Source organism: Bufo gargarizans, chromosome 2 (assembly GCF_014858855.1).
Source record: "Bufo gargarizans isolate SCDJY-AF-19 chromosome 2, ASM1485885v1, whole genome shotgun sequence".
Classification (NCBI taxonomy): Eukaryota; Metazoa; Chordata; class Amphibia; order Anura; family Bufonidae; genus Bufo; species Bufo gargarizans.
Genome location: NC_058081.1, coordinates 59,529,876 through 59,637,977, shown reverse-complemented (window position 1 = coordinate 59,637,977; position 108,102 = coordinate 59,529,876). Strand labels below are relative to the sequence as shown.

The following is a 108,102-nucleotide window of genomic DNA, read 5'->3' as shown; positions in this document are numbered from 1 at the left end:
AGGGGGCGAGACCTTCCATGCACTCCGGGGGCCCCCCTCCCACAGGGCCCCATAGCAGCTGCGTGGTCTGCCTGTATTGGCGGTACGCCACTGCTTACTACCTTATTTTTGTTCAAAGGCGCCCAGGAGCGCCCCTATCGAGTGCCCAGGGCCGCCCTCCAGCAAAGCCCAAGCACGCCTCTCCTCGGCTCATACTCTACGCCCCCAGAAGCGCCATTGAAGCCCCCCCCGCTACGTCACTAACAGCGGATAACCTCGCCCACCCTTGCCTACAGCATCGTCGACAAATCTCGCAGCGCTTCTTCTCCTTCTCTTCCAGCAGAGGGTGAAAACGTCACTGGGCTCGGGGCTTGCGCAGTGAATCTGATGCCCTCAGTCCTGAACACTGCCTCAACCGAGGGCATCAGCTTCAAATGTTTCTCTGGGCATGCGCCAGGCCCCGTGACGTTTTCATCCTCTGCTCATTTGCATAAGGAGTAAAGTGGATTTTGCCAAGATAGAAACTGAGCATCAAGGAAAGAAAATCACATCTGGAAAGAAGGTACAAAGAGCTACAAGGCAATCGTTTTCGTTTTATAGCGATGATCCAGATGATAGATTTCCTGTAATGAAAGTGACATTTTTTTGGCTTTTTGGAATTGGACAAAAAAAATTAAATAAAAAGGAAAACGTCAAAATTCTAATGTTCTGTAAGGCTACTTTCACACTAGCGTTTCTGGGTCCGCCTGTAAGATACGTTCAAGGCTCTCACAAGCGGCCCAAAACGGATCAGTTCGGCCCCAATGCATTCTGAATGGATAAGGATCAGCTCAGAATGCATCAGTTTGCCTCCGTTCCGCCTCCATTCCGCTCTGGAGGCTGACACGAAAACGACGCTTGCAGTGTTTTGGTGTCCGCCTGGCGATGCAGAGCCAAACGGATCCGTCCTGACTTACAATGTAAGTCAATGGGGACGGATCAGTTTTCACTGACACAATATGGTGCAATTGAAAACGGATCCGTCCCCCATTGACTTTCAATGTAAGTCAGGACGGATCCGTTTTGACTTTTTTTTTTTATGAATAATGCAAACGGATCCGTTCTGAACTGATACAAGCGTTTGCATTATCGGTGCGGATCCGTCTGTGCAGATACAAGATGGATCCGCACCGAACGCGAGTGTGAAAGTAGCCTAAGCTGGCTCTTCCCAGACACAGACCTGTACCATGTATTAGTAATATCAGCTTATAAACATGTTGCAGGGCAGCCCCCCCCTCATAGCCCCTGACAGCACCTCAATGTACACATGGGTGCAGAGATAAGCGCTGCTCCCACGCCCTCCCACTTCATCGCACTTTGTTCTCTGCTATGGATAGATTAGTAAAGAGGAGAAGGAACGACTAATGTAGGCGCTGGAAACTTTTACTGCAAAGTTTTTTTTTACCAGTTCAAGACTGGATCATTCACCCCCCACCCCCATCCTGACCAAATGCATTTTCAGGTTTTTTAGTACATGCGGCTTCAAGAGATATCATTTTTTTTTTCCATTACAAAAGTTGTGCGGGATTTTTTCAGTGATTACCGTACATGGGACTTTTTTATGTCATTTTTATTTTACTTTTCTATTTTACTTAAAAAATTTTTATACCAAGTACAATGTAAAACATCTCTTTTTATATTTTTTTTTAGACTTGTGCCCTCCATAAAATCATACATGACCTTTCAGGAACATTATAATATATATATTTTTTTATTGCTGAGTTCTCCTGTAGAGGGGGCTGACATATTAGCCATAATTACAATGGGGATACATCCTTCCAGAGAGGTTGTACAAGGATGTTCAGCCTAAGGCCCCATGCACACGGCCGTGTTTCACAGCCGTGTGCGGGCCGTGGAACCGCGGCCTGGATCCCTCCTGAGAGCAGGAGCGCACGGCATCACTGGTTGCTATGACGCCGTGCGCTCCCTGCTGCCGCCGCAATACAGTAACACACTGGTATAGTGTGTCACTGCCCCCAACCATCACAAGATCACTAGCACTGGAGCAGGTATCGGTATTGCCACTTCCTAAGGCTACTTTCACACTAGCGTTTGATCGGATCCGTTCTGAACGGATCCGATCATATTAATGCAGACGGAGGCTCCGTTCAGTACGGATCCGTCTGCATTAATAACTTAGAAAAAAATCTAAGTGTGAAAGCAGCCTGAGCGGATCCGTTCAGACTTTCAATGTAAAGTCAATGGGGGACGGATCCGCTTGAAGATTGAGCCACAGGGTGACATCTTCAAGCGGATCCGTTCCCATTGACTTACATTGTAAGTCTGAACGGATCCGCTCGCCTCCGCGCGGCCAGGCGGACACCCGAACGCTGCAAGCAGCGTTCAGCTGTCCGCCTGTCCGTGCGGAGGCGAGCGGAGCGGAGGCTGAACGCCGCCAGACTGATGCAGTCTGAGCGGATCCGCTCCATTCAGACTGCATCAGGGCTGGACGGAGGCGTTCGGGTCCGCTCGTGAGCTCCTTCAAACGGAGCTCACGAGCGGACCAGCGAATGCTAGTGTGAAAGGAGCCTAATCTGTATACACAGTGATCATTGCCTACTGTGACAGTGATGGAGAACATAGGGGCAGTAAAATACTCTCCCTGACTTCTCTATGGAGAGCCCAGCTATCATTGACATTGTACAGCCGCTAAATCTGCATGGACGTTAAGAAACATCCTTTCAGAGTTAAAAGTAGGCTGTCTGCAGGGGCGTAGCTATAGGGGGTGCAGAGGTAGCAGTCGCTACCGGGCCCAGGAGTCTGAGGGGCCCAAAGACCCTTGTGCCACATAAGAAGACACTGGTATTATAGAAAGTGTATACTGGTAAATTAACACCTCTGGCTGGGAGGAAGGGGTTAGGTTAAGAATTGGCTGTCTGGATGTCCTGTATATAGTCAACGGTGACTCTGCAACTGGTAACAGGTAGCTGGTCATATATTATTATAGGCACTTGTATAGTATAAGTTTTTTTTTTATCACTCAGTTAATCATCTTGTCAGGAAAAAGACATTCCTGAGTGAGATCACTGAAGTTCAAGGTAGGTCACAGCTGATAAGAGCATGGCTGTCTAATGCCTCTCTCAGGGGTGTACCTTCAATTAAAGGGACTGTCACCCTGTTCAAGTGTATCTAACAAATGGCAATGCATATTAGTTCATTGTACCATCATCACAGCCGTACCTTTGGTAGATAAAGAGCTCCATTTTCTGATACAGTGCTTTGAATTTTCTGTGTAGGCAAAGAGTTAAATAATAACATTCTGCCACCACTAGAGGGAGTTTACAGCATGCTGGGATACTATGGAGTTCAATGTATAAACAGTATGCAGCTCCCCCTAGTGGTGGCAAAATATTACAATTTAATATGGTCTCCCTGGAAATCGTACTATGCCGTTCCAGATTTATACTATTATGTTAGCCGCTGGAATATATCTTCTTTGTCTGACTATCACGGTCTGTATATCTGACTAGATATTACATTTATTGTTTGTTATATCCTGTTTCTATCTTTTGTGTAATCACCCCCTGTGTGGGGTGCGTTGGCGGTATGTTGCCGACATTCATTGCTTTAAAACCCAATAAATACCTTTTGAAACTAAAATATTACAATTTAGCTTTTTGGCTATGCAGAGTATTTGGAGCTCTGAAACTGGAAAACAGAACTGCATTCCTTTAAAGACAGATCAAGATTTAAAAAATCAAAGGCGGACATTCACTTGAAAGAGACTCTGGCTTGGGGCAATCTGTACAATAAACTGAGAAAGGCCTCATGCACACGGCCGTTTTTTTTTAAGGTCCGCAAAAATAGGGTCCGTGATCCGTGACCGTTTTTTTCGTCCGTGGGTCTTCCTTGTTTTTTGGAGGATCCACGGACATGAAAAATTAAAAAAAAATCTAAGTCAAGTTTGCCATTGAAATGATAGGAAAAAAAGGACACGGATCATGGACACGGATCACAGACGCGGATTACAATCTTGTGTGCATCCGTAATTTTTATGGACCCATTGACTTGAATGAGTCCGTGAACCGTTGGCCGTGAAAAAAAATAGGACAGGTCCTATTTTTTTCACGGCCAGGAAACACAGATCACCGATGCGGCTGCCAAACGGTGCATTTTCAGATTTTTCCACGGACCCATTGAAAGTCAATGGGTCCGCGAAAAAAAAACGAAAACGGCACAACGGCCACGGATGCACACAACGGTAGTGTGCATGAGGCCAAAGGAGAAGATTAGTGACTCATTTCTCCTGGAGTAGTCAAAGTTCACAAAGTGTCAAGGCATATCAGATGGGTTGTAGAAACATGGCCTAAATGGCCTTTTCTCAATTCCGCTATTGAGATCCGTCATAGGATCTCAATAACGGAAGAAAACACTTCAGTTTGATCCCATTCATTGTCAATGGGGACAAAACGAAATGAAATGCAACAAAATGCATTCCGTTTGGTTGCACTCCCATCGTGGACAGAATAACGCTGCAACAAAATGCATTCCGTTCCGTTTGGTTGCATTCTCATACCGGAGACCAAACTGCAGCATGATGACACAATAGACAATCCATCTTGGCAATGTTAAAGATAATATAACCGGATCCATTCATAACGGATGCAGACGGTTGTATTATCAGTAACGGAAGCGTTTTTGCTGAACCCTGCCGGATCCATCAAAATGCTAGTGAGAAAGTAGCCTTAGTCTGCCCTTCTACCTACTGTTCTATTTTTGTGTATACCTAGTCCAAGTCATCTTTCTGGAAGTCCCTTTTCTTCTCAGTTCTCATTATTGTCTTCCTCATCTGTGTTGACACTGTCTACCACAATATGTGCTGTGGTCATGTAGTACATCAGCAAAACATATCTTATATAAACCACACTGACCTTGTACCGGGTTCTGCATATTTTTGGATCGCAGTATAGTCGTAAATAGCAGGAGGCACTCGCCACAGAAGATCTCCACTTTGGCTGATTGAGAAGGTCTCAAGTGTAAGACCCATATCTAAGATGTTCATACATCATATTATTGCATATAGTAAAAGTAACAAAACTATTATATATACCGTAAATTATTTTAAATATTACATCGTTATTTGTTCTGAGTGGCCAATGATGGACACCAACCACAGAGGAATCTGGTAGAGGAACAGTATATGGGCTCCATGATTTACAATGGCTAATTTGAGGATGCACATGGTATTATATGTTCTGTGGTACTGACCCTGTTCGAAAAATGTCTGAGGGCCCTTTCTACACGGGCCGAGCGATTGTTCCCAATTACAGTGTTTATAATTACTCCAGTATGTATAATTTTCCCCTATATTGCTCCTAATATTTATAATGCCCCCAGTGATTACAATGCACCCTGGTAATGCCCCCAGTATGCATAATGTCCCCTGTAGTACCGCCAGTATTAATAATGGCCCCATGTAACGTCCCCAGTATGTATAATATCTTCTGTAGTGCCCTCAGTATATATAAAGCCCCTGGTATTTATAACCCAGTATGTATAATTTCCCCACAGTAGTGTCTCCAGAATATATATTTCCCCCTCTGTTGTGCCACCAATAGTAGAAAAAAAAAGTACTCACCTGCCTTCCGCTCCATGCTGCCGTCTGCGATGCAGGCTGCAGGTCTCTTCCGGCCTGCAGCTTGAGTTGTCTGTACCAGGCCAGGCATCTTGAAGACATAATCCTGACCTCCTATGCACAATGATGTTGTTGCCTGACACCTGGCACAGGGGGTTGTTATGATGTAATTTTAACAGCCTGCGCCATTCTTCTGCCTAGGCTTCATGGTGGAGCCCTGTACTCACCCATACCACTGTTCCTACTCTAGAAAGGCGCAAGGGTCCGTCGTTGATGGAAGGTATGTGTCACTTAGGTTCCTGGCCTCGGTGAAGTAAGAGCTGGTATTTGTAAGTGTCAGCGGCAGCTAGTGCTGGTTGACATGTTGCTATTTTTAGTATGGCTGTATGCTGAACTGGGCCGGCTCTTACTGGGAGTAGCCAAAGTGCTGAGTGGGTGGTTTATCCCCACACTCCAGGCTGGGTCTTTACTGGCCTATATCAAACCCAGCCAGCAGTCTCAGCTGGGTGTGGATTACTCCTCTCCGACAGTGGAGCGCTGTCAGTCCCTGGGTGTTTTGGGATCTGCAAACTTGTGCCGTGCAAAAGGGCTGGGATCCACATGCTGAGAAACAGGCACCTAAAGCCTACTGTGGACCACAGGTGGAGAAACTGCAAACCAGGTGAAGGTTTTTGTTGTGTGGACTTTTCATGGAGTGAACAAACACCTAGACTGCAAAATGTCACCTTTTGTTTTTCCTTATGTGTGAAAGGGAACCTGTCATGTGGATATTTGATTATAATCAAACTAATTATATACAATCATTAACTACTAAAAAGTACCTTAGATGTATTCACTTACTGGTGTGACAGATGGTTACCTCATAATATACACCCAAAGATGCCACATGCCGCATGCTAATGAGCTGATTTGAGTCCAGCGTGATGTCAGTGAGTCCAGCGTATATTTAATTCTGAGCTATAGCCACTCCCCTGCCCACCTGCTGCTAATTCCTATGGAAACAAACTGTCATTCAGCAGCAGGTGGGCGGGGAGAGTCAGGAGCTCATGAATATTCATGACCATCATTATCAGCTGGAGCTTTTCTATACAAGATGTTGGCAGATTGACTGGGTCAATTAAAGAAAGTGACCCAGCATTTTGCTAAGCGAATCACTTATTTATGTTGCCCATAGTTAGGACACCATAAAACTGGTGACAGGTTCCCTTTAAGTTAAAGACTTTGTGGTTGCCTCTATACTGCATCCGCTAGCCCAGTGGTCAGCAAAGTGTGGCTCGCGAGCCACAAGCGGCTCTTTAGACCCTTGAATGCGGCTCTTTGGTGCGGGCTCCCACAGCGAAACCAACCCATCCTGCACTACAGAGGAATCTTGCCTGTGGGACGCATTTGCGTTCCACAAAGCAAGAGAGGGCGTGTTGCTCCTGCACCGGGTCCAGAGTCCTGCCCTTGCACCTCTGTCACTGACCTGACATCAGTGACATTGCTCCGCCTCTCCCCTCCTTAGTTGGACAGTGACCAGCAACCGGACGGCCCGACGTGGGCAGAGCTATAATAGCTCTGCCCCCTTTTCTACCCACGATTCCTGCAGCCTGAACCTTCCAATCTTCCATGCCCAATATTGATGTGAGTAGCAGGGGAATTACTGCGGTTATATTCAGCTTTCCCAGACTGTGCACATGTGACCTGCAGTACAGTAGGAAAGCTGGGTGAATTATATCATGAAATGTCATCCAGCTTCCCTGCTATCCTGCATGGCACAAGTGCAGAGGCATTAGAGTATGGGGGAGAGGCACAGAAGGAAAGCTGGGTGTCTATATATGTGTATTGTATATGTGTGCATCCATGTATGTGGTGACTGTGTGTATGAGTGTGCCCCTGTACGTGGAGAGTGTGTGTATGAGTGCATCTATGTATATGGTGAGCGCATGTATGACTGCGTCCATGTATATGGTGAGCACATGTATGAATGCATCTATGTATATGTTGAGTGCGTGTATGACTGCGTCCATGTATGTGGAGAGTGTGTGTATGACTGCATCCATGTATGTGGAGAATGCGTGTATGAATGCGTCCATGTATGTGGAGAATGCGTGTATGAATGCGTCCATGTATGTGGAGAGTGCGTGTATGACTGCGTCCATGTATGTGGAGAGTGCGTGTATGACTGCATCTATGTATATGTTGAGTGCGTGTATGACTGCGTCCATGTATGTGGAGAGTGCGTGTATGACTGCGTCCATGTATGTGGAGAGTGCGTGTATGACTGCGTCCATGTATGTGGAGAGTGCGTGTATGACTGCGTCCATGTATGTGGAGAGTGCGTGTATGACTGCTTCCATGGCTGCAGTATGTCTATTACAATTGCAGCGCATGCACTACTTTTTTGCGGTGCGGAGGCACAGCCAGAAGCACCACGGAAGCACTCTGTAGCACTCATATCCCGAAACCTGGACTCATTGAAGTGAATGGGTCCATGATGCGGGCTGCACATGGCCGTGTGCAGCCCGCATCATGGACCCATTCACTTCAGCATGCGCTTCCTTCCTATATATTTTAGGTTTTAAAAATGTGGCTCTCAAAAAAAAAATTCAATCGTGGTTTTGCCGATTTTTGGCTCAGTTGACAAAAAAGTTTGCCCACCACTGCGCTAGCCTGTCTACCAGAGCAAATCCCCACACTACCTACTTGCACAATCTGTCCTAAAGTGGCGGCCCACAACTGGATAACAGTCCCTTCCTGACTAGGTGCTGGGGCCTATGAGAGTAAATGATGAATGTAATAACAGACAGGCAAAACAGAACTGGATAAGAATCCAAAGCAAAGTCAAAATCCGGCCAGTGTCCAAATCAGAGGAATACATCAGAAGATACAAGCACAGTGCCAAAAACAATACGTGCTAGTGAGGCTTAGAAAACCCATCACAGATTCCTGCACTGCCTGTTTCACTGCCGAGAAACGTAAACCTTTGCCCCCTTAGCTTAGCTTACCGCAGCTAAAATAAAAACCACAGAACACCTTCCTTTGTTGGGAGGAAGTTGGTCACAGCTTTATTTAACTATTTATTTTTAAACACCAACTTTTAGTTCTCCAAAAAATATATCAAAACACGGAGTAACAAGAAGCAGTATGCCCCACGGAATCCCTCCGTGGGCAAGTCCGCCTTCTTCTCCATCTCCTTTTTTTTTTTTTTTTTGCACCGACCTCTGCTGTGACTTCTGTTGATGGTGATCATAACCTGAAACCAGGGAGGGCGGGTGGGAAGCTGTTAAGGTGCTGGAGAGAAAAGAGGAAGGGCGAAAGGCCACTGCCCCTTTTAATAACACTGGCCAGACCATTCTCTACGGCCAATAGGAACAAGGGGGTGACACAGGTGGTTATACTGCACACCCATTCTGATTAGATACCAGCACTCATGAAAACGACCCCCTGCGGGATATACCATTATTTCTTTATTAACCTCCTACTCCCCGTATTTCTCAGCAGTCTGAGACGCCTCAGTTTATCCTTGGCGTCAAATAAAATCTCCCTCTGACAGAAAGCATGTGACAGTGACACCGAAGCCTCACCTGATTGGTCTGACTTCTCTGCTCCCTGATAGGCCCGAGAAACTCCCATGTCAGTGGGGCTTGCTGCAATGGCAACAGAATGATAGGGACATGGCCTGAATGGGCTTTGCACCTCATGGTGCCATTGAAACATATGTTTTTTGTCTGTGGTGTTTTCTGCCCCCCCCCCCCCCCCCCTTTCTTTGTCTCCTGTTATTTCTCCTCAGGTTAAGTGAGCCGGTGTAATAACTGGACAGCTTCAGGATTGGTCAGTAGGCTTAATGGTCAGCGTTACTATTGGATAAATCTGTTGCTGTCCGGTTGCTGGGCCTTGTTGCTATTTTTATCTAGTGGCTGGATTGGTTAGCGGTGAGGTGTGGCGGGAAACTCACCTATTTATTGAGGCATCTTACCTGCAGAGTACAGTCATCGTGTCAAGAGCAGAGAAGAAGCTTGTCCAGCGGTGTTGCTGAAGCGGCAACTGAAAAGAAGACCGGCGGCTGAAGATGGACTCTAGCAGCATTGAGGCTCTCCTCGGCCACATACGCAAAAGAGCTCTTACCTGTGGCGGCGATGAGTGGCTGCGCAGGTTGTTGACCGGGGAGGTGCTGATGGCTCAGAGTTCCGGTGCGCCGCAAGAAGAGGAAAGTGGGTCTGTGCATGCATCGGAAGAGGCGGAGCTTCTGCTTCATCATATTTCGGCGACCGGAAGTACGTCAGCGTCAGGTGCAATCCAGGAAGCGGAGGCTATGGCTGGATCACTTCTGTCTAATGCACCAACCAGAACATCAAGCCGGAAGAAAAGACCCAGGAGGGCTTATTCACCGCAGAGGAGCTTCAATCTGGGCAGGCACCAGCAGTCTCCTCCCAGGCCGGCGGTCTCGCAGCCTGGTTTTGAAGAGATAGCTGTGTCGCCGCCTGAAGACCCTATCCAGCCTCCCAGGGGGGAGACTACAGACAGGCATTCTTTGCTGTCTGATAACCCTAACCTTTGTTTTCTACAGGATTTAGCTTTTATGTTTTCAGAGTTAGCTAAGGGCAATAGAGTTAGGGCTGAACAGGCAGTAGGGTCGCCATCAGTGGCGTGGACGGATCCCTATCCGTTAGTGACTAGCTTGGCTACTGGTGGAGGGGGACCGGTTTTTGAGAATGCGGTAGGGGTTAATAAAGTATGCTTAAAGGAAGCACTTTCGTGTGAGGCCTCTCCTCTGGGTTTTCACCTGTCTAATGTAGTTAAAGAAAAAATTTGTCGACGGGAATATGTAGACATTCTATCGTTGCTCTCGTCGGCCAAAGAAGTTTTTAAAGTGGATAAAAAGACGGATGAAAAGTCAGAGGAGGAGAGGAAAAGAGGTATTGTTAAATCTTTTAACAATTGGTTACAAGCTTTCTCTATCTATGCTTCTATTTTAGTTGCTAAATATCCTCAGCTGGGAGTAGGCCTTTTTCAGCATATTGATACTATTTTGGAAGCCTATCGTAATTTTGGAGGGCTTTCATGGTTTCAATATGATGAAACTTTTAAGCAGAAGCTAGCAGTTCATCCTGATTTAAAATGGGGTAACAAGGATGCAGGGTTATGGCTGAGTTTAACGCTACCTCAAAGAGCGGTTTCATCTAATAGGCAGCATGCTATGGGAGCACAAAATTTGATCAAGAAGAGCTTGTGTTTTGCTTTCAACAAGTCAGCGTGCAAGTGGTTAAGTTTGTGCAGGTATAGGCACGAATGCTCTGTTTGTTCGGGTCCACATCCAATGTTTAGGTGTTTTAAAAGGCCCTTTGGATCCCAACAGGCAGGCATTAGCCGGGAGTATTCAAAAAGCACAGACTCCAGTGAACTTGCAAAACATGCGGCCATGGCTAGAAATTTACCCAAACAGGGAGAAAGCCGATCTGCTACTTAGGGGTTTCACTGTTGGGTTTTTCGTTCTGAAATTTAAAGGGCCGGGTTGTCACTTGAGTGAGAATTTAAACTCGGTACTAGTGGGAATAGTTAGGGATAAAATTAATAAAGAGGTGCTAGCAGGTAGAGTGGCAGGCCCTTTTACTTCCTCTCCTTTTGAAGATTTTCGTGTATCTCCTCTAGGTTTAGTACCGAAAAAAGCTAGTAATGGATTTAGGATTATTCACCATTTATCCTTTCCAGAGAAATGCTCATTGAATGATGAAATTGATAGTCAGCTATGTTCTGTTTCTTACAGTTCATTTGACGATGCCATACAATTATTGAATTTGTTTGGCAAGAATTGTTTAGTGGCAAAAGCGGATATTAAATCCGCTTTTCGTTTATTACCAGTATGCCCTGAAGGTTTTAATTCGTTAGGTTTTAAGTTTGAGGAGAAATTTTACTACGATACCATGGGTTTCTCGTTATCATGTTCATATTTTGAATCATTTTCTTTGTCTATTCATTGGGTTTGCATGTATGATGTTAAGGTTGGGGGTTTGTTGCATTACCGTGACGATTTTTTGTTTATTGGTCCGGCTGGTTCTGAGGTTTGTTCCAGTTTGTTAGGTCATTTTTTATGAGGTTTGTAAGTGTTTTGGTGTTCTGTTAGCTGAAGAGAAGACGGTTTTACCCTGTTGTTCTATAGAATTTTTAGGTATAACCATTGACACTGTAGCTATGGAATTTAGGCTTCCAGGGGAGAAAATTGCTAGGTTATTGTCGTTAATAAAAAGAATGCTGGTAGCTAAGAAAACAACGCTGCGGGATTTACAAAGCTTGCTGGGGCTTTTTGCTTTTGCATCTAGAGTAATACCAGTGGGCAGGGTATTTTCTAAAAGGTTATATGGCTACAAGTGGTCTTAACTTTCCGGGAGCACATGTGCGATTGAATAAAGAGTTGAAAGATGATCTTAGGGTTTGGGAAGAATTTTTGATTAATTTTAATGGAGCTAGCATTTGGCAGGGTGATTTTGTGGAGGCATCAGCATTAGGTTTGTTTACAGACGCATCAGGGTCATGGGGCCTTTTTGAACAGTCAGTGGTCAGTGGAGCCTTGGCCGGAGTCTTGGAGATCTGTGGGGCTTACAAAAACTTTGTTTTATTAGAATTATTTCCAGTAGTAGTTTCATTGGTGATTTGGGGTTATGAGCTGGCCAATAAGAGGGTTTTATGTTGCACACAGACAACAAAGGCGTAATGTTTGTGGTGAATTGCTTGTCATCAAATAATAAGTTAGTAGTTAAGTTGTTACAGGTTGTCTTGCTAGGAATATATGGTTGAAGGCTAAGTATATATAAAGAAAATATTTTAGCTGATTCTCTTTCTCGTGAGCAGGGGGGGGGGGGGGAATCAGGTCGGCACTGACTGATTCATGCGCATAACAAAACACAAGGTGCATATTAAAATATATAACACTATGTATGAGGTGGCTGGGGCCAAGGTGACATTATACTGTCTGGGGCCACAAGGTGACATTATATTTCATGGGGCCATAAAGACACTATACTGTATGAGGTGGCTGGGCACAAGGTGACATTATACTGTACAAGGCGGCTGGGGACAAGGTGACATTATACTGCATGGGGTGGACCAAATGGTGACATTATACTGCATAGGGCAACAATCCCCCCCCCCCCCCCATACAATATCTATTCAGTGTCTGCATGGCATAAATAGCTGAGGGCTTGCTGAGCTTTGTAGTGCACTTAAGGCCATAGGTTGCTTCATTAACTAACTTATTGTATGATGCAAACACAAAGCATCACCTACCTCGGGCAGTAACAGTGACAACCCCATGACAGCAGCCAGGGCCCACACAGCACACAGGGCCGTGCACTGCAGGTCGTCACCAGCCAGAGTAATATACAGCAAGCCACACTAACCTGAAAACACTACACTTCTGACTGTGATAAGCCCCACCCCCAATCTATTTATAGCCAATCCACATTTGTCTTACCACTAACCAATCAGTGGGCCTGTTATAGCTGCTCTCACATCAGGTGTACATGAAAGAAGGGTATTCTGCCATTCAAGAAATGTTAGCAGGTGTATCTTTCTTTAAGTTGGCAGGTCTTCCTCCTATTAATAATTCTTTTGTTGTGAAGCACTTTTTGAAGGGAGTTAGAAAAGATAGTTTTGTAGCTGATATGCGCAGGCCGGTTACTTTTGAACTGCTGGGAAAGTTGGTTTCAGTTTTAGGTCAGGTGGCGTCTTCGGTTTTTGAGTTTCGGTTGTTTAAATTAGCGTTTGTGTTGGCATTTTTTGGTGCGTTTAGGTTAAGTGAATTAGTAGCGGCTAATACGCGGTCAGTTTCTCAGTTGTGTTTGTCTGATAAGTTAGGAGTAGATTCTGTTGTAATTTCAATTATAAAGTCACAGATCAGATTGGGAGGGGGCAGTGATTTCTTTAAATAAGTTAGTGAATTAGGAAGTTTTTCCTGACCAGGCGGTCAAAGAATTTTTAATGGTTCGTCCAGTGTGCAGTAATTCATTCTTGGTTCATGAGGATGGTTCTTCATTGTCCAAATTTCAGTTTAATGCAGTTTTTAAGAAATGTTTATGCTTACTAGGTTTAGGTTCAGAGCGTTATTCATCCCATTCGTTTCGTATTGGAGCAGCTAAGGAGGCTTCTCGGATGGGTTTGGATAAAGCTTTGATAAAAAGAATTGGTAGATGGGAATCTTATTGTTATAGATTGTATGTTAGACCTAATTTGGTGTTATGATTATAATTCTTTTTCAGATTCTGAGGAGATTATAGTCTGGATTGTGGGACATTCGTTCGTTTTCTGGGCTGAGAAGAGATCCTCGGTTCGGTTTGGTCTCACCGGCATTTGGAGTTGGATGGGTCAATTTTGGGTTTGTATAGGGAGGATTTGGTTCATCTATCAGATATTGGGCTTGACATTTTTATTAATAGTTTGCAATCTATTATTGAAAGGGCTGCGGTTTTGTTGGTGGGGGGGGGGGGGGGGCAAGTTCGGGTAATTCCTCACTTGCCTGTTGGGGTTAGTCGCTCAGAATTCTGGGTGGACTTAAATTATTTCATTAATGGACTTTAATATTTATTCAAAATGGTATTTATATTGGATTTAAAGTTGGTTGATTTATGTAACCCCCAAGATTCTAATAAAGAACGCAACCTTTTCATCCATATGAGGTTTGTGTTTATTTTTTAGTATGTAAGTATTTATTGTTGAATATGGCACCATGATAGGGGCATGGCCTGAATGGGCTTTGCACCTCATGGTGCCATTAAACATATGGTTTTTGTCTGTGGTGTTTTCTCCTCAGGTTAAGTGAGCCGTGTGATAACTGGACAGCTTCAGGATTGGTCAGTTGGCTTAATGGTTACTATTGGATAAATCTGTTGCTGTCCGGTTGCTGGGCCTTGTTGCTATTTTTATCTAGTGGCTGGATTGGTTAGCGGTGAGGTGTGGCGGGAAACTCACCTATTTATTGAGGCATCTTACCTGCGGCGTACAGTCATCGTGTCAAGAACAGAGAAGAAGTTTGTCCAGCCCGCCCTCCCTGCAATTTTGTCGCGGTCTTTGTTTCATTTTGGGGGGGGGATAGTTGCTCAGAATTCTGGGTGGACTTAAATTATTTCAGTAATGGACTTTAATATTTATTCAAAATGGTATTAATATTGGATTTAAAGTTGGTTGAATTATGTAACCCCCAAGATTTTAATAAAGACCGCTGCCTTTTCATCCATATGAGGTTTGTGTTTATTTTTTGAATATGGCATCATGATGCCGTCAGCGCCACCATGGAAGTGGGGGGCACCACAGGAGCAACACCAGGTAAGTTCTTGACATGAGGCCTATGTGAGTGAAAGGCGGGTGATGGTGCCCCGTCATCGACTGCTGCATTTCTCAGGATTAGAGGATCAGATCTTCACACAAAAGATATGGTTATGTTTCAGGGAAACCTACCCTCGATGGCGGTATGCTTACTTTGAAACTGATTTTAACTGCCTTTAAGATGCGTGCACTATGTATGTGTGCAAGTGGCCCTGGATAAAAAATAAACAAAAAGTGGCCCTATGTTGTAGGTGTGTCCAAATTGACAGAAGGTAGGGCCAACCCAAGTAGGCAAGGCCAGCAATACTAAGTGCAGCACAAAATGCCGTCCTCGCAGACCCAAATAAGACAGTTCAGCACAATATACTGCCCCAGCAGAACCAAAGACCACAGTGCAGCACAATATACTGCCCCAGCAGAACCAAAGACCACAGTGCAGCACAATATACTGCCCCAGCAGAGCCAAATACCACAGTGCAGCACAATATACTGCCCCAGCAGAACCAAATACCACAGTGCAGCACAATATACTGCCCCAGCAGAACCAAAGACCACAGTGCAGCACAATATACTGCCCCAGCAGAGCCAAATACCACAGTGCAGCACAATATACTGCCCCATCAGAACCAAATACCACAGTGCAGCACAATATACTGCCCCAGCAGAACCAAATACCACAGTGCAGCACAATATACTGCCTCAGCAGAACAAAATACCACAGTGCAGCACAATATACTGCCCCATCAGAACCAAATACCACAGTGCAACACAATATACTGCCCCAGCAGAACCAAATACCACAGTGCAGCACAATATACTGCCCCAGCAGAACCAAATACCACAGTGCAGCACAATATACTGCCTCAGCAGAACAAAATACCACAGTGCAGCACAATATACCGCCCCAGCTGAACCAAATACCACAGTGCAGCACAAAATGCCGCCGCTGCAGCAAAAAAACTACTGCTTCAGCAGAACCAAATATGACAGTGCAGCACAATATACTGTTGTCCTGGTCACGGTATTCAACTCTATCACCATCCTCAGGATGGAGATACAGTTGAATTCAGAAGGTCGCCTGACCCTGTTGGTCAGATGCATAAGTACCTGATGCTTCTACATTAATTTAATTAAGAGCTCATGTACACGACAGTATGGCTTTTTCAATGTTTTGCGGTCCGTTTTTTTAAGGGTCTGTTCCGTTTTTTGTTTCCTTTCCATTTTTCCGTATGCCATATACAGTATACAGTAATTACATAGAAAAAATTGGGCTGGGCATAACATTTTCAATAGATGGTTCAGCAAAAACGGAACGGATATGGAAGACATACGGATGCATTTCTGTATGTGTTCCGTTTTTTTGGCGGACCCATTGACTTAAACACTGTAATTTGCGGACAAGAATAGGAGATGTTCTATCTTTTCACGGTACGGAAATACTGAAATGGAATGCGCACGGAGACACTTCAGTTTTTTTTTGCTGAACCATTGAAATGAATGGTTCAGTATATGTACCGCGTACTGAACAAAAAAAACGGCCAGTATACTGAACACAAAATACTGTCGTGTGCATGAGCCCTAATGCTGAGAGCATCAGATTGTTATGCGCCTGGACAGAAGTCATGAGGAGGACTTGGGCAACCCTCTGGGTGTTGGCCCGCCAGGAAATTTCCCTGTAGAGTCTATGGCTAGTCCACCCGTGTGTGCGCTTTTTTTTTTTTTTTTTTGTCTTGCATATCATGTCATTGTGTTTGCTCAGTGGAAGACTTGGGTGTGGGGACTTTTGCACTGGAGGGCGTGCATGCTCTTCATTTACTACATGCCAGCACTTACCGGCCATAAACACTGCAAAGCTCATGTTTGCTTCCCTAATATAACCGCTGTCACTTGCATCAGGTGATTTGTTAGGCAATGTCTGATACTTTGCCAGACGTCTGTTTCCCATAAACCAGCCTTCCCCTAGCAACGGCAAGGATGAGGAATGACAGCACGGCATGAATATACATAGAGACAAAGACTGCAAGGCCATCTCAAGTATCAATGTCACGTCCAAGATTAGAATTTTTTTTTAAGAAGCAGCACCCCTCTTGTTCATAGGCTGTATCTGGTATTGCAGCTCATTTCTACTCAAGTTAACACAATGTGTGCAATACCAGATACAGCTAGTGGGTAAGAGGGGCGCTGTTTATTAAAAGCATTATTTAAAAAAAAAATACTGGACAACCAATTTAAACTGGACAGGGGTGCAGGGGTGCACCTGGCTTTTCTGCTGCCTGAGGCGAAAACTGAAATGGCGCCTCCCCACAGCAATTTCTTAACCTAACCCCTTCCCTCCAGCCATATTGTTAAAGACATACTTGGAAAACATTACTTACAGAGCGACAAAACATACAGGGTAACACATCGCCACATACCTCTTACATCCAGTGACGTCTCCTCCGATCTAAAACCTGCCTCTGATATCCTCCAGGAACTAGGACTAGAGTCTATTGGAGCCAATGGTGGTCCATGGAGACATTGCTCCAGTGCCCCATTGCAGCATTCTTGCTGTCCTGAGTACAGTGATGCAGTTGAATATGTAGAGATGAGCGTTTCCACAATGAAATGCCCCTACCTGGTGCTGTCTGAGGCACTCGCCTCACCTCGCCTCATTGGTGGTGCACCCCTGAGTTGGTGTCCTCATCTCTGTAGAAGTCCAGGGTAAAGACTTATGTCCATAACTAACAGAAGGCAGGGGTGCACCTAGGCTTTCTGCTGCCTGAGGTGAAAACTGAAACGGCGCGCGTGCCCCCCCATGCCAATTTCTTAACCTAACCCCTTTTCCACAATAAAAGCGCTCATTGCTCATAGCTTTTCCACTGCCCCCCTCTTGCTTGAGGCGATCGCCTCACCTGGCCTCATTGGTGGTGCACAAGTGTCCCATTAGGACATATAAGGCTAATGCAGCCAACCCCATTACGGTAACTGCCTCCAGACGTCTAAAAATTAATCGTGTCTGGGGACAAGGACCATTTGCGGACAGGAGAATACACAAACACTGTAGAGCCCCATAGCAAGACTCATAACGGTTGTATTACCTTGTTAATGTCCACCATAGCTTCATAATATATCTTTGTGGACATCCCAATGGGTCTGATAGAGCTACAAACCCTCTACTTCCAGGGGCAGTCTCGCTATATACCCTACAGTGCGCCAATATCCAGGGGGCTGTCTGAGCCCTCCTCACTGCCGCTGCCGGGTAGATAATAATCTGATGCTCGCGGTGGGGGAATCAGGTACTTGTATTAGGGCCGTAGGTGCCGTCCTGAATTCAGTTGTATGGCTGACCTCAGGATGGTGATACAGTTGAATAATGGGATTGAGCATGGGAGCCCGTGGCTCCCTGCTGTTCACCCTCATAGGCCACATGCCACTAAATGAGATTATATATATAGTAAGGCTGTTAACAGCCTGCATTTGTGGGAGGGGCGTCTAGCTATTTATCCCCCTACCTGCCGCTCAGCCAGGCGCCCGAGCCTCACGCATTCCTGAGGCATCACGCTCCGTTCCTCTCTGACCCGAGACCTCCCTTCCGGTTCTGCACCCACGCACCGCCGGCGTCTGAATCTTCGCGCTCTCCTCCGGTCTTCAGGTAATCGAGGCGCAGCTGGCGCCGTCCCAGCTGTGCCTCACGTCTGGGCTCATGCCCCCTGGTGGTTCCAATTAAGTGCCGCTCTCCCCAGTGCCGCTCAGTGCCGATCGCTGGATTCCGGCTGCAGGGCCGGCAAGCTGCGTCCCGGTCCACTATTTTTCCGGTCACGTGCTGAGCAACTGGGGTGCTGATGAGTTTCACTTGGGAAGTCAGTGTCGTTCTCTCATTTTTCGCCACCCACACACCCTCTCATCTTTTTGTTTGATGTCAGCTCAAGTGATTCAGGCGTTGTTCTGGCCCTGTGATGCGGGCAGCACGCCCACTGGGGGGGGGGCGCAGTTTTATAAAAAAAAAAAAAAAAAAGAAGAGGGGATAATAGTAAAAATTCCTTCTTAGGAGGGGAAGGGGGGAAAAAGATTCTTCACAGTCACTCCGCCTTCATCTGCATCAGCATCACATTGCCAGAATTTGCGCCGTGAAGTTGGTGATACATTACTGTTCAATTCAGCAGTTTTATCTCACGCTGCTTCCGTCTCCATCGCTTGTCTCTGGATCGCCCAGGTTGTCAGTGTCCCTGGATCGCCCAGGTTGTCAGTGTCCCTGGATCGCCCAGGTTGTCAGTGTCCCTGGATCGCCCAGGTTGTCAGTGTCCCTGGATCGCCCAGGTTGTCAGTGTCCCTGGATCGCCCAGGTTGTCAGTGTCCCTGGATCGCCCATGTTGTCAGTGTCCCTGGATCGCCCAGGTTGTCAGTGTCCCTGGATCGCCCAGGTTGTCAGTGTCCCTGGATCGCCCAGGTTGTCAGTGTCCCTGGTTCGCCTAGGTTGTCAGTGTCCCTGGATCGCCCAGGTTGTCAGTGTCCCTGGATCACCCAGGTTGTCAGTGTCCCTGGATCGCCCATGTTGTCAGTGTCCCTGGATCGCCCAGGTTGTCAGTGTCCCTGGATCGCCCAGGTTGTCACTGTCCCTGGATCGCCCAGGTTGTCAGTGTCCCTGGATCGCCCAGGTTGTCAGCGTCCCTGGATCGCCCAGGTTGTCAGCGTCCCTGGATCGCCCAGGTTGTCAGTGTCCCTGGTTCGCCCAGGTTGTCAGCGTCCCTGGATCGCCCAGGTTGTCACTGTCCCTGGATCGCCCAGGTTGTCAGCGTCCCTGGATCGCCCAGGTTGTCAGTGTCCCTGGTTCGCCCAGGTTGTCAGCGTCCCTGGATCGCCCAGGTTGTCACTGTCCCTGGATCGCCCAGGTTGTCAGCGTCCCTGGATCGCCCAGGTTGTCAGCGTCCCTGGATCGCCCAGGTTGTCAGCGTCCCTGGATCGCCCAGGTTGTCAGCGTCCCTGGATCGCCCAGGTTGTCAGCGTCCCTGGATCGCCCAGGTTGCCATTTTCTAAAGCCACCCTTCGGGGTATTCAAAAGGAGGGGAAGGGGTCCGTGAGCCATAGGCAACCAGTGTCCGGTAAATTGTTCAGGGATCTTTCTTCGTCATTGGATGGTAATCCTTTTGGGCCCTTCACTAGCCTGATTTTGAAAGCGGCCATGTTTCTCACCTTTTATGGATTCCTCCGGCCCGGTGAGGTTCTGGCGGGTCCAAATCGCCACAACCATCCTCTGAAGCAGCATCTGTTATGGGGCCAGGGCCATTACACTCTCCTGCTACCTTCCGCCAAAACCAATCAGACGGGACCCCCTTCCGAGGTTAAATTCTATCCCACGTTGAACGATTGGTGCCCAGTTCAGGTGCTGCATCAACTGCTAGCCCTCATCCAAGGTTCATCACCAGATAGCCCGCTCCTGCCACACGCAGGCAAGCCTCAGCACCTCTCTGTTTATATCTTTCATCCGTGCCCTCGCCCAGGGTCTAGGCTATGACCCCAAGGTAATTTCGGGCCACTCATGTCGCATAGGGGCAGCCTCCGCTGCTTCTCGGCATCAGGTGTCAGCTCATGTCATCTGGTCCATGGGGCGGTGGCGGTCCTCCTGCTTTACTAGGTATATACCCAATCCTCAAGTAGAGATATCTCGTGCCTTTCGTTCACTGGCTTGTAGTTTGCAATAAAGTGTTGTACCTAACTGATGTTTTTGCCCCTTTTTTCACTGGTGTACCCGCGCCGTGGCTCCCGGCACAATTCAGCCACTATGTTCAGGGCAGGTTTCTCTGCGTACGCCGACGTTGTCCTAGCCCTGACCATAAATATATATATAAAGAGGGGCACTATAGGGGTCATTACTAAGGGAAGTCCAGCAAGCATGCTGAAAGTAAGGATGGCCCAGACCTGTGGCCCACATTTCACCTCCCAAGAAGGACAGAACATGGCAGCTGTTGATGGCCGCCACAGAAGGACAGCTTCTGGGGAGGTATTTGAATTTGTAGTACTTTGTGTTGCACTGTGGTATTTGGTTCTGCTGGGGCAGTATATTGTACTGCACTGTGGTATTTGGTTCTGCTGGGGCAGTATATTGTGCTGCACTGTGGTATTTGGTTCTGCTGGGGCAGTATATTGTGCCGCACTGTGGTATTTGGTTCTGCTGGGGCAGTATATTGTGCTGTACTGTGGTATTTGGTTCTGCTGGGGCAGTATACTGTACTGCACTGTGGTATTTGGTTCTGCTGGGGCGGTATATTGTGCTGCACTGTGGCATTTGGTTCTGATGAGGCAGTATATTGTGCTGCACTGTGGTATCTGGTTCTGCTGGGGCAGTATATTGTGCCGCACTGTGGTATTTGGTTCTGCTGGGGCAGTATATTGTGCTGCACTGTGGTATTTGGTTCTGCTGGGGCAGTATACTGTACTGCACTGTGGTATTTGGTTCTGCTGGGGCGGTATATTGTGCTGCACTGTGACATTTGGTTCTGATGAGGCAGTATATTGTGCTGCACTGTGGTATCTGGTTCTGCTGGGGCAGTATATTGTGCTGCACTGTGGTATCTGGTTCTGCTGGGGCAGTATATTGTGCTGCACTGTGGTATCTGGTTCTGCTGGGGCGGTATATTGTGCTGCACTGTGGTATTTGGTTCTGCTGGGGCAGTATATTGTGCTGCACTGTGGTATTTGGTTCTGCTGGGGCAGTATATTGTGCTGCACTGTGGTATTTGGTTCTGCTGGGGCAGTATATTGTGCTGCACTGTGGTATTTGGTTCTGATGAGGCAGTATATTGTGCTGCACTGTGGTATTTGGTTCTGCTGGGGCAGTATATTCTGCTGCACTGTGGTATTTGGTTCTGCTGGGGCAGTATATTGTGCTGCACTGTGGTATTTGGTTCTGCTGGGGCAGTGTACTGTGCTGCACTGTGGTATTTGGTTCTGCTGGGGCAGTATATTGTGCCGCACTGTGATATTTGGTTCTGCTGGGGCAGTATACTGTGCTGCACTGTGGTATTTGGTTCTGCTAGGGCAATATATTGTGCTGCACATTGGTATTTGGTTCTGCTGGGGCAGTATACTGTGCTGCACTGTGGTATTTGGCTCTGCTGGGGCAGTATATTGTGCTGCACTGTGGTATTTGGTTCTGTTGAGGCAGTATATTGTGCTGCACTGTGGTATTTGGCTCTGCTGGGGCAGTATATTGTGCTGTACTGTGGTATTTGGTTCTGCTGGGGCAGTATATTGTGCTGCACTGTGGTATTTGGTTCTGCTGGGGCAGTATATTGTGCTGCACTGTGGTATCTGGTTCTGCTGTGATGGATGGGCGATTCATAATTCCTTATTAATCGCCAGTTCCATAATGTCTGATAATGTTCATTGAACTGGGGAGTGGCCTAGACCCCTGCAGAGAGTTTCTCCTGTTCCATTAGCTGGGTTCCTGGCTGGCTGAATGAAGGTGAGAAATTGTAAACAAAAGTGGCCTGCAAGAAGTTCTCTGCCATTTGGCTGGGCTTTGAAGCAGGGCCCCCTGTGGAGTTCACTACCTCTGCTATCTGACAGCTGATGGCTGATATGGGAACATGGCTGACATTACATAATAATCCATATTCCTCACAGGCTGTGTCTGTCTCGTTTGTGTCGGAGAACTGTAATCGAGACAATTATGACATAATCATGAGGCCCAGATGATTCAAATTTCGTGTTCATCTGACGTTATCAGTGGCTGGACAGAGGAAAAATAAAGAGTGGACTGCGTCTCCTCCTCATTGCTCCGATGCTATTAATTAGCATACCAAGCGGGAGAATACAACGGGGGCCACAGGGTGCGAAAGGAGCCGCGCCCATAAAAATTAGTAAATGCAGTTAGATCCCTGCACTATCCCCTACGTAGCCTGATACTTAGTTTATAATGTCTGGACCCATGAAAGGTCCTCTTTAAAGGTTTAAGAATTATTCTCTTTTGAAGGGTTTGTGGTGATAGATCTTGGTTAATATGTAGTTGGGCATCTTCATATTCTATGTGGGAAGAAGGTCTGGTGAGACGGAGTATTTCCTCCTTCACTTTGTAGTTGAGGAGGCGGCATATTACATCTCGTGGTGGTTCGGTGTCTTTAGGTTTCCTTCCCAAGGCCCTGTGGACACGTTCCATGGTTATATCATCTGGGTGGGATTCTTCCAGGATGGAGTGGAAAATGTGCTGTAAGGTGGAGTGTAAGGATGTAGGTGAGACGGATTCAGGTAAGCCTTTTATCCTCAGGTTGTTCCTGCGGACCCTGTTTCAAAGGTGGCGTTAAGGTATTTTTGACACACAGACATGTTCTCTGTGACTGCTGTGCTGTATTCACATATGGCTGCTTGGGTATTCGAGAGAGAGAAAGAAAGTGTGAGGGTCAGACCGATCTGTTGGAAAGGGTTCCACTAGATCTGAAAGACTTGAGGCGCCTCGGGTTTATAGGAGTGGAGTGGAGAGAGGTTGGGTGTTAAATACTAGTGGCTGCTCCGGGTATAGTCAGGTGTCGACAAGGTGTCTGCCTGTAGAGGATATAGTAGTGAGCCAAATTAGGGGGACTGGTAGATAGAAATACCCTCCAGGTCTCGCCTATTTGAAATATACCCTTTTGGGCGCCAATAGTGGTTGATCGTTACTGGTTGGTATTTGGGCTTTGTATTGGTAAAAGTTACTGGTAAAATAATATATTTAAAATAATGTGGTATCGTGGGTTCAGTTACTCACTTCACGAGGGGGGCGGTTTACCAGGATAAGCATAATACACCTGTAAACCGAGTACCCCCCAGCCTGGAGCTGGATTTATATGTACATGCAATAAAGACCTTTGAAGAGAAGCACCCGTGTGATTTGCTGCCTTCATCCGTTAAAACTCTAGAAGCGATCCAGGCTGGGGGGGGGGGTACTCGGTTTACAGGTGTATTATGCTTATCCTGGTAAACCGCCCCCCTCGTGAAGCGAGTAACTGAACCCACGATACCACATTATTTTAAATATATTATTTTAATATATATATATATAATGGTATCCTTTTATACAGATTTTTAACCCATTGATTTACATACTGTACCATACTATACAGTGCACGATGCTGCAGAACACGGTCTCTTAGGCACTTGAGACAGTTTGCAGTAATCCTATCCATGTAGAAAATGTTTTAGACTTTTTATATGTGTACAATTGTTTGATCTCTTGTGCAGGTTTTTATGTACGTTTTTATGTGCGTATATATATATGTACTTTTATCTCACACATTGAGACCTCTATACACACCCCTACATCCTAAAACGTACAAATACAAAGCCCAAATACCAACCAGTAACGATCAACCACTATTGGCGCCCAAAAGGGTATATTTCAAATAGGCGAGACCTGGAGGGTATTTCTACCTACCAGTCCCCCTTATTTGGCTCACTACCACATGCTTGGGTATTCTCCAGTTGTTCTACTCGTGAGCCAATTTGTTTCACCTCTTGTTTTATGTCCTGTAAGTCCCTTGAGAGAGGGCTTAGGGCTTTGGCCAAGGCTTTGTCCAGAGATTTTTGTAGGAAGGAGAGAGAAATCGGAAGGGATTCTGAGTGATGAAGGACGTCAGCTTCGCTATCTGTCTCTTCACCTATGTCCACCAGTGCCACCGGGAGAGGATCTTTAGTTGGCATTTTTATGTTTGAGATAATAGACGTTAAGTTCTTCTTTTTGGTCATGTACTTATCCATTTCTCCACGTGTAGAGCTGGATTTTTGAATAGTATTAGGGTTTTTGGGGGTAGGATTGCTTATTTTGACCATGGTGTCGATACAAAGCAATAAAGTAGCTGGGTCTTTTGAGTACAGTAAGTCCCAGTTACATCAGAGACCGCAAATATAGAGAACTGAGAAGAGGTTGTTGAATATAGGGGTTATAACCACTTACAAATTAGGACTGTGTCCTGAGATGTTTTGTAGCTCAGGTTGGAATGTAGCCTGGCATACCAAGCACAATCCTGAAAAATTGGAGCAACGCTCCCGTGGGTTTAGCAGTGAGGGTGCGGGTACGTTCCAAATGGGGATATTGAAACGTTTGATAATGATGGGGAGGGTGGGTCAGGCCGTAAGAATCGCACGTGGACCGCGTGGTGTGATGCGCCTCCCAGGGCCTCAAGGTGTCTCAATGGGCCAGAGCCCGGTCCACAGTCAGCGCTCAGGAGTATCTGCGGTGTAGCTGGCGTTATATTGGGTAGTATTATAGGAGTGCAGCGAGGTGTAGGCCTCTTTCTGCCAGCCAATGTGCCTGACACGGCTCCAGTGCCCCAACTCCGATCAGGCCTCCTGCGGTATCCTGCTAGTGTGCACAGTTCAGTATGTGGCTCGGGTCCTTACCAGGACAGCTTGTACGGGTCCACGTTCGGGGCTGTGCTCTGTGAAGCTTCTTTTCAGCGAGGCAGCCGATAAGGGTACATCAGTCGCCGCGCCGCTACGGTCCGGTGGTAGGTGCTTTGTGTCCACGTAGGCCTCAATTAAGATATCCCCAGTTCCCAGTCACACAGAGTTCCAGATCGGTCGGGTCTAAATGGACCAGGTCTGTCAAATTTTGGTCCAAATCCGAGGTGAGTAGCCGCTGATAGCCAAGGATTATACAATTCACTGCAAAGAGCGCTCTGAAGCACTTCTTGGCGGCTCAGCGGTAGGCCATATACAAATAATTCCTAATTCATTGTTATACCTGAATATTTTCTTCATTTGCAGGTTTAAATAAAAAATATCAGGTCTTGTTGGGCTACATGGGAAGATATTTTTCTTATGTTCTGATTCACTAACTAGGTATAGTACAGTATAAAGTAGGGGACACCTATCGGACATCATTTTAAAGGGGACATCACTTTTTTACGGCGGTCCAGTCTAAGCGATCTAACAGCCTAGACCGGCAGGAGTGCCGATCCGGACTGTTTAACACTTTACATGCCGCAAGCAATGGCGCCTGCCGCATGTAAAGTGCTAACAGAGGGAGCGGCCTCCCTCTGTCTCCCATCGGCACCCCGCAAATGCGATCGCGGGGTGCCGATGTGATTGAAGGCTACCGGACATTTGTTGTAGGCCCTGGTCCCGGCTGTAGTAATTCCAGCAGGCTGCTCCTCTCTGGCGCAGCCTGCTGGTCAATGTTAGAATAGCATTACCATTAAAATGTAATGCACTATAGCAGGGATGGCCAACCTGCGGCTCTCCAGATGTTGCAAAACTACAACTCCCAGCATGCAAAGACTGCCTACAGCTATCAGCCTACAGCAGGGCATGGTGGGGATTGTAGTTTTACAACAGCTGGAGAGCCGCAGGTTGGCCCGGCCTGCACTATAGGGATAATGCACTGCATTTAAAAAAAAAAAATCTAAATGCTGTCTGCTATAGTCCCCTTGTGGGACTATTAAGTGGTAAAAAAAAAACATTTATTACATTTCAAAAAATTCCATTAAAAAATTAGCTTTTTTTTCTATTGAAAATACACTATTCAATGAAAAAAATAGCAAAAAAAAAAATCTCACCCATATGTTTGGTATTGCCGCGTCCGTAACGACCCGGACTACATAAATATCGCATAAATTATCCCCTATGGTGATAGGGTTGCCACCGAAAAAACGTAATAACAAGCGATCAAAAAGCACCATTTACTCGAAAATTATACCAATGAAAAATACAAATCGTCCCGCAAAGATCAATCAATCGATTGTGGGAAGAGGCGATAAGAGGAGAGGAGAGAAGGAGGTCTTGTGAGGATCGGAGAGTGCGTGTGGGGATGTATCGGGAAAGTAGCTCAGAGTAGCACGGTCTTGTATGTATTTGTTAGTATTTTGAACTGAATTCGCTGGGGAATGGGGAGCCAGTGAAGGGATTGGCAGAGGAGTAACAGGGTGAGAGGTGGATTAGTCGGGCAGCAGAGTTGAGGATAGCTTGGAGGGGTGCAATGGAAGGCCACAGAGGAGGAGTCTTCCTTCAGTAAATCCTGGCCTGACTTAGTCTTCCCTGTGAACAAGTCCCAGAAAAATACTGATTGATCCTTCCCGGTTTTCTCCACCAGCTATAGCCAGGAATACTCACGCATCTGTCAAATAATTAGAAAGCATTTACTCAGCTGTGATGAACAGTGGGCTGGTATTGTTAGTGGCGGCACAGTGGGCTGGTATTGTTTGCACTTGCTGCAAAACAATCAGCACAGGGTGTCACATTGCTTCTGTAACTAACCAAAAGGTGTTTCAGTTAAAACAATACATTAACTGCAACACTAGTTTTGTAGTTTATTGTATTTCATGCTCTTTGTGTCGCCTCCAATACGTAAGTTGTACCACAGACAGCCTAAAAACCAGGATCTTCAGGCACATTTCTGACATTCCACATTCCAAGGTGAGGAACGTGAGTGCGGTCAGTTTACATTATGCGGCTGTTCGTGGAGGCGATATCACAGGCATGCATGTTCAGGGTTTGGAGAGCGTTAATCCTCCAGCAAGGGGAGGTGATCACAGAAGGAAATTGCTAAACAGGGAATCCTTCTGGATTTTTTGTATGGATTCACTTATCCCTAAGGCCTCTTTCACATGGGCGAGATTTCCGCGCGGGTGCAATGCGTGAGGTGAATGCATTGGTTTATGCGGATCAAGTGGGATTTGTACCTGGTAGGGAATCGAGAGATAACACTATTAGATCCCTAGCTCATATTGCGAGAGCTGCGGCCACTAAACTGCCTCTATGCCTACTCTCAGTTGATGCCGAAAAGGCAGAAAACACCTAACCCAAACCCGTTTTGGGTACCAAACATGCCGATTTTTCTCACGCACGTGCAAAACGCATTAAAATGTTTTGCACTCGCGCGGAAAAATCGCGCATTTTCCTGCGACGCACCCGCATTTTATACGGCCCAAATCCATGACGCCCGTGTGAAAGAGGCCTAGAGGTCTCAATCGTAGGCATGATCTGATTTTACACTACTGACTCAATACACCACACTACAATGGTTTTGTGCATTTTATTTGCATGAAAGTATAAAGGTATAGCTTGGTTTAATTGTGATCACGTTTTATCCTTTGGTGAGACACTATATAAATCCATGCCAGTGTACTTCTTCTCTGTCATGAGTAAGGAGCAGCACTACATGATCCGAAACGCGTAGACATGAATACCCTGTTTGGTTTATAATGCACTATTTCCAATAAAAGCTGCCACTTTTTTACTCTGTTTCTTTGGATGTTACTTCCACGCTTTATTCCCAGCGTGCTCCGTGCTTCCTTCATTATTCAGGTGAGCGCACCCTCCTCCTTTTTTGTTTATTGCCACAGAGGAGAATGTTGCAGTAGTCTAGGCGGGAGATGATGAGGGCATGTGCAAGCATTTTCGCAGTTTCAAAGTTGAGGAAAGCGCGGATGTGGGAGATGTTTTTGAGTTGGAGGCGGCAGGTGGTGGAAAGGGCTTGGATGTGCGGTCGGAAGGAGAGGGCAGAATCCAAGGTCACTCCACGGCAGCGGACTGGGGGTTGAGCAAGATGGGGGATGAATTCTATTTTATCCATGTTAAGTTTTAGAAAGCGAGAGGAGAAGAAGGATATAGAAGATAGACATTGTGGGATTCTGGATATTAAGGTGGTGATGTCTGGACCAGAGAGGTAGATTTGTGTGTCGTCAGCATAAGGCCTCTTTCACACGACCGTTTTTTTTTTTTCCATTTACGGGCCGCTTTTTGCATCCCGTATACAGTCCATATACGGAACCATGCATTTCAATGGTTTCGTAAAAAAACCTGAATGTACTCCGTATGCATTCCGTTTCCGTTCCGTTGAAAGATAGATCATGTCCTATTATTGCCTGCAAATCACGTTCCGTGGCTACATTCAAGTCAACGGGTCCGCAAAAAAAATATGAAACACATACAGAAGTGCATCCGTATGTCTTTCGTATCCGTTCCGTTTTTGCGGAACCATCTATTGAAAATGTTATGCCCAGCCCAATTTTTTCTATTTAATTACTGTATATGCCATACGGAAAAACTGAACAGAAACGGAAACACAACAGAAACTAAAAAAATGGAACAACGGATCCGTGAAAAACGGGCCACAAAACACTGAAAAAGCCATACGGTCGTGTGAAAGAGGCCTTAGAGTGATACATGGGACTCTATGAGATGTCCCAGGCCAAAAGTGTAGATAGAGAAGAGCAGGGGTCCTGGGACAGAACCAACAAAGAGGGAATGAGACGAGGAGGTGGTGTGAGAGTGGGAGACGCTAAATGTCCGGTCTGTGAGGTATGATGTGATCCAGGAGAGGGCCAGGTCAGTGATGCCAAGAGATGAGAGAGTTTGCAACAGAAGGGAGTGGTCGACAGTGTCAAAGGCAGAGGACAGGTCAAGGAGAAGGAGGACAGAGTATTGTTTTTTGGTTTTGGCTGTTAGTAGGTCATTGGTGACTTTGGTGAGGGCAGTCTCAGTCGAGTGGTGGGGTCGGAAGCCCGATTTGTAGCCGGTCAAAGAGGGAGCAGGAGGAGAGGTGAGAGGACAGTTCATAATGGACATGTTGTTCAAGTAGCTTTGAGGCATAAGTTAATCAGAAAGTTATGGAACCATTAAAAACGACAACTTGTCCCGCAAAAAACAAGCCCTCATAAAGCTATAAAGATGTAAAAATAAAAAAGTAATAGCTCTTGAAATGTGACGATGAAATGAGGAAGAAAAACACTTGGTCATAAAGGCCCAAACAGGCTTGGTCACTAAGGGGTTAATACTAAGAACAAAAACTCACACAAAAAAAAAGTGGCCTAAACAGGTGATAATGCTGTTCAGACCCTGTTCACACACCACGGGCAGTTCAGTGGTAGGACCCCATGCGTGCTGAGACACCGTGACGCGGTGCATGAGGGGCTCTGATATGTTCCTGACTGGAAGATATTGGCAAAGTTTTCAGCTTTTAACATCGGCCTGAGGAATTAGCTAGTATTGTCAGTTGCGTATCATTTTGGTGCATCTTTTGCAGTGAATTGTGTTAATACTAAGAGCAGAGGAGAAGGCGAACTTGCCCACTAGTCACATTTTAACGTGGCTAAGTGATAAGTATCTGAATGGTGGAGATCCAACTGCTGACATCACAAGAATGAGGGCCTTGAGTTCCTCGAGACACATGAGTGCCACCCAGGGCCGGTGCAAGGATTTTTGCCGCCCCCTCATGTCACTCACTCACTGACAGACAGACACACTCACTGACAGACACGCGCTCAGACACTAACTGAATGACGTACACAGAAACTCACTGACAGACATACACCTACCCACTGAAACACACACACAGAAACTCACTCACTGGCAGACAAACACACACATATACTCACTGACAAACACACACACTTACTGACCGACAGACACCCACACTCACTGACACACACACACACACACTCAATGACAGACACATATTTACTGACAGACAGACAGACATACATACACTCACTCACTGACATAAATACACAGGCAGACACTCACTCAGTCAAACACTTAAACACTCACCTCCCTGGGGTCCAGTGTGGTGCAGCTCCTCAGTCCTCCAGCCCGCCGTTTAGTATGCCGGGGCCGGAATGACGTCATATTCCGGCATCACAAAGGGCGCACGAGGGAGGAGTGGGGAGCTGCTAGAACAGCCTTCCTTGCCGCCCGCCTCCTCTCCTCCGGTAATTTACTGGCAGAGCAGGCACCTGCCATCAGGGTAAGCAGATGCCTGCTTTGCCATATTTAAGATGGACCTCCACCTCCTGGCCCCCATGTAACGGCGCTGGGGGAGGCTCAAGAGCCGCTCGTCCAGAGCTGCAGCCCCAGTCAGGGGGAGCCCACCAGGGCTGGCGGGGGGAAGCAATGAACCAGATATGATTTCCAACGCAGATCTGGCCACACTGGAGGTCTGGAGGCATTTTCCTGAAAACTGCTGACAGCACTCTATAGATGAGGAAGGAGCAGTGTAAGCATTCCTGGGGTTGTGGTCATGCATTGAAAGAAAAAACAACCGCACTCAATACAAGAACTTTTGTTCCAGTTCGTTTATTTTTGTGGCAACTTCACCAATTTGTGATCATGCAGGTAACATGATCCATAGACCCAACTTTTAATAAGCATGACACCACAATGGCAAGTGCCCTGGATGCGGTCCCATTGTGTCGAGTGCCCTGAGCTCTCTGAAGAACAGCTCTAGTGGTCTCCCGCTATAGTCATCACTCCCAATAGACTGGCGGGGCTGGGGCAGCGTTTAGGGCAGAGGGCACAGGAGACTGCCTCCTGGGCACTTGTGAATGCATTTCTTGTTAAGCATCATGGTAGGTATGTCTGCTCTGCCCCCCACCCCTACATAGTGTCGTCAGCAGTTGTGGGGAGTCAAAACTGCTGACAGTCTTCCATTAAACAAAAACTATACCAATAATGAAGGCACAATACCGCAACCAAATAACCTATTGCTTTTATCTAGTTAAACCCATGCCTATGGTAAAAATACAGTACATATAACCTACAAAAAAGTTACCAGACAGCATGAAATCCAAACGATTTTTATTATATACAATAAATTACATCACAAAACAAAAAACAAGTGCAGAGACAAGGCGACATCACAGAGGGAGAACACGCTGGTAATATCCTCGCCGCTCCACGAGTAATACAAATCTTTAGTATTTCATGCGGACTGGTAACTTTATTGTAGGTGATATTTCCATTAAACAAAGCTACGGTACGTTGCTATAGCAGACACAGCTGAGACATAAGTGATACTACTTCTGGAAAAACAAGTCAACTCTTTATTGTATATGAGCCCTTTTAGCAGACATTTTCAGTTTTTATACAGCAGTCTGAGCTACACATCCCTCGAGAAAACCGTGCAATCTTTGGGCGCCTCACGACAGCAGAAAACCTGTCCTAGGGAAGGAGAACAACTCTGGTGGCCCTGCACCTGAACCAACTCTTTTAGGAAGTGACGTCAGAGAGGGGGGCCGTCATTTTGGTAGCTTTTCCTGTACGGCCCTGGTTATCGCCTATATATGAAACTTGCCTTTGTGAGAACAGAGTCAAAGAACGAACGGCCCTGGTACATAATGACCCTAGATAATCCATTTTAGTGATTATGATTTTTCAGGTTTAACCCTTTAATTCGAAGCAGCTCATCAATGAAACATAAATTAAACAGGAGTCCCATATGAGGCGACTTTTTCTACAAATCACCCCACGATCATTGGAAAAGTGCACGATGGGTTTGAAGAGCAGCGCCTGGGGAGCAAAACAGGAGGTTAATTAGGAGGAAACCGATATTGGCATTGACTGATTTCACGATTGAAATGGCACCAACATTTTCCACAGCGCAGTGTACGCAGGATGTATTACTGCGGTACTCACGCATATACTGCTGTACACCCTCATATCCACCAACAGTGATGGCCAGTTCGTAGTGTTCGACTGTGAACACATGCGGGCTGCAATCTTGACTCACAAGTCCGGCGATGCACAGGTAAGCCCTTACCTGTGCTGGGAGCCGTTCTGAAACAAATGCGGTCACCAGGAGCAGGCAGTTCCGATGAAGGCCCCCGGCGGCTGTTCTCAGAACTGCCTGCTCCCGGTGATCGCATTTGTTTCAGACCGGCTCCCGGCACAGGCACAGGTAAGGGCTTACCTGCGCATTGCCGGACTTGTGAGTCAAGATGGCAGCCCAGTTCGCGGGTAAACACTGCGAACTGGCCATCACTGTCCACCAATAATCCAATATCCATGGAGACTGGCAGACAAAGCAGATCCTGCTTGAACAATCCAAATTTTTGGGAGCCACTTACCTCTCCCACATCAGATTGTGGCGGTGGTCGAGCACTGCCACTCCTTTCATAGTCTAAGGGCCTGACTACGGGTGGGTGTCTGATGTGATACTGGTACCACATGTACAGAGGGGGCACAGTGAAGCACAGCAGGACACTAACTATGGATGTGGGTAATTTTTTGGGCCTTCACAAAGCGTATTTTCCCATTTCTGCACTGCACCTACAACTTTATTCTTCCATTGGTGTTGCGATGCATTCACTAGTCTGTTCACATAACATGTTCATTACAATTACTTTGATACCACATATGTATATTTTGTTTGATCGTTTTATTATTTCACTTGATTTTTTCCTGGTTCAATTTAAACTAAATATTCACTCACCATGGAATTTTACATTGATCACCAGATGAAAAACCCAATTAAATATGTCCGACACATTTCTGAATGCAAGAGAGAACTTGTCATGTAGAAAATAGCCACACACCACTACTGTGTAGAAGTTACTATGTACTTGGGCTTTGTCAAAGAGACACTAAACTCATAGGCCTCATGCACACGGCCGTTGTGCGGCCGTTCCGTGCATTGAGGACCGCAATTGCGGTCCCCAATGCACGGGCAACATCCGTGCAGCGGGCCGGACCCATTCAACTTGTCCTGACATGTCATATTTATTTGCGGTGCGGAACAACGAAAAGAAACACGAGGGTGTTCCGTGACTCCGTTCCGCATCTCCAGAATTGCGGAACGTGTGCATGAGGCCATAGTCGCAGGTGCACATCCATAAAGCTAGCATGCTGAAAGCAAACAAAAAAAGTATGGCAGCACAACATTACTCATACAAACAATAAAACTGGGGAATAGGGATTATTCTGAGTTAAAGTGGGATTATACCTACTATACATGAAAAAAATAAAAGCTCTTCACGCACATTTTTGATCAAACGTGTGTCGGGCCCATCTACCAGGCGTCAAGGTGGCTTCTGCAGATGTGTATCTAACACTTTAATTCTGAATAATCCCTATTCCCCAGTTTTATTATTTGTATGAGTAATGTTGTGCGGCCATACTTTTTTGTTTGCTTTCTGCATGCTAGCTTTATAGATGTGCACCTGCGACTTTGAATGTGCTTGTCTAAATTTTCTTGTAGTATACTGTATACTGAGGGTAGCTGCCTCTTTTAGATGGAGCGCTCCACGCCCATCTGCCCGGGGCTTCGGATCAGAGTATAAATGTAGCTGGTTCCTACACCGGCTTAGGTTAGGCCCAGGAGAGGCAGTTCTGTTAGTGTTAGGCCATACTTAATTGGCTTTTTGATCTTGTGATCAATGTAAAAATCCATGGTGAGTGAAGATTTTGTTTAAATTGAACCAGGAGAAATCTGAAGCCACCATGACGCCTGGTAGATGGGTCCGACACACGTTTGATCAAAAATGTGCGCAAAGAGCTTCCATTTTTTTCATGTACAGTAGGTATACTACCACTTTTATTCAGAATAATCCCTATTCCCCAGTTTTATTGTTTGTATGAGTAATGTTGTGCGGCCATACTCTTTTGTGTTCACGTTTTTGTTGTGCTGTAATTATTCATCCAGGGCCCCCTACTTTTTAGGACTATTTACATTCTTTTAAGATATCTAATAAAAGTTACTTTTTATGATGTCCCCACACTCCTTCATATTTTTTATTTTTTTTGTGTGTGAAAAGCCTGAGGAAGGGACTAGTCCAGTCCCGATATACGTAGCTTTCTGCGCTGTTAATAAGGTAAAAAAAAAAAGAAGGACCATGCACCCGGAGTTTGTATGTTGGTGACTGATGTGAATGATTGCACTCTGTGTACAGCACTGCAGAATATGTTAGCGCCATAGGTATAAGCAATAGAAATAAAATACATTATAATAATTAGATTAGAAGACAAATAGGAGCCCAGACACCCTGGAGTCTCCCCAGTAAAGTGCTGCAGAATATTGCAGCTGAAGGATCATTACACACGAATAAAAAACCATCATCACACACATGTATCGCGTTCAGCTACAGCTAATCTATGCTCACTTTGATTACTCTGCCCCACTGAAGGACGTAGTGGAGAACGAGTGAGGGGGACCACTAGGGACATCTGGGAGGGCAGACAGCATCCCGCTCATGTCCAGAGCTGGAAGGGAGAGAGAAGTCTGTAGGAAAACACTAGGAGCACAACATGCATATCTCCAGAACAGTAATATCACGTGCATGGCAGGACTGGGATGAAAAAGGCGGCCCTGGCACATAATCCCCCCCCCCCAGACCACATACAATATCGCCACCCCCATATTGTGTAACAGATGTGCAATAATGCATACTGCGGGGAATTTTGCTTTACTTAGTCATGGCTCTCCCCACTCTTTTATATTCCCCTTCTTGTATTGATTGTGTGGTTTACATATATAAGTGGAAGATAGAAACAACTAAGCAAATGGTCAAGGACAGGCACCAAATACCTTTCCAGTAGTGCCAACCACCACAATGCATGCAGTACCACTGGCATCGGCTATTTCCCCATTCCCACCTCTCCCCAATGGACAGCAGCATTGTCCCCATTCCCACCCCTCTCCAACGGGCAGCAGCACTGTCCCCCTTCCATCAGTCTGCAGGTCATGTGGTGCTCCTGCACACATCATCATCAGCCTATAGATTGGCCAGCAGTTGTGACAAGCAGGTAGACAGCACATCACACTTTTGGTTCAGAAGCTGTGGGGATATGAGCTGCAACGCTGGAACCAGGATACTTATTTTAGCACCAGCACACCAGTAAGAAAAAAATATTAGCTCACCTCTGTTATCACCATGATGGCTAAGAGGAGGGTGCTGTGGAGAGGCAATCAATGGACCAGTGGGAACGTCTGGAAGGTCCACCTCCACCTCCACCTCCTCCTTCTGAAGAATCTCATTCAGCTCTCTCTCCAGCTCATCTGTGTCCACATCTGGGATAACACAAGAGTTTTATTAGGAGATTAATTATGAAAAGATCTGCTACAGCTTTCACTATTAGCTTGGGTCAAAATATACATATGATGCAATGGTCCTGTATACAGCACATCAGGAGCCATGGTCCTGTATACAAAACATCAGGTGCCACGGTCCTGCATACAGCACATCAAGTGCCATGGTCCTGCATACAAAACATCAGGTGCCACGGTCCTGTATACAGAACATCAAGTGCCACGGTCCTGTATAGAGCACATCAAGTGCAACGGTCCTGTATAGAGCACATCGGGAGCCATAGTCCTGTATAAAGCACACCAGGAGTCACAGTCCTGCATACAGCACATCGGGAGCCGCGGTCCTGCATACAGCACATCAGGAGCCACGGTCCCGCATACAGCACATCAGGAGCCACGGTCCCGCATACAGCACATCAGGAGCCACGGTCCCGCATACAGCACATCAGGAGCCACGGTCCCGCATACAGCACATCAGGAGCCACGGTCCCGCATACAGCACATCAGGAGCCACGGTCCCGCATACAGCACATCAGGAGCCACGGTCCCGCATACAGCACATCAGGAGCCACGGTCCCGCATACAGCACATCAGGAGCCACGGTCCCGCATACAGCACATCAGGAGCCACGGTCCCGCATACAGCACATCAGGAGCCACGGTCCCGCATACAGCACATCAGGAGCCACGGTCCCGCATACAGCACATCAGGAGCCACGGTCCCGCATACAGCACATCAGGAGCCACGGTCCCGCATACAGCACATCAGGAGCCACGGTCCCGCATACAGCACATCAGGAGCCACGGTCCCGCATACAGCACATCAGGAGCCACGGTCCCGCATACAGCACATCAGGAGCCACGGTCCCGCATACAGCACATCAGGAGCCACGGTCCCGCATACAGCACATCAGGAGCCACGGTCCCGCATACAGCACTGGAAAAATTCAGTCACAGTTAAAAGGGTTTTTTCCAATACTAGATCATTGTCATACATTCTATTAAGAAAAGTTACTCAATTTTCTACTTGGGGTTTCAAATTCATCAGCGTTAAGATCTCTGCTAGCAGTCAGTAAATGAAAACATGCCCGTTTACAATTAGAGCCTAAAAAACCTGCCCTGACCATGTCAACTAATACAGGTGCCTGGTTTACAGAGCGTCTGACATTTTTCTGTATAGCAGGAGTAGACCTTTTCCAGCCTGCACGCTTATGTATACGGCAGACCCGGGGGCCACTACTAGGCACCCAGCCCCCTGCTGGGCTGACAGAGGGGGTCTATCCATCTGTCTAACCACTGATGCCCCGAAAACCCCTCCGAGCAAGAAGAAACAACTGCGAAAAAACTCCAACGACCCCTCACAGTATTAAGAGGTGCCTTACCAAGATCGCTGGTTCCCACTGATGACAGGGTCTGGTTGACGTCATCCTGCAGGTCGCAGAACTGCAAGACAATAATCCAAACACATTTTCATATTCAATAAAAATGGACTCAAAGTATTTAAAAAATGATAAAACATAAAAAAAAAAAAAAACTGAAAATCCCTGAGCAGCAGTGATCCCCAAGTACAGGGCCCCGGTCTATGATATCACTGCACCCCCAAGACTACAACCATACAGATTAGCACCACTGTCCAGTCAGAAACGTATATGTATTATGTATAGATACTTATATTAAAACTGATATAGGTCAAGGATTTCCTGATATTTAACTCCTCAAATCTCACTTCTTGGCTGCTTTCCACTCTGTGCCTACAGGGAGTCTGGGACACGCCTCCTGTCTCCTCATTGGCTCAGCCTGCAGTTGTCTCCCTCTCCCTGCAGTGTGGTCTCCTCTGATTGGCTGCTGTGTATTAAAGGTGTCATCACCCTTCAGCAAATGGCATATATCAAAGTTACTACAAGGCTCTTACTAATGTATAGGGATTGTCAATATTGCCTCCTTTGCTGGCTGGATTCATTTTTACATCACAATATAATAAAATACAAATGCAAATAAAATAAAAAAAAGACCTCTTGGGGGACGTATTATGTGAGAAAAATATATTTAAACAAAATATAGCACGTCTCCCTGTGTAATCACAGCGATGCTACTGATGATGGGAGAACTGTGGGAGGAATGACTGCGGCAGTGATCATTCCTCCCCATTTGTTTTTGTTTTTTGCTGCACCTTGAAATAGAGAGACGTGACATGCGGCCCTCAGACCAAAAAAGGCTGTGCACCCCTGCTCTAGTCCGTTGCTTCAAGCACTATATTTGGGCACTACAGCTGATATTGGACTGTGCGTCCGGCGCTAGATCTGAGGACTACGGCAGACAATTACCCGCGTGGCTTGTACTAAATGTGGACACTTTATATAAACACAGAAACATAGAATGTGTTGGCAGATAAGAACCATTTGGCCCATCTAGTCTGCCCAATATACTGAATCCTATGAAGGCCACATAGGACACCTTCTTCTTACCTCTTGTATCTGATCTACTAAACTCTCTGCTTTCTCCAGACTGACATCCTTCATTGCTGAGCGCAGAGCAGAGACTCCTGCCTGGTACGCAGACACCACCTAAAAGGAAGAAATAATGGCATTACCATACACACAAAGTATCCGCCCAATGGAAGTGCCCACCGGCGCCACCTTAGTCACCACTAAAGAGTCACTGGGCGCGGTGTAGTTTATGGAGGCGCATAAAGAGGACCCATCCCCCCCTCCTGACACATCTGTTTTAGCAAACAGTTCAACTGTTATATTTTTTTAGAATGCTGCGTTGTGCTGGTCCTCTGTTACTACTCCTGGAATTGTAGGAATAAAGTAACATCTGGATATATCCATTCCTTTGTAAAATCCATAATCACTAATCAGAGTGGAAAGTTTCCGACTCTGTAGGGTCACAACCTACTCAGAAGGGGAATGATAGCACCCAGCTGTCAATGTTATCTTAGTTCCAGGAGGAACAACAGAGGAGAAGGGAAAAAAAAGAAAATAAAAGGTGTTTCTATATAGCGGGACCACCGCATAACGTGTGTCCTTTGCGTTTTCAGGTGTGCACATTTTTGGAGTTTCTTGGCAAGACATGTGTGTTATTATATAGTGACGCTCCCCCCGTCATCAATGTGCCGTCACTATCACCTTGCGGTCAGTCTCAGCCATTGATATTCTCTCCAGAATGCTCTGCACTGTGTCCAACTTGCTCTGCAGAGCAGATATCTGCTTTTCTGCCACTTTCCTGCGACGAAGGCATCTCAGGGCCTGGGGAACCAAAAAAAGTCAAAGGTAAGAACTGAGTAATATACAATCCACCAGTAAACAGAAATCACTGGGCTTCCTTCTACGACAGAGTCCTTACGATCATCCCACTAAAGGGGGTTGTCCAAGTTCTATTAAAAACTTAGGCAACCCCTGTAAATGGCCTAAAATAACAAATGAATGGACTCCACCTATGTTTCTTGCGGTTATGCGCTCCGGTCCTCAAAGCTGTGCTTTGTTTTTCTGGCTGCGGCAGTGACGTTCTGTGCACACAGGTCACTGCTGCAGCCAATGAGATGACGTCAGCAGCTCAAAGAAACAGCGGAGAAAACAGACGAGAGTAGTCATTCACTTTTTATTTTAGGCCATTTGTAGGGGTTACCCGCGTTTTTATATAACTCAGGCAACCCCTTTAAGTAATAGGCCATAGAAGGGTCTTCTTGGAGTAATTACATATACCATACTGAAGTTGCATGGATCGGCCTCTCCGGAACCCAGTCAGGCGACACTCCTCTTCTGAAACTCCTGCTTCCGTCCTTTACCAGGTTTCCGGCTTGGACTATGGACGGGACATCACTTCCTCTGCGGACGGGGCCAGAACTTTTCCTCTCCCATTCCCATATGAGGTGCAGGCAGGAGTCTGAGCATGCACCAGGAAGAGCAATAGTTCTCGCTTCATCCACAGCGCAAGTAACTTCCCGTCCAGGCCGGAAACCTGGTAAAGGATGTGACATCAGCTTGATTTTCAGAATGGAGCGCCACATGACCAGGTTCCCGAGGAGGCCGATCCATGTAACTTCAGACCAGTAAGTCTGCATTGTGCAGCCAGGCCACAAATGATAGAACCTGTCCATTTCCTGCCCGTTTTGCGGACAATAATAGGATTTATTTTTTGTTTTACAGTGGGTCCGGCGAAAATTGCGGGCAACACATGGATCACAACCATATTTTGCGGATCCACGATTAGAGGACCGCACAACAGATACAGTATTGCGCAGGAGGTCTTATATTCAGTGTTTGTACCTGGGTGAAGGGCAACAGAAGAACTAAAATAAACTATGATACTGACCTGTTGCTTATTCCCGGCCTTATTAAAGCTTTTTGCCTCTTCCGTCAGCCTGCAGGGAAAAAAAATTACATTGCACACGTCATGTTTTTTGAAGACTTAACAGTTCCGGATGAATAAAGCAGTGCACACATAGATAGGGAGATATGCCAAGGCTCAACTAGTAGTCTCATATTTTCCACTTTCAGTACTATGGCTAGTATGGGGGCCACAAGGCGACATTATACTGTATAGGGCTTATACAGTAAGATGTCTCTGTGTTGCTCCCATACATTATAGTAATGTCCTTGTGGCCCCATTGCCCCACAACACGTAAAAAGGCACAGACATACAGATTTAGAAATGAACGGGTCTGCATTCAATCCGCAAAAAATGAGGATCGGAACGAAAATATGGTTGTGTGCATGAGGCCTTAAAGGGGTATTCCCATCACAGACAATGGGGGCATATCGCTAGGATGTGCCCCCATTGACTGATAGGTGTGGGTCCCACCTCAGGGACCAGCACCTACAACGAGAACGGAGCGGGGAGAGCGGTGGCTGGAGGACCCCGGATTTCCCAGAGTGCACATAGTCCAGCACTTTTTGCTGTAGTGTGCAAGCACGACCACCGATGCTGGATCGCAGGGTGGTCATAACCATGGAAACGAGCAGTGTATAATGTGATGGAAAAATTAATCCAGCCAGGAACGGAGGCAATATGGACAATCACAATACATTAGTAAGAGCCTTGTAGTAACTTTCTCGTCATGATAAATGCCATTTGGGTGGTTGGTAAAGGATGTGCATGGAGAAGGACTGGAAAATGTGGCAACTTGTGCATAATTAACAAGGAAAAATATGGTATTCTACAATTACCATAGCTCTTCTGACATTTTATGAAATAACAATACTAGTACTCTGCACATTGCACCGTTCCTCTGTTACTCCTCCTGCACATGTGTGAATATAATTACAACTTGGTGTTACTGACAATACAAACAGTGCTGATTGACGGAATAGTAACATCAAGTTTTCAATTTTGTCACGTTTTAGGAGGAATAACAATGGAATGACACAATGTAGAGGTGCTCCACAATAGCGAATACAAGTATTTAGTAGAACAGACATGTCAGGAAAGCAGACAGCAGAAGGCTGATACTATAGGTAGCCGTCCATTGAGATCTAACGGGGAGCGGTGTAAGCAGGCGGCCAGAGCTTGTGCTGCTCACCTTGAAGATTCGTCACACGCGCTCTGCAGTCTCTCCGATAGCAGCTTCTCGCTTTTCTGTAAGTCATAAATGCCCAGATCGGTGTCTCTTATGGGGGTCACTTGATTACTTCCTCCCTGGACAAACTTGACGAGCTGTGAGGGAAGAGGGTGGTCTGCATAGGGTTAGGGGCTTAGGAATGGCACGGGAATATTTTCAGTGAGCAAACACAGATAGAAACCGCTTGGGATGGGAGACATAAGAGCGCTCCACTGGATTCTTTAGGTCTACCCACCATCTATACAGAACAAGGGCTCGTTCACTTTTAAAGGGTGTCTGATATTTTATAAAATAGTGACCTGTCAGAAGTTTTGAACAGGTGCTGAGACCCCAACTAACTGCTAATATAAAGGGGCAAGCACTGCACCCCTTTCTTGTTTTATCGGCTCTCCTTGGAGAACAGAGCGATCAGCGTACAGAAGATTCCAACAGAGCGACAGAAAACAATAGAGCACAGCAGTGTCCTGATCCTTCATTTAGCAATCACTGGGGGTCACAGCACCCGGACCCTCACCGATGATAGGTTTACCTTAACTACAGTGAGATCTTTGTTGTTCTAACTGCACACAATGAACATAATTAGTGTTGCGCGAACTTGGTGTTTCAAGTTCAGGTTACGAATTATGTTATGGATTTGGCTACCACGGACCATAACTTATAGTCCCTGGTAGCGGAATCTGTGACAGACTTCTTAGATAACCCGATCCTGAACTTTGTATGCCGAACCTGAAACACAAGTTTGCTCATAACCAGTAAGAAACAGATCCTATGGAGAGTGACTGGGTCTTTTTCTTCTGGACTTCTATGGCCCACTATGGTGTCAGACTCTTTGCTCCACCAAAGGGGACTTTAGCATTTTGATGGGCCAGTCTGACCCTGTATGCGGATCAGGAGAGCCGTAACAAGTGATCTGTGAGCTCGTACTTATGAGGGTGGATTACCTATAAGTCAACACCTCCTTTCCGCTCCCACTTACCCTCTCACCGTCTCTCTGTAGAAGACAGACCTTCTTGTCTCTCAGAAGCTGCAACAGAACCAGCTGAAATTCAGACTTAGTCGGGATCAGATCTTTGCAGAGTCCATGTACATCATCCTCACACAGCAAGGGGACGGTGCAGAGTGGAGAGGACTGGTACTTCTGTAACACCACATCTGCCTGTTCCTGGGGCAGGAAACACAGTGCACAGTATTAGATCACAGTGAACGCCATCATCACTCTGCACTGACAATTTGGGTTTTATACTGAATGGAAGAGAATGCGGAACTGCGCTTGGTGAGCAGTGAGAAGGCCGCGACGCTCACAGGAGCACCGGTGCCTTCGCAAACAGCTGATCGGCGAGGGTTCCCCAAATGATGTATTCCGCAAATATATCTAAGGCTACTTTTATACCTGTATTCGGTGCGGATCCGTCTTGTATCTTCACAGATGGATCTGCACCGATAATGCAAACGCCTGTATCTGTTCATAACGGACCCGTTTGCATTATTCATTAAAAAAAAAAAGTCTAAGTCAAAACGGAAACGGATCCGTCTTGACTAACGTTGAAAGTCAATGGGGGACGGATCCGTTTTCAATTGCACCATATTATGTCAGTGAAAACGGATCCGTCCCCATTGACTTACATTGTAAGTCAGGACGGATCCATTTGGCTCCGCATCGTCAGGCGGACACCAAAACGCTGCAAGCTGCGTTTTAGTGACCGCCTCAAAAGCTCAACGGAGCCAAACTGATGCATTCTGAACATATCCTTATTCATTCAGAATGCATTGGGGCTGAACTGATCCGTTTTGGGCCGCTTGTGAGAGCCCTGAAACGGATCTCACAAGCGGACCCAGAAACGCCAGTGTGAAAGTAGCCCAAATAGAAAGAAGCAAGTTTCTTAATTAAAATTCTCCCGCCATATTATGCCTTCAGCTCTTATCTTTTTACATTATGCCCACCTGTATTTATGTGCACCAATGATCCTTAGCATGGGGAGAAGTGACTGTATGGGGATGAAGAGTTCGCATTTGCCGTCCCCTGTTCACACGGGGAGATGTACTGCCATTAAACCAGCATTTTCAATACCGTACAAAAGATGAGATCACCCAACAAACCAGCTTTTTCTCATTTGTCGGGTGGCCTGCAGCATATTTACAAGGGGCAATGATCAGGCAAACAAATGTATGTATGAATATTCCCTAAGACATTTAATCCCCAGGACCGAACAGTAAATTTTGCGGTCACACCTGACCCTTTCCCAGGACATGTGCACCCATGTAGAAGGCCCCTTACTAACTTCTATTGGACTCCGTGCTGACCAGACTCCCCGCAGCAGTATTGAAAAACCAACCAGCATGCTATGTGACTAACCTTTATTACTTCAGGAACCACAAATGGCTCATCTGGGTTTAACTGTCCACCGAGGACTGAGCTGATGGTCCAGCGTAGAGGTTTGATGACCAGCTCTCTCACGCCCCAAGAGACCCAGCCGCTGGTGATACCTGCCACAAAATCGGACTCTCTCTGCAGGGAACCTTGCCTGCCAAAAACAAACAGGAACAGTTTCGTTACGTAATATTGGAAAACGTTAACCTCTCCTCTCAGCAACTGTTGTGATGCCTTAAAGGGGTTATTCCCAGAAATTACTGAAAGGCTGTTAAAGAGCCTCTGTTAACATGAACAACCCTATTAACCCAGCCATATTGCCTGGCAGAGTTGACCATGCTGAGTAAAACAATATATTTCTTTTTTTCTTTTGTCTAGACCAGGCATGCTCAACCTGCGTCCCTCCAGCTGTTGCAAAATATACAACTCCCAGCATTCCCGAACAGCCTACAGCAGGGCATTGTGGGAGTTGTAGTTTTACAACAGCCGGATGGGGCCGCAGGTTGAGCATGCCTGGTGTAGGCTGTTCGGGCATGCTGGGAGTTGTAGATTTTGCAACAGCTAGAGGGACGCAGGTTGAGCATGCCTGGCCTAGGGTGAATAATTCTGGAGATATATAACTTTTTATATTTCTGCTAAGGATCTATTTGATAAACTCAACAAAAGTTGACCCCTAGCACATGTTAAAGGCACCTCATAGCTTTTATTATTTACAAATGGTCCATCAGACCAATAACGCCTTTTTGTTCCATGTGCTACTTCTACTTATTAAATCCATATTAATGTATCTACTGACTAAATAAAATAATTAAAAGTATCAGCTGTGTCACATGGTTTCTTTCTATCTGTATCTGCTATCACACACTGTTTGCGTCACAGCGTGTATGACTAGCTAAGGGGTATTGTGAGCCTTTCCAGCGCGCTAATATATAGGCTCACCTGCCTTCTATTCCTGCGCTATGTTCATTTGCTTATAAACCCTTTGTTAGACTTTCATATCTATGGGCACCTGCTGTTTAAAAATAATAACCAAACACTGCCCCCATCTAACAAAAGGTTTATAAGCGAATGAACATAGCGCAGGGATAGAAGGCAGGTGAGCCTATATTAGCGCGTTGAAAAGGCTCACGATATCCCTTAGCTAGTCATTCACACTGTGACGCAAACAGTGTGCGATAGCAGATACAGATAGAAAGAAACTACGTGACTAGTCAGTAGATACATTAATACGAATGTAATAAATGTTACGTTTTAACAAGTAGAAGTAGCACATGGAACAAAAAAAGCGTTATTGGTCTGATGGACCATTTGTAAATAATAAGACTGACTTATTTGAAGCACCAAGGGGATGGCTGTAGCTCTTAGAGCACCGCTGTGCCCTGTGTACTTCCCCCTCCCATTTGATTGGCAGGGCTAGACATCTCGTCTGTGTTTTTGTGCCGGCGCCGAGACTAGGTTTGTCACGATATTAAAATTTTTATTCGATATCATAAAAAAGTATTGCGATACTCGATACCACGTGAAAAAATAAAACACCGAAAGAGCCGTGTGCATTCCGCATTTTTATGGAACGTGCGGCCGATAATAGAACAGTCCTATGCTATTTTTTGGGGGGAATCCCCTGTTTTTTTTTTTTTTTTTCTGTTACGTCGTTGAAATGGGAGGGCTACAAACTGGTAGTAAAACAGACCCGCGGCGAACCAGAGAAACCTCTGATGACTGACGCATATGGGCACGTGAAAATAGGCGTCCTTGATGTCTATCGAGGACAGGTACTCCCCTGGTTCCATGGATCCAATTACCGACCTCAGTGACTCCATCTGGAATCTGCGGATGCGAAGGAAACTGTTGCGCGCCTTGAGGTCCAGAACGGGGTGAACCGTCCCTTTTTTTGGGGAACCACAAAGAGATTGGAGTAAAACCCCTGAAAACAGTCTTGCGCAGGAACCGGAACAATCACACCTTGCTGCAGCAGCGTGCGAATTGCCAGAAAAAAAGAATCTGCGGCTGCGGGAGAGGCTGGAGGAGACGACCGAAAAAAAACGGGACAGAGGGGAGGACTTAAAATCCAGCTTGTAGCCCTCTGCAATGACCTCCCTCACCCACGCATCTGAGACGTGAGCCAGCCAAACATGCCGAAACACATGAAGCCCGCCGCCCACCCGAACGGAGGGCGCCGGGAGCCGCCCGTCATGCAGCGGAGCTCTTAGGGTTAAAGGACTTGGAGCCCTGTTGACGGGAATGCCAGGAAGGCCACGGCTTAAAGGAAGGCTTGCGCTTCTGGCCTGCAGCCGACTTATTGGGTGCTCACTTGGGTCTGGAAAAATCTCTGAAAGGGACGAAAAAAAGGCTTCTGCTTTTTTTTACTTATTAGACCGCCCCTGTTCTGTGGTAAATGGTTGCTCTTACCACCTGCAGCATCCGAAATGATCTCATCCAGGCGCTTACCAAAAAGTCTGCCGCCGGTAAAGGGGAGGGCCGTCAGGGTCCGCTTTTGAAGCATTATCTGCTGCCCAGCATGAGAACCATAGGGTACGGGGAATAGCCACCAACAGGGCTGAGGAGCGAGCCATAAACCTGGCCGCGTCCAAAGATGCTTCACAAATATATGCACTGGCATGCGAGAGCTGCAGGGCCATATCTGCAAGTTCCCCCGAGGGGACTCCCGAGTCGAGACCCTGACGTAAATTACTTGCCCAATCTTCCACAGCCTTGCTCACCCATGTAGAGGCAAACGCCGGCTGCAGCGCTGTGCCCACTGCTTCAAAGGCAGATTTTACAAACGCTTCCAGCTTCTTATCTTTGATATCAGAAAAAGAAGCCCCATCCGCCATTGGAAAGGTAGTATGTTTAGCCAAGCGGGAAACCGGCGGGTCAACTATAGGTGGAGCCGACCATTTCTTAGTCAAATCCTCCGGAAAAGGATATTTAAGCGTTTTGGCAACATGAAATGTCTATCAGGGAAATTCCACTCCTTGGAGAGAGAGAGGAATCAAACTTCTGGTGACTGGGGAAACACTTGTGTGAATGACGGGACTTCCTAAAGGAAACACCCGCGCTGGCAGATGACGGAGCTGGATCCTCGACCTGCAATGTCTCAATAACTGCCGTAATTAAATTGTCCACCATGGAGGATAGTTTGGGCAACTGACCCTCCGGTGAGACAACATCCTTATCTGACCCTTTCTCCTCGGAACATGCCTCTTCAACTGAGGACACGTCGGAGTGAGACTCTCTAGTAGGAGGAGGAGAGGCCGAGGAAAGGGGAGACACAGACACCCTTTTGGGGGGGAAGTTCTGGCCCATTTTGTGGGCACGAGCTCCATGATCCCCAGAGTCGGACAGGTCAGAGGACTGCCTTGCCGACAAACGCCCCAATATATCCACAATAGCTTTGTTGGTATTGGAGACATCCTGTACCACCCTCGACAGGGAACACACCCATTCCGGTTCTTCCGTAGGTTGGGCAGCAGGAAGCAATGGGTCCAGAGCCGAGCCACTTGATGGCGGCGCAGCACACGCAAAGCAGAGTGAGTCTGACTGAGGGAATGGAAATTTTGTGCGACATGATGCGCAGGCAAAATGACGCACCAAAGGGATCGCCTGCTTCGGGACCTGGGTTCAGACATAATGACACCCCTGTCACCCCAATGAGGCAAATGGGAAGGTTAGGCCCTGTAAGAAGGGACAAACAACACTTACCCAGCCTGTGTCCCTCCAAACGCCAGTCAGACCCTCATTTCCCACCAGGAGCCTTAAAAATCCAGTAGTGGCCAGAGCCCACTGTCCCACTGCTCTGCCGCTGACATGGGTCGAACACAAAGCCCTGCCCCCAAAATGCTGCCGGCTCAAGCACCTGTCCATCCTCTCAGGCCACTCCACCACGCTCGCCGGAACCACGCCGGCATCCCCGGCCGTCTCAGATACTGGCCAGGGACAATAAGCCATGGGAAAAACCCTGCATGAATAGCCGCACAGAAGCCGGGGCCTCCATTAACAACGGCCCCGGCTGCCGCAGAACTAATGCGCCGACCTACAAGCGGCGCTGAGGGAAGTAAACTCTGCCCCCTCCTCTCCCGGTGCGCTCCAGAGAATGCCGTCTGCCCGGGAAGCCGCAGCAGACGCGCGACGTGTACAAAGAAGGCAGCCACTCCCTTGCTGCAGCAGCGTCCCAGGTAAATTAACCCTATAAAGGAGATTGCTGCCCAAGTCCACACGTGGGGAGGAGGGGATACTGGCTGGGGTACTGTAGGGGGTCCCGGAGGGGGGCACTGGAGGTGGTACTGAAGGGGTTACTGGAGGGAGGGTGGAGGGGAGCACGGCTTCTACTCACCTGTCCAAAATCTTCTGCCCCCCCGGCTCCAGCCGGATGACCACCTTCGGTGTGCGGCCCCTTGGTGAGGGACGCTACACCGGAAACAGAGGGGACTTTCGCTGGGGTGGCCGTGGTGATGCGATTGCTGGCGGGAGACAGAGGTTTTTACGGAGAGCGGGAACGAGCAGGGGATTTGGGTGACCCCCTGGTCTCCTGGTTGGGAGTGCAGGCGGTTTTAGAGACTGCCTGAAGAGACAAAATTAGTAACTAGCAGACCTGCAACGCAGGTAGGTCTGCCTCCTACAGACACTAAGGTAAAAACTGATTTAGCTTGGTCCCTGTAGGAAGGGTATAGCTGAAGAGGGAGGAGCTTAACCTTTGTGCTTAGTGTCCGCCTCCTAGCGGCAACAGCTATACCCATGGTCAAAGCCTGTGTCCCCCAATGAGACGGATGAGAAATGTTTATTTTTTTTATTATAGATATTATATATAATGCCATAGTTATAGAAAATATTCTGCTGCTAATGCTACACTAATTTTGTAAATATGAGATTATTGGCAAATACATTTTGTACAAAATTATTGTACAAAATATATATATTTATATTTTCTATGTAAAATTGGGAAAGGGGGCGATTTAATCTTTTAATATGTTAGTGTTTAGAGATCTATTAAGATGAATAGGACTGTCCCTGCTGCCCTGTGCTTTGTGCACACAGCAGCAGGGAGATTAAAGGGTAACTGTCAGATTATTATTTATTTGCTAGTTTATTAGCGCTAGGCCTGTATACCTGAGATAGTCTGTCAATGATTGTCAAAAGATCTGTCATTACCTTATAACAGCAGCTTTCATTAATGTCCGCTGTCCCTTTCCACTGCTCCCTTAATAGACACTTGCTATGGCTCATCTGTCTCTGGCTAAGAAGACAGAAGGACGGAGGGGCGTACAGTGTTCATTTTAGGACATGGTCAGATATTATTGTCAAGTAGGCAGTAGTTGAGCCTAGTATAGTAAAATAGCAGATCCCGGTATAGGATCGATCCAGGTACAAAAATATCGATTGGGTATCGAAAGTTTGATACCCGGTGCAACTCTAGTAACTCAGTGCCTGCACAGTGGATCTGCTGAGCTCGGAAAGCAGCGCTCATCTGATCCACTAGCCTTGTCAATCAAAGGTGAGGGGGAGTACAAGAGCACAGCAGCATAGTATAGTGGTGCTCCAAGAGCTACAGCCATCCTCTTGGTGCTCCAAATAGGTCATTAGCACAAATATAAAGTTAGATATCGCTAGAACTATTCACCCTACAGAAGAAAATAATGGTTTTATTCAGCATGATCAACCCTAGCAGGCAACATGCCTGGTTTAAAAGGATCGATCATGCTGAAAGATGTTTTAAGCTCTTTAAGCTGTTTTAATGTAATTTGCAGTATTTCTAGCCTAAAACTACCTTTTTCATCATTTTGCTTCCATGCGTTTGCTTTCTTGGTGCTGCTGCTAAACTGTACAGTTGGAGAGAATCAGCCTCCATCCCCCTTTGACAGCTGACTCTTCATCAGCCAGTCCTCACCTTAGCATTTCCTGGACGACTGTTCCCAGACCTAAAGGAGAAATGCCCTTGCGGGTAAAGTCTTTTTGTAGCTGGCACAACGAAATTGTGAGTAGCCCTTGAGCCTTAGCGTGCATTATAATCAGAGGTGTCCAGAAAGCCATTTTACTGTCCCAATCTGCACTGTCCACATCACGAGACTGCTTGAAGGCAGAGAACAAGAAGGACATCCGTTCATCGTCATCCCAGTCCGAGGGAAAAGCCGGGGCCATGGTGTCTCTACATCAATGGGTAGACCTGAAATACAGATGAAATATTACTGCTACTTCGGATCTATGTGGCAGGTAGTTTACGCCATGCTAGCTACTAGATAGATAGATAGGGCCGGCATCAGCACTCGGGATACCCAGGCAAGTGCCGGGGACCACTGCACAGTGGCGTGCAAAGGGAAGGCAGTCCGCAGCGGTTGCCAACTCTCAGGGGGGTGCCAGGCCGGCTGCTATGAGCGCTTCCATCAATACAGAAAAAAGCACTCATTGCTGGAGCGCAGGGGAGATGGTGGTTCTTTTCATTCACTAACCGCCACTGGGTGGGTCATTATACTGTGTGGGAGACCACTGGAGGGTCAATATACTGTGTACGGCTTCATTATACTGTATGGGGGAATGCTGTGGGTAATTATACTGTGCGTGAGCCACAGGGGGACATGTAAATGTAAAATATGTTTTTTGGGTTTTTTTTATTAGCGGGAGGGGAGGATACACCCTGGGTGCCGAATACCCTAGGCACGCCACTGCGTCTAGTCACTGCAAAATTCAAAAAAGTGAGTAGCTGCGCACCCCATCCCACACGCAACAGAAACTGTCCGGCAGCCACCTGGGTGAACTATCGGCGTCCCGGGGTACTTTATACCATCAGCGCAGTCTGCACATACAGTCTATATGTTACACACTACTGGCTGCGCACAGTGCAGCGATCGCGATGCTAGAACCTGTCGTGGCTTCATTACACGTCACACCGCGGCTCTCAGCCAATAATAGATGGCGGCTCTTTGATCTGTAATGAAGCCACAGGCAGTGATGGCCAGTTCGCAGTGTTCGCCGACGAACACATGCGATCTGACATCTTTATTCCCAAGTCCGGCGATGCAGAGGTAAGTCCTTACCTGTGCCTGCGCCGCTATGAAACACATGCGGTCACCAGGAGCAGGCAGTTCCGAGAACAGCTCGATGAAGGCCCCCGGCAGCTGTTCTCGGAACTGCCTGCTCCCGGTGACCGCATGTGTTTCAGAGCGGCTCGCGGCGCAGGCACAGGTAAGGACTTACCTCTGCATCGCCGGACTTGGGAATAAAGATGGCAGATTGCATGTGTTCGTCGGCGAACACTGCGAACTGGCCACAGGTGCTAGCGTGGAGTGTGAGCAGCCATTCAGAGGAGGCTGGCGGCACATCAGCATGGGGTGTGGGGCAAAGTGGCCCCAGCTCCGCTACCCTCTTCCAGTCTGCAGTATATAACAAGTAAGATATTATGATTTTAGGAAAAGAGAGGGAGGGGCGGCCCCCCATATGTTCTTACAGTCACTAGCCCAAGTCTGTGTTCGAGGGATGTTCCTAATTAGCCTCATTAAATCTAAGGTTCATATCTGCAATTTGCTTTAACATGGGAGCAGAACAAGGAAAAAAAAGAATTGCTGACAGCCTGGCCCAAAAAGAACCCGTACAGTACTAGATGGACCCATTAACTCAAAAGAGCCCTATTTGGTGTAATTTTGGTATCATCATATCATATGGCGTTTCAAATGAAAGCCATATGGGAAAGAGAGTGCGCAATGGCAAATTTCATGTTTTTTGGCCACATACCACACAAAAAATGTAATAAAAAAACAATCAAAAAGGTGTATGTCTGTAAAAATGACCTGTGGTTAGGTAAAAAAAAAAAAAAGTAGGCGCTCTGCAACATCGATAATACATGCAGTTTCACTGCCGGGTGCACAACGGGGCCCACCGAGACTTCAGTTCTGACTAGTACCTCGGAACTGAAGCCGAGTTCAGTTTTAAGTTTTAAAGTTGTTTTCCACTTTAAAAATCAATTACCGAAGCTATTCAACGAAGTAAAGGGCGACTTCACAAATAACTGACCGGCTCATCAGAGCCCATACATTCTAATACTGTACGGAGAAGGATCTCCGTATAGTATTATTGCTGCAGGCTGTCCAGGCATGCTGGGAGTCATAGTTTTGCAACAGCTGGAGGGCCATCCCTGATATAAACGATGTAAGTGCTATCACAATTTACAGAAGAGGCGGCCTACGCTTATGGTAGTCGTAGGTAGGCGTCACCTGTTTAGTGGTCACAACATATTTACACAAGCGGCTTCTTTACAGGAAAGTCAGATCAGTAAACCCGCTGACTGGCTTTCCTGGAAAGGTTTTCTCTAATGCGGCTACAAGAGATGCCACTTGTGTAAACATATTGGATGCTGACTATGAGCAGCCGTTATGCAAATAGTTAAACCTCAAAACGGCTCATTTTTATTAATGATGTCATTATTCTTTATTGGTGTCTGTTCACATTATGTTACTGAAAACCATTTGGGTTTTCCATGTATTCTTGTGCTGTCTTGCATATTCTCTATAGGTGCAGTCCACGGTTCCATGCCAGATTTTCCAAGGTGCAGTTCTCCATGCATGGCTTGCTTTTCTGTATTTAAAGGGAGTCTGTCACCTACTCTGAGCGCTGCAGACCGCGTTATAGAACGTTTGCCCCCCCCCCCCCCCCCCATTATAATAGTACCGCTCTTGAGTCTGTACCACGTAGAGATCACTTTATAAAGTTATGCAGATTTACTGTCGCAAGTGCCCAGGGGCGGAGTTATGGCTGCAAGTGCCCAGATAACCGCTCCCCTTGCAGTTCGCTGGAGATCTCGTATCTGTGCACTGCTCACAGTGCGCATGCGCAGGCCTGGCACTCATGTGAGATCTATAACACGATCGGTGCAGTCTAAAAGGCCCACAGTAGGTGACAGACTCCCTTTAAACCCATTTGATCTTTCATGTATTATGCCCGAAACCGCTCGGCGCTATGTTTTTAACTTGTTTACATCCTGAGATGAAATCAAAGCATTTTACGCTTCCCAGGAGCAGACTACACTTCAGACAAGGCGTTTATCCTGGGACCCAGCCCCGTGTTCGCGCCCCGCACCGCCTATGGAGGGGGAGTGGATTCTATCCCACGTCCTCTGTATTTTACGCCCATATCATGATAAATCCTATAAATGATGATGAGACAGAGGATCCCCAATAATTATACCTCTAGATGACAATAACCAGTAGAAGTGAAAGTGGAAGCAAAGTAAACACAGACTGTGTCCTATCTCATACACAGTTCAGCAGTGTCAGTCAGGCAGCACACACTGTAACAGAAACGCAGCACTGAACATAATAAAATAGGAAGTAACCTGGAGAACAAAGCACAACTCACGGCACTCAGCTGTCAGACGAGATTTGACCCTCCACGGGCACCGTCCAGTAAATCCATAGAGAGGGAAGCTAGATAGAGCGTCACCGTGCGGATGTTTTGTGTGCCTGCGCGTCTCTTGCACGCCACTTGCTGGCCATTACTCGGTATTGCATCTTAACTAATCATACGAAGCGCCGGGATTTCTACCAATGGAAGAGCTGCTCCTGAGCAGGAGCCCCCGCCCACTTAGCGACGTCATGCGGCAAGTTGGCGGGAAAAAGCGGAGTTACTGAGCTGCGGATCTGTGTGACAGTGCCGGTAAGTGCCTGGTCCCGGTGTGTAATGTCTAGCAGGTGTACATATGCAGCGGGCCACATATAAGCAGGCCGGGACTGGTGTTGCTTTCCCCCTCCAAGCAAAATAATTACTGGCTTTGTTAACAGGAATAGAAGGGGGCGTGGCTTGACACGATGGTGATATGATTTGACACCATTGGTTTGAGTCTGGCCGCGTTATTTATAAACTGTTCTCCTCTAATTTTTAAAATGTAGCATGATGTGTGAACAGGTGTCATGACTGAGCTCTTATGGAGGAGCAAACAATCGGGAAGCCCAGAAGATCCCTCCCTTCCACCTGTTTTACTGTGGCCCCTGGGCTGTGCGGCCCTATGCCATTGCCCAGTTTGTCATACTGGTTTGTACTGTACTAATAGAGGGTGATGGTTCCTGGTAAAGGCAACCTTCTCCGCCTGTCAGAAGTGGGGATTAGTGATCATCCTCTCGCCTTTTTTCCGTAAAAAAGATGTCATAGACCAAGTATGCTCTGATGAATGGGGAGGGATTGATAACGGGCACCGCAGTCCATGTTATCCCTCCTCTCGGGTCCTGTACAGTTATAGTCTGTGTCCTCCCTGCGGTCCCCCTCTCCTCCTCCACGCCGGGCGACATAAGGGGTGGGTGCTTTATCCTGGTATAACCCGGGCTGTCCTGCTTGGGGGACGTGTCGCCACTAAGACTTCGGCCAGTGAATGGCTGCAGCAGTGCACACGACCAGAGATGGGATGTCATGTTCTGAACCTAGGCGCTGGAGCCGTCTCATTTATTTCCTGGCCATCCCTAAAATTGTATTTGGTGGTTAGACAACCCCTTTAAGACTTTTCCTAGCTGTGGGAATCGGTCGGTGGTTTGCTGATGATTGATGCAGGTTGGAATACCCCTTTAAAAAGGGTTCACCAGGAATACAGATTTTTTTTTTTTAGCAAGTTCCTGCAGCCTGCCTCCGTAAAAAGAAGATTCATTGTTACCACCGCTCTGGTCCTCCGCCATATCCCGGTCCCAGCACTGTCTGCATCCAGCAATCCATGGGCCTGGTCACTTGCTCGTCTGTTATGGCCAGATACAGCATGCAGAGGAGCATACAACCTTGGCCATGTAGCGGTGCAAGAAAACAAGCCTGGGACCGAAACATGGAGGACCGGAGTGGCGGGGAGCAGGTGAGTAGGACTCTTCTGTCCACAGGGGTAGGCTGCGGGTACTTGCTGAAGAATCAGTATTCACGGAGAACCACTTTAAGCCAATGTCTTAGTAGCCCACACTACTAGAATGGTGGACTATGTCTGGCTCCTCATGTCTGACTACATTATTTTTCATGTCCACAGGTGACAGGCGGTGCTGCACATCATGGAAGACGAGCTGGGACTGTCAGACCAGGGCTCGGATGCTGGCAGTGAAGAGGTCCTGACGCCTGCAGAGCTCATCAGCAAGCTGGAGGAGGTGAGCGTGCAGGGAGACCCCTGAAGATGAGGGTTAGGAAGCCAGACAGATGCTCGCCAACCTATCTTGTGGATTGTTTTTTTAGTATGTCCATGCATCTTAGGGCTGATGGCACTGGGGGGGGGGGGCGCGCGTAAGCTGATGGCACGGGGGGTGGAGCTGATGGCACTGGGGGGGTTGCACTTTTTGATGGCATTGGGGTGACTGTGTTTTTTATTTTTTTATTGTTAGAGTGCTAGATTAAGAGTTGGATAAATCGGTAGAATACTTCATTACAAAAATAATCGAAAGCTGCAGCACTAATGCATCTGTGTGCATGAAGGAATTCAGCCCCCGTGTAAACATACATGACGTGGACTGCGTATTAGGACACCAACACATTACACCTACAGTATAAATCCATAGGCATTCATATGGAGTTGGTTCTCCTCCCTTTGCTCTTCTGAGAAGACTTTCTACAATATTTTGGAGGGTGTCTGTGGGAGTTTTTGCCCATTCATCCAGAAGAACATTAGTGAGGTCAGACAGTGAAGTTGGAGGAGAAGGCCTAGTTCATCCTAAAGTGTATGTGTGGCCGGTCAAGTTCTTCTTTACCAATGTATACTGAAGAAAATACAAGAGCTTGCACTGAAAATTAATTTACTAACTCCAGGATAACTGGGTCTACCTACAGGAGAGGACACCTCAGAGATGACTCCACTAAGGTCCAAGACTAGGTGTACAATCCTCGCAGTCCTACCTGGATAGCTTTATCTTGATGTTCCTGATTGCAATTATGTGGTGTCCAAGATCTTGATACAAGGATGCCACGTATCTCTTGCTGCTTTCTGTATTCCAGATGGTGCTTTAAACAACAGGTCCCTTTAATTGTATGGAGGCCCCGCTGGCAGCTCATCTCCCAGATTGCAGTCTTGGCTGCTTTGAGTGACGTCACTGCAGCTACAAGTAGTGGAGCAGAAAAAAAACTAGAGGCAAAGTGTCCTCTTTCATCAAGGATGGGTAGCCTGCCCTCCTCTTTGATTTAAAGAGCACTTTCCTGGGACCAATACTGTTCCCAAGCCACACTGGAAGCTCGTGAGTAGCAGAAAAGTTCCATCAGCGTCTGTTCTCATATAACTAACTGTTCTCCACCTTCCTAACTTTCTCTGATACAAATACTTTACGTTATTTTGGACACCATAGCATTGCCGCTCGGACAATTGCAAGGCTGGGAGCGGCAGTGCTACAGAAAGGACTGCGGGCGTTGTATACTTGCCTCTGTGGAGACATCTTTGAGGCTGTTCTTGCCTATAGATGGGGTCAGTTTTTCTGCAGTTTCTTTTTTAGTGCAAGCGCTTGTGTTTTCTTCATTACACATTTACATTGACTATCAGTACCTAGAAGAGACGTACATCTACATAACAGCCGCACAACATTAAACATAGGTGGCAGTGCCAGTATGTGGGATTCTTCCACCCCAGGCTCCCCTAACCGTGCCTTTATAGACCTTGCTGTGTGCACGCAGTCATGCTGGGACAGAAAAGGGCCTTCCCCAAACTGTTCCCACAACAATTGGGAAACAACAATTGTCCAAAATGTCTTGTTATGCTGAAGCATTAAGACTTCCCTTCACTGGAACTGAGGGGCCGCGGCCGACCCCCTGAAAAACATCCCCGTATCATTATCCCTCTTCTAGCAAACCTTACAGCTGGCACAGTGCAGTCAGGCAGGTAACGTTCTCCACCCAGACTCGTCCATCAGACCGGCAGATAGAGAACTGTGATCCATTACTCCACAGAAGACATGGTAACGTGCTTTACACCCCTCCATCTGACGCTTGGTGATGTAAGGTTTGTATGCGGCTGATCAGCCTTGGAAACCCATGTCATGAAGCTGCCGGCACAGCACAGGTTTTCTGCTGATGTTCATATCGGAGGAGGTTTGGACTCTGCAGTTATGGAGTCAGCAGAGCGAGGGTGACTTTTATGCTCCTCAGCACTCGGTGACCGCGCTCTGTAGCTTTATGTGGTCTCCACTCACAGCTGATGGTGGGAGACATGTCCTGAAGTGACTTGTGGCAGCAATGACATCCTATTACAGGACCAGGCTGGAGTTCACCAAGCTCTTTACTATGACCAATAAATGTCTGCAAAGGCGACTGCATGACAAGGTGCTGGATTTTATACACCTGTGGTAATGGCGCAGGCGCACAGCATGAAATATCTGAATTGGTGATTACAAGGCGTGTCCCAATACTCTTCTCCTTCTAGTGTATGCGTTTCCATGGTTACAGACGGATGTGTAGTCTGCCAAGTCATTTCTTGCGAACTACTGTCTGTATACATGTACATGGGAAGTATATACGTATAACATTTTGTTCAGTCCCTTTCATTGCTGACAAATACATGAGCGACTCGCTGCTCTTACAGTAAATAATGAAGAACAAATCTCTCCCACATGTACCTGGTCCCCTCTTTTTATAAATATATAGATCATTAGACCAATTCCTTGCACTGGTTTGTGATACACCCATACAGTAGTGAGGTTGCCCGTTTGCCATCTTTTTTCTCCAAATGTATAATCCATTCATTCCAGTTGTCATCTACGATCCTGGCACCATGTGTTATACACATGTTGCTTCACCATAAAAAACAAACAAAAAAGTATTCACAAATGGGAATTTGGTATCTGATATTACTGTAGGGGAAAGCTTGGGATCTAGTGATCACCAGTCAGTATGGTTTACTATAACTACAGTGACTGAGTCACACCACACAAAAACAAAAGTTTTAGATTTTAGAAAAACTGACTTTTCTAAAATTAGATTAGTGGTATACGAGTCCCTATCAGATTGGAACAGTTTCAATGGAGAAATGGGACTACTTAAAAGTGGCACTATTGAAGGCAACAGAAAATTGCATTAGGCTTTTCAGTAAAAGCAAAAAAAAGGAAGAGACCACGTGGTACTCAGCAGAAGTGGCCAAAATCATTAAAAACTAAAAGATAGCATTTAGTAACAATAAAAAAAAAAGATGACAGGCAAATTTATAAGATAAGGCAGAGGCCAAACAAGTTATGAGCTTCTTAAGCACAGGCAGAAGAGAAATGAGCTCAGTCAGTGAAAAAAGGCGATAAGGCATTCTTCAGATACATAAATGAAAAAAGGAAACTAAAACAAGGAATTACCAAATTAAAAACAAAAGAAGGAAGGTATATGGAAGAAGATAAAGAACTAGCTGACTGCCTCAGTGAATACTTCTGTTCAGTTTTTATGAAGGAAAAGGACCTCAGTTAGGGAGCAAGACTAATAAATCTTTTGATGCATGTGTCTTTACAGAGGAAGAGGTTCTAAGTCGGCTGTCTAAAATTAATACAATAAGTCACGGGGGCCTGATGGGATACACTCAAAGCTATTAAAAGAGCTCAGCGGTGAACTAGCAAAACCATTAACAGATTTAATAACCAATCACTGGTAACAGGAGTTGTCCCAAAAGATTGGAAATTAGCAAATGTTGTGCCCATTCGCAAGAAAGGTAGTAGGGAGGAATCTGGCAACTATAGGCCAGTAAGCCTGACATCAGTAGTGGGGAAATTAATGGAAACCATACTTAAAGGGACACGGTCAGGCCTTCTGAGCATAATTAGCTCTTTATATGCCCCCCTAGGTCTTATAATAAGTTCCCAATTCATATAAGTATTATCCCTGTGCGCATTATAAAACGTTAAAAATTAATCTTTATAATCACCAGTCCTTTCTGCCCAAGGGGCGTTCTTTGTGCCGCATTTGTGCCCAGCATCGCCCCAACTGCCAGATCCTTAGACACTCCCATCTCATTAGTATTCACTTCGCTGGGCGGTATTTTCCAGGCCCCGACATTCGGAGATCCTGCGCATGCGCCCGACACCCTCGCTCGCCGGGATCACATTGCGCCAAGTGAATACTAATGAGATGGGCGTGTCTAAGGATCCGGCAGTTGGGATGCGGCTGGGCATAAATGCGGCACAAAGAATGCCCCTTGAGCAGAAAGGACAGGTGATTATAAAGATTATTTTTAACGTTTTACAATGCGCACAGGGATAATACTTATATGAATTGGGAACTTATTATAAGACCTAGGGGGACATATAAAGAGCTAATTATGCTCAGAAGGCCTGACCGTGTCCCTTTAAGGAGAGGATTGTGGAACATCTAAAATCCCATGGATTGAAAGATGAAAAACAGCATGGGTTTACTTCAGGGAGATCATGTCAAACTAATCTTATTGATTATTTTTTTTTTTTTTATTTTTTTTTTTTTTTTTATTGGGTGACTAAAATAATAGACGGTGGAGGTGCAGTAGACATCACTTATCTGGACTTCAGTAAGGCTTTTGATACTGTCCCACATAGAAGGCTTATCAATAAAGTGCAGTCTTTGGGCTTGGACTCCCATATTGTTGAATGGATTAGGCAGCGGCTGAGGGACAGACAACAGAGGGTTGTAGTCAATGGAGTTTATTCAGACCATGGTCTTGTTACCAGTGGGGTACCTCAGGGATCTGTTCTGGGACCCATATTGTTTAAAGGGTTTCTACCATCAGAATTTGTGTTATGTAGCTGACTGACATTAGCGATGTTCTACATAACAGTGTTTTTTACATTTGTCCCTGCTGCCGTTACGCTAAAATACACACTTTTACAATATGCTAATGAGTCTCTAGGTGCTATGTGGGCGGACTAACCATGTATCCCGCCCAGGTCCTCCGTTCTGCCCGCCCCGCAAAATGCGGAACGAAATTGCGGACGTGTGAATGGGGCCTTACTATTTGGTGGGTAGCACTGAGCTTAAAAGTGTCCCCACACCTCCGGCATGGGGCTCTGCTGCTGCACGCTGGGTGGTGTAGTTTCTGCGGCATTCGAAGTATGCCCGGAGAGTATTGTGCATCGATCCAATTCTGTTTTGGCTTTGTTTACATCAGCGTTCAGACTTTCTGTTCTCCTACTCCGTTATAGGGGCAGGAAAAACGGAAAGGACTGATTCGGCACATACTCTACGGACCCCATAGACCGTAATGGGGTCCGTTAGGTTTCCACCCAGAGGAAGATTTTGGAAGCGGAGGTAAAAGTAGTGCATGCACTACTTTTGTCTCCGCTCCAAAATCATCTTCTGAGCGTAAACCTAACAGACCCCATTATAGTCTATGGGGTCCGTAGGCTCCATTCAGCTCAGTTATGTGCCGAATCCGTCCTTTCTGTTTTTCCTGCCCCTAAAATGGAGTAAGAGAACGAAAAGGGTGGGAGGGGGGGGGGGGGGGGGGGGAGTAGTATCTGAATGCTGGTAACCTCTTATTCATTAGACCAGGAGTCCTGAGCAGGGGTTTCCTCCTCACTGTGGCTTGAATGAATTGGCGGTCAAGCCCCTTTTTGGGCTGCTCCATTCCCTGTCCCACCCTTATGTCTCAATATGATTGTTTCTGCAGCATGTACATGAGTTTCTGGAAGCTCTAGTCAGATACAATTTCTGCAACTTACTGGTCCCATGGTAATATTCCTTTTAGTAAGTCTAAGCACTGTCCTTTTCCTCCCACCGCAGGCCTGGCTCAATGAGAAGTTTGCTCCCGAGCTCCTTGAGAGTAAATCTGAGATTGTGGAGTGTGTGATGGAGCAGCTGAATCACATGGTAAGCCGGCTGGACCCTTGTTACTACCGCTTACCCACATTACTGCTTTGTCATCGTACTTAAAGTACCTGTTTATCTTCCCAGGAACAAAATTTGCATCGAGCTCGACAGGGTGACCTGAAGATAAGTTTCCATCACATGGAGATAGAGAGGATCAGGTTCATGCTCAGCAGCTACTTGCGCAGTCGCTTGCACAAGGTAAGCGGTTTGGTATAGACAGAGAAATGACACTCCAGGCAACAGCTAAGTAGAGGCGCCATCTCATCCGTGTCTCACCTATGTGGTTCCCGTGTATGGGGAGATCCACAAATGTCTTACAGCCTGCCTGTGCGCTCATGTCCTGGCCAGCAGTTTTCCGTTGTTCTGCTGCAAATGCTGGCTGTTGGCCGAAAAAAAAAAAAGGTTCCATCCAGCTTTTTTTTGTCGTCCAGCCGTAACCCGGCATTTATGCCAGAAAGTATCTGGATCACTGCCGGACCTCATTACAGTGAATTGGGGAAACCGGCAACACCGGATCTCCATGTGTTTGTTTTTTTTATTTTTTTCGTTTTTTTTGCCAACATGGACACACTGGCAGATTTCCTTGGATAACTAATTACCAACTATTCCAGCAGCTTGAATCCTGGCGATCCTATGATCATTAGGGTTGGGAAAGCTACGTCGAAAGTGCCATTAATTCCATGGTGCTGTACATCTAACAGGGGTTACACAAATGTAGAAATACAATAAACTATTAGGGTCCATTCACACGTCCGCAAAGTGGGTCCCATTCATTTTTAATTGGGCCGCAAAAGATGTGGAAAGCACACAGTGTGCTTTCCGCATCCGCACTTCCGTTCTGCGGCCCTGCAAAAAAATAGAACGCGTCCTATTCTTGTCTGCAGACACGGACATGAAAAGGCATTTCTATTATAGCCCCGGCCATGTGTAGTACGCAAAATGTGGAACGCACATGGCCAGTGTCCGTGTTTCGCGGATCCGCAAGTTACGGACCGCAAAACAGTTGCGGACATGTGAATGGACCCTTAACAGACTGATACAGAGGGGGAGAGGACCCTGCCCATGAGAGCTTACAATCTACATGGAGAGGGAAAGAACACAGTAGGTGAATGGTATAGGCGGCTCTTGTGGCAGCATGCTTATTCTAGGTGGTAGGCGTTCCTGAAAAGATGGGGTTTTCAGGTTTCTTTTGAAGGTTTGGATGTTGGGGGATGTGCTGGGGCAGCGAGTTCGAGTAGGGGAGAGGCACGTGAGAAATCTTGTAGTTTTTTTTTGTGAGAAAAATACATATGGGGATGTATCGAGAAAGCGGGCAGAACTATAAGGAGGAGACTGGTTGTGGACGACCTTATATGTAGTTTTTATTGTATTTTGAACTGAATTTGCTGGACAATGGGGAGGCAGAGGTGAAACGAGGGGATTAACCAGGCAGTAGAGCTCGGAATAGATTGTAGGGGAGTGAGGCTGCTAGATGGTAGGCTACAGAGGAGAATGTTACAGTAGTCCAGGTGGGAGATGATGAGGGCATGCACTAGCATTTTAGTTGAATCAGGGGTGAAGGAGCAAATATGAGAGATGTTCTTGAGTTGAAAGCAGCAGGTGGAGGTGAGGGTTTATGTGTTGTCTCGAAGGACAGGGTAGAATCCAATGTTACCTCCAGACAGCGGACCTGTGAGACTGGAGAAAACGTTGCGCTATTAACTAATGCACAGGTCAGGTAGGGGGGGGGGGGGGGGCTGAGTGACATGAGGGAAAGATGATGAATTCAGTTTTCTCCCTGCTAAGTTTTAAGTGGGAGGAGGAAAATGAAGATATTGCTGACAGACAAGCTGGGCTTCTGGATAGCAGGGACGTCACATCTGGGCCAGAGAGGTAGATGTGAGTTTCGTCAGCATAAAGGTGGTATTGGAAACCATGGGACTCTATGAGCTGTCCCAGGCCAAATGTATAAATGGAGAAAAGTAGGCGACTCATAAGGGAGCCTTGAGGGACACCAACAGAGAGAGGGTGTGATAAGGAGGTGGTGTATGGATGAAAAATGCTGAAGGTTCTGTTGGTGAGGCACAAGGAGATCCAGGAGAGGGCCAGGTCTCTGATGCCGAGGAATGAGAGGGTTTGCAACAGGAGAGCGTGATCAACCGTGTCAAAGGCCTCTAAACCAGCTATCCAATGTGTTTTGGATAAAAGGTCACTTCTGAAAAACCATCACAAGATTGTCCAGTGTGAACACACTTATACTGTTTGTAGTCGTAAAACAATTTAGAAACCGTTCTGACTGAGATGCAGACACCAGCAGCTGAGAAGGACATTATGGATTTTTTTTGTCCCAACAGTGTAGGGAATTAGCAGTATTCTAGTATTTCTTTCATGCTTTTGTATTTTTCCTATTTATGTTTTTTTGTTTTTTTTCCCCTGTCTTGTTAGATTGAGAAGTTTTTTCCACATGTCCTGGAGAAGGAGAAGTCTAGAGAGGAAGGTGAGCCACCACACCTGTCTCCAGAGGAGTTTGCCTTTGCCAAGGAGTGAGTGTTGCCGATTCCTCATGTTCTTACAGTGATGCATTACCACTTTACAGTAACCTAGATTTCATGCAATTCAACTTTCAGTGGACCTTTTTGAAATCGATCAGCATGGGCTTCTGGAGAAATATATCAGACTGGCTGTGACTGATTCACTGCAAATTTCTATGAACAAACAAGAATCCGCTTTCTTCTCGTTGCAGGTATATGACAAGCACAGAGACTTTACTTAAGAGTGTGGCCCTCCGTCACATGCCCCCAAATCTGCAGACAGTGGACCTGCTGAAATGTGGTAGGTAGTGTCATCAGTATTTATAGAGACATGAGATGACTTCTATACACTGAGTAACATGAACTTCTTGTAGTCCCCAAACCGAACCTGGACTCGTTTGTGTTCCTGAAGGTGAAACAGGCCCAGGAGAGCATCCTAGTGGAACCAGAGACCGATGAGCAGAGGTGAGGAAGAAGTAGGATGTTTTTAATTGCATGTGAAATTTGTATCTGCAGAAATTTGATCCCAAAACCTACATCTTTGAAGGGGTTGTCCAGGATGTTGACATTGATGGCTTCTCCTTAGAATAGGCCATCAGTATCTGATCAGTGGGGGTTCAGCAGCCAGCACCTCCGCTAGTCAGTTGTTACCTTTTACCTATGAAGTTACTAGCTTGATCCATTACACAATGGACAGAGCTATGTAGTTCTAGTACAGACTTCCATAAATCGCTGATCAGCAGGGGTGTGGGGCGTCAAACCCCTGCCGATCTGATTTTGATGGCCTATCTTAAGGATAGGCCATCAAAACCCTGGACAACCTCTTTAAGAATTTTAAAGGTGTTTTCATAACTTATCAAGTAGTGGCATACCATGCTGCCACTTTATCATTGTGGGGGTCTGGCCTCTGGAACCCGCACTGATCCAATGAAATAAAGGGCCACAGTTTTATCTCTCTACGGTGGTGCTTCTGATCACTTGGATATACTGCGAACTGCAGCTGGTCCCATTCACTTGAAAGGTGGCCATGATGCGGTTTTGTCCTCTGTGGGATGCTGGCAGGCTGCTGTGTAAGGATAAGCCCATTTTTGATTGTTCAAGAGGTTATCTGGGTAAAGATAATGATGGACCTATCCTAAGGATAGGTAATCATTATCATATCGGCAAAGGTCTGAGTCCTGCGGTGAGCGGCAACTAGGCCATGTGACTGATGTATGGTGACGTCACATGGCCTAGGAAAAGGCCGCAGCACTCACGGACCGCCGGGCCTTTTTAAGAGCTGATTGGCAGGGGTCCTGAGAGTTGGGTCCCCATCGATCTGATATTGATGACCTGACCAGAGGATAGGTCATCAATAGTAATTACTGGATGAGCCCTTTAACTATGTAGAGCCTTTGGTTTTTCTGTAATTGACCACGACACGTTATTTGTGGTGGCACGACAGCTGTAAAGCCCACCAAACCTCAACCTTTAATCCTCAGTTTAAATTTTCAGTGGAAAAATGGCTGTGAATGTATATACATGTACTTGATAATTTCTTTAGCTCTAACACTAGACCAATCGGACATTGACATGTCGGGCTGATTTTAAATTGTGAAGGTCTAATTCTTTAGCCAATGGTGATGGGATTATTTTTTTAATTGGATATATTTTTATTGAGTTTTATCAAACAAACAAAATGCAAGGGACGCCATTTTAAAGGGTGACTAAACTTTCAACATTATTTTTTTTTTGATGTGTCATAGCAACAGGGGATCCGAGTGCTGACACTCCTACCGATCACTAGAGCGAGGAGAGAGAAGGACTTGCATAGTGTTCTCTCTATCCTCGCTGCCTGTCTCTATTCAGTCTCCTCCAGCGAGGAGTGTGCGCCACGCGACTCTTCGCTTGTTCTAGAGATGGTGGGCATCTCAGCAGTTAGACCCCCCCCCCCCCCTCACTGATCTGAACCATTGTGCCGCTATGACATATGAAATTAAAAGTTTTTTTTAAAAGCCCAATAATGCATCTTAGGGCTCATGCACACGAACATATGCACTTTGTGCTCAGCAAAAAATACGGATGACATCCGTGTGCATTCCATGTTTTGCAGAACAGAACAGCTGGCCCCTGATAGGACATGTTCTATTATTTTTTCCCATTGAAATGAATGGTTCTGCAAAATGAACGGGCACGGAAAGAAAATACGTTCATTTCATGTGCATGAGCCCTTAAATTATGTTAAAAAATACAACTGTATACTTCAGTGATTACCCTCATTCCTAGTGTTTACTACATCACAGCTTTCCTCCATTGATATCATTTTTCTCTCCACCATGTTGCTGTGTGATATCATTAACACTACCAATAGCTGATCATGTCAATGGGAAAAATTATCTACAATAATGCCTCTAAAAACTTTTATCTTTCAACAGTGAATACACCATAGACATGGAGGTCGGCTCTCAGCACCTTATCCGATATCGCACAATATCCCCCCTCGTGGCCTCAGGCGCTGTGAATCTCATCTGACCAGTCCTCAATCAAGCAGCGTGATGCCGATGAAGTCTTCAATAAGAACAAACTTTGCATAAGTGTGACCAGTAGGGGGCAGGTGTGGTATACCGAATGGTGCTACCATCAGTGGAATGCAGAGCTTTCCATGTGCTTCGTTTCACAGATACATCGTACCCCGTGTGCTATATTTCTACTATTTGCATTTGTTGCACCTGGGACAGTCTTTTTCAATGTACATGGCACTACGACCGTTCTACTTAAAGCTGGAATATGGGGGGCATTGCATCGATTTAATGGCGACTTTACAGACTGGTCCTAAATGGTACAGTACAGCTGTAATCCCAGTGTGCTGGGCCATGGCTTGTGGAATGAAACTGTGCTAAAGGTTGGATGAAGTCACCTGATATAGAACTGATATTATGACCGATTATCTAGTCTGGATGACTGAATTTGTATAAAAGGTGAAGAAATAAAATATATTTTTTACATTTTGTGCATGTGTTGGTCACGTGGTTTGATTCCCCTTGAAGCCAAAGATTGATTTACTGTCATTCCCCTCGTCTGTGACAACGTGCTGGGTCGTCCAGTCAGAGAGTGACATGTAAGGCTATTTTCACACTTGGGTCTACGTTTTCCGGTATTGAGATCCAACATAGGATCTCAATACCAGAGAAAAACTCTTCCGTTTTGTCCCCATTCATTGTCAATGAGGCCAAAATGGAACGGAACTGAGTGCACCAGAATGCATTCCGTTTGGTTGCATTCCCATACCAGAGAGCAAATCGCAGCATGCTGTGGTTTTCTTTCCGTCATGGGATGCGGAACAAAACGGAATGCATTCTGGTGCACTCCGTTCTGTTCAGTTCCGTTTTGCCCCACAATGCAAGTCAATGGGGACGGATCCGTTTTCTCAGACACAATAGAAAACTGATCCGTTCCCCATTGACTTTCAGTGGTGCTCGTGACTGATCAGTCATTGCTATGTTAAAGATAATATAAATGGATCCAGTTGTAACAGATGCAGACTGTTGAATTATCAGTAACGGAAGCGTTTTTGTTAAGCCCTGCCAGATCAGGCAAAAACGCTAGTGTGAAAGTAGCCTTAGGAGATCTCTGGGAATGATGGAGTGACTGCAGTGTATATGCCAGATATGAATGTAAGGGCGTTCCCTCCCAGGAAAACCCTTGGATACAGTGCTCATTGGCTGCTCCAATCCCCACTGCACAAGTCTTTGCTTCTGCATTTGGATTGTATGCCCTGGAGATGCATCATGTCAGTGGTCTGTACATGGGTTACGTGAGAGGAACACGTCTCCCCTGCCAACATGAGCATCAGAAGTATTAACTGAATAAATGTAGTGAAAAGGAAAAAGTGAACAAATATATCTAAAAAGACAAAAAAAAAAAAAATGCTTCTCTCCTAACCTATACGTACCTGTATTGGACAACCCCGTATTGCTCATACTATAATATGATCAAATAATGCAGAATATATCTTGCCCAGAGCATACAAAAAATACCCTAAGTTCAGTCTGGAGAGTCAGTCTCCATCCAGGACAGGAAACTGGAACTTTTGTGGAGAGCTCTTAAGGAGGGGCTCTGCCCCTATACCACCAGTTCCTGTTTCCTGTCCTATTATGGATAGGATGTTTTTTTTTTTTTTGTGGAGAGCTAGATTTAGGCTGCAGGAGCCCCTGAGACACATCTTGATAGGGGTTACCTGAGACACATCTTGATAGGGGTTACCTGGTGCGGCGTAAGTCTCCACTAGGAGCCGCCTGCAAAGTTTGAGGCCTTTCCTTCTGGGTCCTGGATGCTTTATCGGGCCGGTGTTCCTGGGCAGTCCCAGTAATACCACGGGGTGATGCTGACACGCCAGATCCTCCTGGCGGTATTTAGGAGGACCGGGGCCTTTCTCTGCCTGCCCCCCTGCCTGGGTAGCTTACAGAGGTGGAGGGGCAGGGTTAGAGTTTGTCCTGCGTGCGAACCGGAAGTTGCACGGCGCAACATCCGGTATTTGGAACACACGTGGAAAGAGCATTCCGGAAGAAGGGGAGGGACATCTACTGAGGCCACATGGGAGCACCGGCAGGGACCCGACTTAGGGTATTTAAAACCCTTCAGCACGTGGTCAGAAGGAGCCCAGCCAGCCTACAAGCATCGGTGGATCCCTTATGGAAGATGCTCTATCCCTGTCTACTATCATGGAGGATGAGAGTAGTCAGCATGCTGATGTCCAGGAGGTTAATAAACAAAATGTCCAGCTCACCATGTATCCTTTATCCTCCGTGCATGGAATGAAGCAGGTAAGTTCTCAAGATATAAACAGCAGAAAAAAGTTCCAGCACTATTGAAGATTCTGTTGCTTTGTCTTTATTTTCGGTAACAAATTACATCAGGTGGACACCATCTCACATCCCTGCACATTGACGCGTTTCGAACTATTCCGTTCTTAGTCTTAACTGTATGCACTCCCTGACCCTCGGGTAATGGATCTATTTAAACCTGAGGGTCAGGCAGTGCACACAGTTACGGCTAAGAATGGTATAGTTCGAAACGCGTCAATGGGCGCGGGGGGGGGGGGTGAGATGGTGTCCACATGATGTAATTTGTTACCGAAAATAAAGACAAAGCAACAGAATCTTCAATAGTGCTGGAACCTTTTTTCTGCTGTTGATGTCCAGGAGGGTCATGACGCCAGACCGGCACTCCTGGTGGGGTAAGGGGGTCAACTTTTATTTTCCTCTGTCAGGTTCTAATAGGGGCTTGTTCTCTTATTTTATTTTTAGAATATCAGAGGGCCCTAGGAAAGCTACCACAAAGACCAGAGGGAAAGAGTGTGCTGTATGCAAGTAAAAACTCGCCCCTTCCTGGTCTAGGTTATTATCTCAGCATTGTGTGAACAAGGTGGTAGAAGAGGAATCCCCATCTCTGCTTAAGAGCATTAAGGATATTGTCAAATCTGAAGTTTCTGATTCAATGACATTTTTTGGGAAGTGCCTCCCTTCCCCTCAGCCTCGGAAAACAGGGTCACTCTAGCATGGTATCTGATTCAGATTCTTCAGACGAGAATGAGCAAGGAGAAATCCTAGAAGTTTCAAACTCTTCTTCGGATGAAGAAACCACAGGTAGACCTTTATTTTCCGCTAAGGATATGGAATCTCTGCTGAAGGCTATTAGAGTCACTATGAAAGTGGATGAATCTAAAGAACAGAAATCGGTCCAAGATATAATGTTTGGTGATCTGAGGCACAAAAATCAAGAGTTTTCCCATTAAATAAAAACATAAAACTTTTAATTAAAAAAAGAATTTATTTTAAAAAAAAGCTGACAATTTATTTATTTTTTTATTCCCAAAAATGTAAAAAGAAAATACCCTTTGGATGAGGCTGAGTCGTCCTGCTGGGATAGGCCTCCAAAATTGGACGCCCCAATTGCCAAGATGTCTAAAAAATAATAATAATCTGCTTTGCCATTTGAGGATCTCGGTACTTTAAAGGATCCTATGGATAGACGAGCAGAAGTTTACCATTAAAAAAGAATGGGAAGCCTCTACCCAGGCATTTAAACCTAATATTGCCACTACCTCTACTGCGAGGTCGTTAAAGTTATGGCTACAAGAACTGGAGTCCCATATCCAGAATAAAATCTCCAGAGACCAATTACTAGGAGTGTTCCCTACCATCATTAAAGCAGTGGACTTCATCTCCGATGCTTCTGCAGATGCATTAAAATTAAATGCAAGGTCAGCAGCTCTGTCTAATTCTGCAAGAAGAGCTATTTGGCTTAAGGGTTGGTCTGGTGACACTGGTTCAAAGAATAAACTTCGCTCTATTCCGTGCCAGGGAGATTACCTCTTTGGACCGGTTTTGGATGACAAAAGGGGTTTCCTGTCTCCTGACCTCCCAAAAGACAACAGTTTTTTCGCAGAAACAAAAAAAAATTCAATAGAGACAAAAGACAGAATTTTCGACAAGAAAACAGAAGTAGGGAAGGAAAAAGGATTCCTCTATAATTCTCAGTCCACTTCAGGGCCCAAGGCTGGTCAACAATGACGGTTTCTGTCCTGTAGGGGAAAGACTTTCTCTCTCTTCTCAGGCTTGGGAAAAAATCTTGTCAAGCCCGTGGATTATTGGTATTATAAAAGACTGGTTCCGTCTAGAGTTTATTTCTCCCCACTAGAAAGATTAAAAATTACAAATCGTATTTAAAATTCTACAAGAAACCTAGCACTAAAACAAGATATTTTTTTTCCCTTCTAAAGAAAAAGGTTCTGGTTTCTGTTCCGGACTCAGAGAAGGGGAGGGGGTTTTATGCATCCCTTTTCCTTGTACCCAAGCCAGACGGATCATTCAGAATGATTATAAACCTGAGAGACTTAAAACAATTCCTAAAATTCAAAAAATTCTGAATGGAATCTGTACAGTCTGCAATAAAACAACTATTCAAAGACCATGTCATGGCCACCATAGACCTAAAAGATACCTTTTATCACATCCCAATTCATGCAGATTTCCAAAAATATCTCGGTCGAAGTTTTCATGGAAGGCCAAGTTCATAATTTGCAATACAGAGCACTTCCGTTTGGAATATCTCAGGCCCCCAGGCTCTTTACAAAGTTGATGGCAGAGGTTATGGCCCACATAAGGGAAAGAGACATTTTGGTTATTCCTTATTTGGACAATCTTCTAGTGGTTTCAGAATCCAAAATTCTTTTAACCTCTCATCTAGAAGTATTAGAAAGTTTGACAGAACTAGGATGGCAGATAAAAACTGACTCTTTCCCAAAGTTGTGTATTTCTAGGACTGATTTTAGATTCGGTGAACCTACGTTGTATCCTTCATCAGCACAAGATATCCCGATTAAGAGAAGATGTGCGGTCCCTGGTAGCCTCAAAAGATCGAACCATCAGACAGGGAAGGGCAGTATTGGGCAATTGGGCAGAATGACCTCCATGTTACCCGCGGTTAATTGGGCACTGTTTCACTCCAGAACACTTCCGTGGCAGATTCTAAAAAAGTGGCAGGGATCACTATCCCCATTGGATGCCCTGCTTCCTCTCACCCCTCAGGTGATACAATCCTTAACCTGGTGTCTGGAACCTTCAAATCTGTCTCAGGGCCTCTCTTGGGATCTACAGGAGCAGAAAACCATCACCACAGATGCCAGTCCGACCAGGTGGGGGGCCTATTGTCGGTGGGAGGTTCGACAGGGGGTATGGAGAGTCAGGACTCCCAGAATATGAGAGCGCTCAGAGCGGTTCTATTTGCCTTAGGGCTCGTTCACACGAACGTTTTTTGTGTTCCGTATACAGAACCATTAAAAAAAAAATAACGGAATGTACTCTGTATGCATTCCATTTCCGTTTTTCAGTTCCGTTCAAAGATAGAACATGTCCTATTATCGCCCGAAAATCACGTTCCGTGGCTCCATTCAAGTCAATGAGTCCGCAAAAAAAAACGGAACACATACGGAATGTACTCTGCATGTCTTCCGTATCCATTCCGTTTTTGCGGAACCATCTATTGAAAATGTTATGTCCAGCCCAATTTTTTTTATGTAATTACTGTATACTGTATATGCCGAACGGAATGGAACCGGAAACACTACTGACAAATAAAACTGAAAAGCGGATCCTGGAAAAACGGCCCGTAAAACACTGAAAAAGACATACGGTCGTGTGAACGAGCCCTTAAGAGAATTTCTACCCATAATACAAGGAAAGGGAATAAAGATCTTCTCAGACAGCGCCACGATGGTATCCTACCTGAACAGGCAAGGAGGGACCAGATCAAAAAATCTTATGTCCTTAGCCGCAGACACTTGTTCCCCGATTATTCCTTATGTTCCTTTCATCAAAGCAGTACACTTAAAGGGAACAGAAAACAAGGTGGCAGACTATCTAAGCAGAAACCTTCTAGATCAGGGAGTGGTGTTTAAACCAAGAAGTCTTCAGCCAGATAATTCAGCTCTGGGGCCATCATCAAACAGACCTCTTTGCAACCAGGCAGAACAAAAAATGCAACCTATTCTTTTCCCTAAATCCGGAAGATTCTCCGGCAGGGATAGAAGCCTTCTCCCTTCCATGGCCGAATCAACTTCTGTATGCCTTTTCTCCTCTAAGACTTCTTCCGAGAGTATTACAGAAGCTGAGGCATGAACAGACGAGGCTCATTTTGATAGCCCCCTTCTGGCCAAGGAGAACATGGTTCACCTGGTTGAGAAAGCTTTCTCTAACAGATCCCTGGATTCTTCCGGACAGGCAGGATCTGTTGTTTCAGGGTCCCGTATTCCATCCGTAAGTAAGAAACCTTAATCTGACAGCCTGGTATTTAAAGGGGAAATCCTAGAACGCAGGGGTTGTATCTACCCTATTATCATGTAGAAAAAAAGGAACCTCTACCATTTACTTCAGATTATGGAAGACATTCTTAAACTTCTCTAAAAACCCAGTAGATTCCTTGAGTTCTCCTCCTATGTCTGGCATTTTAGATTTTTTTTTTTTTTAAAGGTCTCGATAAGAACCTAAGACTCTTAAGGTGCAAGTTCCTGCCCTTAGTGCTGTTTTATTTCCCCATTGCCAATAATCCATGGATTAGGAGATTCTTTAAAGCAATTAGTAGGATTAAACCTGTGATCAGATCCTCAGTTCCCCCGTGGGAACTTAATCTAGTTTTGTCTAGAATGATGGAGCCTGCTTTCGAACCACTGCAGGATTTATCTATTATAACTTTGTCTTTTAAAACCGCGTTTCTGGTGGTGATTACCTCTGCCAGGCGCGTGGGTGAGATTTCTGCCTTTTCAGCCTCTCCTCCTTATGCTAACATCCTGGAGGACAGAGTGTTCATTAAACCAGATCCTTCTTTTCTACCTAAAGTGGTCTCCCTGTTTCATAGGACCCAAGACATTGTTCTTCCATCCTTGTGTCAGTCCCCAAAGAACGAGGAAGAGAGGAGGCTCCATTGTCTAGACGTTAAAAGATGCCTGTCTGAGTACTTGAAAGTTACTAGTCATTGGAGAAAATCCTCTAGACTTTTTGTACAATTTGGAGGAAGAAACAGAGGTTATAAAGTTTCTTCTAAAACACTATCTAGATGGATAGTGGGGGTTATCACCTTAGCCTATTCCTCAGCGGGGTGCTCACTCAACCAGATCCATTTCTACCTCTTGGGCAGAGAGTGCTAATGCATCTCTAGAACAAATTTGTAGGGCTGCTACTTGGAAGTCTCCATGTACTTTATTTCGTCACTATAGATTAGATTTAGACTCTAAGGAGCGGCTAGCTTTCGGCAGAAAAGTCCCTGCAGGCAGTAGCCCTCCCCAAGCTAGTTACTATTCTAGTCGTCTCTCAAGGGTGCTGTCATGGGTGTAAGGGAAATTTAAGATTACACTCACCAGTAATCACTTTCCATCAGCCCATGATGGCACCCAGAATTTTCAGCCTGTATGTATATATATATATATATATATATATATATATATATACATATAAAATAAAATAATAAATATAAATATATAAATAATAAAAAATAAATTTATATAATAATATAAAAAAAAAAAAAGTTTGTGTTATATGTGTTTTAGGACATGTTCTAGCAATTAACTGGTGGTATAGAGGCAGAGCCCCTCCTTAAGAGCTCTCCACGAATGTTCCTGTCCTGGATGGAGGCGGTCTTTTTTAAGGGTGCTGTTATGGGCTCATGGAAAAGTGATTACCGGTGAGTGTAATCTTAAATTTCCAGTTTGTATTACTATCATGTGAAATAATCATTTATGAAGGTGTTGTTCCCCCCCCTTATTGCTCTTATCTCCCTTTCTGGGCTGTGGTCACATGACCATGTCCATACAGCTTGCTTTTATTTCCTGTGATGTTATGTCCATGGGCGGGGCAGTTATAGGGGAGTGTCTATGTAACTAGCTGAGTGGGAGGAGCTATAAACTAGCTGGGTGTTGTTGGGGCGGTACTGGAGGTGTGGCAAAGGAAGGAGAAATGCATCATGGGTTTGGTTGGATACAGCAACAGGAAGTGATTGATTTACATGGTGAATTCGGGTCCAAACTGAATAAAGTAAAAATAGGGAAGATGTACATGAGGTAAGCAACTACATAAGCATGTCTGTGAAGCACCATAGTCATCCCAGTAAAAGTCTTTCTGGAGGATCTGTCAGCAGGATCAACTTTATTAAACTAGTTATATTGCTTAGTCGGGTTGATTCTGCTGGTTAAACCATTACCTGTATGGCACTGGAGAGCCAAAGGAGATGTACTGTGCAGGATTACAGAGCCAGAGCACAGCGATGACGTCTGGCCCCGTCAGGGAGAGGGGCCTTTACAAAGATGGAAATCGGAGGAGCCTGAGGTTTACTTAAGGCCTCGGTCTAACCATTGGTGCACTGAAGCCCTAATGTGCATATAGAATAAAAGAATTAGGAACCAGGGAACGGATTTTCACCATTTACAGTTGCGCACTCAGAATTCTATGATTTTACACATCAGGACATAATTTAAAAAAATCTGGTAAATCCAACCTCGGACGAAGAACAGCACATGACAAATTACAAGTGTCGTTATTTAACAAAAACGAGCCCAAAATGGAAAAGCCATATGTGAAAAACTATAGTGCAATGATTTGAAGTAATCCTTTTCTCTGACTTTGTCTTTCACAGTGTTCTGTAGGAATCTTGGCTCCGTCTTATTTACAACCTTGCTGTATTTAATTTAAGTTTGTGGACATTGGTTTCTGCACAGCGTTCTTAACCTTTTCAGCCTGGGAGGTTTGTTAGTTTTTTGCATTTTGGTTTTTTTCACTCCCTGCTTTTACAGAGCCATGACTTTTTATTTTATTTTTCCGTTTACAGAGCTTTTTTTTTGGGGGGGGGGGGGGGGGGACAAGTTGCACTTTCTACTACTAACATTTAATGTTGCATACTATGGAGTAGGGAGCTTGAAAAAAAAATCCAAATGGGGTGAAATTTGAAAAAAAAAAAACAATTCCGCAACAGTTTCGTGGGTTTTGTTTTTAGGCTGTTCCCTATGCAGTAAAACTGACCTGTCACTTTCAGTATGATTATGGTGAAACCACACTTATAGTATATATAGTTTGTCTTGCATTTTAATACCTAAAAAAAAAAAAAAAAAAAATTTAGATTTTTCCGTCGCCATATTCTGACCCCTATAAATGTATTACTTTTTTGGGGGAGAGTTCTGTGTACGGAGCCGTGTGAGGGCTCATTTTTTGTGGAGCGATCTGTACTTTTCACTGATACTATTATGAACAGAACTCTGTGCCTTTTTATTTAATTTTATGCGGGAGGTGAAGCAACCAAAAAACAGCAAATCGCCCATTTTTTTTCGCTGTTTGCCATATGGGATAAATATTTTTTTATATTGTAATAGTATGGGCGTTTTTGCACTCAGCTATGGCCATGGTATTTTTGTTTGTTTTTTGTATTGTTTATGTATTTTGATTTTGGGTAAAATGAATTTTTAGATAAAAAAAAAATGTATAGTTGCAATAGGGAACTTTAACAAGCAATCATCAGATTGCTATATTCATAGACTCCAATGCATTAGCATTAGAGTCTATAAAGATTTTACTATGTTCCTATGGAGCCCTGCCACAGACAGGGGCTCCATAGAAACTAATGTGCGGCAGCCTCGTATCAATCATGAATATAGAGGCTGCCGCACACACTCCGGCTTCCCCGATCCTTGCTAGGGGGAGCCAGTACAAACCCAGAAGCATGCGCTTCCAGGTTTTTGCACTCCAGCACCTAAGGGGTTAAAAGTAAGTGATCGACAATATACATTAGTCCTGGGCACCTTACGAGCGGGCGCCTTCCAGTACCGTACATGTATGGCGCTAGTCAGGAAGGGTTTAAAGTGCCGCCACAGTATTTCAGTTGGGTTAAGGTCTGGACTTTGGACCATTGAAGCTCCATTTTATTTAATTTTTTCGCTGTACGTTTCCTGGTTTGCTTGGGATCATTGTCCTGTTTCATGACCTAGTTTCGGCCAAACTTTAGCTGTTGGATAGATGTCCATACATCCCACATGGTCAACACACTGGCTGCAAAACAAGCCCAAATCACCACCCCTCCACCACCATGCTTGACAGTTGGGATGAGGTGTTTAGTTTGCGCCAAACGTGGTGCTGTACATTATGGCCAAGCATCTCCACTTTAGTCTAATCTGTCCTAGGAACACTGGGGGTCATTTATTAAGACTGGCGTTTTAGACGCCGGTCTTTATAACCCCTGTATCTGGCGGTGGATTCACTGAAGTTATGAAGAGGTGCAGTCCTCTACTTAACTTCGGCGCATTCAGCGCCAGTCTAAATGTACGACAGCTTCCGAGCGGTCTTAGATTTAGACCTTTTTCTGCGCCTACAACAGACGTACAAAATGATGAATTAGACGGACCTTCCCCGCCCACTTTTTTAGACCTGGCGCGAGCGGAGAAAAGTCACAGATTGTGACGCAGCTAACCGCTGCACCGCAATCTGCGCTGAAATACGCCTAATATAGGTGTATTTCAGGATAATAAATGTCCCCCATTGTCCCGGAAGTTTTGTGGTTTGTTCAGATGCAACTTTGCAGTCAACTTTTTGATATGTCATAGGGGTGTATCAAACGTTTAGATAGGTAGGGGTCTGAGTGCTGTTGTCGCAAACCGACATTTCTGATGTCATGCGGTGTCCTAATTTTTCTGAAATTGAGTGAGCCGGCTCGGGAGGTCACGACAAAGTGGTCTCTTTATTGAAATGAGCAGTGCACATATTTAGACACAGACCAACACAATAGAACCTGTCCTATTGTACACAAGCTTCGAGTTTCTATGTTTGGTTTTCTGATAAGAAAAAGAATGGTCAGCATAGGGGGAGTAGGGGCCCATTGTGGAATTTGTATTGCTGCCTTCCAAGGCTAAATCCCCCTCTTGTGTAAGCGCAGGTTAAACATAGATATAAGATGAATAAGTATACAGAAAATGGACGCCACATTGCCGAGACCCCCACTTATCTCTAGCAGGGGGGGGGGGGGGGGAAGCACCCTCTTAGCGCATTCTTTCTCCTTACTTTAAGCCATAAATCAGTGTTCTTTTTTTTTTATTTTTTTATTTGAAAGAAGAGGCCCTTCTACTGGTAGCACTTTCAGACAAGCCATACTTGTTCAGTCTGTTTTCTAATTGTACGGTCATAAACTTGAACATTTAACATGCTGAGGCCTGAAGCATGGTCTGACCTTGGGGTAATTTGCTGGGACATCCACTCCGGGGCAGATGGTCAGCTGTCTTTTATCAGTTCTGAATAAAATCTCTCTCACTGGATTGAAGGCTGATGGACTTCAGATTGTTTGGAAATTGCCTTAGAACCCTTCCCAGATTGGTGGACGTCAACTTCTTCTCTAAGGTCGTTGCTGGTGTCTTCCCTCCTTACACACACCTGAATGCTCCAGACAAGCAAACTGCCAAAACGTCTGCTTTTATAGAAGAGCTCACAACTTCCTGATGATCAATTACTTAAGGGTATTTAATTGGCAGCACCCGCCATAAATTTCTATGGAAGCTAAGGGTGTATTTGTTTATACACAGCTTCTACATTTTGGCCTAGTTCCTGTTAGCCCCTTAATGGCCGCCAATACATGTTTTCCCTTTCATCCTTCATGACGGCATACCATGAGAGATGACCCGTCTCCATCCAGGTAGGGACAGGAAGAATCCGGCTCCTTCTCAGTGTCTTCCTGTCCCCCCCCCCCCCCCCCCAGGTGGGATAAATAAAGGCTCCCAAGTCTGCCTGCAGTATATGCCCATCAGAATCGTACTGACCATATAATACACTATACTACAGGGATCAGCAACCTTTGGCACTCCAGCTGTTGTGGAACTACAAGTCCCAGCATGCTCATTTCACTTCTGTGGGAGTTCAGAGAACAGCCAAGCAAGTGTGCATGATGGGAGATGTAGTTGCACAACACCTGGAGTGCCGCAGGTTGTTGGTGCCTGCGCTTGAGGCAGGCCTGCACTGACATCGGCACCTCGCCACCTTATATGTGTGGTGTCGATGGAAGACCGAGGGAGACTATTTTCCACGGCATGTAATGGGTTAAATTGGCCAGATCAGCGATTCTGTAGGAGTAGGAGTTTGGCTCCCATGGGAGACCCATCCAGTACTTAGACGGGCTGTAAAAAAAGCAGAGTTACAACCTAAGGCCCCTTAGTGACCGAAGTAAAAAGTCATATTGGTGGACACAAAGGCGTTAAAAAAAACGACTGTTTTGGGTCAGTTGCTCCAATGCAGACCTGTTTGTGTCCGCAGTTACAGACCACAAGAAAGCCCTGTGTGTTGTCCCATCCTGCAGGCAAGTTACTATGAGCGCTCTTGCTTTTACATGTGCCCCTGGTTTCAAAAGTGTGCATACCCAAGAGTGAAAGGACAGAGATGAACACTTTCTGCAGTGCTGTGATGTTACCGCTTGCATTTTTTGCATCATGAGTTTGCCCCATGGCGGCAGTTACCAACATACCGTAGCATTGCCGCTTATCCTGTTTAACGGGGCCATCTCCAAAAAGTAAGGCAATTTTTTAGGTTTCTTAACACTTTAAATCAGGACCAGACTGCTGGAGGCCAAAAAAAAAACTCTGACGCTGCAATTTTTTTTATTTATTTTTACTATCTTACTGGAAATGACCTTTCTTTAGAATTGAGTCTTATTACTGTGTCAGCGGTTATATGATGCTAGGTCCCCCAGGGGGTTGGGGAAGGACAGCTGGATTTCACAAAGGGTGTTGGTGAGCAATGACTGAAACCTGCATGCAGTGTATAGAGAGTGGGGGGTGTAATGACTGGCCACAGTTAGGTGTGATCTATGAGAGCAATGTGGTTCGGGTAGTAACAGGTCACTCTGCAGCCAGTTGGACGGCATATTGAAGTCTTAGCCCTGAGGAATGTGAATGTCCTTGAGTTCACAGGCATGTAATATGTCGACGGGCCTTGCATCAGCTGGACTCTGTAACCTCCACCACCAGCGGCAGCTGTCGGGCTCCTGTCTCATTCTTTCCATTTACCTCTGGACCTCAAATGAACCGATTGCATCAGGCGGCTCTCTCAGGACTGTGCATATGCTCATACGTTACTAACAAATATCCCAAGTAAGAAGGCTGCCACCCCAATAGCTATGCATGACCTTCCATTTTCTTACAGTTGGCACATTCTGATGGCATGCTGTCCTGTCCATAGGAGTATTAAAAAAAATCTGAACTTTTCCATTAAAGCGGTTTTCCATGGGGGAAAAAAAAAAAACTACTAGGAGTCCAGCTATCAATTGTTTGGCCACTTCATTGCTTGTCCAGACACTGTACGTGTACCTGGTACTGGTACTCCTCCCCAATCAAGTCAATGGAGATGACCTGCAAGCCCGTGGCGCAGCCTAGCACATCCTTGGGGGTCTTAAAAGAGCATATAGTAGTTTCTCAGTTTGCATCTACAAGCACTTTTTTGTTATTTGGGGGGACTCCCAAGTAGGGTTGAGCGATATACTGGTATACTGCGTGATATTGCGTAGTTTGGTGACGTCATAAGAGCGGTCACGTGCGTTGATCGCTTCTAAATCTGCCCCAGGCTCCACCTCGCTCCCATATTCAAGTCTCAGCCCACAGAGGACTGATGTCGGAATCAGATATCGACCGATCACAGGAGAGAGGCGGGCAATGTCTGTCAGCAGTCAATGTCTAAGCCAAGGTGGGGGGAAGAGGAGTGAGAGACCCTAACGGCCGGGTGTCATAAATAAAGGTTGTACACCCGGGCCTGTGACTCTTGTGGCCCACTGCCTGCCCATTGGCCAGCCCATATAGTATATAATGTCCCCTTGTTGCCCCCCATACAGTATAATATTTCCTTGTGGCCCCAAGTGTTTTTTTCTTCTAAATTAGTATTTATTGCGATATATATTGTTATTGCGATACATTTCTTAATATCGTTATTGTAGGAATATTTTTGATATTGCCCAACCCTACTCCCATTATACAATGGTGCATCCCAATCGTCTCCTAGCAACCGTGCGTGAAAATCGCAACGCATCCGCACTTGCTTGCGGATGCTTACGATTTTCACGCAGCCCCATTCACTTCTATGGAGCCTGCGTTGCGTGAAAAACGCACAAAATAGTGCTTGCTGCGATTTTCACGCAAGCACGTGATGCAAGTGATGCGTGAAAATCACTGCTCATGTGCACAGCCCCATAGAAATGAATGGGTCCGGATTCAGTGCGGGTGCAATGCGTTCAACTCACGCATTGCACCCGCGCGGAAAACTCGCCCGTGTGAAAGGGGCCTTAGATGGTCAGTTGGTCCAGCTCAAAATAACAGATTCATCCGACATTTATGGAATGGTTATGACCAGCTTAGGTGTCTCCATAGTAACAGACAACAAGCAAGCTCTGTGTAGTCAGATCCCGCAGTCATACTGCCAAACATACGCTACCACAAAGTATGGGACAAATTAGACTGCAGGATTATACTACACAGAATTTGTTTGCAGTCATTACCATGAAGACCCATAATCCGGAGAACAGCTGTAGAAACAAAACCACGGGAAATTTTTAAATGAAACTTATTGCAAAGTTGCTTCATTTTAGATATAGTGGGACAAAGGAAAAACGTTGCAAAGGTGGAAATAGGCTTTAATGCACATGCACCCTGGATAGAAGTAGTTATTTTTTTATATAAATTTTTTCTTTATTGTTTTCTAGGAAGGAAGACAATAACATATGCAGGTACAAAAACCTCAATATCTGCATAAATGTATTACAAATTCTACCACAGCAGAAAAATACATAAAACTAAAACATTAAGATGTCAAATACATATGATAAACAGAGAAACAGAAAACAAAAAGGAAAAATAATACTAGTGTCCCCCCCCCCCCCCCCCCCCCATATTCCCACCCAATGGCTGTTTAGACTCGATATCACATGTAAGGGTAAGGCCCACTTCACACATGAATTTGGTCGGCCACTGAAAAAAGACCAGTAAAAATGCACGCACTTTTTTGCATGTAACATACCTTTTTTTTATTAGTGGTGTTTTTCCCTTTTTGAATGGCGATTTTGGATTTTTTTTGGAAAGGCGTCTAAAAAAAGCACACAAAACACAAATATTTTTAGTTTTTGTGTGACATTTCTATGGTTTCTCCCAACTAATAGCATGCAGGCTACCTAACTCCTGAATGGTGAATTTACTTGACGTAGAGCCCCATATCTCAGGCTCACGTGGCAGATTTCTCATTCTGTAGCCAGAGAATGCGCAATGAATGAGCGGCTCCTTCCTTTTGTCAGATAATTACTGAATGGGAGGCCAAGCTCAGAATTGTAGTTGTAGCAATGACCTGAGCAGACCCTTACGCAGGCATCCACAATACACAGCTAATGGTGTGCCCGGCCTCTATGGTATCCTGGCATCTGCAAGCTTTTAGAAGGCTTATACATTTAGCTAAGGGCCCGGCACAATTGTGATTAATAGGGATCACCGGCTATTAGGAGAGCAGGCGACATGGGATAAGCTATGCACCAGCAGCAGCCATTCATGTGCGAAGCACCATGTTGTTGACAATGCGGCACAAAGACAACGGAGACGTCTCCTAGCTTGTAGAGTTTAGGCCCGAGAATCTGTAAAACACATGAAGCAATAGTGGAGGACATAAAAAGGTACGGGGAGACGTTGCTGCTGGTTTCTGCAGCAGACGTGACGCCATGTTTGTAGATCTGGCCCCATTTGACCGCTTTGTGTTATCCGTACAGTTACACACAGCATGTGCTAAATCCTGTGCTCCTCAGGCTTCCCTGAACAGCTGTGTCAATAGGAGCCGGCCATTGTCACAGACTGGAGGGCAATAAATAATCGCAGGGGTGGGAAATGAAAGTTGAGAAGGACACAGTGACCAACTCTATTTCTACCAACCAAATAACTACTGCAGCACCCTGGGAAAACTTCAAGGATTTTACTCATGCTCAAAATTTAAGGTTGACCAGAAATGGAGAAGGTGCTGTGAGAGACTTCAAGAGGAGGAAAAACAGTAGTTTTTCGGGGGTTTTTCGGTATTCTTGGAAAGATAATTTTGCATGGAAGAGCTGAAGGAAAAAAGCAAGATGGATGCAATCATGGGAACCACTGAGAAGATGGTTTTCGAGAAGCCTGAAGACCCAAACTCAAGACATTCTGGAGAAACCTTACTCATATGGTCACCAGAAATCAACACAGCCTTCATGACACTTAAAGGGGATGACCCAAGAACAACGTGTATCACCTATCCACAGGGTATAAAAATGCATGATCTCTGGGATTTTATCCACTGGGACCACCACCAGTTACTGTGTGAATGGAGCAAAGTGTGCATGTGTGACCACCATGCCACTCACTTCCATGGGACTGCTGGATATTGCTGAGCACCATGCTCCGCAGTCCCACAGAAGTGGAGTGGTGGACAGACATGCGCACTAAAGCTACATTCACACAGTGGAGTTGAAGACCCCCGTTCTTGTGATTGATAGTGGTCTTAGAGGACAACCTCACAGAAATAATGCACAGGATAGACAAAAATGTTGGAACGACCCCTTTAATAACTAGGACATAGGTACCATTAATGCACTTCTGTAGTTACCAAGGCTCTGCTAAAAGTTGGTTCTATTCCCAATGACCATGGATGGTGTAAACTGGTACATGCAACGAAGATCTGGAACTGACCCAAACATTTTTGTCTTTTCCTCCTACATCAAAGTAGATAACAAAAAGCACAGGGTCCTCCTGTCCCTGGATAGAGGGTGTAGTCCTGTCAACCAGCACTAGATATGAATTTCATCCAGGTAATACTGAGTTAAAAGGGATTTTCTCAGTACGGGCAGTATCACTATACATCACAGCTTTCTATTAAACTAAAGCAGGAGGCAGTTTCTGCTGCTTTTTATTTGCAAATTAGAGTGAAAGCAACTGCACCTATGTCGTTTGCATTGGTGATAACTCCATGCAAGACAATTATACAGTATCTTTACACTGCAGTAAACAATGAATCGGTGGGGGGTAATGGAGGCAGCAGTTGACCTATGGCTATAATCTGCACACGTTGTTTACAAGTCGTCCCGAACTGGAATACAATGGACACTTAAGGCATCGTACACATGGCCTTCCTGCTGTCCAGAGCTGTAGAAACTCTGTACGGTACCTCATTTGAGGTCCCATATTCTCTTGCAATAAGGCTTCCAATGGAGAACACGTACAGCACACGTCCGTGAAACACTGATGTGTGAATGAGGCTTAAATCAGACCCCAGAAAATTAAAACCTCAGGCCAGACACCTAAAATTAATCAGACCTCAGACTAGACCTTCAAAATGTATTCACATTCTAAACCAAACCCTAAAATTAAGAACCCAGACTACCCCTGATTATCTCAGGCTCTCAAAATAAAATTTAGACTGCAGACCACCACCTAACATGAATCAGACCTTAGACCAGACCTGGTCAGACCCCAGACCACCCTCTAAAATTAAGACCTCAGGCCAGACAACTAAAATTAATCAGATGTCAGACCATATCCATAAAATTAATTCAGACACCAGATCACTAAAAGGCCTCATGCACATGGCCGCGGCCATTTTCCAGCCAGCCAACTGCAGATCCGCAAAATACAGATAATGGCCGTGTTCATCCTGCACTTTTACAGGTCCCTATTATAGAAATGCCTATTCTTACCCGCAAAATGGACAAGAATAGGACACATTCTATCATTTGTGGAAAGGCCGCACATATTCGGACAGCACATGGATGACCCTTAAAAATTAACCAGAACTGCTCCTAAAATTCAGTCCCCAGGCAAGACAAAAAGAATATATATACTCCCAGGTTCTCTTCACTTCCAGACAGCAGTGTGCACAGTGTCCAGACACTACACCAGACCCTAGTACTAGTTCTGCTTCTGATATTAGACCTACACTGGCATCTCAAGCCCCGATTCAGACTGTGGTTTGCCAGGTGAGTACCCCTGATACATCGGGTGTGGTGGTCTCAGACTGGGCTGACGCTTTTAATAAGGCGATGGTGTAAGGCTATTTTCACACTAGCATTCGGGGTTCCGCTTGTGAGTTCCGTTTGAAGGCTCTCACAAGCGGCCCCGAATGCATCCGTACGGCCCCAATGCATTCTGAGTGGATGCGGATCCGCTCAGAATGCATCAGTCTGGCACCGTTTGGCCTCCGCTCCGCTCAGCAGGCGGACACCCGAACGCTGCTTGCAGCGTTCGGGTGTCCGCCTGGCCGCGTGGAGCCAAACGGATCCGTCCAGACGTACAATGTAAGTCAATGGGGACGGACCCGTTTGAAGTTGACACAATATGGCGCAATTTCAAACGGATCCGTTGCCCATTGACTTTCAATGTAAAGTCTGGACGGATCCGTCTGACTAACTTTCAGACTTAGAATTTTTTCTAAACTATAATGCAGACGGATCCGTTCTGAACGGATCTCATCGTCTGCATTATAGGAGCGGATCCGTCTGTGCAGACATCAGACGGATCCGCTCTGAACGCAAGTGTGAAAGTAGCCTAAGTTGGTCACTCGCCAGCATATGTTCAGCTTCCCCATTCTTCAGAGGTGGGGGGGCCCAGAATAATTATCCCGCCAGAAGAATGGTCAGTGGTCTTTGTATTAATACTTAAGGAACATGTAATTTAAAAAGGAGTGCGCAAAATTCTGCATGACACTCTAGATTGTTTTCAATGTATTTCTAAAGTGCACCCCTACTGCCCAGTGCACCAACTGGATTATACATGAGAGATAAGTAAAAACTACATGAGATCCCCAGCCTACTGTGATACGTCTGTGAGGGACCTGAAGGACACCGACGCCGCTCTGCTCGTCAGTCTGAGCTCCTTAGGCCATCGAGTCAGTAAATCGCTCCATTAATGGGGGATAATATCAAGTTCTACCATTTATACGGAAGCAGTAGATTGCAAGTTCCTGTGCTACAAGTGTAGGCTGTTGTTTCCAATAACTTTAAGCCATGTACCCAAAAAGGGCTTTGCCTTGAAGGGGTTTATTCATGGACGGTTCACCTATGTCTGTGCACCCTGGTGCCGTCTGTGAAGCTTCTTTGGCAAGAGATAGATGTAGGACAGCTGCCAGTTATCCTGACCTGTCCGGACAGGATAACCCTGTAGTAAAATGGTCGGTATTTTTACCATTGCTGACCCTTCCATTGCCCTCTAGGGTTAATTTACTGCCACTTTCGTTATGCACACAGTTTAGCATTTGCTGTAATTAGCCTTGCTGGCTGAGCCTGTAGGTGACTTGCGGGATCAGACCTCCGCCCGTGTTGGTAGGTACTAGATAGTCCATGTGTAAAATGATCTGATCATCACAGTTGTAGATCTCAAATCACAATGCAGATAGAATATAGTGCTCAGACCGCCATTATATCATCTTCATATCTATCAGCCTTACATGTCCTCTGATACTTTGTCCATTGCCCAACAACCATGTAGTCCTTCCTCCCCTTCTCTAGTGGTAAAGTATCCTACACTCCCCTCCCCTTGTGCTCCTGAGTAGTCACAGCAGGACCTTCATCCTTCTACCAGTGATCACAGCAGGGGCATCCATCCACCCCCTTCCTGCAGCCCCCTGCCAGTAATCACAGCAAGGTCTCCCCTCCCTCCTTGTGAACCCCCCATATTCCCATGATGTGACCTCTGCCAGCAGGACGCTATCTACTAGCAGCTCTCTATCTAGCTTTCTGCATAGGTCAGAGTCAGGATCCAGATCCGTTTTTTTGGCACCAGGTGTTGCACAATGGACCAGATTTACCTATGTGTCTGGGCCAAATCTGTGTCCAAAAAATTGGTGCAATTTGAAAAAGGCGTAAAAAAATGGTGCAACATGAAAAAGGCGTAAAATTCTGGTGTAAAAACCTGTGCTAAGCTAAGCCAACCAATAGCTGGTATAGAGTCAGAGAAAAGTGTCTGTTCCTGCTCCACATGTATCATCCGGCCTGAGGCACTATGATAAATCTGGTTTAGGTCTAGACAGCCGAAACTGGTTAGACTCCTTTTTTTTTGGAGTAAAATATACTGATGGGTCATCAACCTCTGATCTGTGGGGGTCTGACACATGGCACACCTCCTGAACAGCTGTTTGAAGAAACTGCGGCATTTTCCTAGGCCAGGGACATCACATTCATCGCTCACATAGCCTAGGTGCAGCTTAGTGCAACGTCCGACGGCGGCAAAAGGTCCCTTTAAGAAATATTTGTGATGCCAGTTGTAGTGAAGCAACAACGGGACAGAGTCCCTTTAAGAAATGGTGTTGTGGTGGTACCCAGGTGTAGGAATGGCCGAGTGGTATAGAAACATAGAATGTGTCGGCAGATAAGAACCATTTGGCCCATCTAGTCTGCCCAATATACTAAATACTATGGATAGCCCCTGGCCCTATCAATGTCCCTTACTGTTTTGTATGTGTCACGGTACTCCTACCTGGATACGCTGGACCCCAGGCGCTGTCTTTCAAAGCAGCAAATAAGGGGAGTAGTTAACTTGGGGATGAAGAATAAATTGAGTCCAGACCTTGTGATGAAGTTCAATAACAGCTTTACTTGGCATAATCGTTTCTCCAAACGGGTTACAGACTTTTTCTTGGTTCCAGCAGGCTTTAGCATTAAAACTCTGGCAGGCAAACTCATCTCTGCTACATCTGTTGCTCTCTGGCTCTGCTGTACTTACAGGCTAACTGTATAACTTTGCTTTTGCCGTATGCTGCAACTTCTCTCTTGGTAGTCTGTCTTTTAAGTAGTACCAGGGAACTCTACTTCCTGGCTTCTGAGGCTTCAGGCTGTGGCCTCCATATCCAGCAGAGCTGAAGGTGCTCTAGCTGGCTTGGGCATGTCCAGCAGGGATGTGGCCCCACACAACCTCCCTTAGCATGGGGTAAGCAGGAACTAACTCTAACTAGACCTCCACCCTTCCTGCAGCAAGTGGGACACGCCCACCACACCACAGAGGGGGGGGGGGGGGGAATTAGAATGGAAAAGCAGGCTCCACTCTATGTAACTATAGCTCTGCCTTGTTTGCTGCCACCTGCTGGTAACCCAGGCACATTTCACGTGAACATAACAGTTGCAAAATAAAAAAAATGCACAGTGTTTGGACCTAGAATAAATACACATAATGACATGAGGTTAACCAATAAAGACAGTAGCGAGGTGCAAAGGTGGTAATGCCACTCTGGGGCGTTACATTAGATGCATTAAAGTGAGCTGCGGTACCAAGCATGGCCACTATACACTGTACGGCACTGTGCTTGGTGAGCTGAGAGAAGGCCACAGAGCTCACGGGAGCGCCGGTACCTTCTCAAACAGCTGATCGACGGGGGTCCTGGGTGTTGGACCCCACCGATCAGATAATGATGACCTATCCAGAGGATAGGTCGTCAGTATCAAAATCACGGAAAAAAACGCCTTTAATCCACACCATCCGCTCCCCCACTACTTCATAGCTTGATTCCAAGTCTAAAAACAAAGTCAAGTTGCTCATAAACTTTAGATTGTACTAATGGTGGAGGGATAGGACAAAAGTCCTGTAAGTGGTGAGGTGCGGAATCCATGGATCGGAATTGATTTCCCAACACATCCCTAAGGCTAGTTTCACATCTGTGGCAGCTGTTCCAGAAGAGAACAGCCTGCCAGAATTCTCCAGATCTGGCACTGCCGGATGCAACCAGAATGCCTGTCGGCCCCATTAACTATAATAGGGTCTGGCGGAGATCTTGTATAAATGTAGAGAATTGGCCGGACAAAAATCACTGCACACTGCGGTTTGTGTCCAGATTCCCGACATTCTCTGCCGGAACTGGTGGCCGTATCACAATGCCACAGATATAGAAGTAGCCTCAGACGACTGGTCATATTCAGATATGGGAAATCTGTCACCATCTTGATCTTTGTCATGTCCCTCAAACCATTCCTGGACCATTTTTGCAGTGTGACCGGGGCCCCTGCCGTTAGTGAATAGGTCCCCAGAGCATTACACTGCTTCCACTGGCTTTATCTTCTTCTTCATTATAGTGCATCCTGGTGCCATCTCTTCCCCAGGTAAGAGAAGCACATGCACCCGGCCATCCACATGATATAAACGTGATTCATTAGACCAGACCTCCTCCTTCCATTGCTTCATGGTCCAGTTTTGAGGCTCACATATCCATTGTGTAATACCCCAGATCAGGGTATTATCTGGGTATATTGAAATGTTCTGATCTGTTGTATTTGCCTACTTAATAGTACTGTATGGCTAAGTCAGGGTTATTAACCTTGACTCAGCCCCTTTAGGTTGCTAGGAGAAGGAACTGGGTCCGTGCCTAGTCAGTCATGAGTCTAGTGGCAATGTCACAGATGCGGTGTGGGTGGGAAACAGGAACAGGCCTGGAAACTAGGGTAAAGGAGAAGGTCACCATCTAGAACAACCCTAATCCAAGTCCTGACTACCTATCAGTATGAACTGACCTCAATGATAGGAAAGTTCATACACAGGAACCTAGAGCCCTAACACACCCTGTAGGGCCCTGGTATAGTGACAGGATTCGAGACAACCTATTCCTCTACCAGAAGGATGAACAGGAGTCTCCCTCAGGCCTAGATACAAAAGACAGGGAAATACAACAAACAAAATACAAATAGGGAAGACGACACTTAACTTCACGTGGAGCAAAGGCAGCGCCAGGAGCTCAACCGAGATCCAACAACCAGCTAGCCCAGAGTCCAGAAACTGAAGCTATAAACCGCACTCCCAGAAGGGGTAAGCAGTAATAAATATGGGAAGTTAAATGACCAAATGAACAACACCTGCAAGAGGTGTGGTCATTACCAAAACAACACAGACAAAAAAGATCCACAAGGAATCAGTCAGACTAACCCACGTGTTGCCAGTCTCTCTGATCTCCTGGCACCTGTCACGGGAGTGTCCGTGGCAGGTGAGGAACAGAGAGAACCTACATGTGCTGGCTCCTCAGGATTAACCCTGATTCCCAGAGAACCATCATATCTGAGACTACTAAAGCTAAGAACACAGCTTTTTCCAAAGTGCTATAGAAAGCAAGAAGGAAGATTAGAAGGTCCAGAACCTACAAGAACATGCACTGGAGTCAGTCAGCAAGGTATTGTGCACCTTTAAGGCTGATAGAGACATTGCCAACGTCAGAGGGAATATTGTAGCACACCCTTCCAAGCTCCAGAAGGTTTGTCCAGTCGTATCTTAATTCTGTACCCCTCAGTCCAGGAAAGAACATCTACCAAGAACCTCATAAGGGTTGCAGAGAGACTTTAGAAAGACTGAGAGGACTAGCAGAACCTCCATTATTGCTGCTATCCTTATATCATGCTTGAGGAAGAATTGCACTGTGTTGTAGTCCTTGGAACTGTGCCTTGATACTGTTAGATGTACTACTCCATGCAGATGTTGACCTTGGTCAGATTCAAACCTAGGACCCCAGCACTGCAAGGCACCAGTGCTAACCATTGAGCCAACTGTGCTGCTCGTTGCTAAGTCCATCACCATTCGGTGGCCATTACATAATTATTCACACTCCTGCCTTATACTCTGAAAGAACACGGATGCACACAAGATTGGCATCCGTGATCCGTAGGTTACTTTCATACAGACGGATCCGAAGATCCGTCTGCATAAAAGCTTTTTCAGAGCTGAGTTTTCACTTCGTGAAAACTCAAATCCGACAGTATATTCTAACACAGAGGCGTTCCCATATTGATGGGGACGCTTCTAGTTAGAATATACAACGAACTGTGTACATGACTGCCCCCTGCTCCCTGGCAGCACCCGATCTCTTACAGGGGGCCGTGATCCATACAATTAACCCCTCAGGTGCTGCACCTGAAGGGGTTAATTGTGCGCATCATAGCCCCCTGTAAGAGATCCGGGGCTGCCAGGCAGCAGGGGGCAGACCCCCCTCCCTCCCTAGTTTAAATTTCATTGGTGGCCAGTGCGGCCCCCCCTCCCTCCCTCTATTGTATTAATAACATTGGTGGCCCAGTGTGCGCCCCCCCCCGGCCCCCCTCCCTCTATTGCAATAAGAACATTTGTGGCAGTGTGCGGCCTCCCCCGGCCCCCCCTCCCTCCCTCTATTGTAATTAGAACATTGGTGGCAGTGTGCGGCCAACCCCGCCCCCCCCTTCCCCCGATCATTGGTGGCAGCGGAGTTCTGATCGGAGTCCCAGTTTAACCGCTGGGGCTCCGATCGGTAACCATGGCAACCAGGACGCTACTGCAGTCCTGGTTGCCATGGTTACTTAGCAATAGTAGAAGCATCATACTTACCTGCTGGCTGCTGCGATGTCTGTGTCCGGCCGGGAGCTCCTCCTACTAGTAAGGAGGTCACTTACCGGTAGGAGGAGCTCCCGGCCGGACACAGACATCGCAGCAGCCAGCAGGTAAGTATGATGCCACCAATGTTCCTATTACAATAGAGGGAGGGAGGGGGGCCGAGGGAGGCCGCACACTGCCACCAATGTTCTAATTACAATAGAGGGAGGGAGGGGGGGCCGGGGGAGGCCGCACACTGCCACCAATGTTCTTATTACAATAGAGGGAGGGAGGGGGGCTGGGGGAGGCCGCACACTGCCACCAATGTTCTTATTATAATAGAGGGAGGGAGGGGGGGCCGGGGGAGGCCGTACACTGTGCCACCAATGTTATTAATACAATAGAGGGAGGGGGGGCCGCACTGGCCACCAATGATATTCAAACTGGGGAGGGGGGGGGGTCTGCCCCCTGCTGCCTGGCAGCCCTGATCTCTTACAGGGGGCTATGATACGCACAATTAACCCCTTCAGGTGCGGCACCTGAGGGGTTAATTGTGCTGATCACGGCCCCCTGTAAGAGATCGGGTGCTGCCAGGCAGCAGGGGGCAGTCATGTACACAGTTTGTAGTATATTCTAACTAGAAGCGTCCCCATCACCATGGGAACGCCTCTGTGTTAGAATATACTGTCGGATATGAGTTTTCACGATGTAACTCATATCCGACAGTATATTCTAACATAGAGGCGTTCCCATGGTGATGGGGACGCTTCAAGTTAAAATATACCATCGGATTGGAGAAAACTCCGATCCGATGGTATGGGGACTCCACACTTTACATTGAAAGTCAATGGGGACGGATCCGTTTGCAATTGCACCATATTGTGTCAACGTCAAACGGATCCGTCCCCATTGACTTGCATTGTAATTCAGGACGGCTCCGCACGGCCAGGCGGACACCAAAACGACTTTTTTTTCATGTCCGTGGATCCTCCAAAAATCAAGGAAGACCCACGGACAAAAAAACGGTCACGGATCACGGACCAACGGAACCCCGTTTTGCGGACAGTGGAAAAAATACTGTCGTGTGCATGAGGCCTTAAAAGGAGGGTGATGCTTGAAATCATTGTTCTTACATTGTTAACCATGGTGACCTGCAAAGAAACGCGTGCATCCATCATTGCGTTGCATAAAAATGGCTTCACAGGCAAGGATATTGTGGCTACTAAGATTGCACCTCAATCAACAATTCATAGGATCATCAAGAACTTCAAGGAAAGAGGTTCAATTCTTGTTAAGAAGGCTTCAGGGCGTCCAAGAAAGTCCAGCAAGCGCCAGGATCGTCTCCTAAAGAGGATTCAGCTGCGGGATCGGAGTGCCACCAGTGCAGAGCTTGCTCAGGAATGGCAGCAGGCAGGTGTGAGCGCATCTGCACGTACAGTGAAGCGAAGACTTTTGGAAGATGGCCTGGTGTCAAGAAGGGCAGCAAAGAAGCCACTTCTCTCCAAAAAAAACATCAGGGACAGATTGATCTTCTGCAGAAAATATGGTGAATGGACTGCTATGGACTGGGGCAAAGTCATATTCTCCGATGAAGCCTCTTTCCGATTGTTTGGGGCATCAGGAAAAAGGCTTGTCCGGAGAAGAAAAGGTGAGCGCTACCATCAGTCCTGTGTCATGCCAACAGTAAAGCATCCTGAGACCATTCATGTGTGGGGTTGCTTCTCATCCAAGGGAGTGGGCTCAATCACAATTTTGCCCAAAAACACAGCCATGAATAAAGAATGGTACCAAAACACCCGCCAACAGCAACTTCTTCCAACAATCCAACAACAGTTTGGTGAAGAACAATGCATTGTCCAGCACGATGGAGCACCGTGCCATAAGGCAAAAGTGATAACTAAGTGGTTCGGGGACCAAAACATTGACATTTTGGGTCCATGGCCTGGAAACTCCCCAGATCTTATTCCCATTGAGAACTTGTGGTCAATCCTCAAGAGGCGGGTGGACAAACAAAAACCCACTAATTCTGACAAACTCCAAGAAGTGATTATGAAAGAATGGGTTGCCATCAGTCAGGGATTGGCCCAGAAGTTGATTGAGAGCATGCCCAGTCGAATTGCAGAGGTCCTGAAAAAGAAGGGCCAACACTGCAGATACTGACTCTTTGCATAAATGTCATGTAATTGTCGATAAAAGCCTTTGAAACGTATGAAGTGCGTGTAATTATATTTCACTACATCACAGAAACAACTGAAACAAAGATCTAAAAGCAGTTTAGCAGCAAACTTTGTGAAAACTAATATTTGTGTCATTCTCAAAACTTTTGGCCACGACTGTACATGGTGGTACTCTAGTGCTCATTGAAGGGAGGCTGTATAGGGTGGTATTCTAGTACTGGTTATGTGGGCGCTGTATAGGATGGTACTCTTCTGCTGTTTATATGGGCACTGTATATGTGGGCACTCTAGTACTGGTCATAGGGACACTGTATAAATGGGCACTCTAGTACTGGTTATAGGAGCACTATACAGGTCCTTCTCAAAAAATTAGCATATTGTGATAAAGTTCATTATTTTCTGTAATGTACTGATAAACATTAGACTTTCATATATTTTAGATTCATTACACACCAACGGAAGTAGTTCAAGCCTTTTATTGTTTTAATATTGATGATTTTGGCATACAGCTCATGAAAACCCCAAATTCCTATCTAAAAAAATTTGCATATCATGAAATGGTTCTCTAAACGAGCTATTAACCTAATCATCTGAATCAACTAATTAACTCTAAACACCTGCAAAAGATTCCTGAGGCTTTAAAAAACTCCCAGCCTGGTTCATTACTCAAAACCACAATCATGGGTAAGACTGCCGACCTGACTGCTGTCCAGAAGGCCATCATTGACACCCTCAAGCAAGAGGGTAAGACACAGAAAGAAATTTCTGAACGAATAGGCTGTTCCCAGAGTGCTGTATCAAGGCACCTCAGTGGGAAGTCTGTGGGAAGGAAAAAGTGTGGCAGAAAACGCTGCACATAGAGAAGAGGTGAACGGACCCTGAGGAAGATTGTGGAGAAGGACCGATTCCAGACCTTGGGGGACCTGCGGAAGCAGTGGACTGAGTCTGGAGTAGAAACATCCAGAGCCACCGTGTACAGGCGTGTGCAGGAAATGGGCTACAGGTGCCGCCTTCCCCAGGTCAAGCCACTTTTGAACCAGAAACAGCGGCAGAAGCGCCTGACCTGGGCTACAGAGAAGCAGCACTGGACTGTTGCATGTCATTCGGAAATCAAGGTGCCAGAGTCTGGAGGAAGACTGGGGAGAGGGAAATGCCAAAATGCCTGAAGTCCAGTGTCAAGTCCCCACAGTCAGTGATGGTCTGGGGTGCCATGTCAGCTGCTGGTGTTGGTCCACTGTGTTTTATCAAGGGCAGGGTCAATGCAGCTAGCTATCAGGAGATTTTGGAGCACTTCATGCTTCCATCTGCTGAAAAGCTTTATGGAGATGAAGATTTCATTTTTCAGCACGACCTGGCACCTGCTCACAGCGCCAAAACCACTGGTAAATGGTTTACTGACCATGGTATTACTGTGCTCAATTGGCCTGCCAACTCTCCTGACCTGAACCCCATAGAGAATCTGTGGGATATTGGGAAGAGAAAGTTGAGAGACGCAAGACCCAACACTCTGGATGAGCTTAAGGCCGCTATCGAAGCATCCTGGGCCTCCATAACACCTCAGCAGTGCCACAGGCTGATTGCCTCCATGCCACGCCGCATTGAAGCAGTCATTTCTGCAAAAGGATTCCCGACCAAGTATTGAGTGCAGAACTGAACAGAATTATTTGAAGGTTGACTTTTTTTGTATTAAAAACACTTTTCTTTTATTGGTCGGATGAAATATGCTAATTTTTTGAGATAGGAAATTTGGGTTTTCATGAGCTGTATGCCAAAATCATCAATATTAAAACAATAAAAGGCTTGAACTACTTCAGTTGGTGTGTAATGAATCTAAAATATATGAAAGTCTAATGTTTATCAGTACATTACAGAAAATAATGAACTTTATCACAATATGCTAATTTTTTTAGAAGGACCTGTATATATGGGCACTCTAGTACTGGTTATAGGAGTACTCTAGTACTGGTCATAGGAGCACTGTATATATAGGCACTCTAGTACTGGTCATAGGAGCACTGTATATATAGGCACTCTAGTACTGGTCATAGGAGCACTGTATATATAGGCACTCTAGTACTAGTTATAGGAGCACTATATATGTGGACACTCTAGTACCGGTTATACGGGTACTGTATATATGGGCACTCTAGTACTGGCTATATGGGCATTGTATATATGGGCACTCTAGTACTAGCTATATGGGCATTGTATATATGGGCACTCTAGTACTGGTTATAGGAGCACTATATATGTGGGCACTATAGAACTGGTTCTATGAACACTATGACCTCTTTAGGCTCCATTCACACGTCCGCAAAATGGGTCCGCATCCTTTCCGCAATTTTGCGGAAAAGGGTGCGGACCCATTTATTCTCTATGGGGACGGAATGTGCTGTCCGCATCCACATTTGCGGATCCGCACTTCCGCATCCGTGCTTCCGTTTCCGCAAAAAAATAGAACATGTCCTATTCTTGTCCGCAATTACGGACAAGAACAGGCATATTCTATTATGTCGGCAATGTGCGGTCCGTAAAATGCGGAACGCACATTGCCGCTTTCCGTGTTTTGCGGATCCGTGTCTCCGTAAAACACATTGCGGACGTGTGAATGGAGCCTTAACACGAGTGTGACGTATAGTGATGGACGAACATCTGCCGGGACAGTTCGCGAACGCGATCAAATGTTCGCGAAGCGCAAGTTCGCGCCGGGTCCCATTCATTTTAATGGCAGGCGAACCTGAAAAACCTTCAGCTGATATTTGCAGCCAAGAAATAATTACTGGAAGTGCACAAATAGTCCCACAACATGGGCAGTGACATACCAGATGTATTATTCGAATTTGCGATCTCCATTCATAATTTTTTTCAATGCGAAATATCAGCAATATAATTTTCGCGTACGCGCATGCGCAAATGCACTATAAAGAAAGTAGATTGGTACATAACACCCCGCCTCAATCAGTTTTTTTTTGGGGGGGGGACTGGTATATCACACCAGTAGAAATGATTTGTTCCAATAACGCTTGTCCCTCTATATACCTGCAGTATCGCAGCAGAACCGCACACAACTGCCGCACAATACAAATGCACTATATGAGGGCACCGTAAAGTAGGAACTCTGGCACTGGTTATAGGGGCACCATAAAGTAGGACCTCTAGCACTGGTTATAGGGGCACCGTAAAGTAGGAACTCTAGCACTGGTTATAGGGGCACCGTAAAGTAGGAACTCTAGCACTGGTTATAGGGGCACCGTAAAGTAGGAACTCTGGCACTGGTTATATGGGCACCGTAAAGTAGGAACTTTGGCACTGGTTATAGGGGCACCGTAAACTAGGAACTTTGGCACTGGTTATAGGGGCACCGTAAAGTAGGAACTCTAGCACTGGTTATATGGGCACCGTAAAGTAGGAACTTTGGCACTGGTTATAGGGGCACCGTAAAGTAGGAACTCTAGCACTGGTTATATGGGCACCGTAAAGTAGGAACTTTGGCACTAGTTATAGGGGCACCGTAAAGTAGGAACCCTGGCACTGGTTATAGGGGCACCGTAAAGTAGGAACTCTGGCACTGGTTATAGGAGCACCGTAAAGTAGGAACCCTGGCACTGGTTATAGGGGCCCCGTAAAGTAGGAACCCTGGCACTGGTTGTAGGGGCACCGTAAAGTAGGAACTCTGGCCCTGGCACTGGTTATAGGGGCACCGTAAAGTAGGAACTCCGGCACTGGCTATAGGGGCACCGTAAAGTAGGAACCCTGGCACTGGTTATAGGGGCACTCTTGTACTAGGTTACTGCTGTAATCAAGAAACTTGAGCAGTAGTTAATGGCGAATCCTTGTGGAAAGACACCCAGCCTGAGGCGTCACCTCCTCCCAATCTATCTGAGATTACTGCCCCGCACAGATCGCACCAGGCGGACACGTGCAGATCACACTGATGACGCAGAACCGCAGCGTGAACTCTCAGCGCTCCAAGGTGGTTCAGTACCGCTAACCCCGCCCCCTACACGGACAGCCCCGTTTCTATTGGTCGCTGAAATAACGAGTCCTTTGTGATCACGTGACACCACCGAGAGGCTTTAGTCTGTTACCCGGAGCACAGCTGGTCACTTGGCGCAGGGCGCCGGTGGGAGAAGAAGCGGACGTATTGCTCTAATCTGGGATAGCAGCACTGTGCGCCACCTATCCCTCCCCTGGTGGACCCCCGGCCACAGCTTCACCGGCTCTCCCGTCTTCTCTAGCAATAGGTGAGTTGCTCGTGTTCTGTCTTATGTCTTTAACTTATTGACAAGAATAGTGTCTACTACAGGCTGCTATATTAGGATTTTTTTTTTTTTTATTGCCGCCCCCCCCCCCCCCCCCCCCCCTTCCTTCCAAAAAAAGTGCCCTATTGTGCAAGTGACTTACAGGTGGCTAGTACTTATACCTCACCCCATATGATCTGCAATTTGGTGCCCATATTGTTCCTCTGATAAAAAATTGTAACCTGCGGCTTTGATGTGATTATGATGTTTTCTCTTTAAATGCATTGATTATGGCACCCAAATATGTCCCACTAGGCAATGCATCTAAAGGACTCTAGGAGAAGCCCTCAATGGCCTCCTGTCTGATAGAAATGGTGTCCATTGTAGAGCAATGCTTTTCTGATGGGAGTGATTATGGGGAATACGGCTCTTCTTCCAGTGAGCCATCTTGTAGCTTCCGGTATTCCAACACAGGGCGTTTATCCCCAACCTACTGGGCTGACTTATTTTACTTGCGTATATGGCGCTGACTTATTCTGCAGCGCTTTAGACATTCTCACGTGTTGAAGTTCCCTATCGGTATGTTTTTCGGAGTACTCGGAGGGAATCCAGGCAAACCCGGGGAGAACAGACAAACTCCATGCAATTGTTGTCCTATGTAGGATTTGATCCTGGGACCCCAGTTGGCACCAATACTAACCACTGAGCCACCGTGCTCTTTGTATAGCGCTAATATATGCCTCAGTGTTACAGACCAATGAGACATTACAGTAATCGATAATTAGGGGAGCGCACCAGGCATGCACAGTGTGCCCTTCATTCATCACTATGGGAGCACTCTTGGCTGTTTATAGAAGTCCCATAGCTGTGAATGAAGTGTGCTGCGCAAGCGTGGCCACCTCTCCTTTCACTGCTGCTAGACGGGGTTAAATAGTCAGGACGATGCTCTATTCTTGGAAATCCCGTAGCTGATTAATAGCGGGTGGCTGCATACTGGTGTGTTCACTTTGTGGGTCGGGGGCTGGGTTGCCAACCAGAATTATATATTTTTTCTGGACAACCTAGCCCAATCACAGACAAATTGGAAAACCATAATGAACGGTAAAGGCTGTAAGTAATCCATGTCTATAGCTCAATATACTGATAAGAACTCATTACCAGCATTTACGGTCAGCTGTAAAGTGATTACTACCAAAAATTTAGTCAAGTACCAACAGCCTTGGGGGGGGGGGGGGGATTCTGAAGATGGTGGGACCTATCTGACACTGAGGACATATCAATGTCCCAGATGGGCCAACCCCATTAAAAAGCTTCTGTCACCAGATTTAACCCTATTAAGCTAGCTGACATTGGCGATGTGCTAATGTCCGCTAAACCTAACTAGCCTATTCCTACTCCCCCGCTCCTAGAGGCTAATTGGCAGTTTATAAAAGTTACATTTCTGGCATAACAGGGGCATAGAATAGGCTAGTTAGGTTTAGCTGACATAGCCCAATAAAGCTATATTGTTCACCAGCTGGTCTCTGTAGTGCTGCTGAGTGCAATGGGTGTGGTGGATACTGATGGATGAAATGATCGGAGGAATAATATCAAACTGGGTGAATGGAGAAGAATTAGATTAGGGGATGTGATGGGTCACACAAAAAAATTTGATTTTAGGCTAGGTCTACATGACGACATTTGTCGCGCGACAGGGCACAATTACAGCGCAACATGTGTTGCGCAACAATTTTTATAATGGTAGTCTATGGTGTCGCACTGCGATATGCAACATGCTGCGACATTCACAGAAATATCCATCTTGGATGGATTTTTTGCGACAGTCGTGTCGCAGTGCAACACCATAGACCAGGGATCAGCAACCTCCGGCACTCCAGGTGTTGTGAAACTACATCTCCCATCATGCACACTTGCTTGGCTGTTCTCTGAACTCCCACAGAAGTGAAAGGAGCATGCTGGGAGTTGTAGTTTCACAACAGCTGGAGTGCCGAAGGTTGCTGATCCCTGCCATAGACTATAATTATAAAAATTGTTGTGCGACAAAATGTTGCGCAACAAATGTCGTCGTGTAGACCTAGCCTTAGGGAGCACCTAAAATTGTGGGTGTCGGAGTTAAACGGATTATCCAGGATTATTCCAGAGAACTGGTGCAGCTGCGGGGAAGTCTTGGAGACGGGCGTGAGAGATTTGGATTATGGTGGTTTGACGTAAATCATTGGCAGAACATGGGTGGAAGATTAAGATGATGTAGGGGGTACAGCACGGTGGAGAGCTTTGTGGGTTAGAATTAAAAGTATACATTGAATCCTGTACTGTATGGGCAATGAGTGGCACCGGGTGAAGGCATCATTGTATTGAATGGGATCCTGAGCCTCATATTCCTCCTTACTGCAGTTGGAACAGAGCTATGATACAAGCCCTCTGTAGCCCCTTTTACTGTATGTGGGTGACAAAACCGTGCGTGATTACTGCATGTTGCATGCGTCATTAACATGTCTGTTCATCTCTTGTCCTAGGTTTTCTCACTTCTGCCTACACAATGCCTGGCGACTTCTCCATGTGCTTGTGTCTCAGCCCCCCTCCTCCACATCACTTGCGTCTCCCTACAACAAAGTCATGTTTGGTTCCAACTTCTCGCCCTTCAGACCCACGTAAAAAGGGTGTAGTCTTTGCCGACGCTCTTGGACTGGCCCTGACCACAGTACGTCACTTCTCTCGTCCGCTCTTCGAGGAAGATTCACTGGTGCTCGCCTTGGCTTCGTTGAGAGCTCTGCGCCCACTTTCCACCTCTACATACACTTTGGACTTTCAGCCACCAACTCGAGACTATTCCAGTTTCCGGGCTAGGCTCACCCAGCAGCAGGTTTGTCTGGAGCAATGCGCTGTCCAGGGAGCAGCCGCGGCCGGTATGGTACGTGTGCACAATATTGGGTTTGAGAAACGAGTTATTCTTCGGGTCAGCTATGATAACTGGAAAAGTCACTACGACCTGCCATGCTCTTTCCTACGTGATCCCTATGGAGGAGGGGAGACGGACACCTTCTCTTTCAGACTTCCGCTTCCTCTGGGCACCAAGCGGGCTGAGTTTTGTATTTGCTTTTGGTGCCAGGGCACAGAATATTGGGATAATAACGGAGGGGAGAATTATGTTTTGAAGAAGGAGACAGAACGCCGGAGCTATACACATGGTATCTATTGGTAAAATGGGTCTAATGGAACCTAAAAGTACTGGTTCGCTGGAGGAAAAAAATGGTCATTGTACAGCCTTCCTTTTGTAGATCAAAAGGGCGTCTGGAAACCTTTCCAGATATGGCTGTGGAGTAGATGCTAGGCTGCTACTATCTGAGTCTACCGACGTGGTTGCCTGGCAGTATTGTGCTATTTATATGCTTGTCTTGCTTGCTCAGGGGTTTGTTCACATCCAGTAATCCAACAAGCCTCTAAAGTCACTTTGTGTAGCCCGACTCAATTTTTCTGGGCTGTGCTTCTAAACTACAAGGGTGTCAAAAACTTAGTATATATGGAACTTCTCAACAGCGGTGGTGGTTGGCTGGTAAGAAGTCTTTGACCTTTGAGTCCTTGACCACCAAGGTATAGGTGAAGGATGTATTGACCATGTTGGTCCTAACCACTATGATCACTGGGGTGAAATGTTTGGCTACCACCTGATTTTCCTGTACTGTTCTCATTACAATGGGTGGAGGATCTTTTGTCCTCTAGGTCTTCCAGCTTCTGTAAGATCACGTTTGAACTGCAATAAAAATGTCTCTGGGCAAGAAATGTTTTAATGCTGGTTTTACTGCAGATACAATAAAATTTGACAGATCTTTGCAAGTTTGTGGTCTGTTTTTTGCTCCATCCAATCTTTCTCCAATAAGAAAAAAATGAATTTATGTTTTCTTTTATAAAAATCAGCTCCCCCAGTGCCACCATCTCTGCTTTTAGCAATCAGTGCCAGTGAAATACTTGCCTATCCTGTAGGGGCGCCGCTCCACAGATCTTCCATCATCCTTATGCGCTACACAAGGCATGCTCAACCTGTGGCCCACCAGCTGTTGAACTACAACTCCCACAATGCCCTGCTGTAGTCTGATAGCTGTAGGCTGTTCGGGCATGCTGGGAGTTGAGGTTTTGCAACAGCTGGAGGGCCGCAGGTTGAGCATGCCTGTGCTACACTGTCAGGGCATAGCGTGTGCTGACTGTCTCAGGACCCGGGTGGTGTGGGTTACCACGGAGCATGAGTAATGGCAAGTGTTTCACTCTCGCTCCATGGTCACGACACAAATGAATCCTCGATGCAAAAAATTTCCATTGAGGGTTTTTCTCTGTTTACTTGAGTACTCGTTGCAGCCCTACTGTCAGTGGTAATTTGCACATCAACTGTCACAGTTCCAGTCCAGCAGGGGCTAGAAGTGGAAGAGAAGAGTGCTTGGTGCTGGAACCAGGACAGCTGTGAGACCACGATCTGAAAGATGCAGCCAAAAATCGGACATGTCCTATCTTCTTCGGCGTGGAGGCACGGACCTGGAAGGGCTTCTGAGTCCCTGCCTCCACACCGCAAATAGACGTGGCCTATCTTTGGTTGTGGACCTATTGAAGTCAGTTTGTCCACACTGGGATGTGGGGTGCACACGTCCAGTGCGTGTGCTTTGTGTATCCGCGGTCTGAAAATCGGGACCGGTTGTGTAAATGTGGCCTTTATTCAATTCTCTATAAAACACCTTTTAGAATCTGCTCAGTGTAAACGTGTTTGCCAGCCAGTGCCATCTTTTATGCAGACCCTTAAATCATAATTTGACAGAATGCAAATGAACGATTGGTCGCCTGCAGTGATGATGGCTCACTGGCAATGAGACCGTAAACTTGCTATATCGGCGCCCGATCCTGGCAGAAAACTGCCCGTGTAAATGAGTGCTTACCCCCAAATTTGGCTTTGTGAATGCAGCCCTTCTGCTATATTTTTTTGGAATGCACTTGTGGCTTGGCCATAAAGGTGTGAAGGACAGGTCATTGTAAACTTCCAGTACAGTCATCAGAAATCTGATCCCAGCAAAGCAGCAACTGGACAGTTAAATCAGGTAATGCCCCAAGGGGACCCTTCCCCCCCTCCCCCATGACTGTGTCCAGTATGACGGAATCCCGCTAGTTTCTATCAGCGGCTCCAAAGCAGTCTTGGGGTTTTGGCTGAGTTAACACTTCAGTTGTTTGATCAGCTATTTCCATCGGTGACCTGGAGCCAAAACCAGGGGTGAGGCCTACACAGAAGGCACAATGGAAAGATCTTTTTGGCTCCCAATCACTGATTGGAAATAACTGAAGTGTGAATTTTTGTGCTTTTGGTACTTAAAAACCGGCAATAACCCTATTGTGCACTGGTGTTTGGGTATAGTCAGTGTAGATTTTGGCAAGTATTCAGGAACAATATATGCACACAAAGTGTTCTGCCATCCAAGCCATAGTTCACACAGAGCGGATTTATCTGTGCGAGGCTAGATCCCCTGCATTCTCCATTTACCAAACAGATTTTTCAGACATCTATAAAATGCACTGTGTGAACATACCCTTACACTCTAGAGCAGCGATGGTGAACCTATGGCACAGGTGCCAGAGACGGCACTCGCAGCCCTCTCTGAGCACCCACACCCTGGAAAAAGTCTGGTGTACCAATCTGCCTTAGACTTTTCCTGCCATTCAGCAGCGCAGGGCGCACTATGAACAGCACAGGCAGCGCACTGAATGTAGGCCGGCTATTATAGATAAATGATAAAGTACATGGAAGATATTCTATATTGGACTGTAGTATTCAGGGTAAATTGCTGTGTTGGCACTTTGCGATAAATAAGTGGGTTTATGTTGCAGTTTGGGCACTGTCTGTAAAAGGTTCACCATCACTGCTCTAGAGCGTCAGGGTTGTTCAAGAGTGGAGTATCCCCTAAGGGCGCATTCACATGAGCGTGGTTTGGTTCCGCATCCAAGCTGCATTTTTTGCGGCTCGGATGCGGACCCGTTCACTTTGACGGGGTCGCAAAAGATGCGAATAGCAGTCCGTGTGCTGTCCGCATCCGTTGCTCCGTTCCTGTGGCCCTACAAAATTGTAGATAAAGTCCTATTCTTGTCAGTTTTCTGGACAAGATTAGGCATTTCTATAATGGGACTTCCGTTCTGCAAATTGCGGAAGGCATATGGGCGGCATCCGTGTTTTGCAAACCCTTAAATCCTGGCATGTTTGTGTGCATAAGCCCTAATGCGGAGATCAGTAAACTCCAGCAGTCCAGCTAATTCTGAAACTACATCTCAGGATCCTCCTTTCACTTCTTGGGGAGTTACAAGAACAGCTGAGTATGTATGCTGGGAGTTGTAGTTTCACAGCAGCTGGAGAGCCTAATGTTGCTGAGCCCCTGTCCTAATGGTTGTGTTGCAGGTTTCCTCATTGACTACAATTGGGAAAACAGCAGCTTGAAAACTGTCTAAGGCACCATTCAGACGACAGTATGGGCGCTGTGCCCATGTTATGGACCGCAAACAGCGGTACCTGCCGTGTGAACTCTGTGCTGTCGTGCGGACCCATTGACTTGAATGGGTCCGCGATCCACGACATACGGCAAAATATAGGACATTATTCTATCTTTTGCGGTGCGCAGGCACGGATCAGAAGCCCACGGAAGCGCTTCATAGCATTTCCATGGGCTTCCGATCTGTGCCTCCGCTGCACAAAAGATACGACATGTCCTATCTTTTACCGTGTTACTGATCGCAGACCCATTTAAAGTCAATGGGCCAGATATATCATTAGGCAAAGTCACTTTTGTGGAGTGGAAAAGTCGCAAAAAAGTCCCAAAGGCTAAAACTGCGCACAAATTTGCGACTTTTTTTCTGCTCTGCACTATGCTCGCCAGTTTTCTGAAAGTGGGCGTGTTTTCTTATGTAAATGAATCTCTAGACAGATTTACTATTTGGACTTTTTTAAAAAGTCGCAAAAAAGTCGCAACTTCACTCCAGTGAGGACCATGCTTATCTTATGAGACTTTTTAATAGAACATGCGACTTTTTCATAAAAACGTGCGACTTTTGTAAAGCTGCTTACTGACGGATAAACTGCTACCGTCAAACCACATTTATTACAGTCTTAAAGGGGCGATCATAAATCTGACTTGGCTAAAACTGACTTTAGCCATATGTGAAAGTGGAGTGAGCTGTCAGAGTCGTGATAAATCTGGCCCAATGGGTCTGCAGCACAGAGTTCACACGGCAGGTGCCCGTGTATTGCGAACCCGCTGTTTGCGGTCCATAACACGGGCATGGCGGCCATACAGTCACCTGAATGAGGCTACATTGTGAAAAGTATCACACAACCAAAGATCACTATGTAGCAGTGCAGCCTCAAAACATAATGGAAACGAATGGGTTTTCAGCATGATTTGAGACCAGAATCGCGAAAACACCCAATACTGCTAGGTTTTCTATGGTTACACGATACCATGTAGCCCCAGGTGTAAAGTCATGGGAGGGCGATTTGTCAAAAATGACAAAGGAAAACTGGCTTAGTTTCCGAAAGCAACCAATCAGATTACACCTTTCATTTTTCACAGCTCCTTTGGAAGATGAAAGGATCAATCTGATTGGTTGCTATGGGCAACTAAGCCAGATTTCAGAAATCTCCCCCACAGTTTGCTATTTTTTTCTATCTTCTTTGGGCCTCATGCACAACCATATCCGCTTTGTGGTCTGAAAAACATTGATGACGTCTGTGTCTTTTGTTTTTTTTGTGTGGACCCATTGACTTCAGTGGGTCCGTGCTCCGCATTTTGCAGCCAAGAATAGGACATGTTCTATTACTTTGCGGAACAGACTCACGGATGGGGACATAGTTTATTTTATTTATTTTTTTGTGTGCAATCCTCAAAAATGCTTATTGGACACCAATACAAAATGTGGTCTTGTGCATGTGCAGCGGGCTATTGCCAGTGTCTGGGGTATCCCTTGCCCCTTAGGAGGTTTCTACGAAATATGTCCCTCTTCTAGAGCAAGTAATCATGGTGCCAGTTGCAGTTAAGCAATGAGGACATGGAATCCCCTTTGTAGATGGTAGTGTTAGTACCCAGGGTAGGATTGCCAGAGTGGTGTAGAGTGGCCTAAAGTGTCTCTGAAATAGTTCTATACACGTGTCATGGTGGTCCTATCTGGATGTCCTTGGATCCCAGACGTGGTGTCGTCCGAAGCAAGTGCAAAAGGGATAAATAACTTGGATGACGAAGAAATAATTGAGTCGAGACTTTGTAGTAACGTTGAACACAGCTTTACTTGGCATAAACAGTTTCCAAACTTTATCTTGGTCATCAGCAGGTATTGGCATAACTTTGGCAGGCAAACACTTCTGTAATAATATCAGCTCTGCTATATTTGTAGCTTTCTCAGCACTGCTATGCTGGCTAGAGTAAATGGGAACTTTTCCTCTTCTGCTGGAACTTAGCTTAGCTGTCTGTAGTATGTCTCTTACTTTAATCCTAGGAACTTCTTCCTGGCATTAAGCATACTTAGCTTGGGGTTAAGGCAATGCAAGCCCAGGAGGGGACAAGCAACCATGTAGACTTCAGAGGCAGGGCCTCTGGGCCTAGCAGAGCAGATGGTGCTCTGCTAGCCAACACACAACCTTTCTCCAGTAGGGGGTAGGCTAGACTGCTCACTAACTAAACTATCTCCTCCCTCTCTAGAGAGAGCTGGAAGGTAACTAGAAGGTTCCTCTCCAGCGACACTAAAACTGCCAATGTTGCTGCCACCTGCTGGTGAACCAGGCACATTACACTTTAACATCAGTTAGAAACAGCATACACTTTGCAGGAGATGGCAATAAATATATATGATGACATAGGATTCACCCATAAAGATAGTAGGGGTACAAAGGAGGTGGTAATGCCCACTCTGGGTCATTACTCATGAGGCCTTACAAAACCGCTGGTCAGTCTGCTTTCTAGTTTAGCTTGTAAGCAGGATATGCAGCCAGAGGAAAACTGTATCCTAATGGGTGGGCTTTTACTCGTACAGTGCCCCCTATTGGGCTTTTACATGTTTTACCAACAAAACTGGATCCACACAGTAGGTCGTCATATTCTGTTGTATAACTTTCAGTAGCGTGTTACCCGAAATGTAAAAGAGAATCTATTAAATTAAACCAGAATTTCAAGAGGTTGTCCTATTACAAGCACTTATGCTCCGATAATTGTCTGATCAGCGGTAGTCAGACTACCGCTGCTCTGCCGGAAATAGCTGAGCACTTGTACTTGGCTATCTCCTGCAGTCCCATAGAGCTCCATTCAAACAGAGAACACTGAGGTCCCATTCTCGTCGCCAGCAGATGGACCCCCGATGATCAGACACACATCCCGTATCCTGTAGATAGGGGATTAGCATACCTCCCCACCATCCTGGATTTCAGTGGCTGTCCCTCAGTCCCTGGAGGGGCGAGGTATGTGCCACTATCAACTGTCTCTGCCTCCTTAGGACGCAGAGACAGTTTATTGCAATGAGGAAGCAGAGAGCCGTCCTCTCCCTGCTTCACCCTTCAGCTCAGGTGCAGGCGCTCCTAGCAGACATGATGTGGTCACATATCGTGCTGATGGGCTGTGTAGGAGGAGCGGGAATCAGTGCGCTCCTCCTACACAGCCCAGCAACGCAATACGTGACCACATCATGCTTGCTGGGGAGCGCAGGATGTGCCCGATCATCAGGGGAATGCCTAGGTGAGTATTTGTTTTTTTAGTTTATTAACAGAGGTGGGCACAACTACTGAAAGGGGGTCACAATGTGGGCATTACTACTAAAAGGAGGAGCACAATGTGGGTATAACTACTGAAAGGTGGTCACAATATGGACATAACTACTGTGAGGGGGCACAATATGGGCATTACTACTGTGAAGGGGGCACAATGTGGACATTACTAAAAGATGGTCACAATGTGGGCATAACAATTTTGAGGGGGCACCATGTGGGCATAACTACTGTGAAGGGGGCAATGTGGGAATAACTACTGAGAGAGGGCAAAATGTGGGCTTTACTAGTGTGAAGGGACACAATGTGGGCATAACTACTGTGAGGGGGCACCATGTGGGCATTACTACTGAGAGGGGGCAAAATGTGGGCTTTACTAGTGTGAAGGGGGCACAATGTGGGCATAACTACTGAGAGGGGGCAAAATGTGGGCTTTACTAGTGTGACGGGGCACAATGAGGGCATAACTACTGTGAGGGGGCACAATATATAAATGACTTCTGGGTAGCGGCACTAAGGGGGCTGGGCGAGATTAGGTATGCACTGGGTAGAGTTAGAGGTGTGGCTTATTATTATAAAATTTGCCGTGGCACGCCGCTGCTATTGATCCTCTTTGTTATTTTCAAAAGTTGGACGGTACGGATACATTTTTGTAACTTGTGAGCCCCACTGGGGACATAGTGATGCTAATGTCTGTAAAACGCGGCAGAATATGTCAGCGGTATATAAGTGCGTAAAAAAAAAAAAAGGACAACCCTCTTAAAGAGACATTTCTGGAACTTGTAAATAGTGTGACTTGAAGGCTATGTCTCTTTTTTCCAACATGGTAAAATAGTGTAAGGCTTCCTACAGCCATAATGGATCTGGAAGCCTCGGCCTAAGGTTCCATTCACACGTCCGTAGTTCTGGGTCAGCATCCATTCCGTATTTCAATGTGGCCGCAAAATAACACCGTGTGCTGTCCACACCTGTAGTTCCGTTCTGTGGCCCCGCAAAAAATATAGGCATTTCTATCATAGGGCCGGCCATGTGCAGTCCGCAAAATGCGGAAAGCACACGACCGGTATACGTGTTTTACGGATCGCAAAACACTTACGGATGTCTGAATGGATCCTAACTGTGGGGCATATAACCGTAATGAACAGCTTCATCAGGGATCAATGACGCTGTTGCCTCAGGCCATGACACACGTGTTCAGTCTGGGATATCTGCCTGCCTTAAGGATGCCGGTAAGGGGTCTTTAAAAAAAAGTAATGGGGGTCCTTTTAAATGTGGCGCTCAGTTCAGAAATCTATCATAATTGAATTGCCTCAAAATTGTAAGGCACTTTTACTTGGGCCTAGCCGCAGCAGCGATCATTCATCCCCATACAGAGGAGATAATTGCCTGCCCAGTGGCCCATATAAAAGGGCCTTTACGACCATGTGTCACCCAACTGTTATGTTCAGCAGGTGTACATCAAGAAAATCAACGAAAAAAAGAAGATAAATTTCAAAGGATGCAGCCCTGAGGCATGGGACAGTGAGAGGACACTGAAGGGTCTTGGTGGGGAACATCCTGTCCTAACCAACACTACAATGGTGGTGACTGGACAGACCTGTCTTATCAGAATACAGTAGATCTATGGTTGCACTGAGGTCCATCTAGGTCTCTACTTACAGGATCCTCATCTCTTGGTCCAAGCGAAGAGCAGCTACAAAAAGTTTATCTCACGCTGGAGGACCTGTCCTGCATTACATAGACAAATGGACACTGTGTAATTCTTCTTTTGACCTTTGGGAGCGCTACAGGGAAATTGAACACTTAGAGGCCTTTTTTATGATGTGTCTGCAGCCACTACGTGCCATCTATCCCCCATTGGCGGCTTTGCTAAAAAGGAAATTTGTAAATGTGTGGTATATGTTTTTCTTACTGGATCGCTCTGCATAAAGTGGAAAAAAATTATGTAAACCCCCAGCAGATATCTGCATGAAGACATGTAAAACCTAGAGAAGCTGCACTCCCCATGTGTCCAGGTGCTATGTGTGAGCAAGAGAGAAGTGGAACCAAAGATCAGAAGACAGTTGGGGAAGGTTTTTAAGCCTGAAAAGGGATAAGTCTTAGGGCTCATGCACATGGCCGTTGACCCTCCATTGCCGCATTGTGTCGTGCATACGGCGGGTCCGCAATACACAGGGCACCGGCCGTGTCTATTCCGCATCACGGATGCGGACCCATTCACTTGAATGAGTCCGCAAATCCGAAGATGTGATGCGGAACGGAACAAAAG

At 46.2% G+C, this 108,102-nt stretch overlaps 3 protein-coding genes across 6 annotated transcripts; 2 read left to right on the top strand and 1 right to left on the bottom strand.

The window, feature by feature from the left end:
- Window positions 1-30,961: 30,961 nt before the first annotated feature.
- On the bottom strand, window positions 30,962-67,068 carry CHMP7 (charged multivesicular body protein 7). Of its 4 annotated transcripts, none has more exons than XM_044279007.1 (12): window positions 67,050-67,068; window positions 49,451-49,726; window positions 43,552-43,720; window positions 42,175-42,360; window positions 41,160-41,293; window positions 39,953-40,001; window positions 38,767-38,886; window positions 38,104-38,202; window positions 37,021-37,081; window positions 35,472-35,621; window positions 34,714-34,813; window positions 30,962-32,125 (listed from the first exon to the last, which is right to left on the bottom strand). In XM_044279007.1, the coding sequence occupies exons 2-11, from the start codon at window positions 49,699-49,701 to the stop codon at window positions 34,719-34,721; spliced, it is 1,314 nt and encodes a 437-aa protein (XP_044134942.1). In that variant the 5' UTR covers window positions 49,702-49,726; window positions 67,050-67,068; the 3' UTR covers window positions 30,962-32,125; window positions 34,714-34,718. The 4 variants fall into 4 exon arrangements, with proteins under 4 accessions (XP_044134942.1, XP_044134940.1, XP_044134941.1 ...); XM_044279005.1 differs by lacking the exon at window positions 67,050-67,068 and adding an exon at window positions 52,909-52,990; XM_044279006.1 differs by lacking the exon at window positions 67,050-67,068 and adding an exon at window positions 52,886-52,961.
- On the top strand, window positions 53,116-65,769 carry GINS4 (GINS complex subunit 4). The gene is made up of 8 exons (XM_044279009.1): window positions 53,116-53,205; window positions 54,545-54,659; window positions 60,211-60,297; window positions 60,382-60,495; window positions 62,722-62,819; window positions 63,020-63,108; window positions 63,182-63,272; window positions 65,222-65,769. Exons 2-8 carry the CDS (start codon window positions 54,567-54,569, stop codon window positions 65,316-65,318), a joined length of 669 nt encoding a protein of 222 aa, XP_044134944.1. The 5' UTR covers window positions 53,116-53,205; window positions 54,545-54,566; the 3' UTR covers window positions 65,319-65,769.
- A 28,830-nt stretch (window positions 67,069-95,898) lies between the features above and the next one.
- Window positions 95,899-99,901, top strand: LOC122929410 (protein phosphatase 1 regulatory subunit 3C-like). The gene is made up of 2 exons (XM_044282963.1): window positions 95,899-96,070; window positions 98,584-99,901. Exon 2 carries the CDS (start codon window positions 98,607-98,609, stop codon window positions 99,267-99,269), a length of 663 nt encoding a protein of 220 aa, XP_044138898.1. The 5' UTR covers window positions 95,899-96,070; window positions 98,584-98,606; the 3' UTR covers window positions 99,270-99,901.
- Window positions 99,902-108,102: the final 8,201 nt, after the last annotated feature.

What these genes read in the sequence shown, in the direction of transcription:
- CHMP7 (XM_044279007.1), bottom strand. Translation starts at nt 49,701, where the DNA reads ATGGCCCCGGCTTTTCCCTCGGACTGGGATGACGATGAACGGATGTCC. An exon ending in GCGTGTGACGAATCTTCAAG is followed by an intron (nt 40,002 to 41,159) that starts GTGAGCAGCACA and finishes TTTTCCCTGCAG; the next exon opens with GCTGACGGAAGAGGCAAAAA. An exon ending in AGTGGGAACCAGCGATCTTG is followed by an intron (nt 35,622 to 37,020) that starts GTAAGGCACCTC and finishes GTGTTATCCCAG; the next exon opens with ATGTGGACACAGATGAGCTG.
- GINS4 (XM_044279009.1), top strand. Translation starts at nt 54,567, where the DNA reads ATGGAAGACGAGCTGGGACTGTCAGACCAGGGCTCGGATGCTGGCAGT. An exon ending in TGCGCAGTCGCTTGCACAAG is followed by an intron (nt 60,496 to 62,721) that starts GTAAGCGGTTTG and finishes CTGTCTTGTTAG; the next exon opens with ATTGAGAAGTTTTTTCCACA. An exon ending in GAGTTTGCCTTTGCCAAGGA is followed by an intron (nt 62,820 to 63,019) that starts GTGAGTGTTGCC and finishes TTCTCGTTGCAG; the next exon opens with GTATATGACAAGCACAGAGA.
- LOC122929410 (XM_044282963.1), top strand. Translation starts at nt 98,607, where the DNA reads ATGCCTGGCGACTTCTCCATGTGCTTGTGTCTCAGCCCCCCTCCTCCA.